This window comes from Pristiophorus japonicus, chromosome X (assembly GCF_044704955.1).
Source record: "Pristiophorus japonicus isolate sPriJap1 chromosome X, sPriJap1.hap1, whole genome shotgun sequence".
Lineage (NCBI taxonomy): Eukaryota > Metazoa > Chordata > Chondrichthyes > Pristiophoridae > Pristiophorus > Pristiophorus japonicus.
This window is the reverse complement of record NC_092010.1, coordinates 34,181,819-34,325,997: the sequence shown is the minus strand read 5'-3', so window position 1 is coordinate 34,325,997 and position 144,179 is coordinate 34,181,819. Positions and strand designations below refer to the sequence as shown.

Genomic DNA, 144,179 nt, shown 5'->3' with positions numbered 1-144,179 from the left:
TCCTCTTCTCGATTTCCCCCCGCCAGCCCTTTCCACAGGCTGTACATCCTGGACATGGCCAAGGGGGGCCATTAACCGGTCCAGGCAGCGGGCGGTCGAGGGGGTCGTTCAGCCCGTCTGCCTGCCTCTCTTCCGCAGTGACATTCGAGCCAGGGGTGACCCTGGAGATGGAGCACGTGGTGTCCACCGGTACGCTCGCGGCCTTCCGCGAGAGGTGGGCGCCGGAGGGACTGGAGTGCATCATCACCCCCGGCAACCAAATTTAAATTTGAACCATTATTGCAAATTAATTTGTTTAATTTTTCGGTTTTAGCGCCCCCTTAATAAGGGGGCTCTTGATTTATTGTTTCAACCAAAATAGTTGTACATCCTGGACAGGGGCTGGAGAGGAAGATGCAGTATTTGTCAGCTTGGCGTTATGGCCTGGCAATATGGAGGTGTTGAAATGTAATACAAAGTGGGGTTCTTGCTAGTTTTCCCCCTCCCACTTGCCAGGAAGTCGTAAGTCCTCAAACCAAACTTTTATCAGGAGCCGGTCTGATCTGAATGCGCATTGAGCTGGACATTTGAGCAGCAGTCCCAGAGGGAGTGATCGATCCCATCTTTAACTAACACGGCTCTAATGATGAATGCTTTAAGGACATGGGTTGATTTTGTTTGCACACTCGTCAGTTCCCCAATTCCGAGAAATTGACATGCTCTGTGGTTGTGTATCTTTGACCAGTTTGACATGATCTTAAATTTTGGAAATTGTCCAGGGAACAAATTCCACAAGTGTGTCTATTAATCTATTGTCTATTTAAGGAGATGAGAAATTTCTGAGGGTTGTAAATCTGTGGAATTCTCTGCCCCAGAGAGCTGTGGAGGCTGGGTCATTGAATATATTTAAGGCGGAGATGGACAGATTTTGAGCGATAAGGGAGTAAAGGGTTATGGGGGGGCGGGCAGGGAAGTGGAGCTGAGTCCATGATCAGATCAGTCATGATCTTATTGAGTTGCAGAGCAGGCTCGAGGGGCCAAATGGCCTCCTGCTCCTATTTCTTATGTAATTGTTTGGATACAGAATGACTTGCACTAGCTTTATATGCTTAATGTAATGTGATCTCTGTGGTCTTTGAGGAGGTTTGAGAATCTATGTAAGACACTTTTGCACTATATAATAGTGCAGCCAACTACAGGCATATGGGTCTCCTTCTGCCACTACACCCCATAGTGTGAACCAGTCCAGCGATCTAATCCCAACAGCATCATAAATCCACAACGGTGGTGTGAGGATAAGGGAGCTGCTTTTAGTAGTATATGTGTGGGGAGAGGGTCCTGCAGGTTGCTCCCTGTGAGTTTTACTATAAAAGAACCTAGCAGCTCCTTGGCCTGAGTGTCGAGCCAGGAGCGTGGCACATGGACGTCGGTTCTCTGGAAAAACCCAACTTGATGCCCGTGTCACATTTATAGCAAACGGCATGGCGGGTGCAGCCAGGGACTACAGCAGCTGGGACCGAGGTCCCACATATTTAACGCAGAACGTTGCTGGGAGTAAGAAAGATTTGGAGATGCTGTACGATGCCAACAGGTATGTCAGATTAGAGTTCATGGCACACGTGACGTGCCCACTTGTACTAAGCAAGTTGTTCCCAACATCTGCCCCACGTCTGTATTTCCCGGTGGTGCCCATGGAGGGAGAGGACAAAACAAATAATTTTCACGGTTGAATCTCTGGTCTATTCTGAGTTGGCAGATCTTGCCACGATGGTGGTAGTGGACCTCTGTCTCCTTAGGCTAGGGAAGGTTCCAGCTCTTAATGACTACCTAGTGACGTTTACTGGAAAGAGTATGTTGGGCTCAGCTATAATACCCTCCACCACTCAGTGGCATTCGTTGTCCAGCCTCACGTGTGAAGTTGGGTACAGGACTGGAGGTCAGCTTGTTCTAATGGAACTGTACTCCAGTAGCAGTTGGCACCTTCAGGAGCGCAGGTTGAAAGTAGATGTGGGAGAAAGAGTGGAACCTGAATCTTCCTTCCGGGCAAATGGTCAAGTTCCTCGCACTCCAAGCACAGCTGCCCACAGCACTAACCTCGGCCTTTTTGAATGTCCAAATTCTGTTGGCTGATTAGAGGTGATTGTGCAAATGTTCCAAACAACATTGAAATGTTCTGTGTCATTAAATATTTGTGTTCAGGATTGCATCAAAGCGCAGTCCTGGAACACTGGCTGGCTGGTGCAAGGCACGTCATTTCAGTTCAGTGTCTTGTCATCGACACCTGACACCAGCGGAAATATACCGACTAGATAAAACCTCCTGCATGTTGTGTTTTAGACTCTCTCAGCAACTGCATGTTTAAAACCTCTGCTGTGGCATGATGAGATGTCATAGAAACATAGAAAATAGGTGCAGGAGTAGGCCATTCAATAAGATCATGGCTGATCATTCACCTCAGTACCCCTTTCCTGCTTTCTCTCCGTATCCCTTGATCCCTTTAGCTGTCAGGGCCATATCTAACTCCCTCTTGAATATATCTAACGAACTGGCATCAGCAACTCTCTGCGGTAGAGAATTTCACGGGTTAACAACTTTCTGAGTGAAGAAGTTTCTCCTCCTCTCGGTCCGAAATGGCTTACCCCTTATCCTTTGACTGTGACCCCTGGTTCTGGACTTCCCCAACATCGGGAACATTCTTCCTGCATCTAACCTGTCCAGTCCGTCAGAATTTTATATGTTTCTATGAGATCCCCTCATTCTTCTAAACTCCAGTGAATACAGGCCCAGTCAATCCAGTCTCGCCTCATATGTCAGCTCCGCCATCCCAGGAATCAGTCTGGTGAACCTTCGCTGCACTCCCTCAATAGCAAGAACGTCCTTCCTCAGATTAGGAGACCAATATTCCAGGTGAGGCCTCACCAAGGCCCTGTATAACTGCAGTAAGACCTCCCTGCTCCGATACTCAAATCCCCTAGCTATCACCATTTTTGAAAAGGCTTCCGTTTGCTCAGCAATGTGGCTCTTTCTTTGTTGAGTTTTTTTGCTGGGCTAGGGCTTCTTTTGCACCCCTCCCCCCCCCCCCCCCCCCCAGCCCATGTCTCACCTGAGCAAAGCCCATTACTTCCATGTGGAAGCATTGAGAACCATAATGGATGGCAGTCGAGCACGGACCATTATTACAGGCTCCAGTAGAGGTCCCATTAAATGCACATTCTTTACTTAAATATAGAAAGTGAGATAGCCATGTGGTGAAGGGAGAAGGCACAGCATCTTTTCATCTGATTAATATATGCCAGATTGCCTGGAGTGCGGTGGGACAGGATACAAAGATGTCTATTCAGAGTCCTGTGTTCCCTCGGAAATATTTCAGAGCCTTTGATTACTATCATTAGCACTCAGATGATCTCGCAACCCCTCGCTCTACCCTGATGCCTGTGTGATCAAGCTCAAGAGGCTTTTCCTTGGGGCAGTGAGAGTAGGTCATGATGTGGTGCATGACTTTGCTGTGATCGCTTTGGGGGGGAGGGGGGTTGGAACGTGAAGATATGTTCAACCCAATGCCTCATCTCCACTTAACCATTTCTCTCAAATATTAGTTTTAACTTTTTAATCTGATGAGATCATTTAAATATCCTCCATTTGATTTTTGTTTTCATTTATTATTTTATTGAAAGGCAATTGGTCCCGTTCTCCCCCCCCCCAACCACCATTTCCTTTTCTGCCTGTCCTATCGCCCCCATTCATCAGCAGACAGGATAGCTGCTCCTAGCCGTCTGCCATTACTGCCTGTCCCTCTCTGGAAGCATCAGTCCTATGCTTGGGAGCTTGCTGTACACGAGTGAATCACTCTGTGGCTCATGTGCACCCATCTTGATGCATGCGGTTTTTTTAAACCCTGTAGTACTAGCTTCAGCTCTCTTTGAACCTACATTGAGACTACGGCACAGAAACAGGCCATTCGGCCCAACCAGTCCATGCCGGCGTTTATGCCCCACTCGAGCCTCCTCCCGTCTTTCCTCATCTAAATCTATCAGCGTAACCCTCTATTTCATTCTCTCTCATATGTTTATCTAGCCTTCCCTTAACTACATCTATACTATTCGCTTCAACCACTCCCTGTGGTAGTGTGTTCCACTCTCTGGGTAAAGACGTTTCTTCTGAATTCCATATTTGGATTACTTGATGTCTATAAGAACATAATAAATAGGAGCAGGAGTAGGCCATTTGGCCCCTCGAGCCTGCTCCGCCATTCAATAAGATCAAGGCTGATCTGATCTTGGCCTCAACTCCACTTCCCTGCCCACTCCCTTGTTCAAAAATCTGTCCATCTCCACCTTAAATATATTCAATGGCCCAGCCTCCACACTATCTTATATTAATGGCATCTAGTTTTGCTCTTCCCCACAAGTGGAAACACTCTGTATCCACTCTATCATTTTAAAGACCTCTATTGGATCGCCCCTCAGCCTTCTCTTTTCAAGAGAAAAGAGACCCAGCCTGCTCATCCTTTCTTAATGGGTATACCCTCGCATTTCTGGTATCATCCTTGTAAATCTTCTCTGCACCCTCTCCAGTGCCTTTATATCCTTTTTATAATATGGCAACCAGAACTGTACACAGTACTACAAGTGTGATCTAGCCAAGGTTCGATACAAGTTAAGCCTAACTTCTCTACATTTCAGTTCAATCCCTCTAGAAATAAATCCAAGTGCTTGGTTAACTTTATTATGGCCTTATTAATCTGCGTCACTACTTTTAGTGATTTATGTATTTGTACCCCGAGATTCCTTTGCTCTTCTGTCCCATTTAGAATCTTATTTTCCAAGTAATATGCGGCCTCCTTATTTTTCTTATATTTCTGGTTCCTAGTTTTGGACAGAGCTGTGCCCCTCTGAGCATCCTACCTATCCCAGGGCGGCTGGATGGCATGGCCTGTCTTTGTTTGAGCACTGTCCGTTGCTGTGCTGGATGACGGTGGATAGGCAATGGCAGACATTTAAAGATCACATGGATGAACTTCAACAATTATACATCCCTGTCTGGCGTAAAAATAAAACGAGGAAGGTGGCTCAACCGTGGCTAACAAGGGAAATTAGGGATAGTGTTAAATCAAACGAAGAGGCATATAAATTGGCCAGAAAAAGCAGCAAACCTGAGGACTGGGAGAAATTTAGAATTCAGTAGAGAAGGACAGAGGGTTCAATTAGGAGGGGGAAAATAGAGTGTGAGAGGAAGCTTGCTGGGAACATCATAACTGACTGCAAAAACTTCTATAGATATGTGAAGAGAAAAAGATTAGTGAAGACAAATGTAGGTCCCTTGCAGTCAGAATCAGGTGAATTTATAATGGCGAACAAAGAAATGGCAGACCAATTGAACAAATACTTTGGTTCTGTCTTCACTAAGGAAGATACAAATAACCTTCCGGAAATACAAGGGGGCCGAGGGTCTAGCGAGAAGGTGGAACTGAAGGATATCCTTATTAGTCAGGAAATTGTGTTAGGGAAATTGATGGGATTGGAGGCTGTTAAATCCCCAGGGCCTGATAGTCTGCATCCCAGAGTACATAAGGAAGTGGCCCTTGAAATAGGGGACGCATTGATGGTCATTTTCCGACAGTCTATTGACTCTGGATCAGTTCCTATGGACTGGAGGGTAGCTAATGTAACCCCACTTTTTTAAAAAAAGGAGGGAGAGAGAAAACGGAATTATAGACCGGTTAGCCTGACATCAGTCGTGGGGAAAATGTTGGAATCAATTATTAAAGACGTGCAGCGCATTTGGAAAGCAGTGACAGGATCGGTCCAAGTCAACATGGATTTATGAAAGGGAAATCATTCTTGACAAATCTAGAATTTTTTGAGGATGTAACTAGTAGAGTGGACAAGGGAGTACCAGTAGATGTGGTGTATTTAGACTTTCAAAAGGCTTTTGACAAGGTCCCACACAAGAGATTAGTGTGCAAAATTAAAGCACATGGTATTGGGGGTAATGTATTGATGTGGATAGAGAACTGGTTGGCAGACAGGAAGCAAAGAGTGGGAATAAACGGGTCCTTTTCAGAATGGCAGGCAGTGACTAGTGGGGTACCGCAAGATTCAGTGCTGGGACCCCAGCTATTTACAGTATACATTAATGATTTGGATGAAGGAATTGAATGTAATATCTCCAAGGTTGCAGATGACACTAAGCTGGCTGGCAGTGTGAGCTGTGAGGAGGATGCTAAGAGGCTGCAGGGTGACTTGGACAGGTTAGGTGAGTGGGCAAATGCATGGCAGATGCAGTATAATGTAGATAAATGTGAGGTTATCCACTTTGGTGGCAAAAACAGGAAGGCAGAATATTATCTGAATGGCGGCAGATTAGGAAAAGGGGAGGTGCAACGAGACCTTGGTGTCATGGTACATCAGTCATTGAAAGTTGGCATGCAGGTACAGCAGGCGGTGAAGAAAGCAAATGGCATGTTGGCCTTCATAGCAAGAGGATTTGAGTATAGGAGCAGGAAGGTCTTACTGCAGTTGTACAGGGCCTTGGTGAGGCCTCACCTTGAGTATTGTGTGCAGTTTTGGTCTCCTAATCTGAGGAAGGACATTCTTGCTATTGAGGGAGTGCAGCGAAGGTTCACCAGACTGATTCCCAGGATGGCAGGACTGACGTATGAAGAAAGACTGGATCGACTAAGCTTATATTCACTGGAATTTAGAAGAATGAGGGGATCGCATAGAAACATAAAATTCTGACGGGATTGGACAGATTAGATGTTCCCGATGTTGGGGAAGTCCAGATCCAGGGGTCACAGTCTAAGGATAAGGGGTAGGCCATTTAAGACTGAGATGAGAAACTTTTTCACTGAGTTGTGAACCTGTGGAATTCTCTACCACAGAAAGTTGTTGAGGCCAATTTGTTAGATATATTCAAAAGGGAGTTAGATGTGGCCCTTATGGCTAAAGGGATCAAGGTGTATGGAGAGAAAACAGGAATGGGGCACTGAAGTTGCATGATTAGCCATGATATTGATTGGTGGTGCAGGCTCAAATGGCCTACTCCTCCACCTATTTTCTATGTTTCTATGACCCAGCTCTGTACACCGTTCATTCGTGCTGTAAAAAATCCTTGTTCGGTGCAGGTGAGGCGATCAGAGATGTTCACTTAGCCCACTCGAAATCACTAAGTTGAAGGATCATTTTGTATTAAATGGGAAATGAGGAAGTGTATCCCAGTTTGTACTGCCGTTCCATGTGTGTAGGACCATAGTTGTCTGATTTTTGAATAGATTGTTGATCAGCTCTGAGTTGCTTTGTTCTGGTCAAGTACTATTTTATTCATGGATAATTCAAAGTGGAGATTGTGATCTGAAATCTACAAACATACCAGAAACCCGAAATACCGTTGATTTCGGGCACTACCTCAGTGCTCCTGGGTTAGGGAGAGTAGAATCAGATGGGATCTTGCTCCTCACCATTATCCAGTGCTGGAAGGACAGAAAGTGTGAATGTCACAGAGGACAAAGTTGGGCTTGGCTGATGATGTGCTCCACAGTTCAATAGCCTTCCAATGCTTGTTGCCTAGGTTCGCATGTGAAGAATGGCCACTTGGGCGAGGTAGTGGAGGATGCCTGGCGCCCGTGGAAATCTACCCCAGTAAGGAGACAACCCTTCGAGAGGAGAAGGAGGCAGAGAAAGATGTCCCCGCACAAGCATGATGCCTTATTGTCTAGCCCTGTGCCACCACAGAGAACCATTTTGCACCACAGTGAGGGAGGGGAAATTTAGGTTGCTGACTGTTGTTCCATTCATGTTCTGTCTTTCAGTAGTGTTCATTGTACAAGGAGCAGAATAAACAGAGCTCCTCTGAAATCTGCTTTCAAATGGCTGCATTGTGTAAATGTGGTGCATGATTCCAGTGTGCTGGGCTCATGATGTAATGGAACTTGCTGACCCAGTCGCCTTGGGGTCGAAATTCTTGCCCTCCATTCTACACACACTTTTGCCTTTTTGTTGCATAGTATACCCACTGTGTCTTGTGGAATCATAAGGAGTCTGGTGGAGGAGTAATTCTGAGAGGTTATTGGAGGTGGGTGGGGGGCGGGGGAGAGAAAGAGTTCACTGTTAATGAAATACTCAAACCAGTTGAGTTCAATCTGTAACCATTGTATCACCATATTTCCTTCATCTGCAGCCCTAAAGTTATAACCTAGCTGTATAATGTGGAACATTGGACCATACCTTCATTTGGCAAGAGGACAAAAGCACATTGGTGGCACCATTGCTGTGTCAGACTTCCTAACCTTTCCAAGTCAGGACCTGGATGTTGTTATCGCCCATTGGCAAAAGAAAAAAGGATGTGGAAATAGAGATGTTAATTGCTTTTTTTTTAAAGGGTTCTGATGGTGTAACTTCCATTTTGAAGATGGGCACTGACCCAGTGTCTGTAAATGGGAGATTCTGCATCCAGTGTGTTGGCTGTGGCTCAGTGGGAAGCACCCATGCATACTGAGTCAGAAGGTTGTGGGTTCAAGTCCTGCTCCAGGGACTTGAGCACAAAAATCTAGGTGACACTCCACTGAGGGAGCGCTGCACTGTTGGAGGTGCCGTCTTTTGGATGAGACATTAAATTGAGGCCCCATCTACCCTCGATCCCATGGCACTATTTCAAAGAAGCGTAAGAGAGTTCTCCCCAGTGTCCTCGCCAATATTTATACCGTGCACAAATTGGCTGCCGTGTTTCCTACATTACAACAGTGACTACACTTCAAAAAAAAAGTACTTCATTGGCTGTAAAATGCTTTGGGACGTCTGGTGGTCGTGAAAGGTCCTATAGAAATGCAAGACAATCCTTTTTTTTTTAGTAAAACAATATAGTGCCTTCAATCTATATCAGTAATTGGCTGTCTCCTAATATTGTACTGGGTTGCTTCTGGTGGCGCAGTGGGTAAATGCATTGCTGTGCAAACCAAGGCGGCCCCAGACACAATCCTTGGTCTGTGCTGACTGCACTGATCTCTGCCAGGGAAGCAGTGGGGGGCACTGCAGTAGCCTTGGTGTGTCCCTGGTCCTGTTGTAAAGTGTGCTTGCGCAGTGTGGACAGGATCAGGCTCCGCCTTGATTTGCACGCCCACCCCTTCCCACTTGCATGTTTAAATGGTTCGCCGCCACTCATTGCCTGGGCATGTGTATGAAGCATAGTAACTTGGATGGTGTACCAGAGAGTTGCCGGCCTTTGCAAGAGTCAGCAACTTCAGGACAGAGAGGGAGGAAGGAAGACGATTGGGATTGGGTAGGGGTGGACACTTGAGTTCCCATTTATCTGATGCTCTAGAGGTAAACGGGATACTTCCCTGTGAAAGTCCAGGGGAGCACCGTTGTAATGACTGTTGTGGTGAGACAATAAGCTGGTTTACTAAAACAATATTGACCATTCTGTTTGTGTCTTTTGTTGGTATCAGATCACAAGGAGAGCCTTATTCCCTGGAGACTCTGAGATTGACCAGCTTTTTCGCATATTCCGAACCCTCGGAACACCAGACGATGTGGTCTGGCCAGGAGTGACCTCCATGCCCGATTACAAACCCACGTTCCCACGATGGCTTCAGCAGGATCTTGGTAAAGTGGTTCCCCCTCTGGACGATGTTGGCAGGGACCTGTTGGGGGTGAGTGATGAGATACGAGTGTGAGCAGCCCGCCATGTAAAGATTTCGAATGGCTTTAGTAACCTACAGGGTGATCAGATGAGCCGTCTGTGGAACTCCATCCAGAAGCTCGGGAATGAGAGAAAATTGGGATGGGAATTTTAAAATGTCCGTCTATAGCTCTGCACTGGTTTGAAATGGAGAAGCCAATACAGTGGTAGTTATTTAACAGTCATAAGTGCACCGACATCTTTCACTCTTCTAACTTTAACTTTGAAACCAAAGCCACCTCGGAACCAATGCAAACGGAGCTTGGAGAAAATGTATGTTTTTTGTACTTATCATCATCTTCATCATAGGCAGTCCTTCGAAATCGAGGAAGACTTGCTTCCACTCTAAAAATGAGTCCTTTGGTGGCTGAACAGTTCAATACGAGAACCACAGTCCCTGTCACAGGTGGGACAGATAGTCGTTGAGGGAAGGGGTGGGTGGGACTGGTTTGCCGCACGCTCTTTCCGCTGCCTGCGCTTGTTTTCTGCATGCTCTCGGCGATGAGACTCGAGGTGCTCAGCGCCCTCCCGGATGCACTTCCTACACTTAGGGCGGTCTTTGGCCAGGGACTCCCAGGTGTCGGTGGGGATGTTGCACTTTATCAGGGAGGCTTTGAGGGTGTCCTTGAAACGTTTCCTCTGCCCACCACTGGCTCGCTTGTCGTGAAGGAGTTCCGAGAAGAGCGCTTGCTTTGGGAGTCTCGTGTCTGGCATGCAAACAATGTGTCCCTGCCCAGCTAAGCTGATCAAGTGTGGTCAGTGCTTCGATGCTGGGGATGTTTGCCTGGTCGAGGATGCAAACGTTGGTGCGTCTGCCCTCCCAGGGGATTTGCAGGATCTTGCGGAGACATTGTTGGTGGTATTTCTCCAACGACTTGAGGTGTCTACTGTACATGGTCCATGTCTCTGAGCCATACAAGAGGGCAGATATTACTACAGCCCTGTAGACCATGGGCTTGGTGGCAGATTTGAGGGCCGCCTTCCTCAGGCGGCCAAAGGCTGAACTGGCACACTGGAGGCGGTGTTGAATCTCATCGTCAATGTCTGCTCTTGTTGATAAGAGGCTCCCGAGGTATGGGAAATGGTCCACATTGTCCAGGGCCACGCCGTGGATTTTGATGACTGGGAGGGCAGTGCTGTACTTCTACCTACACAGCAGTGTACACAAATTATAAAAACCTGGAAATAATTTACATTTGGCTCTGGTACATGTATGGACTGGGGTGAGAAATTGTCTTAGAATCAAACTGGTCATCTCTATAAAGACTTGATACTCATTCTACTGATCAGTGCTTCACTTTTTTTTCTCTCTCCTTTGTCTTAATTTGTAGTACTGAACTTAAAAAAAAAACTGTGTTTTTGAAAGTTCTGACTGAATTTAAATGTAGGAGCTGTATGTTCCTGGAAACTGACCCATTTTGATTCCTCTTTCTTGCAGCAAATGCTTCAGTATGATCCAAGCAAGCGGATCTCAGCGAAGAGCGCCCTGTCCCACCCGTTCTTCCAAGATGTGACCACAACCATCCCTCACCTTCGAGCTTAACGTTCAGCCGATCGATCGCTGGTCGGGAAAGCCTAAAAATTCAGTTGCAGGGACCTGATGAGACAGTGTCTATTCATACTGTCTGCTCAATCTTATTCCCAGAAGTGCCAAAGATCCATGCGTTGGCCATTCACATCTCTAGAGCTTTTATTTAACAAGTTCCATATGATTTTTGTGAACATTGAGATTTAACTTTTTTTATTGAAGTATTTTTCACAGTCCTTGGATAAATAGATGATCTCCAGTTGGTCTTCCTCGTGAGACCATCCTGGTTGGGACTAATGCAATTGGAAAGCTTCCGATATAATAATATCAACCTATTGCAGTACAGAGAGCCACAATAATGGTGCAGTTGTGCTTTATTTTTCCATTCCTAAAGTAAGCTGTGATAATTGTGACCAACCAACCAGAACACTAAAAACCCTGATGAGATCCTTTCATCTAAAAGGAAGTTACCTTTCCATTATAGCAATGTCCTAATGGCTCAGAGATGCAAATCTCCATCTCTCAGCCATACAAACCAGGAAGGTCCTAGTTTGATTCTCGGTATCTACTGATTTCAGGTAGGGGTGCTACGATTGGCTGGGTTAGGGAGAGGAAAATAGACCATGGGTCCACTTTCTGGTTGCTACCTAGCGACCGTTGCTGGCAGTATGCATGTATGGAATATATGATAACATAGATGCGATACTTCCCACAGTTGGATGGTCGGCTAGCACTCATTGTCCAGCCAGGCATGTGAAGAATGGCCTTTTCGGCAAAGTAGCAGAAACCCCCCTCATTGAGCTCAAGTGAGAGTTGATGTTGGGATAGGAGGGTAGAAAATGTAAAAAGTAACAGGATGATAGCTCAGTGAATAAATTTAGTGCCCGTTGTGATGCTGGGTCACGAAGACTCTGGTGCGAAAATAGCTCATCTCAGCCAGGTTAGCAGTGAGGACACTAAATAATTGGCCAGAGTGACACTCGGCTAGGAAGGGAGAAAGGGAAATTAGCCCGGGTTCCTGTTCTTGGTCACTATCCAGTCATCTCTGCCAGAAAATGTGTCTTTTGTGGATGTGGGGTGAGCACAGGGTGAAGCGTGAGTCAGGAACGGAGAGGGGGTGGAAATTGGTCAAAAGAGGAAAAAAGATTACCGGAGAGTACATCCATAATATTGTAACCATATGATTCGACCAATTGGATGTTCACCTAGCAGGTTTATTTTGTTGTTGGAGCGGGTAGTTTCTTGTGGCTAGTTGGAAAGGTCACTTTAGATCAATATACAATAATTAAATCAGCCCAATAACCGAGCATTGAAGCGTTTTGTCTCTCCCTGCAGGAAACGTGACTGCTGTCATTCAGTCATGTACTAGATGCTGACTGTTGAGGGATAGACTGTGCTGTAGGTCCTGATGGTGAATCTGATCCATCTCTTTCCTGTTGGTCTGAGTCACAACTCCCATTGACACGGTGGCACAATTCCAAGGGCCAAACACGGGTCTAATATTCCTGAACAATACTGAAGGGGACAGGGGAAGCACAAGCTCTAAGCACTGCAAACAAGGGGGGTATTGATCAGCACGAAGAAGATGCACAAGCTAATGCTCAGAAACTAAAATTATATGAAACTTTTGGAGTGTCTGGACTTTAATTCAGGTTGCCTACAATTCCACAAAAGCTTAATTCGAACTGTTCAGGTTAGGATGAATGGGTACTGTCACTTCATGGAGACGTGCATTTTTGAATCATTTCTTTGATGTTTTAATCTGTTGTATGTCATTCTAAACTTGGTTCTATGAAGGGATATTTTACAGTATTTTGAGACTGGATGTGAATGTTATCGACACAAACTCATCCAAACCCTTATTGGAGTTTAACCAGCGCTCGTCCATGTGAATACTCTTACTCCAGGCCTATATTGTGGCCAATTTACTCCGCATTGGTAGAAGATTGAGTGTTTGAGAATGGTTGGCCTACAGTTGGTGGTTTGCACTGGGGACCAGCATCTCTCGCAACCCAAACATACCAAGCAATTATTTAAGAGTATTAAATAATCTTAATACTCCGCTGTGCTTTGATGATGGTGGTTTCCAATTAGCCCATGTATTGGATAATGTGGTCCTAATGGTCAACAAAACAAGACAATAGGGTTCTCCCCAAGCAAATCAACCCCAGTAGGTAATTGGGTAATCTGATGAAGAAACTGTGATGCCACTTGGTCTAAATCACCTGTGATATCTTCAAAATGGCAGAAATTCTGCTGAAATGATTATTCTCACAATGTCTGTCATTTGGGAAAATCTGGGATGCAGCAGCAACCGAAGTGCTGCTCATCCCAGACCTTCGTTTTTTTATTTCTGCCTGTAGACACCTGAGGAAAAACAGAATGAGATAATTGACCCAAATATGTGAAGTAGTTGAGACTCTCGGGGCCCCTTCAGTGACTCGGTGGGTCATGGTACTGCTTGGCGTGGAACTGAGCAACGCAGACGAGGAAAGTCCCTGGTCCGGTCCTTAGTCTGTACTGAGTTTGTACTGAGTTAGACGGTGGTGGTACTGCTGTTGGCCTTGGTGTCCCTGAGCTAGAAAAGGGGGGTGCTTCAGTGAATTTTCTCCTGTTCCATTGTAAAGTCTCCCCTGGCCATTCACTAGTGCCTTGGCCCAAGGCTCTAACCCACCCCACACAGTAGTAACTAAATCCATTTCAGACTGTGGGCTTGAGGTATTTTAAAAAGCAGAAAATTGATTAAAAAAAAACAATTGAAGGTAAATTTATATTTACAAACGCAAGTTCAGATGTAAATTGGATGGTTATTTCAATATTTCATGCTCATTAAAATTATGCCTATGAACAGTTACCTTTTAATTTAGGGGTGTTGCAAATTCTGGTTTCCTTGGTGACCTGTTTCTGTGCTTCTCCCCTTTGGGAGACTGGTTGTAATGGTGGCCCTGTCTGTCTAACTTTGCCAAAATAATGGGCTTAACATCGCTTTGACAATTGTCACCAAATTTTGAGTCTGGGGATGATTTCTATTTCGTCTTTTTTAACTGAGGAAGGTTCATGGGATTTGCATTTGTCCTGTTTTAACTTTATGTAGAAAATTAAAAATGTTTGTTAACTGAATTGTCTGTGTGCTGAACAACTCCCACTTTCCTGCACTATCTGATGAGAGGGGATCTCATAGAAACATATAAAATTCTGATGGGACTGGACAGGTTAGATGCAGGAAGAATGTTCCCGATGTTGGGGAAGTCCAGAACCAGGGGACATAGTCTTAGGATAAGGGGTAAGCCATTTAGGACTGAGATGAGGAGGAACTTCTTCACTCAGAGTTGTTAACCTGTGGAATTCCCGACCGCAGAGAGTTGTTGATGCCAGTTCATTGGATATATTCAAGAGGGAGTTAGATATGGCCCTTGCGGCTAAAGGGATCAAGGGGTATGGAGAGAAAGCAGGAACGGGGTACTGAAGGAATGATCAGCCATGATCTTATTGAATGTTGGTGCAGGCTCGAAGGGCTGGATGGCCTACTCCTGCTCCTATTTTCTATGTTTCTATCCCCACATCTCTTGATTCCCTTAATATCCAAAAATCTATCGATCTCTGTCTTGAATATACTCAAAGACTGAGCATCCACAGCCCTCTGTGGTAGAGAATTCCAAAGATTCACCACCCTCTGAGTGAAGAAGTTTCTCCTCATCTCAGTCCTAAATGGCCGACCCCTTATCCTGAGACTGTGACCCCTGGTTCTAGACTCCCCAGTCAGGGGGAAACATCCTCCCTGCATCTACCCTGTCAAGCTTGTAAGAATGTTGTATGTTTCAATGAGATCACCTCTCATTCTTCTAAACTCTTGAGAATATAGGCCTAGTCTACTAAATCTCTCATAGGACAATCCCCCCATCCCAGGAATCAATCTGGTGAACCTTCGTTGCACTCCCTCTATGGCAAGTATATCCTTCCTTAAGTAAGGAGACCAAAACTGTACACAATACTCCAGATGCGGTTCTATTGATGACACTGGGCAACCCAGTGTAACCCTTATGGATGTTAGAAAAAGGCAAGAAGTCAGGTTGAATGTTTCCACTTTTATTTCACTTTATTATATTTATTAAATAAAGTGCTTTTATTTCAGGCTGTAAGCCGTTTTCAATTTCTATTCTTAAACCTTTCAGTGTTGTGCAAAGAGCACACTTACTGTCAGTATCTGCTGTGACAGCCCCTACCAGCAAAAAGAAAAGACCCAAAATGGCTGATGCCGAGATCCGAACCCTGTACTTGTTGCATTTATTTTATGAGGCAACTGTGGTACCCAGCCCATGAGTCTTGCACTGTCATAAATGGAAGGAGGGAGGATTTGTGACTGGGATTGCAACCTCAAGATATTTATTGGTTCTGAATCGAAATAGACTGGCAAAACTGGGGGGAGGTTAGTTGCTTGAGTACTGGACTTGGGGTCAAAATCGTGACAGTGCATTCAACCTTTAAATCCTTCTGAGATGGATAAAATCAGTACAGAGCTTGGGCACACTCTGTAACCAACCGTTGACGCTCCCCATTGTTTGGAAATCTCAAATTATAGAATGATACAGTACAGAAGGAGGCCATTTGGCCCATTGTGCCTGTGCCGGATGGATCAGCACTCCAGCCCATCGACATTTACATCGAGTGCAGACTGACTTTAATGGGTTTATTATCTTTCTCAATATTGGTATATTATTTTGAATTCTGTTTATTAAACCAGCTTTTGTTTCACCCTGTGCACGAATAACACAGGAAGCATCTTCTTCATTCTTGCCACATATTGCAGGCTTCACAAAGCAGGGAATATTAACATTAAAACAGATCCTGAAGCCTCATCACCATGGGAACCATCAACCTTGGTGTTAATTGATTAAAGATAAAAGCCCTGAAATTCCATGTGGTGAAATATGCTGGATTTGCACCAATGAGTCAGGACTTGCACCCATCAATGCTGTGCAGAGCTGAATCTGTTCAAGATTTGTTGGGTTAGTCCATTTAAATGTCCATTGATGGTTCTCCTGTGCAAAATGGGAGTACTGTGCTTGGATGATTGGAAACCAGAGTGCATTCTTTGAAAAAGCCAATTTTGACTGAAGATTGCAACATCAAGCTGGGATAGCAACACATAAGTAGGAACATTGGTGGTTGGGTAGCTGCACTTACTAGATGGCGCTTGTGAATTTTGTCCCACTTTTCAAGAATGTCTTCCCCTGGAGGACCTGGCAGAGATGGCCGAAGAGGCACAAAAGAAGAGTGTACAATTTCAATGAGACTGACCTCCGAACCCTCCCCGAGATTCGGCAAAGGAGAGAGAGACGACTGGGTCTCCCATGAGAGGTAGCTGCAAAAAATGCCTTGTGCCATGTGGAGGGAGGTGACACTTGTACTGAGTACCAACTCTCTCACCCGCAGAACTGCAGAGCAGTACTGCAAAAAGTTCAATGACCTGATCAGGTTAGGTAAGGTAACACATCAGCCTTACTCCCTTTTCTTTCTTGAACACCAGCATAATCTTAACCCTAAAAGTTAACTGCTGTACAACTAACCCTTCACAATGCACTCTGATAAAGGGGATGCTAACTTGGGAAATTACAGTATATGTCACCATCTCCCCAAACAGTAATTACTTTCCTCTGCTTTAACAGGTTAATGCTGCTAGATCTCCTGCATCAGTTGACCGAATCCACTTAGTAGACAGCTGCCAAGTGCGAGTCTTCACCTCATTAACGCAATCTTGTTGCAGGAGACATTTGCACACAATGGCGATGAGAAGCAGGCCAACATTATGGAGCTCGCTCCCTACGAGAAGCAGGCCAGGGAGGTGCTTTGCTCTGGCTGTAGGAGATGGCAAAGCTGGGGCCAAAGCGCTGGCACCAGTTTAATGGAGTGCACGTATGCACATTCACCGCAGCACCTCTGTGAAGCAGCATACTGCCACAATCTTCCACCTCTTCTCTTGTCTCCTTAATCCCGGTGCAATTACGTTCACTCATTCTTAGCTTGTACCCTGCTTCCCTGCAGATCCAACACCGCAAAGGGGAGGGGTTTTGTTCGGTAGCTGATGAAGAAGGTGATGATAAAGAGCAGGAGAAAAAAGAAAGATTTGTATTTATATAACGCCTTTCACAACCACCAGGCATCTCAAAGCGCTTTACAGCCAATGAAATACTTTTTGGAGTCTAGTCACTGTTGTAATGCAGGAAACATGGCAGCCAATTTGTGCACAGCAAGCTCCCACAAATAGCAATGGGATAATGACCAGATCATCTGTTTTAGTGTTGTTGATTGAGGGTAAATATTGGTCAAAGATACCAGGGAGAACTCCCCTGCTCTTCTTCAAAACAGCCATGAGATCTTTTACGCCCACCTGAGAGAGCAGACGGGGCCTCGGTTTAACGCCTTATCCAAAAGACGGCACCTCTGATAGTGCAGCACTCCCTCAGCAATGGTGGGGGGGGGGGGGGTGGAGTAAGGGTCATTCTGGATTAATTAAGATAGGCCAAATGGCTTTCTTCACTGGTCACTATCTTGTGATCGACCTGATGTGCACATAGCATTTTCTGCAGCTCTGGTGAGTAAACTGGAGTCTTGCACTATCATTTCTGGCCCCTTGATGGCGTCAGTCCACTACTTATAGTCACTTCCAAGCTCATTCTGTGTTTTATAAAGACACGGCAGTGAAAAGTGTTTGTGAGGTTTGTACAACTATGAAAATTCATCATCATCATAGGCAGTCCCTCGAACTGAGGATGACTTGCTTCCACGTCAAAAAGTTCACATGTGTTTCAATGATGGACCTAAAATTCCAGGTCCAAACTACATCCTGAAGGGTGGAAGATGCCTGTGTGTGGATTTTTTTTAACATGTGATGACCGTTGCACACCAGCCACCACACGGGCTTGACAGAGCTAGGTCTTGGTCCAGTGGCAAGAATTAACCAAGACGACTGGAGACCAGCTCTGCTGTATGGACCTAGTGCGCACACATATCACAGTGTGGGCTGGCCTGTGCTGCCTCTGGGCCCTCGCCTCTTCTGGGCCCTGATCACATCGCTCTACAAATTAGCCAATTACTGGGGAGCTTTTTTCGAAGGCTCAGCTTCGAGATAACCAGTACCAGGTTGCAGCAGAAATTGAATCTGAATGCTGCCATCAGGGACCTTTTGCCTTTGATCAGATGCTATAGGTTCTACAGCGTATGGTTTTGTAAAGTATTATTCACTGATTTATATTAATTTTTTATCAAAACTATGATAAAAAGAACATTTTTTTTGACAATGAGCATGTCTTTACGTCACCCATTAAATGACTACAATCTCACCTATGTACAAACAACAATTTACATTTCTAAACTGCATTTTAAAGAAAGACTTGCATTTATATAGCGCCTTTCATGACCTCAGGACGTCCCAAAGCACTTTACAGCCAAATAAGTACTTTTGGAGTGTAGTCACTGTTGTAATGTAGGAAACGTGCCAGACAATTTGTGCACAGCAAGCTCCCACAAACAGCAATGAAATAAAGGACCAGAAATTGTTTTTAGTGATGTTGCTTGAGGGCTAAATGTTGCCCAGGACACTGGGGAGAACTCCCCTGCATTTCTTCAAATAGTGCCGTGGGATCATTTATGTCCATCTGAGAGAGCAGACGGGGCCTCGGTTTAACGTCTCATCCGAAAGACGGCGCCTCTGACAGTACATGGCTGACACTTGAACATAGAAAAACATCCTGAGGCGATTCACGGACGTGTATAGTGAGACAAACATTTACACCAAGGCAACACGGGCGATATTAGGTGAAATAAAAAAAATTAAAATATAATTGCGTCTCTGCATTAGCTGTGAAGGGTTGTTTAACTATACGCATCGAATAAATAATACTTTGCAGAAATCTCTGAATGCGCAATTGGAAAATGCAACCCCAGTGGAGTATTGAGACAGACAGACCACAGAGCTTCCCTCATCAATCCCCAGTTTGTGTTCAGTTAATTGATCCAAAGTTATAGTTCTCGGTGTCAGTCGTGGCTCAGTGGGTAGTGCTCTTGTTTGTCTGATGTTTGAAGGTCATGGGTTCAAGTCCCACTCCAGAGTCTTGAGCACAAATTCTGGACCAATACCCCGAGTCCATCTGATTGGCTCGGTGAGTAGCGCTCTTGCCTCTGAATCAGGACATTGTATCTTCAAGTTCCACCGGCTGGAGTGGCGGCTGTCCTGCAGGAGCCGCTGCTCGGGAATCCGTACCTCCACGACCGAGGTTTTAGGTGGAGGTCAGACGAGAGGGCTGTGGCTGGTGAGGTGACCAGGGTCAGGGACCTGCTCGATGGCGGAGGAGCGCACTGGATGGCGCCAGACACGCTGGCGCGCCGCCTAAATTTGGCCGATGTCCGCCGCGCGGCCGATGCCATCGAGTCGCTAAAAACAGCTCTGGGCCCTGACTCCGTTAGGTGCATCGAGGAGGCTCAGGCACGTGGGGAGATCCCGTCCGAACTGACCCCCGTCCGGACGGAATTCCTCATCGGCGCCAAACCCCGGAACCTCCCTCGGGAGCCGGCGCCTCACAACTTGAGCCGCCTCGGGGAAATCCCCTCCGTGCCTTTCAGTTCTGCGCGGAGGGGTTTCCTGTATGGGCTGCTCCTGCACAATCTCAACTTTACCATCCTCGTCTGCCGTCTGGACACGCCATGGCGTACCATCTTGCCGTCCGGAGGAGGCGGGGGTCCCCGATGGAGGGCACTCTACGCGGGAGTCCTCCCACTATTTATCGGGGACTTGGCCTGGAGGGTGGTGCATGGAGCAGTCCCGTGCAACATATTTTTAAGCCGGTTCACGGGCTCCCAGGCCGCCTGCAATTTCTGCGGTCTGGAAGAGTCCGCGTTCCACGTTTTTATCGAATGTACAAGGTTGCAGCCCCTGTTCCAATATTTAAAGGGGCTGCTCCTGAAACTCTGGTTGCACTTCAGTCCCACACTCCTGATCTTTGGGCACCCTGTGGTAGGTCTGAGGGCCTCCTCGTAGGACTGCTCCTGGGTGCCATCAGCCGGTCCCGGGAGCGGGCGGTCGAGGGGGTCGTTCAGCCTGACTGCCTGCCTCTCTTCCGTGCCTACATCCGGGCCAGGGTGTCCTTAGAGATGGTGCTCGCGGCCTTCTGCGAGAGGTGGGCGCCGGAGGGACTGGAGTGCATCATCACCCCCGGCAACCAAATTTTAATTTGATTTTATGTTTTAAAGTTTAATTTGTTTTAATTGCCGGTGTTTTTAGTGTCCCCCTCCCCTTTTATAGGGGGCACTTGGAAAAAAAAAATGATTTTAGTGCCCAAAAAAAACCACAAAAAAACCCACAAAAAAAGGGCCTTGAAAATGTTTGCTGTGTCCCCCAGATCGGGGGGCACGATTTAATGTTTAGTTTCCTCCCAAAAGAGTTGTATCTTCAAGTCACACTTCAGAGGCTTTCAGCACATAATCTGTGTTGACACTTCAGCGCAGTACCAAGGGAGTGCTGTTACATTTCCTACATTACAACAGTGACTGCACTTCATTGGCTGTAAAGTGCTTTGAGACATCGTGAGGTCCTTTTAATGTAAGTTCTTCCTTATGCACTTCAGTCCCACACTCCTGATCTTTGGGCACCCTGTGCGGAGGGGAGCGGGTAGGAATTTAAGGAGCTAGGAGCTAAATTAAAAAGTAGGACCTCAAAAGTAGTAATCTCGGGATTGCTACCAGTGCCACGTGATAGTCAGAGTAGGAATCGCAGGATAGCGCAGATGAATACGTGGCTTGAGCAGTGGTGCAACAGGGAGGGATTCAAATTCCTGGGGCATTGGAACCGGTTCTGGGGGAGGTGGGACCAGTACAAACCGGACGGTCTGCACCTGGGCAGGACCGGAACCAATGTCCTAGGGGGAGTGTTTGCTAGTGCTGTTGGGGAGGATTTAAACTGATATGGCAGGGGGATGGGAACCAATGCAGGGAGACAGAGGGAAACAAAAAGGAGGCAAAAGCAAAAGACAGAAAGGAGATGAGGAAAAGTGAAGGGCAGAGAAACCCAAGGCAAAGAACAAAAAGGGCCACTGTACAGCAAAATTCTAAAAGGACAAAGGGTGTTAAAAGAACAAGCCTGAAGGCTTTGTGTCTTAATGCAAGGAGTATCCGCAATAAAGTGGATGAATTAACTGTGCAAATAGATGTTAACAAATATGATGTGATTGGGATTACGGAGACGTGGCTCCAGGATGATCAGGGCTGGGAACTCAACATCCAGGGGTATTCAACATTCAGGAAAGATAGAATAAAAGGAAAAGGAGGTGGGGTAGCATTGCTGGTTAAGGAGCAAATTAAGGCAATAGTTCGGAAGAACATTAGCTTCGATGATGTGGAATCTATATGGGTAGAGCTGCAGAATACCAAAGGACAAAAAACGTTAGTGGGAGTTGTGTACAGACCTCCAAACAGTAGTAGTGATGTTGGGGAGGGCATCAAACATGAAATTAGGGGTGCGTGCAATAAAGGTGCAGCAGTTATAATGGGTGACTTTAATATGCACATAGATTGGGTTAACCAAACTGGAAGCAATACGGTAGAGGAGGATTTCCTGGAGTGCATAAGGGATGGTTTTTTAGACCAATATGTCGAGGAACCAACTAGGGGGGAGGCCATCTTAGACTGGGTGTTGTGTAATGAGAGAGGGTTAATTAGCAATCTCGTTGTGCGAGGCCCCTTGGGGAAGAGTGACCATAATATGGTGGAATTCTGCATTGGGATGGAGAATGAAACAGTTAATTCAGAGACCATGGTCCAGAACTTAAAGAAGGGTAACTTTGAAGGTATGAGGCGTGAATTGGCTAGGATTGGCGAATGATACTGAAGCGGTTGACTGTGGATGGGCAATGGCAGACATTTAGAGACCGCATGGATGAACTACAACAATTGTACATTCCTGTCTGTCGTAAAAATAAAAAAGGGAAGGTGGCTCAACCGTGGCTATCAAGGGAAATCAGGGATAGCATTAAAGCCAAGGAAGTGGCATACAAATTGGCCAGAAATAGCAGCGAACTCGGGGACTGGGAGAAATTTAGAACTCAGCAGAGGAGGACAAAGGGTTTGATTAGGGCAGGGAAAATGGAGTACGAGAAGAAGCTTGCAGGGAACATTAAGACGGATTGCAAAAGTTTCTATAGATATGTAAAGAGAAAAAGGTTAGTAAAGACAAACGTAGGTCCCCTGCAGTCAGAATCAGGGGAAGTCATAACGGGGAACAAAGAAATGGCGGACCAATTGAACAAGTACTTTGGTTCGGTATTCACTGAGGAGGACACAAACAACCTTCCGGACATAAAAGGGGTCGGAGGGTCTAGTAAGGAGGAGGAACTGAGGGAAATCCTTATTAGTCGGGAAATTGTGTTGGGGAAATTGATGGGATTGAAGGCCGATAAATCCCCAGGGCCTGATGGACTACATCCCAGAGTACTTAAGGAGGTGGCCTTGGAAATAGTGGATGCATTGACAGTCATTTTCCAACATTCCATTGACTCTGGATCAGTTCCTATGGAGTGGAGGGTAGCCAATGTAACCCCACTTTTTAAAAAAGGAGGGAGAGAGAAAACAGGGAATTACAGACCGGTCAGCCTGACATCGGTAGTGGGTAAAATGATGGAATCAATTATTAAGGATGTCATAGCAGTGCATTTGGAAAGAGGTGACATGATAGGTCCAAGTCAGCATGGATTTGTGAAAGGGAAATCATGCTTGACAAATCTTCTGGAATTTTTTGAGGATGTTTCCAGTAGAGTGGACAAGGGAGAACCAGTTGATGTGGTATATTTGGACTTTCAGAAGGCTTTCGACAAGGTCCCACACAAGAGATTAATGTGCAAAGTTAAAGCACATGGGATTGGGGGTAGTGTGCTGACATGGATTGAGAACTGGTTGTCAGACAGGAAGCAAAGAGTAGGAGTAAATGGAGACTTTTCAGAATGGCAGGCAGTGACTAGTGGGGTACCGCAAGGTTCTGTGCTGGGGCCCCAGCTGTTTACACTGTACATTAATGATTTAGACGAGGGGATTAAATGTAGTATCTCCATATTTGCGGATGACACTAAGTTGGGTGGCAGTGTGAGCTGCAAGGAGGATTCTATGAGGCTGCAGAGCGACTTGGATAGGTTAGGTGAGTGGGCAAATGCATGGCAGATGAAGTATAATGTGGATAAATGTGAGGTTATCCACTTTGGTGGTAAAAACAGAGAGACAGACTATTATCTGAATGGTGACAGATTAGGAAAAGGGGAGGTGCAAAGAGACCTGGGTGTCATGGTACATCAGTCACTGAAGGTTGGCATGCAGGTACAGCAGGCGGTTAAGAAAGCAAATGGCATGTTGGCCTTCATAGCGAGGGGATTTGAGTACAAGGGCAGGGAGGTGTTGCTACAATTGTACAGGGCCTTGGTGAGGCCCCACCTGGAGTATTGTGTACAGTTTTGGTCTCCTAACCTGAGGAAGGACATTCTTGCTATTGAGGGAGTGCAGCGAAGGTTCACCAGACTGATTCCCGGGATGGCGGGACTGACCTATCAAGAAAGACTGGATCAACTGGGCTTGTATTCACTGGAGTTCAGAAGAATGAGAGGGGACCTCATAGAAACGTTTAAAATTCTGACGGGGTTGGACAGGTTAGATGCAGGAAGAATGTTCCCAATGTTGGGGAAGTCCAGAACCAGGGGACACAGTCTAAGGATAAGGGGGAAGCCATTTAGGACCGAGATGAGGAGGAATTTCTTCACCCAGAGAGTGGTGAACCTGTGGAATTCTCTACCACAGAAAGTTGTTGAGGCCAATTCACTAAATATATTCAAAAAGGAGTTAGATGAAGTCCTTACTACTAGGGGAATCAAGGGGTATGGTGAGAAAGCAGGAATGGGGTACTGAAGTTGCATGTTCAGCCATGAACTCATTGAATGGCGGTGCAGGCTAGAAGGGCCGAATGGCCTACTCCTGCACCTATTTTCTATGTTTCTATGTCTATGGTTGGTGTGGAAATAAAAATATCACCCAGGTGCAGTAGGGGGTGCTCTTCCGAGATTGGGAATAAAGGATGTTGATGAGCAGTGTAGAGGGAGCTTTGCTCTGATTCTAACCCATGATGTACCTGACCCGGGAGTGTTGGATATTGATACTGAATACCTAAAATGACAAAGTATTTCAATCCCTAGCACTTCTTGTCTTAACTAGCATGAAAGAAATCACTAAAATATTTTAAAAATGTAGAATTAACTGGAGCTCAACAGCCAACCCTACTGAGATCAGAACATTTCATTTCTTTTATTAGTATCACAAGTTGAGTTTTTAAACAGTCCCTGATAAGGACACAAAACGTACCAAGCCCAAAGCACTTGGATGGGAATCATTTCTCAACCCAGTGGTGGGTCCAGGCTTATGAGATAAAAAGCATACTAGACAGTCAATGCCATTACCATCGCCGAATCCCCCACCATCAACATCCTGACGAGAAACAAAACTGAACCAGCCACATAAATACTGTGGCAACAAGAGCAGGTCAGAGGCTGGGTATTCTGCGGCAAGTGTCTCACCTCCTGACTTCCCAAAGCCTTTCCACCATCTACAAGACACAAGTCAGGAGTGTGATGGAATACTCTCCACTTGCCTGGATGAGTGCAGCTCCAACAACACTCAAGAAGCTCGACACCATCCAGGACAAAGCAGCCCGATTAATTGGCACCCCATCCACCACCTTCAACATTCACTCCCTCCACCACCAGCACACCGTGGCTGCAGTGTGTACCATCTACAAGATGCACTGCAGCAACTCGCCAAGGCTTCTTCGGCAGCACCTCCCAAATCTGCGACCTCTACCACCTAGAAGGACAAGGGCAGCAGGCGCATGGGAACACCACCATCTCTACGTTCCTCTCCAAGTCACACACCATCCTGACTTGGAAATATATCGCCGTTCCTTCATCGTCGCTGGGTCAAAATCTTAGAACTCTCTCCCTAACAGCACTGTGGGAGCACCTTCACCACACAACCCAGACTGAATTAATTATCTTTCATCAAAGATTGAGTATCCTTCGACACGTAATGCAGTACAAGTGAGGAAGATTAGAGTTTATTAAAGTTAACGTCCAAGAAGGCGGCTTACCACCACCTTCTCCAGGGCAACTAGGGATGGGCAATAAATGGTGGCCTTGCCAGGGATGCCCACATCCCATGTATGAAAAAAAAATACTGGACGTTAACTTTAATAAACTCTAATCTTCCTCACTTGTACTGCATTACATGTCGAAGGATAGTCAATCTTTGATGAAAGATAATGAATTCAGTCTGGGTTGTAAATGCACTGGACAAAGAGTCGTTGAACATGGTGAAAGATGGATCTGCGGAATTTCTTCAGGAAGGAAGTGTACAAGTTCCTGACTCATCCATCATCATAGGCAGTCCCTCGAAATCGAGGAAGACTTGCTTCCACTCTAAAAGTGAGTTCTCAGGTGACTGAACAGTCCAATATGGGAATTACAGTCTCTGTCACAGGTGGGACAGACAGTGGTTGAAGGAAAGGGTGGGTGGGGAGTCTAGTTTGCCGCACGCTCCTTCCGCTGCCTGCACTTGTTTTCTGCATGCTCTCGGCAACGAGACTCGAGGAGCTCAGCGCCCTCCCGGATGCTCTTTCTCCACTTAGAGCGGTCTTTGTCCAGGGACTCCCAGGTGTTGGTGGCAATGTTGCATTTTATCAAGGAGGCTTTAAGAGTGTCCTTGAAACGTTTCCTCTGCCCACCTGGGGCTCACTTGCTGTGTAGGAGTTCTGAGTAGAGCGCTTGCTTGTGTCAGATATGCGAACAATGTGGCCCGCCCAACGGAGCTGGTCGAGTGTGGTCAGTGCTTCGATGCTGGGGATGTTGGCCTGATCGAGGACACTAACGTTGGTGCGTCTGTCCTCCCAGGAGATTTGCAGGATCTTGCGGAGACATCGTTGGTGGTATTTCTCCAGCGACTTGAGGTGTCTACTGTATATGGTCCATGTCTCTGAGCCATACAGGAGGGCGAGTATCACTACAGCCCTGTAGACCATAAGCTTGGTGCCAGATTTGGGGGCCTGATCTTCGCACACTCTCTTCCTCAGGCGGCCGAAGGCTGCGCTGGCGCACTGAAGGCGGTGTTGAACCTCATTGTCGATGTCTGCCTTTGCTCTGGTTTCTGACTATGGCGAGTGGAAACACAATTGGCAGAAGGTTCAGGATGGAGCCAGAATAGCCAATCGGAAACAGAGGACAAGGAAATAAATTTCAGGTTGGATTAACTAAATGGCCTTTTCTTGCTCTTAATTTTAGGACCGAAATACAATCATTATATTACGACAGTAGGAACAGTCATTTGAAAGCACACATTTCCTACCTCCATGTAACTCTGACCCTTTTAAAATCAGCTTGCTGGGGTTTCTATAGGGGCCTATTCAAAAATAACGCAGGCCCCATATTTCGACTTGTGGCTATAAACTAAAGGGCACAATTCTAAAGGGGGTGCATGAACAGAGAGACCTGGGGGTATGTGTGCACAAATCATTGAAGTTGGCAGGGCAGGTTGAGAAAGCAGTTAAAATGGCTTACAGGATCCTGGGCTTCATGAATAGAGGCACAGAGTACAAAAGTGTGGAAATTATGATGAACCTGTATAAAACACTGGTTCGGCCTCAACTCGAGTATTGTGTCCAATTCTGGGCACTGCACTTTAGGAAGGATGTGAAGACCTGAGAGAGAGTGCAGAAAAGGTTTACCAGAATGGTTCCAGGGATGAGGGACTTCAGTTACGTGGACAGACTTTAGAAGCTGGGATTGTTCTCCTTGGAGCAGAGAAGGTTGAAAGGAGATTTGTTTGAGGTATTCAAAATTATGAAGAGTCTGGACAGAGTAGATTGAGAGAAAGTGTTCCCATTGGCAAAAGGGTCGAGAACCAGAGGACACAGATTTAAGGTAATTGGCAGAAGAACCAAAGGCAACATAAGAAAAAACTTTTTATGCAGCGAGTGGTTAGAATCTAGAATGCACGGCCTGAGAGGGTGGTGGAGGCAGATTCAATCGTGGCTTTCAAAAGGGGGTTGGATAAGTACCTGAAGGAAAAAAAATTGCAGGGCTACGTGGGAAAGGGTGGGTGGAGTGGGACTGGCTGAGATGCTCTTGCAGAGAGCCGGCACGGGCTCGACGGGCTTAATGGCCTCCTTCTGTGCTGTAACCACTCTGATTCTATTTTATAAAGGCATTTTTACCATTTGTGTGGCAAGCTGCTATCCCTGAATATTCAGATCCACTGTTTTTCCCCCTTTTTGCCACTCCTACTCTCTGATACATGCTGGGGTACAGTTCCATGGTAGCCAACAGTCCTTTAATACCTCTCTGACTCTTGTGGCAGTGACTGTTAACAGGCAATTCAACTGTGGGGGCATCATAAATCCTGTCCTCACGCAACACCCATACGCATTCTGAGATTTGTTTTACTGGGGATAAAAGTCTTCTAAAACATTAAAAACTATTGATTCCACATCATGAGACACTAAAAAAATACATTTTATTTAAAAATCTAGATTATCTGCCTCTTAGAAATTTATCTGCAGCTCACAAAAAAGATGGATTGTCTGATTCAAAAGTGGTAACACAGGGAAAGCAGTTGGAGTCACAGAGCTTCAGCCAGAATGGGCATTTCTGTTAGTAATTACCTGGTTAGCCTAAACCTCTTGAATCTTACAATTATACAGCACAGAAGGAGACCATTCAGCCCACCATGTCTGTGCTGCTTCTTTGAAAGAGCGATCCAATTAGTCCCTAATAGTGTTACATATTGTTCATCAGATAAGGCCAAATTAATTTACTCGGTACTCTAAAGTACAATAGATACCACATGAAGACATGTTTCTTCTGGTTGCAAATACTGTGGGGAAGATTTTCCACTTTTAATGTTTGGTGCATTAAACTGTCAAGGCGCAATGCATAGAGGAAAATTGGATGGGGAGGATTAGCCTTGTCTCAGTTGTAGCACTTTCCCCCACTCCAGAGACATCAGCGCAGTACTGAGGGCAGTAGACACCTCAAATCGCTGGAGAAATGCCACCAGCGATGTCTCTGCAAGATCCTGCAAATCCCCTGGGAGGACAGACGCACCAACATTAGGGTCCTCGACCAGGCCAACATCCCCAGCATTGAAGCATTGACCACACTCGACCAGCTCCGTTGGGCGGGCCGCATTGTTCGCATGTCTGACACAAGACTCCCAAAGCAAGCGCTCTACTCGGAACTCCTACATGGCAAGCAAGCCCCAGGTGGGCAGAGGAAACGTTTCAAGGACACCCTCAAGGTCTCCTTGATAAAGTGCGGCATCCCCACCGACACCTGGGAATCCCTGGCCAATGACCGCTCTTAGTGGAGGAAGAGCATTCGGAAGGGCGCTGAGCACCTCGAGTCTCGTCGCCGAGAGCATGCAGAAAACAAGCGCAGACAGCGGAAGGAGCGTGCGTCAAACCAGACACCCCACCCACCCTTTCTTTCAATGACTGTCTGTCCCACCTGTGAGAGAGACTGTAATTCCCGTATTGGACTGTTCAGTCACCTGAGAACTCATTTTTGGAGTGGAAGCAAGTCTTCCTCGATTTCAAGCGACTGGCTATGATGATGACTGAGGGAGTGCAACACGGTTGGAGGTGCTGTCTTTTGGATGAGCTGTTAAATTTAGCCCCCATCAACCCTCATGTAAAAGATCCCATGGTACTATTTGAAGAGCAGGGAATTCTCCTCATGTCATCTGCAACATTCCTTCCTTAACGAACATCACTAAAACAGATTATCTGGTCCATTTATCTCAGTTTGTGGGACATACTGTGTGCAAATTGCCTCCTGCGTTTCCCTACATTACAACATTGACAACCATTCAAAAATGCTTCATTGGCTGTTGAGCAATTTAGGTTATCCGGAGGCTGTGAAAGACACTATATAAAGTTCTTTCTTTCTGATGCGTGTGTGGCTAATGCCCGTGGAACTGTCCCCCAAGGGAGTTTTTTTTTTATAAATTCGTAGCCAATCGTTCCAATTCTTTGTCAAATCACAAACGCCAGAGGTCACCTTGCACATGCCAAGGATCACTCTGCGCCAATGCTCTTAGCCAAAAGGCCTAGAGCCACTGCACCGTTCCTGGAAGTACTGCAATACCAGGTTCGTGCCATGGAGGTGGATGGGTCAAGCCACCCCACACACCTCCGTGGAGGTGGATGGGTCAAGCCACCCCACCCACCAAGGGAGTTGGGAACTTAATCCACAAAACAAATGTAATTTATTACTGGGAAATTTAGCTCTTCTGTCTTGCCTACACAACAACAGTGACTACACTTCAAAGTGATTAAGTGTATGGGAACTGTTTTGGGGCTTCCTGAGAGAATACTATATACATTATTTTCATATATTAATTGCACCATACAAAAATGTAATACCGATATTTTGGAATTGTAGAAGTTAACTGTCCGACCTCAATGTTTCTGTCTCTCACCTGCTGTCAAAAGGAAGGAAGGAGCCTCCCTAACAACCAACCTCACTATCGGAAGTCCCGCCTTCGCAGCCTGGCCCCCTTCTGATTGATTCACTAATCAGGTCAAGCCTTCCCTCAACGCGTTCTGCCAGCGGTCGGTGTGCCTGTCAATCACGCTCCCTTCCCGTCTCTATTGGCTGTCGGAACAGCCGCGCCCGCCTTATCCCTTCCGAATTGGTGAATACAACTGTCAATCACGAATGGCGGTTTTTTATAGGGCCACGGGACTGTCAATCAGCTCAAGCAAACGCCTGTGGTCCAGGTTTGGCCGAGTCTCAGTTCTTGCGACACAATTACAGAAAATCTGCGAAGTTGAAGGCGTCGTTGAGGTAAAAAAAATGTTTTAAACTGCTCTTTAGTCATAAATATTTTCGAACGACTCATTCCCGTTCGAATGCAGACTTGGATTTGCCCGAATTTCCCGAGGTGGACGGCTTGTTTCCCAGAAAATGTGTTGTGCTGGTTGTGGGTGTGGAGATTGGGCGGGCAGAATCAAGATTACATTATTTGACTTTATTTTTCCCCTCCGAAGACTAGGAGGGGAAAAGATCCTTTGAAGACGTGGGGTTGACATTGTGCCAGTATGTGGGGTTATTCAGCGGGGTTGGGTTGAAGTTATTTTGGAGCGAAGCCTGACTTCGGGCCTTGTGTTGGGATAAAAATGAGTTACTCTGGACATTAACTGTGACATTGGTCGTTCACGCCAAAAGACCAGAACATCAACCCCGTGCAGTTATAATGTGCAGTACAACATCCATTATTTTCTCTGGGACAAAGCCTTGGGCGTGATCTCCTTTTTAATTGCACAGCCCATGAATCACTCTAATCCTGATGACCCAAGAAAATGTAAAATTTGTCCTTGGGTTTGTATTTGCATGTTGCATTTGTCTTAATTTTAACTTTGCGCTGCAAAAGTATTGTATGTAGGACCAAACTCTAGGGATTCTTTTTATCTGCCAATTTCTATTATCCAGAGGTGGGGTAAAGGGAAACCAGATTCTTATTTCCCCAATAATATAGTGGATATTAGCACTGCCACTGTAACTAGCCTACACCCTCATAATTTGACTATCTGGTTTATTAATCAAATCCCATAAAAGATATGCATGTTGGTTGTTACTTGTCAAAGAAAAGTACAGATTGCTCCAGTTAATGTGAAATTGTTTTTGCTGGGAGGAAAATCAAGAATTCAATAGCTTTTGAATTAAGCCATTTTAATACAGCACTGGAGGAGTGGGTCTCTGCATGTTGTTAAATTAATGTGTGGACAATGCTAGTACACTGTTTTACTTTCAAATCATTGGTCTTTCAGTGCAAGATTCCCCTTTTAACTGACTTGCAGTCTTGATTTTTGGATGTACTTTGGTGTGATTAGTAAAGTGCCCTTTTGCTCACAGTTTGCCCCTTGACCAACACCACTAAAATGGATCATCTGGTCATTTTTATATCGGTGGTGGAACCATGCTGTGTGCCTATTGGCTGTTGTATTTCCTATAATTCCAATAGTGACTACATTTTTGAAAGTGCTTTGGGATTTTCTGAAGTCATAAGGTGCTCTGTAGCACTTTTAATTGAACCTGAGGCTGCTAAGCCTATAACAGTTGTATTAAAATGGGAAAGCATCAGTTTGAGATTTGTGTTGTACTATTGGATGTTGATTTTTGGTATGGGAGAAATTACTTTCACATCAAGTGACAAGGGGTGACTTTCCTGGGAAATTATGCAAGCTTGTCCAGAACCACTCCTGGGTAGCGCACGTGCAGAGCTCTGGCATGAACAAATTGACGTCCTTCCTCTCTGCTGACTCCCACAATCGCTGGCCTGATCCTGATTTTTAAAAAAAATGATTTCCCCCCCCCCCCCCCGATCTCTCTGCTGCACTCCCAGCCCCAAGCCAGCCAGCCCCAATATCCCCTTGCTCAGTACCTGTACCATCCAATTTAATGTGACCACACCTGGTCTGGAAAAATTCCCTTATCCAGAACAGGCCAGGTCCTGAGGGTTCTGGATAAGGGAGGTTCAACCTGTACTGCCACTTTCTACAATGTTGTAGATATTGTGTCTAGTAGGTTACTGGTCCCTCCAACTTGTTTGTATTTGGGGATCCCTAGAGCTTGGAAGGCAGTACAGTCCTGAGATCTGAAATTTAAGATTTCACATGAAGGGCTATTGGTTTGAACTCTGCATTTAGGGTTTAATGTAAACCCTGGGAATGGTTAAGTTTTCTGGAGGGAGGGGGGGTGGGAATGGGTACTTGCTAGAGCAGTACTGAGTAGGATGTCCCAGGGTTTGATGTTGAGACTGCAAGTTTCTAACTTGGAAAAATGACCTAGATTCAAAAGCTCAATGCAAAGTTGTCCAATTTGCAGCTAATATCAAGCTATGAGGGGCAGACAGTAGATTTGCAGGATGAAACTGATTACAGAATGGGTGGATAGAATTTGTAGGCTGGCATTTATTGCAGACTAATACAAAGTACTGCACTTAGAAGGAAAAAGAAGCAACACACTGCTGTGAATGGTGACTTGCTGTCCATGTTCAACTACATGGGCAAGCTAGAAGTCTTATTTCAGTCAGACCATGTGTATTCTCATTCTGGTTGAGACATTGAAGTGCTGGAGATAGTGTGGCTGATCTGTCATCTTGCAAGTCTGAATTCTGAGGAAAGACCAGGAAAATTAGGCTTTTTAGCTCTGACAGGTGTCTTGGAGATGTCTAAAATGGCATGGAAAAGGTAAATCTAGAAAACACTGGTTCAAAATGCCTAAAATACATATTTAGGACCTAGTATTTAAAAAGTTCTTCATCCAGGTCAATATGTGGAATTAATTCCTGTATAGATTAGTGGAGGTTAAAAACCCTGGAATTCTTTCAGAGCTAACTGGGGAGGGGCATTTCAGGATCTTTGGATGAATGATAATTGGCTGAATGGCCATCCTTCTGCGACTATTGTGACTGGGTATAGCTCACCAATCAGCTGAGATTGTTGTATGTATGCTATTTGCTTGTGTTGCAGTTGTACCTGTGGTTAATGTGCATTTTTGACCCTAGTGAGACTCTTTACTGGGGTGAGATTTCTCACTGCTAACACTGGGCCCCCCTAGGTCAAGTATAGCACAGGTGTTAGTCAAAGCCTGTTCCTCAGATGCTTATTGATCCTAGCCATGGAGCAATTTCTGAACCATTTCCCCACTCTTTGTCTGTCGGTAAAATTACTAACATTGAATTATGGGCAATATTGTGCTGGAGACTTGTACACTGGGAATTGGGATGAAACTGGCTAAACTACTATGTTGCATGAGAAACTAGTAGCCAGCAGAGAACTGGATTTGAACCCAAAGAGATGAAGATGGGAGTTTTGCTTAAGAATTTGTTCCAAGATTTAACATGATTTAGTCTACCGTGGCCATTCCTAGATCAAATTAAAGCTCCTACTTTGTCCCAATTTCAGAAGTGTTCTCGACTACAAGTGGCCTGCCTGCCTGCAGTCCCTAAACTCTAGCAATCTAGTCCTTAAGAGCCCAGGAAATTCAATCTATTTGTGATTTTATAAAAAAAAATATTTGGCAGTTTATCCTGTCTAAACTTTGTAGGCCTTGAGATTTGGATAAGGTGTCTTTTTAAAAAAAAAAATAGATAAATCCCAAATCAGAATATCAAGATCTATTGTCTCAGCAGCTTTTGCAATATATATGACTTTAAACTTTCAATCTGGTCACTGGGGCTCCATGGTACACATGTACAGACCATGAAAAGGACACCTGTGCCTTACTGCACCAGCTTGATGCTCTTTCCATTTTGCACACCAGCCATCCTATGGCTTCGGCTTGCCAATTACTGGCAAATTAGCAGTAGTCTGTGTATTGTGCTCATAACCCACTGGGAACTGGATTGAGACTAAACCTGCCTGGCTTCTTTCCTTCCATCATTTGTAGGCTAGATTCAAGGTCAGTATCGAACTTAGTGCTGGGTGAATATTTGCTTGGCAAAAGGATTTAAATAAAATTCTTACTCACTTCTGGAATGTAGATATCTGAAAGTTGGTGTTTGACCCTGCTGTAGACTACATTTGTGTTCTGGTCCCTTGATCTTCAGTGTTTATGCACCAATATAGAGAAGCTTCTTGTATTATCTAACAATGTCTGAACTGTAATTCTCACAATGGGATACTTTCACTACAGTGAATTTGAATTCTTGATCCTAAATCTCCAAAGCAATGCTTTAATATATCAACTGTTAAGTGATGACCTAAGGGCTGAGTAAATTGTTGATGGACATCCTGCAGTCTACAAACTGTGGTCAATAAAGTACAGAGACTAAAGTGCTGAAACTAGTGGATTGAAAAGATCTGGAATCTTGCTCTAATAGTCACGTGATTCACGAGAGGTACTGCGAATTTTGCAAATTGAAAGTAAAATTGAGAGTCTCTTGCACGGGCTTGTTGTTTGAGTTGTCAGTGTTGTCTACTATCTGAGCCTTGATTTTGTTCTGCAGTTTTGTAATGTAGAATCCAAGCCAGCTGTTCATCATTTTTGTCAGTTGTATAGGAGTTGAGGGTGGTCATATCCTGTAATAGAAATGCCTATTTATAAAGGTGAGATTACCTTTTTGTAAATAGCATGTGACAAAGTTTGCATGACTTGTGGTGCTGGAGCAGGGTTGCAGCAGCATTAATTGGTGTGATGGCTGGGAGGGGCTGTTGGTTAATGCATGACTCCAAGTATGTTGCAGCACAGGCTTGTGAACTGAGATTAATTTCAGATTAACCTTGTTTACTAGATTGCTGCACTGAAAATGCTAAATTATATAGAATCAAGTAGAACAGCACACTAGAAATGTGTAATTGCAAGCTTTCTGGAAAACAATCAAAATAGATGAGCTGGCATGATTTCACCTGAGTAGACTGAGGTGACAATTTGTATTGCTAACTACATTAAAAATATTTTCATGTTTATAGGTTTGTTACTGACCTGCAAATAACCATCAATATAGTTATGTCTTGTTTAGCTTGTGCTGCATTTGAGATTGTGGCCACTGTTGGTAAATGTCTGAGCAGCTATCTGACTGACTAAATGTGAATTTAAAAAGTGTCTGCTTACTCACCAGATAATCATTCAATCCCTTTTTGTTTTTTTCCAAAGCTACTATTCCCCCTAATTGGCAAGTACCACAAGTCACCAAATTGCTCTTAATAAGCTTGGTACCTTCAGTCCACAAGGTATGCACTTGGGAGAGAATCTCAAATTAACCTGTTGGTTTGAATTGCCTGCATATATATATATATATATTCTTGGACCTAAAAACATGCAATTTATTGCTGCATCATATAACAACTAGGTAGAATAGTTCCTGCAAAGAAATTGAGATGCATCATGGGACTCGTCACTTTCTTTCTGTTGCTGAGGAGCTACAGTGCTGAGTTTAGTAATAAACCAGGTGGCGTTTACTTTGAGGATGGGGAAGGACCAGGAAATTAACATGTTATGCAATTAAATGTTGTGACCTTTTTTTTGAAGGTGTTGTGCTTGCATTTGAGACTGACTGCTGCTACAGTCTTACAGGTTTGCATCAGTCAGCCTGGGAACATGGCTTATGATGCCTGATTGGGAGATAGGTTATTGAGACTCAGCATGATGGGGGTGCCTATATTTTCCACCAATGGGGCATGGAATTTTACCTATTCAGTAAGCTTGCTGTTACAGCAATGGGATCTCCTTTTTTGTGTTCAGGCTGTTGGTAGGATCATGGTAAACTACATGTCCCAGGCTAGACAGAGACTTGCACTTGTATCGTGCCTGTCACAACTGTGGGCTGTCCCAAAGTACTAACTCCATCTGAGATGTGTCTTGCACCTGGTATATTTGGCACTAAATCTCATTGTTTATGAATGAGCCAATCTGAGATGCAATTCATTTAGCAATATGGTAACCAAGTTCACAGTAGCAATATCTCAATGTTTTGACCAAAATCAGCTAGAAATTCCCTCTTTACCCACCTCTGACCAAGGTTTTGCTCATCCCCTCCTAAAATCTGTCTTGCTGTCCCTTTTTTAAATTTTGGGTCTGGTTACATGTGTGAAGCATCTTGGGATGTTTTTCATCGAGGTGTGGCCAATTACCCACTTAATTATATCGATAAGATAATGAATGAGTTGCTCTTCTATAATTAATTCCTTTTTGTAATTATAGAACAATAAGGCACCAAGTACATGATTAGCATTTGGTGTGACATAAGTGTTTCATTTGGCTGAGTTGCTTCAGTAGTAACAAATTGTGTGTTTGTGTGTAACTCAAATTTCTTTTTTTTTTTCTGCAGGTTGGATGGTTCCAAAGAGATCTTGGTTCCACAGTGGAAGTTGTGCCTATCCTCTGGAATTGGTGGGATAACTTGTTTCTGTGAGTAGGATCCTGTTTTACTGTGGAGGCCATGGCCAGCAGAGGAGCATCCAGACCAAATGGTCAGTCACAAGCCAGCAAAATCTGCCAGTTCAAACTTGTGTTACTAGGAGAGTCAGCTGTGGGCAAGTCCAGTCTAGTGCTACGTTTTGTTAAAGGACAATTCCATGAATACCAGGAAAGCACAATTGGTGGTAAGTCTCAAATGTACCTGTGGATGATTATGATGGAGGGGCAGCATGTAGATAAGGACCCTCTGCCTGAGCCTTTTGGGCACAGCTGTTCAGCCCCAGCTACCTTTTATTTTTGGACATAGTGGCTGTCTGCTTCTGCCTACCTGCCCTGCTTGCTTTCTCACCACACACACACACATGTAATGTGAACCTGTGATCTGTCTGTCTGTTCCCCCCCACATCCCTCTTCAAAAGCTTTCTCCCAGTGACTAGTGCTAAACTACTCTTTGAACATGAATTCTCTATGTACTTACATTTGTTATAACTGCTTTTGAAAATTAAAAACTTCTCCCTTAACCATTAGAGGCTTGGTTTTTTAACTTTTTTTTAATTTACTGGGTGTAAATACAATTCCCAGCACTCAATGCTATGAAAAATAAACTGATGGGTGAAACTAAATCAAGTTAGTTGGCAGCTGTGGGGGGCAGGAGGTTGCAAAGGTAGTAAGGGATATTAGCTGGTGTCTGTTTGTTTTAATTTTAAACGGTTGCTGTTTTAACATGTCTGCTTAGCTGTGCTCATCGATAACCTTGTGGTGAATGTTCATCCAAGTGAGTTGTTTCCTGTTGTAATTGTCTCCTGTCAAAAAAGCCGATAACATTTATTGTAATTTCAGTTCTGTTATTGGCTTTTAACATGCTAATATAATGTAGCTTCTGTTAATTGTTTTAGGGTTTCCTGTCATTCTGACATTGAGCTTTTGAATACTGTGTAAGGCCTGAATTTAAAGAAAGGTAGTCATTCATGGGATGTAGGTGTTGCTGGCAAGACCAATATTGCCCGGAATGGCTTGCTAGTTTTTTTTTTTTGAGGGCTGTTAGTCAACTACAATGTGGGTCTGGAGTCACATAGGCCAGACCAGATAAGGATGAAGATTTCCTTCCCTAAAGGACATTAGGAAACCAGGTGGGGTTAAATGACCTGGTAGTTTCATAGTTGTCATGGCTGATGCTAGCTTTTTAAAATTCTGTTAATATATCTGGAATTTTAATTTCCTCAGCTGCCATAATGGGATTTTAACTCATCACTGGATCATTAGTCCAGTAACAGTCCCCTGTAAATGTCGAGCGATCTTGTCTTTGTCTTTACCCGTGGACAGCTTTCATGCAAAAAAGAAAATCATTTACAATGCTGATGAATCCATTAGATAAACAGCTTGCTTTTGGGTAGCTCCTAAACTCACCTACTCTAGCTATTCTGGTTGCCAAGCTCTCCAGTGCAATCACTCAGTTCATTGATTTTAGTAATTGCATTCAAAGTTCTACAAAGCCTGTGACCAAATATTATAACCCGAGTTGGCAGATTGCAGAAAACACTTGCTCCAACAACAGCACCAAAAGTAAATCAAAGGATGGGTGATGGATATTTGGGACTTGATGCAGAGAATGTTTGTGATTTGGAGGGTGGAGATCAAGATTCCAGCCTGATGTGCTTGTTTGAGTCCCCTACCATTTATCTGGACTGTGTGCATCTCTTGCAGCTACAGCACACTTTTTTTTTAAATGGAAGGGTGAGTTTTGTAGCCCTATTAATGTATTGTAGAACTGCAATGTTCACCATTTAAGCCTTTTCCAAAGATTGACCTTTTTTTAGCAAGTTGGCCTCCAAGCAAAAATCTTGACATTGAATTTTTTTTTTAACAGCTGCATTTCTCACACAATCTGTCTGCTTGGATGACACAACAGTAAAGTTTGAGATCTGGGACACAGCTGGACAAGAGCGGTATCACAGTCTCGCTCCCATGTACTACAGGGGTGCTCAGGCTGCCATTGTTGTGTATGACATCACCAATCAGGTTAGATCTGTGGCTTTATTAGGTGTTGCTGTGCCCCTGCCATTCTAATGTATTTTCTACACTAGTTTTTTTTTTAAAAAAGTGTATCTTGTTTTTTTCAGCCGTAAAGTTGAAATGTTCAAAGGGGTAGGAAATTAGGAATACATCCAATCTAACTAATTTCCCACTCTGGAAATCACCTAATTTTCTTGATCGTGTACCTATCACTTTTATAGTACACATCAATGGGGTTGAATCTGTAGGGAAACATGGAAGATTTCCATTCAGGCCAGTGAAGTCCTTCTAGCATTAACAAGTGACAGTTTTTAAATTGAGGGTATACAGTAGTATAATGTGGGTGCCCACCAAATTCTAATGCTTTCTCCTGAAATGTGTATTGGCTAAAACTTGCATATTTACAAGTAGAATGCACAGAAGCAGCTCATTGCTGAAAGCTACTGAATCTGCCCATGAGGTTAAAATACCCTCTATTATATTTTAAAGTGTTAATTGCATAGTTTGTGACTAGATTCTTGGGGCCCAAGTTTGCCCAGGAGTTGCTCCTATTTTTTTTTTGAGTATCTTAAAAATCCCAATTCTATCCATTTAATTTGCTCCATTCGAAGTGAGTTAGGTTTTTTCGTTTTTAAAAAGGGGGTGTTACCAGCCACTTGTCTGTTTTGGCCATTTAAGCAAGTTCAGACAGCTAAAAGTTACTCCAAACTAACTTAGGCCAGCATATGTGGCCAGAGAAACCTTGTGGTGAGCTAAGAAATCAATGCGGGGGTGGGGGGGCATGCCGGGTTCTTGACCAATTTATTTTGGCCTCCGATGCACCTCCCCTGGTCGTTGGGTGGGTAGGCCTGCGGCTGGAGGCCACAGCTGGTGTCTGCTATCGAAGGGTGGGGGAGGGCATGTCCGATTGTGGGGAGTTGGCTGATTACAGGTAAGGTGGCCATACAAAGCCCCACACCAGTCTCTGCCGTACTCCACTCCTGCACCATGGTTGTTGCTGGCATCATAATTCATTTACACCCGCTAATACAAGACCACGAATCTGAACATGACTCTGCCTGGGGTCCTTAACTACCCTACCTACTGCTGCATGTGCACTCACTCAAAACTACATTTATAAAAAAAAAACAAACTCGTTGCCTTCTCCGCATCTAGCCAACTGGGCCTAATAATAGTTACAATCAGACTAAATCCGCCCCAACTTGCATTTCTTCATTTGCACCCACACTTTCTTTGCTCAGGCTCAGTTATCCACCGCTTAAGTGACGAACAAGACATTTGAAAAATGGGTGGATTACATAAACTCCTGCCATTTACCTCATCCTCTTTAACCATCGGAAGACTGGACCTTATGGGCATGCCTTTCCTGTCTGGATTTTTTTTTTCAGAAGACACCATTATTGAGTCTATAAACACTTCCACTTAAATGCCTGTGGCTGGATAAGGCAGCGTACTGCCGATGAGGGAGCACAATTGGCCAGGGTTAGGGACGGTGTGCTTCGGGCCCCTCCCACACAGCCTGCAGAGATTATGGGGTCAAGGAGCTACTGCACATGCGTGCACACTCTAGTGTGCATGTGCAGAGGTCCTGGCACTGTTCAGCGCTGAGACTTGGCTTCCCCCCCTACTGGATGTGGTGCGCTATGCCAAGGCCAAAGCTGTCCTGAGGAGCAGAGAGAATTCCTCTAAGTTTTTAGGTGTGGTTTTTCTTCAAAGTCAGCATACCTCCATCTAAGCAGGGGGGCAAACTTGGGCCCTTAATCTATCACATGCCTTAAACATTGTACATAAAATAAATGACCAATCCAGAGTTCAGATCACCAGCTACAACGAAAGCACCAATTAATTGCAGTTCTCTTAATATTTATATTAAAGAAGGGGTGGGTGGGGAAGAAGTACTATAGCCTAGATTTTTCTTAAAAGGAAGTGTTTTTACATTTGTTTGTGATGTTAGAACTGATTTGGCTTTGTGTAGACTGGCCTTTGACTAGCAATGCTTTATATATAAACTTTGGACCCCTGATGTGCCCATATCCTGTAAATGTTTAATGCTGATGTTTAAGATCTGATATCTAGTATACACCAAGAATTTAAAGCCTTGTTTGAACAATAGTCACACTTGATGGATTATACACAAAATAACATGACCATGAAGGCAATAAGCTTCTCGATTTGGGGGCTGGGGAGGGAACTGGCAAAAGTGCTTGACTTGTAGTGAATGTGTTCCCACCCCAATGGCAGTGAGGATGCTTTTATCCTTGGTCATACTTCACGCTTCTGGTATTGCCCATGCAAGCCTGTTGTATTTGTGGAGCATTACTATCATGGGCATATTTCTTTGGCTCAAACCACAGGTAGGTGGGTAGAACTAGAAATTAGCTGACTTTGCAACTGGGTTTTGGCAATATTTCACCATATTTGGCAGAACCGGTCAGCAGGAACTTCGGATGTTTTTACAGCGCTGCTTTCCATGTACTGCTGGGGAGAGGAGCGCTGCTATGAAAGACCTGAGATAGTATTTTTGCCTGAAATTTGGTGCGCTCTGCACTGTATTCTACGCCTAGACTACCAACAGAAAAACCTGTGTTGCAGCCCTGCCAGCAGTGGTAAGTGTGAAGACCTGCAAAAAAGGTAAGTAAGGGCTTTGATGATTTTTTCCAATTTTTTTTTTTGTGGTCCCTCTTGCAGTGCTATTGGCCTTGGACTAAAGTTACCAAAGTTTGCGCCGCGAATCCTTGTGCAATGCCGATTTTCACCTCTGCGCAAATTAAATGCTGAATATCCTACTAACTGTAGCAAAGCAAACAGCAATTTTGGCGCAAAGAAATACCATTTTCACAAACGAAACTAATTTCTAGCCCTAAGTCTATCCATGAAGTTCCTGAACCAGTTGCAAGGAAGCTTGCAGAAGGAACCTGATGATTCTTTGCCTATCTTTTTGGTACCTCCTATTATACAGGTGAACTTTGGAATTCTGGGAGGGGGGGTGGAAGGGGAAGGAAGAACCTGTTTTTAAAATTTGAATCCAATACTGAAGTTGCTGTTGTTTTCAGGAGACGTTTGCCAGAGCAAAGACATGGGTGAAAGAGTTGCAGCGACAAGCAAGTCCCAATATAGTTATAGCGCTGTCGGGAAATAAAGCAGATCTGGCTAATAAAAGGATGGTGGAATATGAGGTATGTTTCCTTGTTGGCTGGGGGGGGTGGTGGTGGGGAGGGGGAGAGCATGTGTTGGGACATAGGCACTTGTAAGTGGCTGGCTTTTTGGCTTAAATATAGAGTAGCCAAATATGTGCTGCTGTAATTGACTTAAATGCACAGCAGTGGAATTGAACACTGATTCATTTCTATGACCAGTGATGACTCCTGGATTTATGCTATGGAAGTCTCTGGCTGAGTTGCAACTTTTTTTGGCCAGTTTCTAGTAAATATGAATCAGTAGCTTACCTGTCCTGTCAAGACTGTATTCTGGTGGGAAAGATATGTAGAAGAGATGTATCTTTCTAATTATTCTGTTCTTTAGACCAACTAAAAAAACATGCACTTGTGTAAATAGAGCCTTTTGGTCTCTGCTGCAAAACAGTGCTGAATGTAATGGATTGAGCACTGATTTTAATACCTGAACTTCACAATGATTGTTGCCAGAATGGTATTGTGAAATTACACATGCACTATGTAGGCTCATCTGATTCAGCTTCCAAAATCTTACACTTGCCACCATCTTTCCCTTTTCAACAGGAAGCACAAGCCTATGCAGATGACAACAGTTTGTTGTTCATGGAGACATCAGCAAAAACAGCAATGAATGTTAATGACCTATTTTTGGCAATAGGTAAGATATGGTAGACTGCCAATTTCAGTGACTGGAGCTGATTGAATTAAAGTTTTAAAAACTGTTCCTACATTAGTAGAAAAAATGACCAATTGAGCTTTACCAATCCTTGGGTCTGTGTACTCAAGTTAAGCCATTTTGTAGGGATAATTCTGTCTTCTTTCTCTTGGATGCATTGGTAATGGGATATCTTCCCAAATATTTGAAATTGCTGAGAATAGATACATAAGTGAGGGAGCCAAACTTCATAATTTAATGGATTTTAAAAGTATAAAAGAGGAAATAACTTTGCTTTTAATAGCAGAGTTGAATTTCTCTGGATATGCACTTGGGTAAACTACATTTTGTATACTTAAGGTGGGAACCTGAAATGCCTTCAACCAACATCGTTATGTGTTGCATTTAGTCACTGTCCAAACAGTGCCTGTCCTTCTGATACATCACCCTCCCCATATACCAAACTGACATACTATGCCAGTTTTAATATTTGGGGTCACCATTAATACAGATGAAAGCCCAATTAAAAATGGGTAACTTGGGCATCCAAGGCTGTAATGCAAAGCACTGAGCAAATGATGGAAAGGAACATAGCCTAGTTGAAGATTCCTGAATACCATATCCTGCCTTAAAGTTCTATGGAATGAGTCACATTGCTGGTTTTAGTCAATGGTCCTGTAGCTTGGCACAGTTGGTAGCATTCTATCTCCTGAGTCCAAGTGGTGGCTTCATGTGCCATTCAGGACCTGCATACATAATCTAGGCTGATGCTGCAATGCAGTACTAGACTGCTGCATTGGTGGTGCTCTCTTCAAATGAGAACATGAACAGAGGCCCCATCTAAGTGGACGTAAAAGATCCCATGGCACTATTCAAGAACTGGGTGTTTTGGTGTTCTGATCAACATTTGACCAATGCTACCAAAAATGCATTAACTGTCAGTCATCTCATTTGCTGTTTGTGGTACCTTGTGCGCAAATTAGCTGCTGCATTTGACTCTCTGCAAATCACTTTTGCAACCAATTAATTTTGTAGTGCAACGTCCTGAGAATGTGATGAGGCGCTATGTAAATGCAAGCTCTTAAAAAATTGGGTTCTTTTACCCCCTCGAGTTGCAGGCTCCTTGGGCAGCACTGGAAGCTCTTTTTTTAATTTCTTTAAACTACTGTTTTTTTTCTAAATATACCCTACTTCTACACTTTTTTTTTTCTTCGTTGTCTTTAAATCTCAATGCTTCTGGAGGTGGGAATCGCATTGCGCAAATCTGACTTCAAATGTTGTCTTGGCAGCTCAATCAAGGTTCAGGAATTCTAAGATTGACTGGGGTTTAGTATGGCATTTGCTATTTGTCTCGACAACAACTGCATGGCAGCCTAGAGAAAGGGATGCTGCCAAAAGGAATGCTTGACATCTTTTGGGTTTAGGACTGGTTTTACAATCAAACCACTAGTTCAGAGCCTCAACTTCCTGTAAGTTGTTCACACTCCTTTTGCACTAGCTTGTATAGTTGAGTGGGAATTAGACCAAATTGGTCACAATGTCCTTAAGTAGATTTAGTTAAGCTGTTAGAACATTCTCCAATTCCAATCAATCTTTCACATGCACACACCAAATATTTTGCATATCTTTATGTAAAAAAAAAAAGCGCACTACATATTGCACCTTGTTTGCAAGTGGTTCCCAAATGATCAAACTGCTCATCAAAGTCTGATAAACCTCCTGTCACTTGGGGAGCACCATTACTCGTATCTTTATCTTCCAGCCAAGAAGCTGCCAAAGAGTGAACTTCAGAATGCCAGTGGAACAGCAGGGCGCAGCAGAGGCGTGGATCTCCATGAACCATCTCAGCAGAACAAGAGCCAGTGTTGTAGCAACTGAGCGACTGGTGAAGGGAGCTTGCTCCAAGTTGACAACTGCACATTGGATAACCAGTTGAAATTAAATCTGCATCCATGCCTTTGCAATGCTTCAGTAAAGTACCTGCAGAATGGATGTGGGACTTAACTTACACCAGTCTTTACTTTGTACTATAGATGCAAATATCAACCTAATTTTTTGTTTGGTTTCCTCTTTTTTTTTTAAATGTTCTTGCTATGTGGATGCACTTGTCTGTCTCCTAGAATGCTGGTTCTTCAAAAACTTTTTAAAACAAAAACACTTGTAGATTATTTTATTGAGAGCAAACTCTAAATTAAATTCCAACAGTAACTTTGTTCACATTCAGCACAAGTATAAGCTGCAGTATCCCCCTATTTTTCAATGTCTGGCCTGTATTTTGAAACTGTACACAATATAAAAGTATCAGTGTTTGCATAGTTTAACCTTGGCAGGCAAATCTTTGCAGTTTGGTAATTAAGAATTGGCCCCTTTTAGGATGGAAAGTACTGATCGAAGATCCTGTAGTAAACAGTGGCATGGTTATCCTAGAAAGCAATTTGGCTGCTACAGTTTATATTAAATAAAAACATAACTACTCTGTACTATTTGGCTACTAATTCTTGTAGTAGGAGCCAGAGTACTCCAGTTGTATGTTTGAATGAAGTTTTGAACAGTGGATGGTCTGTTTTTAAAATCTGTGCTGTAGTTGGCATTATTTTTTTTAAAAAGGTTTGGGAAACAACTATTGGGCTCAGTCAGCTTGGTGCTTTATAAGTGTTTTGTAGTTCTGTTCTTTTTTTTTTTCTCTCTGCAGTGCTCACTTGGGAGCTTAAGTTGTAGGAGGCATATGCAGGCTTGCAAAAATTAATATAAGGGTAATGGTGCACTATATAGCTAAATGCACAGGAGAAATTCCAGCTTAAAATGGTGTGAATGCAGTTTCAAAATATAATGGTGGTGGCTGCACATGTGTTTCTCTTTCTGGGTGTATCCCAAGAGTTGAGTGCAGTAAATAGGCCAGCTTTGAATTTTTGTACATGGAGATGAGGTGGGGGAGGATTAATGAACAAGCTTTATAATGACTAACCACTACATGGCCTGAATCATTCAACCCACTACCCACTTGCTCTAAGTTGGTTGAGATTCCTGCATTGGGGCTGGATACACATGACTGAACTGACATCTAGAGTACTCCACTTGATCCCTTTGTGCAGGCTGGCTTCCATATTGCAGTGCCTGTTGAACAGCATCAACTATGTTGGATGCATGCTAGTCTTTGTCCACCTTCATTTGGAAAGGGGAAATCACATTTCCTAATGGACTTTTAAAGCTGCATTTCATTAAATATTTTGGTAGCTTTTACTGTTGTGTTCTAACTTTGTTAAAACTGACATGGCAGTGATCCAGTGAAAGGGGTAAACTGCTTTGTGTAGCTTTATCATTCATTCCTATGCTGGATTCTGAGTTTCCACTGCAAAGTGGTATGACTAAGCACTGCTGAACTAAAGGTTGATTCTGCCTGTGCAGTAGAATACTGCAGCTAAGTGTTTCATTCTGTCTGGTAAAACTTTTTTGAAGTTTTTCCCTCTTGCTATGATATTTAAGTACAGCACTTGCAGGAGTTGATGGATCCCAAATGTAACTTTTTTTTTCTCCTCCTCGCCCACACCCCTCTAATTGCAGCTTGGATAATTTCTTCCTCTTTTCCCACTCTTTCCTCTTTCCCACTCCCTTAATTGCAGCTTTGTGAGCTTGTACTCATGTAACCTGTACTGCTTTTAGACTTTTTTTTTAGATAGAGGAATGGTGTAATTTGGCTTGCACAAGAACATTTCACCCCACCACCCCTTGGAATGAATTAGTAGATACAATGTAGTACTTAAATAAATTCCTGAATCTGGATTACCTTGTAGAAGGTTCTCTTGCAGGTGACTGTGTACTCTGTATTAATCCATATTTGGCATTCTGGGGTCAGTCTTTCTATGGAATGGGCTGAAAGCCAGCCAGTTCCCTTTATTTAAAAAATAAATCACTATGTAAACTTGTTTGAATCCAGTGTTCAGTCCTCTGGAAAACTTTTTTAAATATAATTTTGGGTTCCTAAAACTTTGAAGTTGTCTAGCAAAAAGATTTGGGCAGTTTATTGGCAGTTAGCACACCCCTCCATCTGCAGTGTAGGTAGAGATTGGGCCATCACAAAGTACTTTGCTGCCAGCATTTCAGATACTTTTAAATGTCCTGAAGAATCTTGCGATTGGGTGGTTTCTTTGACAATTAGAAGTAAAATGCATTTTAAATTTGAGCCTTTAAATTGTCAGTGTTTGGAGCATATAATAAATGGTTAGGCCTTGCATAGGAATTATTTAACCTTTTCTGATGCACTTTACTAGTTGGTTCCCATAACTTTTTTTGCTTTGCATTTTCATCTAGTCTGGTGCCTCATTCTGTGTGTGTATATATGTATAAATTGTGCACTGAACATTCTCAAATCTATGACCTTTTCTGTAATACTGAATTGGGGGTCTTCACTTGGCAGTTTGACTCTTTGGTGTAGATATGAGACTTTTAAAGTTCACTGTTATTGAATCTTCAAATTTGTGTGGGTTATTGTAAAGTTGCTCCTTGAGAAGCTTGTCTGGTAGCTTGGTTCTTAATTTACAATCTAAACACACCTACTTGTCAATTATAGCACATTGCAAGGTACGGTTCCAGTTCCTCATGGTATCTGAGTTGGGGCAAGCCATGTGACTCTCATTCCTTGGGAGATGCATTTCATGTGTGTCAGTGTGCCCCAAGAGTGGTGGTCTGCTCACTATCTCATAGATTAGATTTGGATGGCACAAATGCACATGATCTGTTAACGGGTGGTAATATTTGGATACTGTCTTCAAGTGGCAGTGAATGGGACTCAATTGTGGACACCTTCAGATTTTCTTAATATCATTCTCTCTGCAGGATCTTAAGGTTGAATTTCAGTGCCAAGAAGTGACTTGTCAATAAATGCAACAATCCCTTCTAAAATTCACTTGTATTTTTTGTAATTAAACCAGGCTTTATTAAAAAGCTTATGTTACAACTAAATCATGGTAATGGAATTAATTCTGATTTACAGATGTAACTGTCGCTATTAAACAGATGGCCTTTCTTGTACTATGGATTAATTGTTCTATGGACTTGAATGGTAATTTTGCTGAGTTAAGGGGGTACTCTGCCATTGAAACATGTTCAAGGCAACCTGGATTTATGCATTAAACTTCATGAGGCTTTCACTTTTGTACATTACCCATTGTGTTTTTCTTTAAAATATAATTAAAACTATTGCCTAGAAATTAGTGGTGTCTGGAGTGGCTATCATCCATGCATATGATCTCAACATACTTTTGACACCCAAATGGGAATGTTTTTGCCTTAAGAACATTAACAAAATGCAAAACAATAGAACTGCTAATCGGTTAGTCATTATTCAGGTTAGCAGCTAAATCTCCTATACTTACTCCCCAGGCAACCTATTTGCCTCCCAATTTTGCCACTGGCTAGCAAACTTCTGTGTATGGAACCATTTTTTTGGTGTAAGGTTAGGGAAGCTTTGTTCTACTTGTGCATTAAATAATAAAGCTCCTGGAAAAAGCAGGGACTGCTTTTACTAATTAAACACAATTTTAACATTAATAAAACAAATGCTGGAAATCTCCAAGTCAGGCAGTATCTGGAGACACATTTACCGTTTTGGGTCTGTGACCCTTTGTTGGAATGTGATATTGAAACGCTAACTGTTTCTCTCCACAGATGCTACCTGACCTGAGATTTCCAGCATCTGCAATATTTGGCTTGTTATATTTTTAACATTGCCTTCACTATTGTCTCCATTCTTTGCTGTTCTGTCTTAAACTCTGAATTTTACTGTTTCCTCCTCAAAAATGTTTTTACCTATTTATCAAAGCCCATGCACTCATACATGTACTTTTTAGCAGAATTTTGAAGTGAAACTTTGCAATCTGTGATACGTTGCTTAATCCAACTAAAACTGCTCGTCCTGAGTATTTTCCCCAGTTCATGTTCCTGCCCTGATTCATAGGCAGCAGCTTGATTGGTGTACTCCAGCTCTCCTGTCAAAAGCATCACATCATAAATGAGCTTAATTAAAATGCATGTACTCCAGTTCTCCATCAAAATGCATAATGTGATCAGTGTTGCAGCTGTGACCCTAGGTTTGGTATTATAGCTGCTGGTTCACATGTGCATTTCCAGCATTTCTTTTTTGCTTTTCAGTTGCAGATTTTGAACTTTCATTTTACATCCTCTGGATCTCCCAAAGCACTTGCGGTAATTAGTTGGCTGAAGTGCAGTCAGTGCTTATGCAGGCAAATGCGGCAGCTAATTTGCACAGAACAAGGCGTCAAACAGCAAATGAGATCAATGACTGACTTGAGGGAGGAATGTTGGCCTGGGCACTGGGAAAGTTCAAAGATGGTACCTCCATACATATTCACTCTTCTCCAACTCGAATGCAAGTTAAATATGTACCCCAAGGTTTGTTGTATCCAGATTGTTTTTTCCTGACTTTGCTTTGGTTTTTTCCCTCCTTCCTCCTTCCTCCTCCCCTTCCCTTGTGAAGGCAGTGACTTCTTGGTGTGTAGTTCTACTTGCATTGGGTGGTTGCCCTGCTAGTCATACTTGAGCTTTCATTCCTTTTCATCTCCCTAAATGTAAGGGTTTGAAAGGGCAATTATAGCACTATCCTACCAAAATTCAGTGATCTTTTGGACTTGTGCCTCAATTACTCACTGTTTCAATCTGTTGAGCCAGCTGTATTTTCATTGCAACCGTCATCGAGAGCCAGATGGCTTCTGCTTTGTAATGTACATACCACTGAATTTTTTTCTCAAAAAAAAAAATCTCCATGCCTTACAGATACTGCAGTACTTAATAAGAATTGGTTCTGTTGCAATCATCTGACTACAACCACAGCTCATTCCTGCCTCTCCCTTTGATACTGCTGCTCATTTCTATCCCTGAACATTTCTCCCCTGCAGTCATCCTCTGGTGCTGTTGGGTACTGGTAGACATCACTTCAAATGGTTCTGCTTCCCCATGCCCACCTTTTTCCACCTCCCACACTCACCTAGTGTACCCCAACCATATTCTTGATTCCTGCCTGTGCAATGGCAACATTAGTTGGACACATAGGGTCAGTTTTCATGTGTTTGCTGATGAAATTGTGGCTCAACCTTGCTTTCACCTCCACTGCCCCCATAGAGGTCTTCATCTCCAACTACCTATCTGAAATCATGACCTGGATCAGTCAAAACTTCCTCCCAGTTTATACACTCAAACAATTCTGTTCAGCAGTCAGAAACTACTATGAATGTTCATTTCTGACTTAGCCTAGAGGTGTGGGACATTAAGTCTGAGCTCAGTTGCTCTCGCTCTCGTACATACGCATCCCACCTTATGGTTCTCTAACCTCTTCACACTTCTATGATTCTACCACTGAAGTAAGGGAACTGGGAGCCACCAAATAGATGTCTGTCTCCTGGAATTCAACTTAAGCAAGTGCCAATATAAAAGAGCTACTTTGAGCTATGATGGCTGTCATAATCCACCAGCCCGCTCATGTCTTCAACTGTGTACATATTCACTTTCCAGCAGGAGTTCTGAGGTATGCTGACTTGGTGGGGAGAGGCACCAAGTAGAGCCTTGGGGTGTTCTTGCAGGGAGCTACCCAGGCAGCTTTTGTTTGCTTTTTGCAGTTAGCATCAGTCACTGAAGTCATTATCCTGTCCTTTTGGCTGGTTTGGGAGCAGAGAGGTTGTTGGAACTATCCTCCTGCAAGTGGAGAAAATTGCCAAGAAAAAAATGGGAGGAGGGCGAAGTGCTAGTCAATCACTGATGAATCCTCTGAATTTGCATTTAATAGGTGGCTTGGTGAAGGCTATGCCTATATAAATAAATCTGCATTTGTTATGACTAGAATGGAGAAACTATGAATCATAAACTCCTCAAACCATGTCACTTTCTCTATGGGAAATGTGCATTGTTAAGGTTACCTGGTTGTTGTATTTGACAAATTTATTAAGGCCGTTTCATTTTGATTCTCACTGTTGCAGAAAACTAGAGGATGTTGACAATAGGTGACCTCCAGTGGTATCATCGGGTAAGTACAATCGAGTGAGCAGGCAACGACGACACGATCCAACACTGGTATGCCAGTGCCACCTGAGGAAAAAAATGTTTGAAGGCCAGGCCCTCAAAACTGCCACCAAGCTCATGGTCTACAGGGCCGTAGTAATACCTGCCCTCCTGTATGGCTCACAGACATGGACCATGTACAGTAGACACCTCAAGTTGCTGGAGAAATACCACCAATGATGTCTTCACAAGATCCTACAAATCCCCTGGGAGGACAGACGCACCAACATTAGCGTCCTCATTCAGGCCAACATCCCCAGCATTGAAGCACTGACCACACTCGATCAGCTCCGCTGGGCAGGCCACATTGTCCGTATGCCAGACACGAGACTCCCAAAGCAAGTGCTCTACTCTGAACTCCTTCACGGCAAATGAGCCAAAGGTGGGCAGAGGAAATGTTTCAAGGACAGCCTCAAAGCCTCCCTGATAAAATGCAACATCCCCACTGACACCTGGGAGTCCCCAGCCCAACACCACCCTAAGTGGAGGGAGTGCATGCGAGAGGGCGCTGAGCACCTCGAGTCTCAACCCCGAGAGCATGCAGAAATCAAGCGCAGACAGCGGAAAGAGTGTGCGGCAAACCAGTCCAATCCACCCCTTCCCACAATGACTGTCTGTCCCACCTGTGACAGAGACTGTGGTTCTCGTATTGGACTGTTCAGCCACCAAAGAACTCACTTCAGGAGTGGAAGCAAGTCTTCCTCGATTCCGAGGTACTGCCGATGATGATGACAATCGAGTATGGCACATTAGATGAGTGGAGTGTGAATGATAATGCATCACTTGATTACCTGTCAGATATACAGTAGACTCTAGTATCTGGCTTTGAGGTACATCACTTTATTGTGCAGAAATAAAATTCACTAAAGTCTAGTCCAGATTAGCTATGATCTTATTAAATGGTAGAGCAGGCTCGAAGGGCTAAATGGCCTGCTCCTGCTCCTATTTCTTCTGTTCTAAAGGGTGGGTCCTTGGATCTCTGGAGAAGATAGGATTGGACTTAAAACACGAGTTCGGCCCCAGCTGCAGTATTGTGTCCAATTCTGGGCACCACACCTTAGGAAGGACATGAAGGCTTTGAAGAGGGTACAGAAGAGTACTCAAATTATACCAGGGATTACAGTTATGTGGATAGACTGGAGAAGCTGAGGTTCTCCTTGGAGCAGTGAAGGCCAAGAGGAGATTTGATAGGGGTGTTTAAACCCATGAAGGGTTTAGATAGAGTAAATAAAGAGAAACTGTTTCCAATGGCTGAAGGGTCGATAATGAGGGCACAGATTTAAGGCGGTTGGCAAAAGAACCAGAGGCGACATGAGGAAAAGCTTTTTTATACAACAAGCGGTTAGGATTTGGAATGCACTGCCTGATCGGTTGGTGGATACAGATTCAGTAGTAGCCTTCAAAAGGGGATTGGATAAATACTTGAAGGAGAAAAAACTTGCAGGGAAAGAGTGGGACTAACGGGATTGCTCTTCGAAAGAACCGGCGCAGACTCGATGGGCCGAATGGCCTTCTGTGCTGTACTATTCTATGATTCAGCTCAGACTTTATTGTTTTTCTTCCTCCTTCTCTCCCATAGTCCATTATGAAATACTGCCTTCAAAGAGGAGAAAAAGATTCTTTTCCTCTAGTTTTTGTTTATAGACTCTGATCTTGCTTAGTTTTCCTGCTGCTTTAAAAACTTTGCTGTTCTAAATGTTACTGTTATGTCCATAGACACAACACTAACATGTACAGCCATTAGAATCTTGTTTATCTCTTTGGGGCCACAGACATTACCATCCCATTAAATAAACAATCACGTAACATTAACACTTGAGAGTTTGGAAATGAGTGAGGGGAAAAATGGATGGCATCATTGGAGGCTGCCCTTGTATGCTCAATAACAGCCAGCTAGAGTGGTGCTGTCTGAGGTAGGTTACCTGCCTACCATCTTAGCCAGAGAACAGTACAAGATGCAGGTGATCAAGAGGATAAAACACTCATTTAAAAAAAATGCTAGTAATCTTGTATTACAATAATTATAATATGCTATCAGTTTGTCAAATCATATACAACAGAAAAAGCTGGAAATGCACAGCAGGTTTCGTCAGTATCTGAAAAAAGAAAAGATTAACGTTTTGGATGTAGACTCTGTGTCCATTTCTCTTTGACTCCCTACCAACTAAAAATACATTGGAAAAATGGGGAAGCATTTTAAAACTAGGAAGACTGACCGAAATGCAGCGGCGCAATCCTATCCACCTGCTCTGACATTGCTTGCCAGGTAATATGCGGTAGAGCGGTGCTATATGCTGGCTATCAGTGACCAGTGTCAGCCATGGTTCAGTGGGTAGCTCGGAGTCAGAAGGTTGTGGGTTCAAGTCCCACTCCAAAATCTAGGCTGACAGTGCAGTGCTGAGGGAGTGCTGCACTGTCGGAGGTGCCGTCTTTCGGATGAGAGGTTAAACCGAGGCCCCGTCTGCACTCTCAAGTCGACGTAAAAGATCCCATGGCACTATTTCGAAGAAGAGCAGGGGCGTTATCCCCGGTGTCCTGGCCAATATTTATCCCTCAATCAACATAACAAAATACATTATCTGGTCATTATCACGTTGCTGTTTGTGGGAGCTTGCTGTGCGCAAATTGGTTGCTGCGTTTCCTCCATTACAAGAGACTACACTCCAAAAGTACTTCATTGGCTGCAAAGTGCTTTGAGGTGTCCGGTGGTCGTGAAAGGCGCTATATAAATCCAAGTCTTTCTATCACATCTGCTGAAACTGATCCAGAGACAACACCGATGTCAGTGGATCTGGCTTTGCTGAGGTGGTACTCCATTGCTTATTTTTGAATCTTTCAAAGCTTATAATTGTGCTGTTAGACTGGAAATTTGCAAATCTCACTATTATTTAAGAAGGGTGGGAGAGAGAAACCAGGTAATTACAGACCTGTCTATTTAACGTCAGCTGTGGGGAAGCTACGAGAATCTGGCATTAGGGACAGAGGAATTGAGCACATGAACAAGTATGAATTGATCGGACAGCCAGCATAGCTTTAAGAGCAAGTCATTTCTGATTAAACTACTTTAATTTTTTGAGGTGGTCACTCATAAGGTCAGCAGGGGAGTGTTTTTGAATGTTATCTATGAGGACTTCCAGAAAGCATTCGATAAGGTACCGCACAAGACATTATTGGCAAAAATGAGAGCGCACACAATAGGAGGTAGCCCTTTTGACTTGGGTTGGAATTAGTTGGGAGGTAGGAGACAGAGAGTGGGGATTAAGGATAGTTACTCTGATTGGCAGGAAGTGACAAGTGGTGTTTGCCAGAAAACTGTTTTGGGGCCTCAACTTTTCACCATATTTTTTAATGAAGGATGAAGGAAAACAGAGCTGTATATCCAAGTTTGCAGATGGCACTAAATTAGGAGCGACAGTAAGTATTGCAGATGGGAGCAGGACATTGGAAAGAGATGTAGACAGATTAAGTGAGTGGGCAAAACTTTGACAAATGGAGTTCAATGGGTAAGTGTAAGGTCCCACTTTGGTCCCAAGAAAGATAAATTGGAGTATTTTTGAAATGGTGAGAAACTAGGAACTGTAGAGGAGCAAAGAGATTGGGGAGTCCAAATACAGAAATCACTAAAAGCTCGGGGATGGGTACACAAAGTAATCAAAGAAGCTTATGGAATGTTGGCCTTTGTCTCCTGGGGGCTGGAATACAATGGGGAGGAAGTTATGTTTCAGGTGTGTAGAGCCTTGGTCAAACCCCATCTGGAGCACTGCGTTCAGTTCTGGGCATCGCACCTCAAGAAGGATATACTGCACAAACTTGGCTTGCATTCCCTTGAGTACAGAAGATTGAGAGGTGATCTGATCGAGGTGTTTAAAATGTTAAAAGGATTCAATAGGTTGGATACAGAGAAACTTTTCTCTGGTGAGGGATTCAAGAATGAGGGAAGATAATCTTAAAATTAGAGCTCGGCCATTTAGGAGGGAAATCGAGAAGCACTTTCTTACACAAAGGGCTGTGGAAATCTGGAATCCCTCCTCCTCCCCCCCCCCCCCCCTGCTTTGGTTGCTACGGGTCAATTGGAGCTTTTAAAGCTAAGATATAGATTTTTTTAGGTAAGGGTATCGGGGGATGTGGAGCTAAAGTGGGTAAATGGAGTTGAGTTGCAGATAATCCATGATCGAATTGAATCAGGGCTTGAGGGACTGAATGGCCTACTCCTGTTCCTATTTTTTTTATTTCAAAATATACTTTATTCATATAAAAATTTGCACAATACATTGGAAGGCATTTGGATACGGTCAGCAATTCCATACAATACATTTGGATGTTAACGGCAGTTCCGTTCAATAGATTTGCTTGCTTTACATTTCGAGGTACATTTCAGTACAATCCAGGATACATTGTAATACAGTCATCATATTGCTTTACTAGTGGCACTATACGGTACACGGAATGGGTGAGGGTACAGTTACATTTCTTTGCAACCTATTCCTGTTCCTATGTTCCTAATTTAATTACAACTTGTTTTTTGACAACTGCATGCTCTCAGAAGGGATGCTAATTTATGTTGAAAGAAACAATTGAATCTGAATGCAAAAGCAAAATAGTGCAGATGCTGGAATCTGAAATGAGGGGTCACCGATCTCCCCAGCTGCTGCCTGACCTGCTGAGATTTCCAGCATTATCTGTTTTTATCATTTAATCTTAATGCTTGTTGATGTTACCTTTAATTATTCAAATTATTTCTCAAGATCTCTGTCGGACTGCATGCCGCCATACTCGGAATAGGCCTGTAAAGACTCGCATGTTGATTTTGTTGGCGAAAGCTGTGAAACGTGGTCTGCTTTGTTTCGGGGGAGGAGGAATTTGTGGCTTTGCAATCAGCTTTGCATCCCTCCCCATTAAAATTTCGAGGCAATCGATTATCTGCTCTGGACAGCTGTTTATTTTGAATGGAAGACTTTAAAAAACAAAAGTGCTTGCGCAATGGGGACTGGCTGACACCCCCCCCACTGTGACTCAGCAGAGCCCGGCGCTAGGACCCAAAGGCCTCCCGAGCGGCAGGCGGGACTGCAACAATCCAGAAATACTTTGAGCAGGGCAAGCGGCGGAGCGGAGCCTTTTAAAGACAAATATTCTTGTTGCTCAAACAGACTTGATCGGTCGGCGGGACACTGGGAAGAATGAAGCAGCAGACCCGGTTAGGAGTCTGGGCCAAGTAAGGCTCGCTGAAGCGGGCGGGCGGTTTGGCTTGGCCGGGTGGGTAGAAAGTTTGTCCAGAAGTTCTGAGGTCTCGAGAAACTTTTTTTTTGTCCAAGTTATTTCCGAAAGCAACAAGAGGGTTCGTTCAAAGGCGGAGGGATGGCGACCTCGGCCAATTCCCGGAGAAGGATCCTCTCCAGAGAAATATCCGAGGATGAAAACATGATGATGGTGATTAAAGAGGTAAGAGACGCAGTTTGTTTCTTAAATAGTCTGTGATTTAAAATAGTTATACAAGGCGTTAGCTTTTTTATATCCAGGTTTAAGTTTAAAAAAAAATCAAATCAAATATGGGTTCGTCCATTATTCTAATGAATCCCTCAATTAGATCATGCTGGAATCAAACGATACTATGTGAGATCACCCCAGGCTAGTCACAAAATGGGAAACAGGTTTTGTGACTTGAGAATTATTCTATGTTGCATAGCACAAGTATGGACCAGGCCCCTGGATATAGAGGTAGAAATGATTTCATAGACGTGATGTCAAAATAGGATTCTAGGGTCTGAAACTGCTTCCTTACTAGTTTGTTTAGCCACACCTAAAGGTGTCTCTTCTTCCCCCAAACCTCTGTGTTAGACTCCACTTCCATACAATTATGCCTGCACTCCTTTAATCATATCTGTCTTACATTCATCCTTATCTTGGTTTGACATTTTCTTTTTTAATTCCTGTCGAGTGACAGCCGTGGCTCAGTCCAGAGACTTGAGCACAAAAACCTAGGCTGACACTCCAGTGCAGTGCTGAGGGAGTGCCGCACTGTCTTTCGGATGAGACGTTAAACCGAGTCTGCTCTCTCAGGTGGACGTAAAAGGTCCCATAGCACTGATTCGAAGACGAGCAGGGGAGTTCTCCCCGGTGTCCTGGCCAATATTTATCCCTCAACCAATATCACTAAAACAGATTATATGCTCATTATCACATTGCTGTTTGTGGGAGCTTGCTGCGTGCAAATTAGCTGCCGCGTTTCCCACAGTGACTGCACTCCAAAAGTACTTCTTTGGTTGTAAAATGCTTTGGGATGTCTGGTGGTTGTGAAAAGTACTATAGAAATGCAAGTTTTTTCCTGAAGGTACTAACTCCTGCTGGCAGGGCTGTGTGTAGACAGTTTCCCTTTCTAAGGGTATTACAGCAGCCTGCATACCCAGTGTCCGTACATGTGTACTTCCAGCAGGGGCTGGTTGGCAATTGGGGGCCAGAGCCAGGCTACCTTGATTTACCCCTCCCAGGCCTAGAGGCATAGAAGCCAATTGTAACTTCCTTATCAATGTCCTGGCTAAAATCATCAAACTGAATACAGAGCTGGGGCATGATATTTCATGGTTCCACCGCCTCAGGATCCATTGAGCCATACAAGTTTACAGCACAAGGAGACCATTCGGCCCATTGTCTCTGTGTCAGCTCTTTCCTAGAGCAATCCCAAACTAATCTCGCTGCACTGCTGCCTCACCGTTGCCCTGTGTCTTCCTCTGCTTCAAATATTTATCCAATGTTCTGTTAAAAGATGCAACTGTCTCTGCCTCACCCATGGGGTAAAGCATTCCATTTTCCAACAACCCACTGTGTTAAGACATTTTTCCGAGCCCCTCTCCTCCCTTACCTCTGTGGCAAATTTACATTGATGACCCCTGACACCTGACTCTACAACCGGAGGAAAGAACCTTCCCTCCTTCAACATATCAAAACTCTCCCATCATTTTCAAAACCTCTGTTCAATCTCTTGGCCCTCTCTGCTCCAGTGAAAGTAGAATATTGAATTATACAGCCAAATGTCAGAGGAAGTCCTGATCAAACTATACACTGCTCTGGTCAGACCATTCCTTGAGTATTGTGTTCAGGGAACAAGGAAGACAATGTTGATTTTTTTATTGTCAAGAGTCTGGATTATGAGGAAAGGCTGGAGAGACTCAAAACTGATTTTATAGTCAGATAAAGGGACACGGGGCCTAACTATATTTAAAAGGTTAACTTTAATAATTTAACCAATTAGAGATCTTTAAAATTATGAAAGGTTTTGATAGAGTAGACGCAGCGAGAGTGTTATCACTTGTGGGGAAGAGTATAATTAGAGGCTATCAATATAAGACAGTCACCAAGAAATCCAATAGGGAATTCAGAAGAAACTTCTTTACCCAGAGAGTGGTGAGAATGTGGAACTTGTTACCACAGGGAGTGGTTGAGGTGAATAGTATCGATGCAATTAAGGGGAGGCTGGACAAGCAAATGAGGGAGGAGGGAATAGAGGGTTATGCTGACAGATGAGGAAAGATGGGAGGCGGCTCGAGTGGAGCATAAATGTCGGCATGGACTGGTTGGGATGAATGGCCTATTTCTGTGCTGTATATCCGATGTAAATTTAGGACTGATATCTAGAAGTTCCTCTTCGCACAACACAGCGGTCAAGACATGGAATGGCCTCCCCTCAATTAATAATCAAATGCAGTAACCACAAAAGGCAGCACTTTACCTGACTTAAATGGCTGGCCTCGCTCCCCTTTTTGGAGGCAAAAACCCTGGAATCGTATATAAACAATTGGTTGCTGCAGTGGGGGACTGTGTGGTCTTTCCGGATGGATGAACTAACCTGGGCTGAATTGGCCTTCCCGGTTACTGGATTCCCTGCAGTTGCCCAAGGGTTAAGTGTTTGACTTTTCATTGTTTTTTTAAAAATTCACCTTTGTTCACTTGTTCACCTAAAACTGTTAATCTTTAAGCCAAGTGCACACTGACTTCCACTTGCTGGAATCAATTCCCATGGTCATCCATAATCCGAGCCACTCCGTAAAGTTTATTCACTACCTCATTACCACAATACACTGTGTATACTGTACCATGTACACTGAAAGCGATGAGGACAGGTAAAGTGCTGCCTTTTGTGATTACTGCATTTGATTATTAATTGAGGAGAGGCCATTCCATGTCTTGACCGCTGTGTGTGTGCGAAGAGGAACTTCTAGATATCAGTCCTAAATTTACATTGGATATACAGCACAGAAACAGGCCATTCATCCCAACCAGTCCATGCTGACATTTATGCTCCACTCGAGCCGCCTCCCGTCTTTCCTCATTGTAGCCAAAGAACAATTATAAGGGGGAAAGAATTGAACTTGGGTCATGAACTTTAGATAGGAATAAAATCCAGACCTGGTATCGATGAGAAGTTAGCCAGTGGGGTAGGGACGAGCTGATGAGAAACTACTCAAGGTTGGTGTTCAGAGAGATTTGGATGTCCTCGTATAGGAAACGCCGTGAGTTAGCATGCAGGTACAATAAGGGGGCTGGAGTATAAGAGTAAGGAAGTCTTGCTACAATTATACAGGGCCTTAGCGAGACTACACGTGGAGTACTGTGCACAGTTTTGGGTCTCTTTATCTAAGGAAGGATATACTTGCCTTAGAGGTAGTGTAATGAAGGTTCACTAGATTGATTCTTGGGATGAGGGTTGTCCTATGAGAGTAGATTGGGCCTATACTCTCTGGAGTTTTGGAGACGGAGAGGTGGTCTCAATGGAACGTACAAGATTCTGAGGGGAATTGACAGGGTAGATGCTCAGAGGTTGTTTCCCCTGGCTGGAGCGTTGAGAACTCTGGGGCATAGTCTCAGGATAAGGGGTCAGCCATTTAGGACTGAGATGAGGAGGAGTGTCGTCACGCAAAGGGTTGTGAATCTTAGGAATTCTCTACCCCAGAGAGCTATGGATGCTGAATTATTGAGTATATTCAAGGCTGAGATAGATAGATTTTTGGACCCTGGGGGAATCAAGGAATATGGAGATCAGGTGGGAAAGTGGACGTGAGGTCGAAGATCGGCTATGATCTCATTGAATGGCAGAGCAGGCTCGAGGGGCCGTGTGACCTACTCCTGCTCGATTTCTTGTGTAACAGGCTGCAGAGGCCCAGATATATTGGGAAAGCAGAGAAATAAATCAGGAAGGCTTACTCACCGAAATGTAAACACAGATGTTGCTTGGAGCTGCTTTATTTCCTTCACTTTACAGGGCTGGAAGGTAACTCCTTCAGATTACTTGAATGTTCCAGCTCTGCTATACCTCAGCTGGCAGCACTTGATGCTGAAACTGTCTGCGTATCCCCAGGGCTGTCATCCATCACATTGATGCGTCACATGATTCTGTTTCCCCCCCCCCAGTCCCCTATAAAGTGAGAAACGTGGTAAGGGTTTGTATTGTTTACATGGGAAGAGGGAATTCAGATGAAAGATGGATTTAATTGTTTTTAATTAAATGTCGCTCAAAGGCAGTGGCACCACCATGGAACCATGGAGCTTATAGTACTTAATGCCGTGGTAAAATCACTCCATATTTTACTCCATTTAATAGCAGTGCACATGATTCCCAAGCTAACTTCAAGGGGAGGTGGGAACCCAATTATGGCCCTAGCATCCTTTTTTTTTTTTTGTTGCATTTTTTCCGCCCACAATAGCTTTGACCCCAATCTTGCCTTCTCAGAGGTGCCAGAACATTGGTGCTGTGCACGCATTTCATTCATTTTATTTCATAAATTGCAATTCTCTAGCACAGCGGAGTTTTTTTTTCCTCAGCAGCCCCAATACCATTCTTACACAATTGATTATTTTAGTCCTGCAACTGGGGAGTTTCTTTTGAAAGTTGAGCCTCCTAGAAAATGGAAGAAGTTGGTAAGCAATCAGTGGGATTTGGTCTTCCCAGATATGATCACTGAATATGTGCGTATCAGGGCAAGCACTTGCGTGTGCGCACTGCAGATCAACAGCCTTCAAATTTGGAGCGATCACTTGGTAGTTATTAGACAATTAAGTTATCTGCAGAATCTGAGTCACTCGCCTTGACCCAGCAATCTCGAAACAAGCAAACAAACAGCAGTGATATAAGGCAGAGGAATTTGAAGACTAAGCTAAGGATTTTCAAGTCAATATGCTGGAGAATTGATTCCATTGGTGGTTAGTGAGGACAAGGATGAAAGGGTATGTGACCCTGACTTTAAAAAAAAAAGAGCAACAGTTAATGATTCTCTACTGCTGAAGGCTGTCTAAATGCTATGGTGCTGAGTATTTACAACATACACTGATAAGAACCTCTGCCAGTGGCTCTCTTCCACACCTCTTGGGTGACCAATGTGCATTCCTTGTGTTTAGTCTGCATTTGGTGTCAACCCTAGACGGTGCAAGTGAGATCATAGCCTTGTACTGTTGGTAATTACATGCCCTACCCCTTTTATTGCATAAACAAACCCAAAAGGCTGGAAACTTAGCAAGTCAATCAGCATCTGTGGAGAGAACGGACGGGTGACGTTCCGGATTCTTGCCCTGCTTCAGAACTGAAAAATATGAGATGAACAAGCATGTTGATAGGATCAGAAGAAGGGAAGGAAAAAACAGAAGTCGTTTCAGTGGAAGGATTGCTGAATGTTGTAACAGATCATTGCTTCAGTGTGCTGGAGTGTCAAGGTGCAGCATTTCTAGATAGCATTCTTCACTAACACAAGCTTATTGCATTCCTGGGCAGTGAAAATACCACAAACACACCTGCAGTACAACAACTGGTCTGTATCTTTTGGGGAGGGGGAGCCCTGATGTCTGTCAGCTTTCAGTGGTGCGCTGTTTCTGTAGGTGTGCTGGCACCAGTGTATTCTGCTGGCTGTTGAGTCGGCAAGCTACAACGTGCTCACGGTTAAGAGACTGGCTGTGTTGTGTGATCATTTTATTAGTTTTCATAGTTTGGTGAATTTTCTGGAAACATTCTGGAAAGAATGTAGCTATTTTTCCACAGAGGGGTTCCCACTTATTGAGGGCATCATAAAATTGAAATTCCGATTACAGTTTGTCCTTCTCTCCAAGAAAACGTCCTGATTATTCAGTGTAACTGAAGGGTGTCTCAGTTTTCTTCACACTAAAATGCAGGAAAATAAAGTGAAAGGCGAGGGAAGGAATCTACGTGAGGAGAATGGTTTTTGGACTCTCGGGGAATCGAGGGATATGGGGATCGGGCGGGAAAGTGAAGTTGAGGTCGAAGATCAGCCATGATCTTATTTGTAGTGTCCTGAGATGCTCCAGCAATGACTCCACGAGGCAGTGTGTTGTACTTGAACTGTATTGACCTTAGTCCTTTATTGATAACTCCAGAGTGAGGATCACACCTGGTGGCCTGCCTTTTATACTAGGCCAGGCACACCTGTACAGGTAACCTACAAGTCTCCCACTGCTGTGCCCTCTGGTGGCACACCTTGTGATAGTACCAACAGTAGCCATGTAGGATACACGACACTGAATGGAGCAGGCTCGAGGGGCTACATGGCCTTCTCCTGCTAATTCTTATGTTTATAAAAGCAAAGTACTGAAGATGTTGGAATCTGGAATAAAAACAGAAAATGCTGGAAATCTCAGCAGGTCAGACAGCATCTGTGGAGAGGAAGTGGAGTGAACGTTTTGGGTCGATGATCCTTCGTCAGAACTGGCCTTGCACCGGAAAGAGCCAAGAGAGCTCTGAGATGCTATGTGACCACCATTTAGGGCACCAGTGCTTCTGAATAATGGGGCAATGCATAAATGCACTGTGTTGTGGAATTGAGCCAAACCATCAGGAAGGATCCCTTTTTTTGCTCCTTGCTCTGCTGAGTTAGGTAGGTAAGCTAAGCTAGAACAGCAGTGTGGTCTGGTCACTACAAATGCTGGAAGTGAAGTAAATTCAGCCAGGGTTCCTTCCCTTCAGTAACTGCTTTTGGAATGTGTTTGCGTGTTGATGTTGAGTGAAGACAGGATTGGGCTTGACTGTGATGCCCCTCAGAGTTAAATAGTGCCCGTTGACACACAGTCTGGGCTCAAACATGAAGAATAGGATCTTGGGTGAGATACCAGAGGACTGCTGAGATATACGGAACCGTATCTGGCAGAAGTCAGCACTTTATGGAGAGAATTGAAAGAGAAAAAGGAAGCAGCAGAACTAGCTATCCCGATACCGATTCAACAGTAGCCTTCAAAAGGGAATTGAACAAATACTCGAAGGAGAGAAAATAGCAGGGATGTGGGGAAAGAGCGGGACTGACTGGATTGCTCTTCGAACGAGTCGGCGCAGACTCGATGGGCCGAATGGCCTCCTTCTTCTGTGCTGTACTATTCCACGATTCTATTCTATGAAACAATTTGCCCAGGCAGAGTTTGGTCAAACCAGGACACTATGTGAATGATCCTACCCGTGAAACTCCGCAACGTGACTACACCTTGAAATCCTAATCCCTGTTTAATCTCCACCCCCATCTTCAAATGATCCAGTTCGGCAGGTTTTAGAGTCAGCCAGACAGTTTGTCATCCCTGTCCTAACCGATATGAGCCGGGATACAGTAATGCAAAAATTATTATCTCATCTCTTAATGCGTCACCAACTGGGAGTTGCACTGTCATCTTGGAGCTCTGAGCTGAGCTGTGGCTGAGGTTGGGACTTGGAACTGATTAACATTCCTCTGTTCTTAGCCGGTATGACCAAGTCTGGATTCTTTAATCTCCTTCACTTTTTAATAATCAAATGGTGTATTTGATACAGGACCAGATTGGTTTAATTTGGGGGGAGAGAGATCTCGAACTAGGGCGTAGTTTCAGAATAAAGGGTTGCCCATTTAAAACTGATGAGGAGGAATTTCTTCTCCAGAGGGTTGTAAATCTGTGGAATTCTCTGCCTCAGAGAGCTGTGGAGGCTGGGTCATTGAATATATTTAAGGCGGGGATAGACAGTTTCTTAAGCAATAAGGGAATAAAAGGTTATGGGGAGGGGCAGGGAAGTGGAGCTGAGACCATGATCAGATCAGCCATGATCTTATTGAATGGCGGAGCAGCGTCGAGGGGCTAAATGGCCTTCTGTTCCTAATTCTTCTGTTCTTAAGCAGCAAAACTAGCTGTCCCGATACAGGTTTGTTTTTGTCTGATTTAAGCATCTGTGAAATGCGATATAAATGCAAGTTGTTGTTCTCTTGTGATAACTTGTATATTTGTGACATGCAAAGTGTTCATATCTCCATTGAGTTCCTGTAAATCGAGTCCTGGACAATATTTATTCCTCAATCAACATAACATCAGAATACATAATCTGGTCATAATCACATTGCTGTTTGTGGGAGCTTGCTGTGTGCAAATTAGCTGCCACGTTGCCCACATTCCAACAGTGACTACACTTCAAAAGTGGCTGTAAAGCGCTTTCTTTGAGACATCCGATGGTCATGAAAGGCACTATATAAATGTAACGTCTCATCCGAAAGACGGCACCTCCAACAGTGCAGCACTCCCTCAGCACTGCACTGCACTGGAATGTCAGCCTAGATTTTTGTGCTCAAGTCTCTGGAGCGGGACTTGAACCCTCAATCTTCTGACTCAGAGGTGAGCGTGCTGAGGAGTGGAGAGAGATGGAATTACCAATACAGCATCAAGAACTGGTTCATTAAATTAACAAGACACTTGAACTTGAACTTAAGTCAGAAGCCATTCTTACAAAGGGTAATTTAACCTATTATGAACATCTTCATTATGCTTGTTATAGTGTATAAGAGCATAAGTATATAAGAAATAGGAGTAGGCCATTTGGTCCCTGGAGCCTGCTCCGCCATTCAATATCAAGGCTGATCTGATCTTGGCCTCAACTCCACTTCCCTGTCCGCTCCCCATAACACTTGACTCCCTTTATCGTTCAAAAATCTGTCTATCTCTACCTTTTAAATATATTCAATGACCCAGCCTCAATAGCTCTTGGGTAGAGAATTCCACAGATTTACAACCCTCTGAGGGAAGAAATTCCTCCTCATCTCCGTTTTAAATGGGCAACCCCTTATTCTGAAACTATGTCCCCTAGTTCTAGATTCCCCCACAAGGGGAAACATCCTCTCTGCATCTACCCTGTCAAGCCCCCTCAGAATCTTGTATGTTTCAATAAGATCACCTCTCCGTCTTCTAAATTCCAATGAATATAGGCCCAACCTGCTCAACCTTTCTTCATGAGTCAACAAGTACTTTTAGTATCTGTCATTTCTTATGCATGTTGCTATTTGTTTATAAAATAAAGTGAATAGTGGATTTAATCTGAAATTTGTTACTTTGAAGGTGCAATTTTACATGGAGTGCAGGAAGAGAGAGATCTGGGAATATATGTATTGGTATAGTATTCGGCAGTCCCTCGTGTCGAGGATGACCTACTTCCACATCCCCTAAAAAGGATGAGTTCATAGGTTCAATTAGGGGCCTGACATGTTGAAGGGTGGAAGATGCCTGTGTGTGGATTCTTTTAACGTGGAGTGGCCGTTGCACACCAGCCACCACACGGGTTTGACAGAGCTAAGCCTTGGTCCAGTGGCAAGGGTTAACCAGGACGACTGGAGACCTGCTCTGGTGCATGGACTTGGAGCGCACGCGCGCACACACACACACACACACCTACTGTCCTTGGAATTCATAGGTCGCAGTGTGGGCTGGCTCATGTATGTACACACGTGGTGGCAGAACAAGTTGAAAAGGCTGTTTTTTTTAAAAAAAGCATTCAGGATCCTTGGATTTATTTCTAGGCATAGAGTACAAAAGCAAGGAAGTTATGCTAAACCTTTCTAAATCACTGGTTAGGCCTCAGCTGGAGTATTGTCCAATTCTGGGCACCTCACTTTAGGAAGGATGTCAAGGCCTTGAAGAGGGTCCAGAGGAGATTAACTCGAATGATACCAGGGATGAGGGACTTCAGTTTCATGGCGAAACTGGGGTTCTTTAGAGCAGAGAAGGTTAAGGGGGAAATTTAATAGAAGTGTTCAATCTCATGAAGGGTTTTGATAGAATAGATAGGGAGAAACGGTTTCCACTGGCAGGTGGGGCGCGAATCAGAGGACACAGATTTAAGGTGATTGGCAAAAGATGCGAATTAAGATTTTTTTAAATAAATGTACGCAGCGAGTTGTTGTGATCTGGAATGCACTGCCTCAAAGGGCGGTGGAAGCAGATTCAATAATAACTTCTAAAAGGGAATTGGGATAAATACTTGAAAGGGAAAAATTAGCAGGGCTATGGGGAAAGGGCAGGGGAGTGAGACTAATTGGATAGCTCTTTGAAAGAACTGGCACAGGCCGATGGGCTGAATGGCGGCCTCCTGTGCTGTATCATTCTATTCTTCGAAAAAGAGACTGTTTGATCCAGAAGAAACTGTGAAATTTTGTAGCCAAGTTATTGCGTGGAGTAATTAGAGTTGGAAAAATACCGCTCCCTTACCACCTCCTCTCCGAAAGGCAGTGACTGCTTCACCAGCACCAATCTCTCGCTAATATCTTGCCCAATTAGCCATTCTTTATGCCACTTGACAACCTAAAAAGTGACTGTTGGCATGCTAGTCAACTGCAGGGGGGCCTGATTCAGCCAGCTTCAATCCTATGCCCATGTGCTGCCCACACGTGCACTACTTCCAGAAGGGATCACTAGATAGCAATCGGAACCAGGAGCCCTGGTCTATTTTTGCCTCCCTCACTGCCACCCTGGCTGAGGACTGTTAACTCAGTGGTGACTAAGGGGGTACATTTCCACAGGGACTATCCCGCTCGTTTGCTTTAACCTAGAGCCACAGAAACCATAGGAAAGCGGTGTGACGGTTGTTTCTGTGGCTTGACCCCTCTTTTTCCCCCCCCCCCCCCCCCCCCAAAGTTACAGCGAATGAGTGCCAAAACCTCTGCAGAAATGTATCTCCCAGCAAGCAAACGGGAACCTCCCTGGTCTCTCTGGCTGGATACTCAATGTCTCAGCCAGCTGAACCAATGGAGCACTGGAAAACATTCATACAGCAAGAATTATAATAGTCACCACAAATTAATGTTGCATTGTGCCTGCCAATATTTGACTTTTTTGTGAGGTTTTTCAAGAAGATAATGCAACTCATTAAAATGAGTTCTTCTTGAAGGAGGATTTTTTTTTTTTTTCAAATGATAAATTGGATCGCTGTTTAAGGAGCGGGGTGGGAATGACCTAATCTTCATTGTCCAAGTGGTATTACTGGATGCCCGAGATAGTATTGTTCTCTGGAGTTATTGGCAGTGTTCACCAACTGTGTTTTGGTGTTTACTCTGAGCTGAAGGAAACAGCGGCTCCTTTGAGATAACGTAAGTGCTCGAAGAAGAAAAAATGTTCACTCTTGTCTAATTTCATCTGTGCAGTGAATAGAACTCTGCCAAACGTTTCCAGATCATTGCTCCAGAACTCAATTAAATTTCTTAGATTTTCAGTGTTCGTCAAGCCTCATTTATTCTCTTGCTGCTGTGAAAGACACCGAAGTGAGGATCAGACTGCTCCGACTGACCGGTTCACCACTTCTTGCTCACTAGCAGTTGGGGAGCGCAGGAATTTATTTTCCTTGCTTCCGTCCTTCCTCTCCTGAAGGCAATAACTCTTGATGGGGTACAGTTCCAAAGATACCAGCAGCCCCTCCAGTACCTCGTCCATTCTTCACACAAGCCTCGACCGTGAATGTCTGTCGGTTATTCAGTCAACGGCCACGTTCAGTCCTTTTCTCGTCCAACATCCCCTCGCTTCCCACCGGGGGGTCACTGCATAGCACTCGAAGTTTTTGCTTCCTCCTTCCCTCCAAACCCCCCACGCCCCCAGTCTGGGTGCCTTGAGGCCAGTTGTAGCAGTCTTGGTGTTGCCCTATCAGCTTTCTCGGCACAAGCCGGTGATTGAAGCCGCGACATTCCTCTGTGTAGCTCAGTATTATTGGCGAGATCTGTACAGGTTGTAATGTTAATGCTTGTCGACAGGCTCACACACCTACCCATTTTATAGTGTATTATCAACTCTGTGAAGTTTGACTAAAAAGAATGTAGGATTATAAACCTGCTATGTGCACTATGAAATGTAAAATTACCATCCTTTTTTTAAAATAAAATACAAATTCTAACAATTTCCGAGAAGCTTGGGGCTTTTATGATATGGGGCAAAGAACATATGAAGGACAGAAAAAGACCAGCTGGTCCATTTGAGGCTGACCCTGTCTGCCATCAAACCCAACCCCCACCCCCCTCCTCACGCCCTCCCCCCAACTCCTGAGAGAGGCAAAACACCAGAGAGCAAAACCTCTGGGGAAATTCCTCTCCGAACCCTGCAAAGTTTTGAGGTCCTGGTGAAGAAGGAATTGAGCGTTGGATAATATGATTGAAGTATTGATTTCCACACAGTGTGGATGCAGGGAGATGGAAGAGAGTTTTAGGATGGCAAAGTTCTGAGGAACTGAAAGGCCGGGAAGGGACAAGTGAAGTTAAGATAGAGTTGAAGAGAGTGATTGATTATAAGAACGAGACTGAGATTGGGGAGAAAATTAAAGGTCTGGCAGCCACCCCAGCCACTGGAACATCCTTTTGGGACTTAACCATGTCTGAGAGGAAGTGGTGAGAAGACCATACTGCTCCCATTCACGAAGATCCACCATCTATTTGTATGGAGCATTCTTCCCAGGAGAGGAAGAAGGATAGACCAATGCTCAGTGTGGCCAGATGAGGGCCTCCCAATGTAAGTCAGAAAGAATTTATGATGTGTTGTCACTGTTAAGTGGGCAAACACAGCAGCCAATTTATGAACAGCAATGCGATAAATGTACACTTAATCTTTTTGGTGTCATTGGTTGAGGGATGAATGTTGGCCAGGACATTTGGAGAACTCCCTGCTTTCTCCTTGTGGAATAGTGCCATGCAATTTTTTTTACATCCACCTGGAACAGGTAAGTGTGGCATTGGTTTAATGTCTCACTTGAAGGGTGGCACCACCAATAGTGTAGCACTCCCTCAGCACTATCTCTGGAATGGGGCTTGAACCCACGACCTTCTGACTCCGGGGCAAGAGTGAGCCAAATTTGCACTGAATGCTTGTCATAAAGGAGGAACTGTAATCGACGCCCTGATAGCACACAACATCGTTGTAACATGAGCAACATCAAGGGAGTTAGGGCTCATTGTGACTGATGATCCCTGCTCAAAGTAAGTCACAGTTGCTTCTGCTGAGATCACTTCGAGGATGCAGTTTCTGGCCCAATTGGCTTTCCCAGAGAGCCAGTTCGAGACCACATGTCTGTTGAGAACAAATCATTTAGGATTGAGGCACAGCGTGTTAAAACAGCCCCTTGCTAGGTCTGTATTAGCATAGACGCTATTAGTCCGACACGATACTGACACTGGGTTCAAAAAGTGGAAACGCAACCCAGGACTAACTTCTCTCCACTAAATAGTTAACTGAAGCATGCAGTGAGTTAATAATGCTTTAACGTTCATCTATTGCAAGATAAATTTCATGCTGCACTTTAGTTTGTTTTGTGAAGACAGATTTTAAATAATAAGGCAATGGATAAATGAACTGAGCCACTTCAAAGGAAGCCTTAAAACGAGGAAGTTTTGCAAAAGCAAAAATGGTTTCAAGGACTTTGTCCCTGACCCTTCTGTTTAAAAACATCAATAATGTTGGGAGAGAGGCTTGGCAGCACCACAAAAATGTGACAAATGAAAAGATTATGTGACTGCATTAAACAATCTGCATGTTCTGTGGCGCAAATAAAGGTTAGCAACCTCAAAAAATTAGCAAAATTGTGTGCGTGGGTTATACAAGCAGGAGAAGTGAGTTTGTCTAATAAAATGTAGAGAAGTGTATCAAGAACTGAAGGTTATGGTGGGGGGAATAGTGGGGATATAGATGCCATGGGCTGCCCACAGCCGATTCAGGGTTTCAATCTTTTTAAGGAAAAAATACTTCCTGGGCTAAGTGCCATTTTCCCATTGCACAACCAGTGTTTCCAATAGGCACTTTGTGTACAGGAATTGCAGCACGGATACGGGCCGTTCAGCCCAACCAGATTTCAACAACAATGTGTATTTTAAGAAAAATGTTCCAGGATTCCTTTTTTTTTGTAGGATATTTTACACAAATCTGTTTTTGTTTATTTTCACCACCAGAAAGGAGAGAAAGTGTTTGGATCATTCCACACTTAAAAAGCCACCTTGTTGGCCAGTTCTCGTGCAGCATAATGTTAACTGTAAAGTCATGGCATGCAACAGTTCGGCTAAACATAAGAACGTACAAATTAGGGGCAGGAGTAGGCCCCTCGAGCCTGCTCCGCCATTCAATAAGATCATGGCTGATCTTCGACCTCAACTCCACTTTCCCGCCCGATCCCCATATCCCTTAGTGACCAAAAATCTATCGATCTCCGCCTTGAATATACTCAATGATTCAGCATCCACAGCCCTCTGGGGTAGAGAATTCCAGAGATTCACCACCCTCTGAGTGAAGAAATGCCTCCTCCTCTCAGTCTTAAATGGCCAACTCCTTATCCTGAGACTGTGCTCCCTAGTTCCAGACTTTCCAGCCCGGGGGAAATAACCTCTCAGCATCTACCCTGTCAATCCCCTTCAGAATCTTAAATGTTTCAATGAGATCATCTCTCATTCTTCTAAACTCCAGAGAGTATAGGCTCAATCTCTCCTCATAGGACAACCCGCTCACACTAGTGATCAATTTAATGAACCTTCGTTGCACCCCCTCTAAGGCAAGTATATCCTTCCTTAAATAAGGAGACCAAAACTGTGCACAGTGCTCCAGGTATGGTCTCACCAAAGCCCTGTACAATTGTAGTAAGACTTCCTTACTCTGATACTCCAACCCCCTTGCAATAAAGGATGAAGTATGCTGTTAAGGGACCTGTAAAGTGAGAGAGGATGAGTTTCTTCTGTTCAGTAGCACTGCTAACTCCCCTCATAGAGGTGAATATGAAACACTCTGCATCACCCAGCAGCAAGCCCACCTGATCCAACTAAACATTGACCTGTGCTGACAAAGGAGAATGCAGCCTGCTGACCCTCATAATCACTAAGTTGAAGGAAGATGTATATAAAATAAATAGCGTTGATTTTGGTCGAATTTTTATTTTCGCCCAAACGTTCTTGTTGGTAAGCCGGTGGAATTGTGGCTGTCAGTGCTGATGCCAGGATTGATCAACCTCTTCAATCGGGTGCAGTAGTATAGTGGTTATGTTACTGGACTAGTAATCCAGAAGCCTGGACTAATGATCCTGAGTTCAAATCCCACCCCGGCAGCTGGGGAATTTAAATTCAGTTAATTAAATAAATCTGGAATAAAAAGCTAGTCTCAGTAATGGTGATCATGAAACTACCGGATTGTTGTAAAATCCCATCTGGTTCACTAATGTCCTTTTAGGGAAGGAAATTTGCTGTCCTTGCCCGGTCTGGCCGATATGACTCCAGACCCACAGCAATGTAGTTGACTCTTAACTGTCCTCCTCAAATGGCCTAGCAAGCCGCTCCGTTGTATTCAAGTAACTTTTCTTTATTCGTTCATGGGATGTGGGCGTCGCTTGCAAAGCCAGCATTTATTGCCCATCCCTAATTGCCCTCGAGAAGGTGGTGGTGAGCCGCCATGAACTGGTGCAGGTGCTCCCACAGTGCTGTTAGGGAGAGAGTTCCAGGATTGTGACCCAGCGACGATGAAGAAATGGCCAATTTATATTTCCAAGTCAGGATGATGTGTGACTTGGAGGGGAACGTGGAGGTGGTGGTGTTCCCGTGCATCTGCTGCCCTTGTCCTTCCAGGTGGTAGAGGTCATGGGTTTGGGAGTTGCTGCCGAAGAAGCCTTGGCGAGTTGCTGCAGTGCATCTTGTAGATGGTACACACTGCAGCCACAGTGTGCCGGTGATGGAGAGAGTGAATGTTGAAGGTGGTGGATGGGATGTCAATCAAGCGGGATGCTTTGTCCTGGATAGTGTCGAGCTTCTTGAGCATTGTTGGAGTTGCACTCATCCAGGCAAGTGGATTCACGAGGGCAATTGGGGATGGGCAATAAATCCTTGCTGGCGACGTCCACATCCCGTGAATGAATTTAAAAAAAAAAATGTTTAAAATCTTTCTCTTGATTTTGTTGACTGATACCTGTGATGTGGCTCACTCCCCTTCTGTTTCTCTTCTAGGCAGATGCAAAGTTCAACGCCAGGAAAGCTTCATTTGCTGAGGCCAAAGAGGTCTGTGCAAAGAAACTTCTGCGACAGCAGCAAGAGGTAAAGCATAGTATCCAGATACACACTTAATCCTTTGTCCTCACCAGCACAAGCTGTATCTGTAGAGATAAATGGCTGGTGTGACAAAAGCAGATTCCTGTTCAGAACAAATGACATGGATGATGATATAAAACCACCAAATTAAAAAGAAATCTTTGTATTGAGGCACAGTGTGTTGAAACGGTCCCTTGCTGGGCCTTCCTATATTAGCATAGACGCTGTTACAGTCAGACATGATACTGACACTGGGTACAAAAAGTGGAAAAGTATCCCACTGCCCAGCACTAACTCTTCTCAACTAAATCGGCACACTAGTTCATGAAAGTATGCAATAAGTTAATAATGATTTGACAGTCTATTCCAAGATAAATTCCATGCAGTGTAATTTGCTGTGTTACGAAGACAGATTGATTTTCGAAAATCAGATTGAGGAGGGATATAACCCCAGATTTTAACTAAGGAATTGGATAAAGTGGAATTAAGTAGATTTGTTTAACTGAATTCCGGGAATGTCGGACAAGCGGGCACAACCTCAAAATTCTGGAAACACGAATGAAAAGATAATGAAACTGCTTCTTTGGTTCGGGCTAATCCTTTCTTGAATAAATTATCACCCAGTGAACTGGTGCAGTTAACACAAAGTTTGCAATTTTTTAATCGCACTTTGCATCTGTCCCTGTGTATTTAGCAGCGCAGTTTCAATATTCAAAATTAGATGGATTTTGGGTGTGCTTAATTGCCAACACCCTTGCGTTTTAAAAAAACACTTGCATTTATATAGCGTCTTTCACAAGCTCAAGCGTGCCCCAAAGCCCTTTACAGTCAATGAAGTACTTTTTGAAGTAGTGACTGTTGTAGGAATCGCGGTAGCCAATTTGCACACAGCAAGATAATCTAGTGACGTTGGTTGAGGGATAATATTGGCCAGGGGACCTGAGAGGACAAACGGGGCTTCGGTTTAACGTCCCATCCGAAAGACGGCACCTTCGACAGTGCGGTGCTCCCTCAGCACTGCACTGGGAGTGTCAGCCTGGATTATGTGCTCAAGTCCCTGGAGTGGGATTTGAACCCACAACCTTCTGATTTCAGGCGAGAGTGTGACCCACTGAGACACGGCTCATGAATAACCGGGAAGGATGGCCAGCCATATGACCATCCCCTCCCTTGTCGCCTATCAGAACTTGATTTAAGATTCAACTGAAAGAGCAGGGATGACAAACCTTGTTCCCTCTGCTGAGAGATTGGGTGAATTGTTTGATTACAGGCTATCCATTCATCACTTCTAATTGCCCTCTTTCTGTGCTGAATTCGATCACTGAATTTCCTGAATTAATTTGCTCTGACAGTGGACATTTATACAGCCCTCAATAACGATCTATGTGCTCCATTTATATTAAAAGACAGAAATACAAGTGGTTTAATACCGTGATCTAATTTTTATAAGTGGTGCTGACTGCAAACTTTTGTTAAAGCACGAAGCAAGCATTCCAAAAAAGAAATTGGGTTTGGAATAAAAAGGAAAATTCCAGGTATCAAATAATTTAAGCCTGATTTCTAATGTGCAGGGTTATGGGGGGAAAAGCTGGAGTGGGATTAATTGGACAACTCTTTCAAAGAGTTGGCACAGGCACGGCAGGCTGAATGGCCCCATCTTCAGTGCTGTAGGATTCTATGATATCATAGTTTTTGTGATGATGCAAATTTGTGTTCGTCAGGGGCTGGACAGAAACCTAGCTGTAAATTGAAGCAGCCAGTTCCCATTAGATATGAGAGACCTTCCTTCCTCTCTTTGAGCTCGATTCAAACTCACAACCCACAGATGAACAGACATTGTTCTAATATCTCCCCAAGTCCCCATCAATAAGAAGGGATGTTCATTTACCTTTTGTTCTGAGCTGAATTGTAATCCAGACTTGGGTTGACATCCAGCCCAAAGGGAAGGTGCACGTTGATTAATAGGAGTTACTGAGGAAAGCAGGAACTGAATGTGTAATCTGCAGAGATGCCTCCCGATCTTTCGGTGAATTGTCATTCCAATTGAGTGTTAAATCTGCTCCCTCGCCCAGTGAGGCTTCGTAGCCTCTCAAAGCCAGACAAACCTGGAGTAAAACGAGCATGTTGAAGTCAGTCATATGGAATCATAGAATGGTACAGCACACAATCGGGCCTGTGACTGCTCTTTGAAAGAGCAATCCAATTAATCCTGCTCCCTGGCTCTTTCCCCATAGCCCTATAAATGTTTCCCTTCAAGTATTTAACATCTGGTATATTTATCACACTAATGTAAATGTTGCTTGGGACAGGTGCCTGCGAACCAAATACTTTAAAGAAGCGGAACTGCCTTACTTTTCAAATAAATTTATACCCTTTAGTATTTCCTCGTCTCTTTCTGCCATTAAAATCTTCCCAGGTGTAATGTATGCATCTGTGAGTATGCTCACAGGTTCTTGTTGTACATAAGAACATAAGAAATAGGAGCAGGAATAGGCCTCCTGGCCCCTCGAGCCTGCTCTGCCATTCAATAAGATCATGGCTGATCTGATCATGGACTCCGCTCCACTTCCCTGCCCGCTCCCCATAACCCTTTACTCCCTTATCGCTCAACAATCTGTCTATCTCCGCCTTAAATATATTCAATGACCCCGCCTCCACAGCTCTCTGGGGCAGAGAATTCCACAGATTTACAACCCTCAGAAGAAATTCTTCCTCATCTCAGTTTTAAATGGGCAGCCCCTTATTCTGAGATTATGCCCCCTAGTTTTAGTTTCCCTTATGAGTGGAAATATCCTCTCTGCATCAACTTTGTCGAGCTCCCTCATTATCTTACATGTTTTGATAAGATCACCTCTCATTCTTCTGAACTCCAATGAGTATAGGCCCAACCTATCTTCATAAGTTAACCCCCTCATCTCCGGAATCAACCTAGTGCGTCTTCTCTGAACAGCCTCCAATGCCAGTTTATCCTTCCTTAAATACTGAGACCAAAACTGTACGCAGTACTCTAGGTGTGGCCTCACCAATACCCTGTACAGTTGTCGTAGGACTTCTCTGCTTTTATACTCTATCCCCCTTGCAACGAAGGCCAACATTCCATTTGCCTTCCTGATTACTTGCTGTACCTGCATACTAACTTTTTGTGTTTCATGCACAAGGACCCCCAGGTCCCTCTGTACTGCAGCACTTTGCAATTTTTCTCCATTTAAATTATAATTTTCTTTTCTATTATTTCTGCCAAAGTGCATAACCTCACATTTTCCCACATTATACTCCATCTGCCAAATTTTTGCCCACTCAGTTGTGCTCTACTTGCATTTGCCTTCTAATAAAAAGGAAATTTCACCAAAAATTTCTTCCATGAAAAAACTCCCATCTTCGTCGCCATTTTGCAATGTATTTGCTTCTTGGGTTCTTTGCTTAAGAATTCATAGCAACACGTTGCTATTAAGAACTAGTTGATTTATTAACAAAAGGTTTAACAATCGCACTACACATTAAGAACATAAGAAATAGGAACAGGAGTAGGCTATACGGCACATGAGCCTGCTCCGCCATTCAGTAAGATCATGGCTGATCTGATCATGGACTCAGGTCCACTTCCCCGCCCGCTCCCTATAACCCCTTATTCCCTTATCGATTAAGAAACTGTCTATTTCTGTCTTAAATTTATTCAATGTCCTAGCATCCACAGCTCTCGATGAGGCAGCGAATTCCACAGATTTACAACCCTCAGAGAAGAAATTTCTCCTCATCTCAGTTTTAAATGGGCGGCCCCTTATTCTAAGATCATTCCCTCTAGTTCTAGTCTCCCCCACCAGTGGAAACATCCTCTCTGCATCCACCTTGTCAAACCCCCTCATAATCATATATATTTCAATAAGATCACTTCTCATTCTTCTGAACGCCAATGAGTAGAGGCCCAACCTACTCCTCCTTTCCTCATAAGTCAACCCCCTCATCCCCGGAATCATCCTAGTGAACCTTCTCTGAACTACCTCCAAAGCAAGTCTATCTTTTCGGAAATATGGAAACCAAAACTGCATGCAGTATTCCAGGTGTGGCCTCACCAATACCTTATATAGCTGTAGCAAGACTTCCCTGTTTTTATACTCCATCCCCTTTGCAATAAAGGCCAAGATACCATTGGCCTTCCTGATCACTTGCTGTACCTGCATACTATCCTTTTGTATTTCATGCACAAGTACCCCCAGGTCCTGCTATACTGCATCACTTTGCAATCTTTCTCCATTTAAAAAAAATAACTTGATCTTTGATTTTTTTTCTGCCAAAGTCTGACCTCACACTTTCCAACATTATCTGCCAAATTTTTGCCCACTCACTTAGCCTAACTCTGTCCTTTTGCAGATTTTTTTATGTCCTCCTCACACCTTGCTTTTCCTCCCATCTTTGTATCATCAGCAAACGTTACACTCGGTCCCTTCATCCAAGTCGTTAATATAGATTGTCAATAGTTGGGGTCCCAGCACTGATCCCTGCGGCACCCCACTAGTTACTTGTTGCCAATCGGAGAATGAACCATTTATCCCAACTCTCTGTTCTGTTAGTTAGCCAATCCTCTATCCATGCTAATATATTACCCCCAACCCTGTGAACTTTTATCTTGTGCAGTAACTTTTTATGTGGCACCTTGTCAAATGCCTTCTGGAAGTCCAAATACACCACATCCACTGGTTCCCTTTATCCACCCTGTTTGTTACATCCTCAAAGAACTCCAGCAAATTTGTCAAACATGACTTTCCCCTTCATAAATCCATGCTGACTCTGCCTGACCGAATTTTGCTTTTCCAAATATCCTGCTACTGCTTCTTTAATGATGGACTCCAACATTTTCCTTGCCACAGACCAGTTCATCCACCAGGCTCACAACTACCTGCCGCATTGTGGATCCCCTGAACCCAACTGGCCGGGGTTTTATTGAGTCTTGTGAACATCACGTGACTGGCTAAGCCACTCGCAACTCAACAGCTCTACAACTCTTTTTGGGGAGTACAAATAAACATTAGATCGAGTGCCCCCCGATCTGGGGGACACTCCAGACACTTATAACAGCCCTTTTTTGTAGGTTTATTTTTTAGGGCATTAAAATTCCATATTTTACAAGTGCCCCCTATAAAAGGGGAGGGGGACACTTAAAAACCCCAGCAATTAAAACAAATTAAACTTTAAAACATAAAATCAAATTAAAATTTGGCTGCTGGGGGTGATGATGCACTCCAGTCCCTCCGGCGCCCACCTCTCGCGGAAGGCCGCGAGCGTACCGGTGGACACCGCGTGCTCCATCTCCAGGGACACCCTGGCCCGGATGTAGGCGTGGAAGAGAGGCAGGCAGTCAGGCTGAACGATCCCCTCGACCGCCCGCTGCCTGGACCGGCTGATGGCACCCTTGGCCGTGCCCAGGAGCAGTCCTACGAGGAGGCCCTCGGACCTACCCGCTCCCCTCCGCACAGGGTGCCCAAAGATCAGGAGTGTGGGACTGAAGTGCAACCAGAAATTGAGGAGCAGACCCTTTAAATAATGGAACAGGGGCTGCAACCTCGCACATTCAATAAAAACGTGGAACGCGGACTCTTCCAGACCGCAGAAATTGCAGGCGGCCTGGGAGCCCGTGAACCGACTTAAAAATTTATTGCACGGGACTGCTCCGTGCACCACCCTCCAGGCCAAGTCCCCGATAAATAGTGGGAGGACTCCCGCGTAGAGTGCACTCCATCGGGGACCCCCGCCTCCTCCAGACGGCAAGATGGTACGCCATGGCGTGTCCGGACGGCAGACGAGGATGGCAAGGTTGAGAGTGTGCAGGAGCAGCTCGTACAGGAAACCCCTCCGTGCAGAACTGAAAGGCATGGAGGGGATTTCCCCGAGGAGGCTCCAGTTGTGAGGCGCCGGCTCCCGAGGGAGGTTCCGGGGTTTGGCGCCGATGAGGAATTCCGTCCGGACGGGGGTCAGTTCGGACGGGATCTCCCCACGTGCCTGAGCCAACAACTCTACAAACCTGTGAGCATACTCACAGCTGTATACATTACACCAGGAACCTGTGCAATGCCAGAGGCTCCGGGAAAGAAGCCCAGCTGGATGCACCTATTCCAGCAGAGATTCCTCCGAGATGGCCCAACAAAGATTGCAAACATGCTGTTTGTGGAATTGCAGAAGCAGTTCTGCATTCAGTGTCATTAGGCTGCTGTGGCACAGTAACTTTGCAAAAGGAACAGCACAACCTGTAGGGTCATGAGACATAACGGGATGGGGTTCTCCCGATCTAACGATGTAACTTCGGTGGAAGCCCCGGGAAAAACGGCGGAAGGTTGAGAGACACATCTTATTTGGATGTCGTGTCCTTCTTGCCATCATCATCATCTGTGGATTGGAACAAAATAAAAACTTGGGGGAGGAGTCGTTCAGGCAATTGAAGTGAATGGCAAGGGGGAAGCCTGTATAAGAATGAGTAGACTTTCTTTGAAATAGGCATTGGCCACATGATTTGCTCTCGAAGCAACCTACAGTTATGTGTTTCTTTGCTCTGTTTTTATTTCACAGATAGAGGAGTTATTGGAAAAACAAGCTGCTGACCAGGTAGGAGTCTTGGGATTCGTTGACAGAGTGACTAACTGATTAATTCCAGTTACTGCCATTCAGGAAAAACTCAATTTAAAAAAACTTGGGTGGTAGTTGTGTTTGGGCTTGTATGTATAAACTATCTCTTATTATTTAAGTCACTAGAGTCCTTGAGCAACACATGGGAATAGTAATGCGAGCATTTAATTACAAATTGACTTGGCTGCCTGCCATATGCCCTGTTATACAAGTCCATTTTAATGTCCCCATGTCCGTTCTGTAAGAAAACGTGAGCACTGTTTGTTCCTTGTATTGCTCTAATGCATGGCTTAACTGATAAAACATGAAGAAAATATGAGACTTGAAAAGGCCATTAAGCTCATTCCTCCCACAGGGTATTTACGGTACATAAGGACATAAGAAATATGGGGCCCGAAATTGGTGAAGTATCACCACCGCCTGTTTCTCAGCGGTATTCCGGCAATACAAGGTTTTTTACCGCCCACATACCGCTCTGATCGAGGACCGCTAATTTGGTGACTTTTTTTCGAGTCGTAGCGGGAGTAGTATGTAGTGGGCGCTGGCGGGCATTGTAGTCGATCGAGCTTGACTTTTTTCTTTTCTCGAATGCGAAAAGAACAAACTTCTGCGCATGCGCGATTTTGTTTTTTTCTGAGGTCATTTTTCCTGCGTTTTTTAAAATAAATATAGCTAACAGTCTCTATTCTTAGGACTTCCAACTATTGGATTCAGCCCACTTGTTCATGCCAGTTTTCCATGTTCAACATTAGGGTGAAGAACAAGAGCCCAACAGTCAGCAAAATGACTGCAGTAACAGAGTAAAAATAACTTGAAGGGAAAATGATCAGTGTGGAATTATTTTGTAAATTCAACATACTGATGGGGGAGTGTGGAGGGAGTTGTTTAATCATCGATTTGAGTGAAAGGGCCTTGAATGATAAACTTTAAACTGGATAAAGAAAACAAAACAGAAAAAGAAATTCCAGTTTCTGAGGACGCTAGATACTAATTTTAAGCAGCCTTTCATCAATGCTCCCGTTTCCAAAATGGCGTCCATACCGTTCACTTAAGATCGGGTAAGACCTGCTTTTTCAGGGCAGTATTTAGGTCCGGCGGTAAATGGATCTTGATGATGAAATGATCATTTTGGGCGGTATTTGGGCCTTAAACGATGGACAGCAGTACCGAATACCGCCGGCGGTAAATGACTGATTTTTCCGCCTGCAGTATTGTGGGCGGTATCTGGGTGATAAATGATTTTTTTTTTTATGAAGTTCGAGTTTCTGGGCGGTAATATGATGAATATCGAGCCCATGATCAGGAGTGTGTCCTATTATGACTCTACCCTGCTCATTTAATTAAGAGGGTGACTAACCATGGATAATTTCCAGGAAGATTAGATTCTCAACAATTTCACCTTGGCCCCGAAAGATACCTTTGTGAAAACTCCAGGTTGCCATTTCTGTATTTGCAACCTCCAGTCTTTAACTCTGACCAGTGGTACTCTACACAGAACATGTCCAGTACCCTCCAGCAGCACAGAAATCATGACATACTGTGGAGTATTTGGTCGCTTATCCTTATAATTTTCAATTCTATTCTTGAGTCACCTGCCCTAATTTCTCCTTATGCGACTCCATGTCAATTTTTTTTAATTCAAAACCCTCCTGTGAAGCGCCTTGGGAAGTTTCACTACGTTAAAGGAGCTATATAAATACAAGTTGTTATCCAGATATTGCTCCAGCGTGTCTTTTTTTTTAAAAAGAGGAGTTAACTGACACCATTCATTTTGTTGGGCGTCTGTTGCAGATATCTCTTACTCTTTGGGAGGAAGACAGAATCAAAATCCACTTGAGACTTTTTAACTTTCACAATATAAGTGGTGCCTATTTTTACATGTTAACCTTCACAAGTTGTGTGCACGCACCTACAGTTACACCCAGTATGTTGTACATGTGAACAGATGGTCATTAAAATTGTGTTTTCTGTGTATACAAACCCCACACAGGAGTACAATTGTTTTGTATTGGTCTTTGTTTAGGACACCCAAGAAGACCTTGAAGAGAAGTACTTCGACGCAGTTCAGTCGATCGGTCATTTGGAAACTGAGAAGACTTTACTTGTGTATGAGGTGGAGCGACTGAGGGATATTCTGGAGGGCACAGAGGAAGAGCTGGCAGAGCTCCACAGAAAACACCGAGAAATAAGCAGGGTATGATCAAGTGTGTCCCTGACTTTCATGTTGACTTGCAATTTAAAGGAGCTCGATCGTGTCAAGTTGTCTTCAAGACAATGACCATCATTAGAAGGTACAGGTTGGACCTCTCTGGTCCGGCACCTTTGGGATCTCACCGGTGCCGGACCAGAGAATTTTCCGAACCACAGGAGGTCAACTGGTGACGATGCTGCTGACAATGACACGCAAGTGTTCTGCGCATGCGCTGCACAGAAGCCTACTGCGCAGCATTTAGTCAGCCAAAATCTCACCGGTTTAAAAAAATCCTCGGGGCTCAGCTTCGGCGCCTCAGTCAGCCGCCTTTCCTTCCCTTGCCCGGCTCGCTTACCTCAATCAACACCAACACCTCAAAAAAACCACATACATACACACACAAAAAACTAGAGATCAGAGATAAAGTCAAGGAGACACGCCAACCCTTACCTACGATCCTACATCTGGTGCCAGTCCATGTGTAAGCCGCGAGCAGAGCCTGACTGGTGGAAAACAGCAGCCTCCTCACACCGAGACACACACAACAACCGCGCCCCCCTCCCAGACTGGTGGCAGGGGGAGGAGGAGAGAGATGTCGGCTCAGCCCGGCACTGCAGCCTTCAGAGCATGCGCGCCCGCCGCCAATCAGGCAAGGAAAGGCGGTCTCGGCAGCGAGGAGCGCGTGGCAAACCACAGCACCAGCCAGTGTGTAAAACCTCTAGCTGGCCAGGGCAAGGCTGTCGAGATTTGTCATCCAAAATGCATCACACATATGTTTAACAAGCGGAGCCACCATTTTTTTTTTTTTCAATGGACGCCACCCACGCTGGGACTGATGCCAGACCAGGGATGTTTCCGGAAGAAAGAGTCCCGGACTGGAGAGGTACAACCTGTACCAATAAAGCCAGGTATTGTGTTAAGCTTGTGGGTTCAAGTCCCGCTCCAGAGACTTGAGCACGTAAATCTAAGCTGACACTCCAGTGCAGTGCTGAGGGAGTGCTGCACTGTCGGCGGTGCCATCTTTCGGCTGAGACTTTAAACTGTCTGCTCTCTCTCAGGCGGACGTGAAAGATCCCATGGCACTATTTTGAAGAAGAGCAGGGGAGTTCTCCCCAGTGTCCTGGCCAATATTTATCCCTCGCCCAACATGACACAAAAACAGATTATCTGGTCATTATTACATTGCTGTTTGTGGGACTTGCTGTGCGCAAATTGGCTGCCGCATTTCCCGCATTACAACAGTGACTTCACTCTCAAAGTACCTCATCGGCTGTAAAGTGCTTTGAGACGTCCGGTGGTCGTGAAGGCACTATATATATATATATGCAAGTCTGTCTGTCTTTCTCCTGTCTATAGAGCTCCATCAATCTCCCCCAACTCCAACCGAGAGTCTCTAATATGAAACTGCTCTCACCCATACTACTCCATATTCTGACACATTCATGTTCTCCATGGATTCTGAAGACATATTTAGTCCTACTTTATTAGCATACTAATATTTGCATACTCATAGTATTAAGTGTTTTATGCCATTATTTACATAAGAACATAAGTAATAGGAGCAGGAGTAGGCCATATGGCCCCTTGAGCCTGCTCCGCCATTTAATGCGATCATGGACTCGGGTCCACTTCCCTGCCCGCTCCCCATAACCCCTTATTGTTTAAGAAACTGTCTCTTTCTGTCTTAAATTTATTCAATGTCCTAGCATCCACAGCTCTCGATGAGGCAGCGAATTCCACAGATTTACAACCCTCAGAGAAGAAATTCCTCCTCATCTCAGTTTTAAATGGGCGGCCCCTTATTCTAAGATTGTGCCCTCTAGTTCTAGTCTTCCCCATCAGTGGAAACATCCCCTCTGCATCCACCTTGTCAAGCTCCCTCATAATCTTATACATTTTGAAAAGATCACCCCTCATTCTTCTGAATTCCAATGAGTAGAGGCCCAACCTCCTCAACCTTTCCTCATAAGTCAACCCCCTCATCTCCGGAATCAACCTAGTGAACCTTCTCTGAACTGCCTCCAAAGCAAGTATATCCTTTCGTAAATATGGAAACCAAAACTGCACGCAGTACTCTAGATGTGGCCTCACCAATTCCCTGTACAACTGTAGCAAAACTTCCCTGCTTTTATACTCCATCCCCTTTGCAATAAAGGCCAAGATTCCATTGGCCTTCCTGATCACTTGCTGTATCTGCATTCTATCCTTTTGTGTTTCATGCACCAGGACCCCCAGGCCCCACTGTACTGCAGCACTTTGCAATCTTTCTCCATTTAAATAATAACTTGCTCTTTGATTTTTTTTTCTGCCAGTGCATGACCTCACACTTTCCAACATTATACTCTATCTACCAAATTCTTGCCCACTCACTTAGCCTGTCTCTGTCCTTTTGCAGATTTTGTGTGTCCTCCTCACACATTGCTTTTCCTCCCATCTTTGTATCGTCAGCAAACTCCTCATAAAACTGCCTACAATCCAGCGCCAAGATGGGGTACAAAATGATCTGGTATCGGAGATGTCACTGGAAGAGCAAGGGTGCTTTCCTTTCTTTTTCCTTTCCTTTCCTTTCTTTCCTTTCCAAGCAATGACATCCCTCGACTTAATAAATACAAAAAAACAGTAAATTTAAAATTAAATAAAAATGCAATCTATTTAACGTGAAAGCTGTTGAGTGATTGCTGTTTTCTCAATTCCATTAACAGGAACTGGAGACAGAGAAAGTTGCCAAGCATGTCTTGCAGCAGAAGATTAATTGCCTGGAGGAGCAGCTGGAGGAGAGAAAGAAAAGCAAGGTAAGAGGTATTAAAGCAAAGTCTGCCTTGCAGTACATTTCACCCCTGCCCCCCAACCCCCCAAGGCCTTGGGGAAATTACATTTGATCAGTGGAAAAAATTCTCTTGGAAATTTTGGGTGCCAAGCCCATCTGCCTAATCTTTTCCATTCCCCCTACCACTCACCCTGTTCCTCCTCAGGCCCCCACAGATGTTTACCAGTTCCAACAGTGGACAGTCAAGGGGCTATGTGGGGGGGTGGGGGTAACACAATCACAATCACTAAGGAGATGGTACTCCGTAAGATAATGGGACTAAAGGCAGATAAATCCCCTGGACCTGATGGCTTGCATCCTCGGGTCTTAAGAGACGTAACGGCAGGGATAGTGGATGCATTGGTTGTAATTTACCAAAATTCCCTGGATTCTGGAGAGGTCCCAGCAGATTGGAAAACTGCAAATGTAACACCCCTATTTTTTTTAAAAAGAGGTAGACAAAAAGCAGGAAACTATAGACCAGTTAGCCTAACATCTGTGGTTGGGAAAATGTTGTTAAAAAAGCAGTAGCAGGACATTTGGAATAGCAAAATTCGGTCAGGCAGAGTCAGCATGGATTTATGAAGGGGAAGTCATGTTTGACAAATTTGCTGGAATTCTTTGAGGATGTAACGAACAGGGTGGATAAAGGGGAACCAGTGGATGTGGTGTATTTGGACTTCCAGAAGGCATTTGATAAGGTGCCACATAAAAGGTTACTGCACAAGATAAAAGTTCACGGGATTGGGAGTAATATATTAGCATGGATAGAGGATTGGCTAACTAATAGAAAACAGTGAGTAGGGATAAATGGTTAATTCTTGGGTTGGCAATCACTAACTAGTGGGGTGCCGCAGGGATCAGTGCTGGGACCCCAACTATTTACAATCTATATTAATGACTTGGAAGAAGGGACTGAGTGTAACGTAGCCAAGTTTGCCAACAATACAAAGATGGGAGGAAAAGCAATGTGCGAGGAGGACACACAAAATCTGCAAAAGGACATAGACAGGCTAAGTGAGTGGGCAAAAATTTGGCAGATGGAGTATAATGTTGGAAAATGTGAGGTCATGCACTTTGGCAGAAAAAAATTCAAAGAGCAAGTTATTATTTAAATGGAGAAAGATTGCAAAGTGCTGCAGTTCAGCAGGACCTGGGTGTACTTGTGCATGAAACCCAAAAGGATAGTATGCAGGTACAGCAAGTGATCAGGAAGGCCAATGGTATCTTGGCCTTTATTGCAAAGGGGATGGAGTATAAAAGCAGGGAAGTTTTGCTACAGTTGTACAGGGTATTGGTGAGGCCACACCTGGAAGACTGCGTGCAGTTTTGGTTTCCATATTTACGAAAGGATATACTTGCTTTGGAGGCAGTTCAGAGAAGGTTCACTCGGTTGATTCCGGGGATGAGGGGGTTGACTTATGAGGAAAGGTTGAGTAGGTTGGGCCTCTATTCATTGGAATTCAGAAGAATGAGAGGTGATCTTATCGAAACGTGTAAGATTATGAGGGGGCTTGACAAGGTGGATGCAGAGAGGATGTTTCCACTGATGGGAGAGACTAGAACTGGAGGGCATAATCTTAGAATAAGGGGCCGCCCATTTAAAGGAGAGATGATGAGAAATTTCTTCTGAGGGTGTGGATCTGTGGAATTCGCTGCCTCCGAGAGCTGTAGAAGCTGGGACATTGAATAAATTTAAGACAGAAAAAGACAGTTTCTTAAACAATAAGGGATTATGGAGAGTGGGCAGGGAAGTGGACCTGAGTCCATGATCGGATCAGCCATGATCGTATTAAATGGCGGAGAGGCTCAAGGGGCCGTATGGCCTTCTCCTGTTCCTATTTCTTATGTTCCTCACCACCCTCCTGAATGCTCTGACCATGAATCACCCAAGCCTAAAGCCCAATATGCTTTTTAAAAAAAAAAAATCATTCATGGCGTCACTGGCAAGGCCAGCATTTATTGCCCATTCCTATTTGCTCTCAAAGATGGTGGTGAGCCGCAGTCTTGAACTGCTGCAGTCTGTGCTTATTGTCTTTCCTACCAGGAAAGAGTCAACCACATTGCTATGGGTTTGGAGTCACGTATCAGCCTGACCGGGTAAGTACATGAGTGACCCAGATGGGTGTTTACAACAACCCGGTAGTTTCATGGTCACCATTACTGATGCTAGCTTTTTATTCCAGATTTATTTAATTAACTGAATTTAAATTCCCCAACTGCCGGGGTGGGATTTGAACTCCGGATCATTAGTCCAGGCCTCTGGATTACTGGTCCAGTAACATAACCACTATGCCAACGTACCCGATAATCCCCCACCCCACTGGACCCAAGGAGTCAGGAGCTGCTGACTAGTAATACGGAATATGTTGAACTGTCAGACCTTCAGTGAATCATTTTATGTCCCCCTCGTGTGTCCCAACCTGAGACAGGATGTAAATATTGCATAGTGTATTTTTTCAAAGTTCCATTTCCTAATTATAATGCCCCGAGTTTATTTTTATTTTGAGTTATATTTAATTTCCCTCATCTAGAATCACCACACAGCAAGGAGGCCTGTGGCAGCTCTTTGAAAGAGCTATCCAATTAGATCCTGATCGTTCCCCACAGCCCTGCAAATTTTCTGCTTCCACCACCCTTTCAGGCAGTGCATTTGAGATCATCGAAACTCACTGCCTAAAAAAAGTTCTTCCCCCCCCCCCCCCCCCTGCCCCCTTAGTCCTTTTACCATAAATCTGTGTCCTCTGTTTATCGACCCTCCTGCCAGTGGAAACAGTTTCTCCCTATCTATACCCAAACCCTTCCTCATTTTAAACACCTCTATTAAATCTCCCCGTAACCACCTCTGCTCGAAGGAGAATGCAAGCTTCTCTATTCTCTCTATAACTGAAGTCTCTCAGCCCTGGTACCATTCTAATAAATCCCCTATGCACCCTCGTTAAGACCTTGACATCCTTCCATAGGATCAGGAGGAGGCCATTCAGCAGCTCGAGCCGGTTCCGTCATTCAATGAGATCATGGCTGATCTGCAACCTAACTCCAGAATCCCGCCTTTGCCCCATATCCCTTAATACCTTTGGTTAACAAAAGATCTGTCAATCTCCGATTTAAAATTAACAATTGATCTAGCATCAATTGCCATTTGCGGAAGAGCCGTCGAAACTTCTACTACCCTTTGCGTGGTGCCCGGAATTGGCCACAATAGTCGAGCTGTGGTCTAACCAGTGATTTATAAAGATTTAGCATAACTTCCCCACACCTAATTCCTCAGTGTTGGCTGTCTGGGAACACTGGTTCTGATGTTGGTAGGAATAAGAGAAACAACTGAGTGCGACATTCAATTTGACCTGCATAATAAAGGCTCATTCCTTAACATAATATTCTTCTTTGTGAGAATATTGCCCTGAGGGAAGGTACAGCCTGTGGGACTACTGGCCAGTAAAGAAAGACTTGCATTTCTATAGCGCCTTTCACGACCACCGGACATCCCAAGGCGCTTTAACAGCCAATGAAATGCTTTTTGAAATGTAGTCAACATGGCAGCCAATTTTCACATAGCAAGCTCCCACAAACAGCAATGTGATAATGATCAAATAATCTGTTTTTGTTATGTTGAGGGATAACTCCCCTGCTCTTCTTCGAAATAGTGCATTTTCGATCTTTTACGTTCGCCTGAGAGAGCAGAAGGGGCCTCAGTTTAATGTCTCATCTGAAAGACAGCACCTCCGACAGTGCGGCACTCCCTCAGCACTGCACTGGAGTGTCTGCCTGGATTTTTGTGCTCTAGTCCCTGACTCAGAGGCGAGGGTGTTGCCCACTGAGCCACGGCTGACACTAATTAGGCTTGCCTCTTCTCATCATCATCCTTCTAACTACCAAATGAGGGCAAGCAACTGCGCTGGCCTATAGGTGTCACATATGTGCAATAGGCCATCCCTGCTACACCTGTAGTTTCCATTACAAGTTCACTAATGTTGTTTTTCCACAGGGCACTGAAATAGCTACCAGAGAGAATATGGATAAAGATATTCAGCGCAACCTCGAACAACAGGGTTCCTCGGCTGCGAAGAAAATGGAGTTTAAATCCGACAATGGGGGGAAACACACCGTGCAGAAACTTCAGGGCTCAGCAGCAAACCTTGCCGATGTAGAGCAGCAGCACTCGGCCAGCCGCAACATTGAAACCGAATCTAACAGGCAGCATAAAACAGCTGACGATATCTCCACTGGAAAGCATCAAGAGGGAAGAGTGAACGTGTTCACGCAACAGAGTGCCGATGATGCATGTGTGGAAGAAGCTACTGGTCTGATTAAGGATAGTGAGAATGTAACAGTTAGAGAAAAAGTGAGCGGTGCTCATCGTTCTGAGACTGAGAGAGACCATACGGAAGACAGTGGAAGTGAAGTTTTAGAACCGTTGGAATTGAGGAGTGAAGAAAAGGACACAGAGTATCAGGAAACGGAAGGCCATGAGGAAAAAGAACAGAAAGAGCTAATATTGGAGGTAAGTAAAGTTGCTTCTGAGGACACTGTGCACAAAAGGGAAATGAATGGGGGAGATGTGGCTGGAACAAGAGAGGAAGTATCCAGTGATGAGTCTTTGAATAACACAGTGGAAGGGGGAGTAAGAAAGCAAGCTGAAGGAGAGAACAAAATAATGATGGAAGTGAGTGGTGGTAAAAACTTGGAGATGGTAAAAGAAAAAACAGTGGAAGTTTGTGGCAGCATGACTGAGGTTCTTCAACAAGTGAGTTTGAAGCAAGACGACAAAATGACCCCTGGAGAGTCCAGATGGGAGGGAACGAAAGAGAAGATGAGGGAAACGGTAGCTTTAGAACTTAGTTACCAAAAAATGGATAATGAGGCTGAAGAAATGGAAAGTGGTGGAGAGGATTTGGTTGGTGGACGAGCTCAGGATAAATGGCCAGAGAGTGGCAGAAAGGGAGGAGAGGTCATCACACTGTTTCAGTTCATGAAGGAAACTGCTTCAAACCTTGTGAAAGATTCTGTGAAGCTGAAACGGGATGTGTGGCTGGACAAGGATGAGCAGCAGGAAGGAATGCATGGAAAGGAAGTAATTGGGGATGAGGCTCAGAGTCAAAGAGATGAGGAACAACTAGAGAATGAAAATCCTGTCAAGAATCCAGAAATGGATAGACAGCTACAAGGGTCTGTAGATAAAGTGAACGAAGGAGAGGATAGCAGTACGAGAGAGCAAGGCGAACTGAGAGAGGGAGAGAATGCCAAAGAAAAGGTAAAGGCAAGAGAAGGTCTATCACAAGGGGACAATCGAGAACAAGAGAGGAATGAAAGCAATGTAGATTTAGACACGAGGGAGCAGAAAACTGTAATGGATGGACAAGCACAGGTTGAAGGAAAAGAAACACCGAATGAAAGTGGCACTGAACAAAATGTTGGGAAGGAGAAGCGGACATTTGAAATGTTCGAGCAACTGATTAAAAAACTAGTGAGGCAGAAGAGTTTCACAGAAAGTGAGGGGAACGTGAACAGGAGGGACCATGTCGATGGCTACAGGGGTGAGACAGATGGACAGAATGAGGAATATGTACGTGATGGGATTGAGGGGAAAAAGAATGATTTAAGTAGGAAGGGACTAGTGGAAGGTGTACGAGAGCAGACAGCCCCTGAGGGGGACAAAGCAGCACCAGAACTCCTTGGTGAAGCTGAAGTTGTGGACGATCTCTCCGACGAGGAGATGCATGATGCAGCAGAAAGCATAGCGCCTGAACCAACAATGGACACACCTACGCCAGAAAGGAAACCAAACACTGAAGAAGATCCTGAGGGCACAATAACTGATGACGACGTGGAGTTGAGGGAAGATGTCCGTACAAGCGAGAGCACCAAGCGACACCTTAAACACAGAGACACGTGCCGGGTTTCATAGGACTCTTGTCGGGTCTTTCAACTCCGGAGCATTGAAGCCCAACATAGGAAAAAGGCTTCTTCAAAGTTACATGAACTTTGCGCAAATTTAAATAGGATCAATGAATCATCTTCATGCCAATTCTTTCTTTTGTAATCTACACTTTTTATTTGAAAAGTAAATCACACATCAAACAATGTAAATAAGTGGAAACATAGTTTTATTTTTGTTTCCCTTGATACTGTGTCTTGGACTTTTAATTGACAAAGGAATAAATAAGTGCATCCCATCTTCATTATAAAGCTTTATATTAAAGGCCCTATCTGTTATAAGGCTACTTTACCTTGTGTTATGGGATGTTCAATGTAGTGCACACTATTTTATAATGTGCAAAATACTTGGTTAGAAACCAGCGTTGAATCGATTTCTCCCCCCTCCCCAACACCCTTGTTGACCAGAATTGACACTGGCTCAGTAATTATTTAAGTCTTCAGTCTGTCACTGTGTCCTTCACTCTGACATTTAGCACTATATACTCCCAAATCAAAGCTCATAATTCCGGCGATACATGGCAATTCTGCTGAAGGTTACACACCTGACGAGCCATAAGCTGTCTTTTTTTTTCCTTCGCAGACGCTGACTGACTTGCTCCATATTTCCACCCTTTTCTGTTTTTAAATTTCCGCTTTCCATCATCTAGTTTTTCCAGGAAGGTCCCAGAATCAATCTGGTCGGAGTATGCGGAGTCACCTTGGTGTCCCTGGATTAGGGAGTGTAGTGTTCCTCCTTTCGATTGCTATCGTTCCCCTCGCCCCTCGGTCTTATTGGAAAATGCTGGTGTATGGGCATCTAGTGAGGATGGGATTGGGTTTTTCTGTAACTCCTCTCCAAGAGAATAGTCTGCTGACCGTCACTGTCTCGGGTTGCAAACAACGAATTAGCATGAATTACTGGAGAGCTGCTCGTGTGGCAAGAAATCTGTGCAAGCTTGGACAAACCTCCCAGGGGCTGAGGAAATTAGCAGTAAATCTGTACGGACTTGTGTGAATGTCGTGGCAATTCCATACGAGCTTCTGCAAATTTACTGCCAGTACCGGTTTCCTGTCACGTTGGCGGAACTGTATCCCAGCCTAAGTTGGTGCTTTTAGGGAAGCGAGGGAGAGAATTTAGGAATGTGTTTGAAAGGATGGCATCACAGAAGCCCAGGCTATTGATGTGGCATCAATCTATATTGGAGGTTAGCATTTAGTATTTCCACAGCATTTCAAGCTTAGTGTCACTATTTTCAGATGCGACGTTAAACCGAGTGCCCCCTCAGGTGGATGTGAAAGATCCCAGGGCACTATTTCAAAGAAGAGCAGGGGGTTCTCCCTGGTGTCCTGGCCAATATTTATCCCTCAATCAACATCACTAAAACAGATAATCTGTTTTATTCTCATTGCTGTTTGTGGGAGCTTGCTGTGCGCAAATTGGCTGCCGTGTTTCCTACATTACAACAGTGACTGCACTCCAAAAAGTACTTCATTGGCTGTCACCGATTGCTTCTTTTGGCCTCCATTCCTCAACCAGGAGGGCAGGTAGGTAAGGGAGAGGTAAAAGGCATCCATCTAAATATCTTTTGTAACGTCAACAAAAATTACTTAATTTAACTGTTAAATGTAATGGTGGGGGGGGGGGGGGGATTTTCAACTTGGGCCCAAAGTGGGCATGAAGTCACTCGTTGTCAGGAGGCCTGAGCTTTTGCACTGATGTAGGGGGTGGGCGGGGCGGGGGCGGAGAGCTGGATCCTGAATGCTCCTCCTGGCCCCTCCATAATCAAGTAAACAAAAAAAACTCCCCTTTTTCCTGAGCAGCTTGCAGCAGTCCCTTTAAGGACCGCTAGCAAGCCTGGTCAACACCCAAGTACACCAAGTATGATTAAGAAGTTTGCAGATGATACTAAAATCGGTTGTGCGGTTGATGATAAAGAAAGCTGTAGACTGCAGGAAGACATCAATCAACTGGTCAGGTGGGCAGAATAGTGGCAAATGGAATTCAATCCGGAAAGTGTGAGGTAATGCATTTGGGGAGGGCTAACAATGCAAGGGAATACACATTAAATGGTAGGATACTGAGAAGTGTAGAGGAACAAAGGGACCTTGGAGTGCAGGTCCACAGATCCCTGAAGGGAGCAAGCCAGGTGGATAAGGTGGTTAAGAAGGCATACGGAATGCTTGTCTTTATTAGCCGAGGCATCGAATGCAAGAGCAGGGAGGTTATGCTTGAACTGTATAAAACACTAGTTAGGCCACAGCTGGAGTACTGCGTGCAGTTCTGGTCACCACATTACAGGAAAGATGTGATTGCACTGGAGATGGTACAGAGGAGATTTACGAGGATGTTGCCAGGACTGGAGAATTTTAGCTATGAGGAAAGATTGGATAGGCTGGGGTTGTTTTCTTTGGAACAGGAGATTGAGGTGTATGCAATTATGAGGGGCCTGGATAGAGTGGATAGGAAGGACCCATTTCCCCGAGCAGAGAGGTCAACAACCAGGGGGCATAGATTTAAAGTAATTGGTCGAAGGTTTAGAGGGGATTTGAGAGGAAATTTCTTCACTCAGAGTGGTGAGGGTCTGGAACTCACTGCCTGAAAGGGTGGTAAAGGCAGGAACCCTCACCACATTTAAAAAAAAGTACTTGGATGTGCACTTGGAAGTGTTGTAACCTGCAGGGCTACCTACGGACCAAGAGCTGGAAAGTGGGATTAGACTGGATAGCTCTTTGTCGGCCTCCTAACGTGCTGTAAATTTCTGATTCTGCAACTGGGACGAGTTTGCACAGTGCCCTTGAATGTTACAATTGCAATTGGGGTCGTACAATTGGTGTAGGACTCCAATTTGCATATTCAAGCCTAGTCTCTCTGCCTGTTTTGGGCAGGAGTGCTGAGCACCTTCGGCCTGTCTTAAAAATGGAATTCGACAAATTAGTGTCCAAGTTGCTCACCAAATCTTCCTTTGCTGGTCGCCCATTTGTCAGGCAAGTAACTGAGCTTCGGCAATTGAAAAGCCCCCTCCCCCACCCCCCGTGTTCTAAAATAGAATTTAGAGACCTAATTCTCACATCTCGGAATGATATGACACCGAAGGAGGCCATTCGGCCCATCGTGTCTGAGCATCTAAGTTTTGCACCTTGTTTTTTGCTTCTCCTGCAGAAAGTTCCCTGTGTCACCCACCACACCTCTGCCACAAATGGATGGGTGACACACTCCCTCTCCGCTGTTGATGGCACCACTGAGCTGGTTAAGGGATGTTTAAGAGTGCAGCTGGACCTGCCTCTGATGTTTCCTCTCCAGATGGGGCCAGCTGAGGCTGGAATGTCACTGTGAGGGTCGATACCTCTGCAGTACTGCTTTGCTGTGGCACAATCCGTGAGAGCCCTAATGTCGCTGGTTTTCTCAAATCATGGTATTTAAATTAGGAGGCTTTTGTATTTTCAGGATGTCCAATGTGCTGTAGCCCTGAAATTCACAGCTTACTGTAATGCATGCTTTCTTTCACTAGAGGGTGTGATCGATGTACTGGATGTTGAGCCAGTTATAACAGTGATCAGTAAGCAGTTCTTAATCTTGTACTTTTGAGCTGGGACAATAAAATTTAAATAAACAAGATGTATTAGTTTGATGTTGCCCATCCCTGTTTCAGGGACACACTGTCTTAAGTTGTTCCCACTGCTGCAGCTATACAAAATGCTTCATTGAAACACATGTATTCAAAATAATATTTGCATGCATTTTGCATTGAGGTCAGATTGATTCAGGGATGTGTTTTTGCACCTGGTGTAGTTATGAAAACAACATCTGTCTCACCTTATGTTCAGGCTCCAACCTCTGCTTCTGGGTTACACAGTAATTTACGTGTTTTTAACCCTCCAATCGAGTTCACCATATTTGCTGCTCACCGTGCAATCCCTTTATATCGGGGTGACCAAATGCGGATTGGGTAATTGCTTTGCTGACATATCTGTTTCTGCAAGTGTGACCTTGACCTCCCCTGTGGCTCCTTACTCTTAATTTCTCCTCTCATTCCCACTCTGACCAAGCTCAGTGCAAACTTCAGAACATTATTTCATCTTTCCCTGGGCGTTCTGCAGCCCTCGGCTCCGATCATTGACGAACAACTTGAGACCTTGGCTATAGCCTTCATTCTTCCACCTGGTTTTTTTCCATCCATTTTCCACTTCTACCCCATTCCATTTTAGAACTGTTTTCACTTCCACTTTTTGTCTTTCTAATGCCTTCACTGCCTGAGGGATCTTTTGTATCATCCACACTTCTCTTTCCACTTTTTAAGCAACATGTTCACAGGCTATTACACCTCTTAACTGTTTTCCCCGACATTGGCATAGACAGCTCTTAATGTCGCCCCTCTTCACTTTGTTCAGTCCAATAAAAGCACTCTGTTTTTCCCGGTTTCTGATGAAGGTTTTCCAGTTTTTATTTGGTTTCCCAGCATTCTGGGGGGTTTTTTTCCCCCTTTTTTTTTTTTATTCCCGTTGCTTTAATTTCTACTGAACGTGCTTAGTTCCAAGAACTGCGGAAGTGCACCACCAGAATAGTTCCAACAGCAACTTACATTTCATCACAGGCAGTCCCTCGGAATCGAGGCAGACTTGCTTCCACTCTTAGAATGAGTCCTTAGGTGGCTGAACAGTCCAGTAGGAGAGCCACAGCCACAGTCCCTGTCACAGGTGGGACAGACAGTCATTGAGGGAAAGGGTGGGTGGGTGGGACTGGTTTGCTGCACGTTCTTTCTGCTGCCTGTGCTTGGTTTCTGCATGCACTCGACAATGAGACTCAATGAGACATTTACATAGAGCGCCGTTAACATAATTAAATGTCCCAAGGTGCTTCGGCAGAGCATTATCAAACAAAATTTGACACCGAGCCGCTTGAGTCGATATTAGGACAGAGTTAGGTTTTAATGGGTGTCTTAAAGGAGGAAAGAAGTTTAGGGCAGGAATTAGAGCTTAGGGCCTAGGCACCTGAAGGCACGGCTACTGATGGTTGAACGATTATAATCAGGGATGCCCGAGGCCCAAATTAGTGGATTGTGGAGGGTTATAGAGCTGGAGGAGATTACAGAGATAGGGAGGGGCGAGGCCATGGAGAGCTTTGAAAACAAGGATGAGAATTTTGAAGTTGAGGCGTCGTTTAACCAGGAGCCAATGTAGGTCAGCGAGCACAGGGGTGATGGGTGAGTGGGACTTGGTGCGAGTTAGGACACGGGGCAGCCGAGTTTTGGATCACCTCTAGTTTACGTAGTGTAGAACGTGGGAGGCTAGCCAGGAGTGAGTTGGAATAGTCAAGTCTAGAGGTGGTAAAGGCACGGAGGGTTTCAGCAGCAAATGAGCTGAGGCAAGGGTGGAAACGGGCAATGTTCCAGAGGTGGAAAATAGATGGGTTTAGTGATGGCCCCTGAACAGTGGAGTTGGGGCTAGGACAATTGGAGTAATTTTATTAGTTGACATTGTCAGCTGGGGGCGTGGATGCCGATTTCACTCTTGCAATGGGAAAAGCCCACGCAGGAATTTAAAAGACAGGTCATTCGGTGGAAATCTTTGTTGTTCCTGTCCTCCCTGATGCAGTCTGACTTATAACATAAGAACATAAGAAATAGGAGCAGGAGTAGGCCATATGGCCCCGCAAGCCTGCTCTGCCATTCAATAAGATCATGGCTGATCTGATCATGGACTCAGGTCCACTTTCCCTTATCCCCTTATCGTTTAAGAAACTGTATTTCTGTCTTAAATTTATTCAATGTCCCAGCTTCCACAGCTCTCTGAGGCAGTGAATTACACAGATTTACAACCCTCTGTGAGAAGAAATTTCTCCTCATCTCTGTTTTAAATTGTCGGCCCCTTATTCTAAGATTATGCCCCCTAGTTCTAGTCTCCCCCATCAGTGGAAACATTCTCTCTGCATCCACCTTCCCCCTCAATAATCTTATATATTTCAATAAGATCACTTCTCATTCTTCTGAATTCCAATGAGTAGAGGCCCAACCTACTCAACCTTTCCTCATAAGTCAACCCCCTCATCCCCGGAATCAACCGAGTGAACCTTCTCTGAACTGCCTCCAAAGCAAGTATATCCTTTCGTAAATATGGAAACCAAAACTGCACGCAGTATTCCAGGTGGCCTCACCAATACTTTATATACTTGTAACAAACTTGAGTCTGCTACAGCACAGAAGCTTTCCCCCCCCCCCCCCCCCCCCCCCCAGTTTTACATGATGAATGTGCACATTCCCCTCTCCTGGACTTATTTTCCTTGTCGAGTGGGATTGGCAGGCAAGAGTGGAGGCGAGAGCCTATGTGTCAAGTTATTGCTGAAGCAGGGTCAGTTACGACAGATAGGCACTCGAGTATATCCTACTAGCGAGAGGGAAGATCCAGGCAGCCCTGTTGAATTCCTGGCAGAAGGCCACAGAAAATAAACTAAAGCAACACACTGGCTCTAGAGAGCAGAGGCCTGAACAAAAGGATTACCCTCGCCTGAAGCTATGCTAGATTCAACAGGGTTTCCAATAAGGCAGGTTATGGAGAAGCTGCCTACACTGTGCTGGTTTGTAAATAAACTCCTTTCTCTCTCAGTCGGCGTCCAGTTGTCTGTTTCTCTCATTTCAACGTAGGATTGTTTGCATGAAACTGGCCCGAGTTCCCGAGAACGCGATCCCCCTTCCGGATTAGTCCAGGAGTCTACCGGAATGCAAGGTTGATTTCCCGAGCACTGCTGCCAGATACCCAGGAGAAAAATACTCTGCATTCGCAAAACCCTCCCTCTCCCACCCTCAAGCTTGTCTCCCTAGTGTTCGAGGCTATGCAGATCCAGCTGTCTACTGTCCACTCCCTGGCCCCCCATTTCAAGAAACAGCAACATTGTTGATGTAGATGGGTAATTTGCTGATAGATTTTGTCCAATTCTGGCACACATGACATAGGTCTACATAATGTGATTGCAAAACATTCCTGTCCAACTTATGCATCTAGATGTGTTTTTTTTTTAATTGTGCATTACGAGTTATCTTGCATTATCTTAGGAATGTTAGGGTACTGAGACACTGAACTAAAGTAAATGCAATAACATTTACAAATAGCAGGCAAATGTGATCAAATGTCATGTGATGAAACCTCCAGACATACATTCAAGCAGAGTTGGCAAACTGTACTTCCAGTACATGCAGTATAGTGTGACAGCAGTACTCTGGGCTAAGTATGCCTTGCATGAACATACTTGATGCATTTAATTCCCCTTGCAGTTAACACTATGGTCAGTAAACGAGGGAGCAAACCAGGATTCGGGACAATTTGTGGAGACAAATTCCAAGACCTTCCATTCATTTCGGGGATGGGCGGAAGCTGCCTTAAAATATTTCCCACACACAAATATTCTACCCTTATTTACAAACCTGTTTGGGTGAAGTATAAAAGCAGGGAAGTCTTGCTACAGCTATACAAGGTATTGGTGAGGCCACATCTGGAATACTGTGTGCAGTTTTGGTTTCCATATTTACGAAAGTATATACTTGCTTTGGAGGCAGTTCAGAGAAGGTTCACTAGGTTGATTCCGGAGATGAGGGGGTTGACTTATGAGGAAAGGTTGAGTAGGTTGGGCCTCTACTCATTGAAATTCAGAAGAATGAGAGGTGATCTTATCGAAACGTATAAGATTATGAGGGGGCTTGACAAGGTGGATGCAGAGAGGATGTTTCCACTGATGGGGGAGACTAGAACTAGGGGGCATGGTCTTAGAATAAGGGGTTGGATTCAATATTGGCCTTCAAAAGGAAATTGGATAAATACTTGAAAGAGAAAAAATAGCAGGGATATGGGGAAAGAGTGGGGGAGTGGGACTAACTGGATTGCTCTTCGAAAGAGCCGGCGCAGACTCGATGGGCCGAATGGCCTCCTTCTATGCTGCACTATTCCATGATTCTATGTCAGCTGAAACTGAAGACTCAGCACAGCGAATGATTCAAAGCTGCAACAGTGCGCCAGCTAGTGTAATTCTCTCTAAAAAAATTGATACGTTCCTGGAATGTCAATTTTTTTATTCTAATTATAAAAATTACAAATAAGCAGGGTCACTGATTTGCAGTGGGGATCAAATTTTAATTTGACTACACGAGGATTGTTGTGGTAGCAAATTCTGTCCATTTTCCACAAAAACTAAATCTGGGGCCTTGCAGATGAAGAATCAGGTAATGTACTTTTATTTTGTCTCATCAGTAAAAACGAGCGAGTTCTTTCAGGGCTGCATTCTGATTCTTTCAACCAGCCAGCAATTAGCTGCTTGGAGAAGTCTCTCTGGTAAACTCATCTCGCACATACTTATTATATGCCAGTAGCTGAGAATTGTCATGGATAAAAGCCACTGACTCACATAATCTCTCGCCTCCAATCATTTCTCATGCCACTGATTCAAAGAAAGACTTGCACTTATATAGCGCCTTTCACCGGACGTCCCAAAGCGCTCTACAGCCAATGAAGTACTTTTTGAAGCGGAGTCACTGTTGTAATGTAGGAAATGCGGCAGCCAATTTGTGCACAGCAAGCTTCCACAAACAGCAGTGTGATAATGACCAGATCATCTGTTTTAGTGATGTTGGTTGAGGGATAAATATTGGCCAGGAAATTGGGGAGAATTCCCCTGCTCTTCTTCGAAATTGTGCCGTGGGATCTTTTGCATCCACCTGAGAGAGGAGATGGGGCCTCGGTTTAATGTCTCATCCGAAAGACGGCACCTCCGACAGTGCAGCGCTCCTTCAGTGCTGCACTGGTGTGTCAGCCTAGATTTATGTGCTCAAGTCTCTGGAGTGGGCCACAACTTACCACATTTTATTTCAGTTTTATTAATTCGTTAATTAAAAAAGGACTGCTCTGTTACTTGGAGAACAGTGTGATTAACAGCTCGGCTGTGTAATTCATGCATCCTAGTTGCGGGTTTATATCTCCACTCCTCTCCTGAAGGTGCTGTACACTTCCATGGGTATCAGCAGCCCTCCAGCACCCCACCCAATCTTGGCATGGCATCGGAGCTGAGCCCAAACCACACCTGATGTCCACACATGCAATTTGTAGGATTCTGGATAGTGATGAGGAGCAGGAATCCGGCTAATTCTCCACCCCACTTCCTCACCCCAGCTTTATTGCTAATCATTTGGGCTGTGTGTGCAGTTCCGTTCCAATTTAACCGGGCACGGTTCACCAGAATAAAGAAACTTCTTGAACCTGACCAGAAGAGTTTGTCTGTGTGCTTTCTGTGGTGGAATCAACCGTTTCTATAAAGAACATGCTTACAAACACAGGAAATCTCCTGCCCCCTCTCCCCAAGGGCCGGGAAGCCAAGTGGTGTCTCATGATTCACCAGTCCTCAACTATTGTCTCCAGTTGATGGTTTTATTGTCGGGTGTGTTAGGCAGGCCTCCTGTTGGATACGCTGGTGTATTCAGGCTCAAATCAAAAATGATCCTGAACTATGATTCTATGAAACATATGAGCAGATAAATGATCTCATTTGGGTCTGCGACTGCTTTGTTTAGCTGCCCTCCCCACATACACAGAGGGATCGTGAACTCCAAGTTCACCTTTACTAAAATAAAACAAGCCCATTTAAAATTGAGATGAGGAGGAATTTTTTCTCTCAGAGAATTGTAAATCTGTGGGATTCGCTGCCTCAGAGAGCTGTGGAAGCTGGGACATTGAATAAATTTAAGACAGAAATAGACAGTTTCTTAACCAATAAGGGAATAAAGGGTTATGGGGAGCGGGCAGAGAAGTGGAGCTGAGTCCATGATCGGCTCAGCTATGATCGGATTAAATGGCGGAGCAGTCTCGAGGGGCCGTATGGCCTACTCCTGCTCCTATTTCTTATGTTCTTATTCTACACTCCATAAACTTGACGTCATCCAAAGCCCGTGTCCTAACTCGCACCAAGTCCCGCTCACCCATCACCCCTGTGCTCGATGACCTACATTGGCTCCTGGTTAAGCAACGCCTCAATTTCAAAATTCTCATCCTTGTTTACAAATCCCTCCATGGCCTCGCTCCCTCTTTATCGCTATAATCTCCTCCAGCCCCTACAACCCCCCGAGATGTCTGCACTCCTCAAATTCTACCCTCTTGAGCATCCCTGATTATAATCGCTCCACCATCGGTGGCCGTGCCTTCTGTTGCATGGGCCCCAAGCTCTGGAACTCCCTCCCTAAACCTCTCCGCCTCTCAAACTCTCTTTCGTCCTTTAAGACGTTCCTTAAAACCTATCTCTTTGACCAAGCTTTTGGTCACCTGCGCTAATTTCTCCTTATGTGGCTCGGTGTCACATTTATCTGTTTTGTCTTAATACTCCTGTGAAGCGCCTTGGGACGTTTTACTACATTAAAGGCGCTATATAAATACAAGTTGTTGTTGTTTAATGGTGACGATATTTCTTCGAGGAAATAGACTGTATGCAATTCTTCAAAACAGAAAATGCTGGAAAGGCTCAGGCAGCTTCTGTGGAAAGAACAGGAGAGTTGACATTTTGGGTGTGGAGACGTTATCACAAGCTGTTTTGACTAAGGCTCCACGCCCAAAATGTCAACTCCCCTGTACAGACGTTGCCTAACCTGCTGAGCGTTTCCAGTATTTACTGTTTTTTTTGTTTCAAGTTTCTTTGCAGATATTTTTGTTTCCCTTTTTGTTTACGCAGCTCTTCCCATGCCATGTTAAATGGAAGATTTGTCTTAATTGCAATATTTTTTCCCTAATCTTCCTGGCTTCAACAATGGCCCATGAACTACTTGTAATTTGGAGCAAGATAAATGGGTCTTTTAATTTGATTCTGTTCTTGGGAGCGGAGTTATTTTTTACACTGTCTAGTCGACAGTTATAAACTTTAATGTTCGGTAATGAGGTTGGTGTTATGTTCTGTTTTCTAGGTTATGATCTCAAACATCCAAGGATTTCCAATCTGCTGTTAGACATTGCCTTGCTTTAGTCTTCTCTTTTTCTCTGTCTCCCGCTTTGTCATTTACACACATGTCCTGAAGGTGTAATGCTGTCGGTGACAAACCAGATGCCCTAAACCAGAATGGCTCTGGAAAATGCTGTAAAATTCTCATCCTTGTTTTCAAATCCCTCTATGACCTCGCCCCTCCCTATCTGTAATCTTCTCCAGCCCCACAACCCCCCGAGATGTCTGCGCTCCTCCACTTCTGGCCTCGTGAAAATCCCCGATTTTAATTGCTCCACCATTGGTGGCCGTGCCTTCAGCTGCCTAGGCCTCAAGCTCTGGAATTCCCTCCCATACCTCTCCTTTTAAGACTCTTAAAAAGCAGCCCTTTGACCTGGCATTTGATCACGTGCCCTCATATCTCCTTATGTGGCTCGGTGTCAAATTTTGTTTGATAACGCTCCTGTGAGACGCCTTGGGACATTTTACTACATTAAAGGCGCCGTATAAATGCAAGTTGTCTTTCTTGTTGTACGTTGAGCTCTCTTGTGATGGGTCTAGTCCAGTCTTCAGGTTGAGAAGAGAAGGATCAAGAACGAGGGAAAGAATTGGGGAGGAGACTGTAAGAGAAGAACGATGTGACATTGATAGAATGAGAGAATGCAATCAGATTTCAAGTAAATAATTGGAAACAAAGGATGTCACAAAATATTTTTGTGTGATATTACTGTAGTTAGAGCGGGAATATCAGTGGATTATAATTACAACTTGTGGCTCTTGGATGGTACACAATTTCATTTTCCAGTTCAGACATTGAAAGTTTTCCCCCCACCCTGCGCCAACCATGCTCAAACTCTAGCAGATTAAATGAAACAATGTCTGCTTGCTGCTGCAAATTGTCTGAGAGAGGCAAGAAAGGCAATTTTTTTTAAAGCACGGACCAGCTTTAAACTGTATGGCCACTTCGTTTTTATTCTCCTTCCTTCAGGTGCTGATTCATACTGGAGTCTATCTCCATGGTTACCAGTAGCCCTCTGGCACCTCACGTAGTCCTCATCGAAACACCTGTGAACTCATCCCTTTTTAGTGTGGAAGCAAGTCATCCTCGATACGAGGGACCGCCTAAGAAGAAGAAGGCACCTCACGTAGGCAGCCATTCTTTATGTGTGAGCTCTGACACTAAGCGCTGGCAGGCTGCCGAACTGTGGGAACGTCCGACACCAAAGCCCAAATCTGTCCTCGCGAAGCATCCACATACACACTTTCTCAGGCGCAGCAGTCATAACTGATTTTCCCCCCAACACTTCGTTGCAAATGCTACATGGTGACAGAATTGGAGGCAACTCACTCTGAATCTGCCAGACTGTTTTAACAGGAGATACTGTTAAATAAATAAGTAAAAAATACTGTAGAATTTTAGATAGGAGAGATTGGATAGGCTGGGGCTGTTTCCTTTGGAACAGAGGAGGCTGAGGGAAAATTTAATTGAGGTGTATAAAATTATGAGGGGCCTAGATTGAGTGGATAGGAAGGACCTATTTCCCTTTAGCAGAGAGTTCAATAACCAGGGGGCATAGATTTAAAGTAATTGGTCGAAGGATTAGAGGGGGGTTGAGGAGAAATGTCTTCACCCAAAGGGTGGTGGGGGTCTGGAACCCACTGCCTGAAAGGGTGGTAGAGGCAGAAGCCCTCACATTTAAAAAGTACTTGGATGTGCATTTGAAGTGCCGTAACCTGCAGGGTTACGGACCAAGAGCTGGAAAGTAGGATTAGGCTGGATAGCTCTTTGTCGGTCGGCGCGGACACGATGGGCCAAATAGCCTCCTTCCGTGCTGAAAATTTCTATGATTCTATACAGCAGAAACAAGCGTTTGATGTCAGGAAAGTCAGCTTCTTAATGCTTTGCAGCTAAATACTCTAAACGTGCTCAGATGCTGTATTTGCTTTACTGTATCTTGCCGTATAAAAATGGCCCCCAAAATGTTAGTATGTTTTGAATCACCACTTGAACGAGAAAAAACAAATGTGATGTTTACATTTTTGAGGTAAGCTTATATTACTTGTTGTCTCTGTTACACTTTGGGCTTTTCCCCCTAATACTTTCTCTTGTGTCCGTGGTTAGAAGGTAGTTTCCATAAGCAGACCGTGTCCCCCATGAACGGAAACATCTATCCTCGTCACTGCCATGTCCAGAACAATTAATCTGTAATTGCAGTAACTCGACTTATTGGGGATACCCATCATGTTCTCCTGTCACTTCTGAAGGCAGAAATAAGCTATCATGAGACCAGTGCGTTTAGGCTAAAGCTACTTGATCAAATGGGTGGGAGGAGGTTCGTGTGGAGCAGAAACACTGGCAGGGACCTGTTGGGACACTGTTTCTGCACTGTGAATACTTTGTAAATGTAAGTACAGTTAAAATAATATACAAAAGCAAAAGGATACAGCCCAATATTGAAACAGCACAAACTTCACACTTGGACAATATGTGAACTGTTTATTAAAAAAAAGGACACTGTGCAAAATCCTTGTTCTTTTCAGTAGTGTCAAAGTAACAGTCTGATAATATGAAGGATGAGACGTCACACAGCCACCAATAGTCCCCTCTTAGTCCTGGCACGGTGAAGCAAGGAAATGCAGATCCCCAAAATGTCGGTGGATTTTCAAAACATATTTGCCTTTGATGAAAAAGCAGTGCCTTTTGAAGAGTGTCCGTAGAAAATACACATCATAGCAAACCACACATAATGATCCCAAAAATGAGTCTCATGTCTGGGATCCTGATACTTTCCCTGTATAATGGTTTGCAACACCCAATAAAAGCAAAGATTACATTTGAGGAAAGAGGAATTCACAAAGAATAGAAAATAAACCTTGCATTGATATAGCGCCTTTTACGACCTCAGGACGTCCCAAAGCACTTTACAGCCAATGAAGTACTTTTGAAGTGTAGTGGGAAACGCTTATCGATTCCACCTTAAATACCTCCCACGGTCTCATCTTGTGCACCTGTGGCAGCCACAGTACTACAGGAACGATTTGCCCACTGTCATAATCCCCATTTCTTCTCACCAAATATACTAATCCTTGCTTCCTTGCCTCTTTTACATTATAGTCGCTCTCCAGCACGCGCTGCATCTTGGCCCCGACCTGCTGATGCTGATGGTCCTTACAGGTCGGGGCTGCCGGGTCGGGCCGCTACGCTGCTCCTTCGAAGGCCCCGACCTGCTGACGTCTGTGAAGAGGGCGACTGGATTGGACGTCACCAAGGTATAGCGGAAGCGGCGAGGTTGGGGCGAAGGAGCGACGAATGATTGTAGAGGGACGTGATCGGGGCCCAGGAGAGGCATGAGTTCGGGGCCCAGAAGAGACGAGGGCCCAAGGGCAGCATGGGCCAGCCCACACTGCGATATGTGTGCACACTAGGTCCGTGCAGGAGAGCTGGTCTCCAGTTGTCTTGGTTAACCCTTGCCACTGGACCAAGACCTAGCTCTGTCAAGCCCGTGTGGTGGCTGGTGTGCAATGGTCACCCCACGTTAAAAAAAATCCACGCACAGTTATCTTCCACCCTTCAACATGTAGTTCAGGATCTGGAATATTCATTGAAACACCTCATCCCTTTTTGGCGTGGAAGCAAGTCATCCTCATTTCGAGGGACTGCCGATGATGATGATGTAGGAAACGCGGCAGCCAATTTGAGCACAGCCAGCTCCCACAACCAGCAATGTGGTAAATCCAATCATCTGTTGGTTAAGGGATAAATATTGGTCAGGACACCTCCCCCATTGTTTCTTTTCAAGAAGTGCCATTGAATCTTTTATGGCCACCTGAGAGATCAGACGTTGGTTTAACGTCTCATCTGATCGACAGCACCTCCGACAGTGCAGAACTCCCTCAGCACTGCACTGGAGTGTTGGCCTCGAATTTTGTGCTTCAGTTTCTGGAACGGGAATTGAACCCACAACCGTCTGTCTCAGAGGTGAGAGTGCTACCCACTGAGACACATAGAATAGTGATGCTGAGGAACCCCATGAACACAAACTATTTTGCGTTTTGAAACAACAAAGGAAACTCATTAGAATATTTCCCATGGACATAGCACCTGCAATTCCGCATTTTGATAGAGGAGATTTTTCATTTTAACACAAAAACATATAAATTAAAGACAAACTTGCTAATTTGTCACAATATCACTATTTGGCAGTTATGAAGATAGCCTCACATGCGTGATCAACAAGTCACTCCCAGTCCCGTCCAGTATCTCTGTTGCCACATTGCAGTTGTGGGTGAAGATAACATGTATTTAGGTGAGGAACTCTATCGTAAACATGATTCCTTACTTTTTTGTCTATTAACATTTTCAAGATGTCCTTTTTTGTTATTGCTCCTCAAGTATATTGCCATCTTTTTCTCGAGTCCTCTTCTTCAACGCTGTATCCAAAGTACCTCCTCTCTGTGACCAAGGTTTCTCAAGGCCACGAGTGGATAATATTTCTTCCTTTTGGATCTACTGTAGAATTAGACAATGTGCATTCTGTTAACCGTGCCCTCTGTGACTGTGCAGTGGGTGTACTTAATCATCCCACACCATGAATGATTGCAGAGGACAACATTATGCATTAGTCCTGGTGGCTGTGTGATCTTGTGCCAGTGCACCCCAATAAGATGCCACTTCCACTGTCTATGTGCCCTCTGGCAGATTGGCCGATGCACAATGCAGTGCTGCTGTGGCGTGTTAGGTATCATCATCATCATAGGCAGTCTCTCGAAATCGAGGAAGACTTGCTTTCACTTCTGAAGTGAGTTCTTTGGTGGCTGAACAGTCCAATACGAGAGCCACAGACTCTGTCACAGGTGTGACAGCTAGTTGTTGAGGGAAGGGGTGAGTTGGACTGGTTTGCCGCACGCTCTTTCCGCTGCCTGCGCTTGATTTCTGCACGCTCTCGGCGTTGAGACTCGAGGTGCTCAGCGCCCTCCCGGATGCACTTTCTCCACTTAGGGCGGTCTTTGGCCAGAGACTCCCAGGTGTCAGTGGGGATGTCGCACTTTATCAGGGAGGCTTTGAGGGTGTCCTTGTAATGTTTCCTCTGCCCACTTTTGGATTGTTTGCCGTGAAGGAGCTCCACGTAGAGCACTTGCTTTGGGGGTCTCGTGTCTGGCATGCGAACTATGTGGCCTGCCCAGTGAAGCTGATCGAGTGTGGTCAGTGCTTCAATGCTGGGGATGTTAGCCTGGACGAGGACGCTGATGTTGGTGCGCCTGTCCTCCCAGGGGATTTGTAGGCTCTTGCGGAGACATCATTGGTGATATTTCTCCAGCGACTTGAGGTGTCTACTGTACATGGTCCATGTCTCTGAGCCACACAGGAGGGCGGGTATTACCTACAGCCCCGTAGACCATGAGCTTGGTGGCAGTTTTGAGGGCCTGGTCTTCAAACACTTTTCCTCAGGCGGCCAAAGGCTGCATTGGCGCACTGGAGGCGGTGTTGGATCTCGTCATCGATGTCTGCTCTTGTTGATAGGAGGCTCCCGAGATATGGGAAGTGGTCCACTGTGTCCAGGGCCACGCCGTGGATCTTGATGACTGGGGGGCAGTGCTGTGCGGCGAGGACAGGCTGGTGGAGGACCTTTGTCTTACGGATGTTTAGCATAAGGCCCATGCTTCATATGCCTCAGTAAATATGTCGACTATGTCCTGGAGTTCAGCCTCTGTATGTGCGCAGACGCAGGCGTCGTCCGCGTACTGTAGCTCGACGACAGAGGTTGGGGTGGTCTTGGACCTGGCCTGGAGACGGCGCAAGTTGAATAGGTTCCCACTGGTTCTGTAGTTTAGTTCCACTCCAGCAGGGAGCTTGTTGACTGCGAGGTGGAGCATGGCGGCAAGAAAGATTGAGAAGAGGGTTAGGGCGATGACGCAGCCCTGTTTGACCCGGGTCTGGACGTGGATTGGGTCTGTGATGGATCCGTTGGTAAGGATCACGGTGTTGGGTATAACAGGTTGCAAAACAGAGCCAAACTTTTTTTCTCTAAGTGCTCTTGTGTTATCTGCCCTCTGCAAAGACTAAACAGATCAGGAATACAATAGAAGTTATGCTGCAGCTGTACAAAGTCCTTGGTAGACCACAGAACTGTGAGCAGTTCTGGGCACCACACCTTAGGGAGGATATATTGGCCTTGGAGGGAGTGCAGTGTAGATTTACCAGAATGATACCCGGACTTCAAAGGTTAAATTACAAGACGGGATTAAACAAATTAGGGTTGTATCCTTGGAGTTTAGAAGGTTAAGGGGTGATCTGATCACAGTTTTCAAGATATTAATCAAGGGATTAGGACGCGAAAGTGGAGTTGAGGTCGAAGATCAGCCATGATCGTATTAAATGGCGGAGCAGGCTCGAGGGGCCGTATGGCCTACTCCTGCTCCTATTTCTTATGTTCTTATATTAAGGGGAACAGATAGGGCAGAAAGAGAGAGAAACTATTTTTGCTGGTTGGGTGTCTAGGACTAGGGGATGTAGCCTAAAAATTAGAGCCAGTCCTTTCAGGGGTGAAATTAGGAAACACTTCTACACACAAAGGGGGTTTGAAGATTGGAACTCTCTTCCACAAACGGCAATTGATGCTGGATCAATTGTTAATTTTAAATCGGCGATTGATAGATTTCTGTAAACCAAAGGTATTAAGGGACATGGACCAAAGGCGGGTATATGGAGTTAGATCGCAGATCAGCCATGATCTCATTGAATGGGGGAACAGGCTCGAGGGGCTTATGTTCCTCGGAAGATCCCGGGTTTGATTCCCCAGCCTGTGAACCCCTGGAACCAGGGTTTCCACTCCTGATTGCTATTCAGTGACCTTTGCCAGAAAATGCAGATGTGCGGATGTCAGGCGAGCAAAGGATTTGGCTGGGCAGTAATGCCCCCACATGCGTGGACAAACTGCACCCTGTCACCAGCGCTGCCCCACGACAGCAGATGGAAGCTTCGCGATGACTCTGCAGCCTGCTGCTTCGATTTGTGCGACCATTGTGTTAACTAAGGCAACTCCCCATCGAGCAACTTCTCTGCTCTCAGTCACCATACTGATTACATGAACCCCTGTGTGCTCCCCATGAGCAGGCAGGAGACATTGGGCTACCTCATCGCAGATTCCTGGGATGAAGGGATTGTCTTATGAGGAAAGGTTGAGCAGGTTGGGCCTATACTCACTGGAGTTTGGAAGAATGAGGGTTGATCTTATTGAAACATACAAGATTCTGAAGGGGCTTGACAGTGTAGATGTTGAGAGGATGTTTCCCCTCGTGTGGGAATCTAGAACCAAGGGGCATAGTTTCAGAAGAAGGGGTTGCCCATTTAAGATGGAGATGAGGAATTTCTTCTCTCAGAGGGTCGTGAATCTTTGGAATTCTCTACCCCAGAGAGCTGTGGAGGTTGAGTCATTGAATATATTCAAGGCTGAGATAGACAGATTCTTGAACTATAGGGGAGTCGAGGGTTATGGGGAACAGGCAGTGAAGTGGAGTTGAGGCCAAGACCAAATCAGCCCTGATATTGAATGGCGGAGCAGGCTCGAGGGGCCGAATGACCTATTCCAGTTTCTATTTCTTATGTTTTTAGATGAGGCAGAGTTTTGGCACATTATGTTGTTGCATTAAGTGCCCTATGTGAATCGATAATGCAACCTTGGTTTAAAATAACCCTGTGAGCATGGACGTGTTAATCGTTCAGCTGCTGATATCAGCAACAGTCATTTCTCAGCTATTTGTTTTAAAGGCACAATGTTAAAAACGATAATGGGATTCCTTCTCACAGTGAGTTACTGATCTCAGCCTTGCTGTTGTGGGTAGATGGTGTTTGGAATCCAAGTCCTTCAAATTTAATGAGGAGGCAGCCAGGACCATCCTTACACACACGCTTGGTGGCCAGTCACAGAGTAGCACAGGTGGGAGGTATGCAAGCAGGTTGCCTCCGTGTCCTCCATTGTTAGCATGCGACTTTGGGAAATGAGAGTGCAGGAAAGGACAGAAATGGCAAAATACTTTTTTTTTTTGACGTCGTCATAACTGTTTCCATGCAGTGTGACAACAAATCTACCTCACCGGAGAGTAAACTGGCTGGGGTAGATCTTGACTTTGTGCAATAGTGTGAAACGGGTGAGGGTGAGTCTGGGAGAGAGGTAAAATGGGTGGCTAACCAGTGTTCTTGTTAAGCCATGCAGTGGTCCCACGTAGGCCGCTCACTGGCTCTACTATGGTAATAACCGCGCATGCACGAAAAATTGAACGGGCCTGCAGCCATAAGGGCACGCACATCAAAAAAAAATTACAGGGAATATTGCTGCTGACTCGCTATCACCCGGCAAGATTAACCCCCGCTGCCTTTATCTACATCTAATCTATTTTATCAAGCTAATCTATCTACTCTAGCAAGCAATTGTTGATAAAGACAGGATTACAACCCTCACAGACCATCTAACTTGCACAGGGACAGGAACTGAAGAAAACTTATGAATATTCATTTGTAAATTTGAACAAATTAAAGTTTTTTTTTTGCAAATCGGGTTGCTTCTTAATGTTTTGGTCCTTGCGCCTGAAAATGAAGCTGCAGGGCTTGGGCCTGTAGCACTGGCCTGGTACCCATTTTGCCCAGCTATATTTGCTCTACATTCCCACGTGGACCATTTCCCATACCTCAAGAGCCTCTTGTCAACAAAAAGCAGACATTGATGCGGAGATTCAACATCGCCTCCAGTGCAGTCTTCGGCCGCCTGAGGAAAAGAGTGTTCGAAGACCAGGCCCTCAAATCTACCACCAAGCTCATGGTCTACAGGACTGTAATAATACCCGCCCTCCTGTATGGATCAGAGGCATGGACCATGTACAGAAGATACATCAAGTCGCTGGAGATATATCACCAACGATGTCTCCGCAAGATCCTGCAAATCCCCTGGGAGGACAGATGCACCAACATCAGTGTCCCCGCCCAGGCTAACATCCCTAGCATTGAAGCACTAACCACACTCGATCAGCTTTTCTGGGCAGGCCACTTAGTTTGCATGCCAGACACGAGACTCCCTAAGCAATTGCTCTACGCGGGGCTCCTTCATGGCAAATGAGCCAAAGATGGGCAGCGGAAACGCGACATCACCACTGACACCTGGGAGACCCTGGCCGAAGACCACCCTAGGTGGAGAAAGTGCATCCGGGAGGGCGTTGAGCTCTTCGAATCTCAACGCTGCGAGCGTGAAGAGATCGGGCGCAGGCAGCAGAAGGAGCGTGCGACAAACCAGCCCCACCGATCCCTTCCCTCGACGAATATCTGTCCCACCTGTGACAGGGTCTGTGGCTCTCATGTTGGACTGTTCAGCCACCAAAGAACTCACTTTGGGAGTGGAAGCAAGTCTTCCTCGATTCCGAAGGGCTGTCTATGATGAGGTTCCCACCTCCTGCACCAGTGCATGTGAGGTAGGGTAGGGGGTGGCAAATATAACTAGGGCACAATACCACTTTGTACTTGCCCAGGGTAAGCAGCATTTAGATTTAAGTGCTCAAGTAAAAATCTGTCCCTTTTTTTCCCCATCATAACGGGTGTCGGGGTAGATGCTGGGAGGATGTTTCCCCTGGCTGGGGAGTCTAGAACTAGGGGGTCACAGTCTCAGAATAAGAGGCTGGCCTTTTAGGCCGATAGCTATTTGTCCATAGAGCGCCTCCACCTCAGCACTCAAAATAGTTGTAGTTTTGGAAAATATCTTGGTTAGTGGGACTCCCCTTATTCATGTTAGCCCAGTGTATCCAGGATGGTTGGAATTAAGGTTTACAGGAGAGCCTTATAAACAAAGGCTCTCCCCAAAATGCAGCCTAATTCCCTTTCCGTAGGGAGATGCGCTTTAGCAAGGTAACTGACTGCTGCCTGGTTGTTTTCCCTCTCACCTCAGACTACATACTCCCAGGTGACCTGACCAAATCATTACCCTTGTGGCTGCTAAGTGCAGATGTCCATTAAACCAGGATGTAAAAATGCAACGTTGCTGGGGTTATAGCTGCTCTTGTTGACCCAAAACATTTACTTTCTTTCTAGATACAAAAAAAGAAAGGGTGCCATATCACATCCTCAGGATGTTCCAGGGTGCTTTACAACCAATGGATTACTTTGAAGTGCAACAGCCAATTTGCGCAACAAACGGTAACTGAATGAATAGCCAGGCTGTCTGTTTTTGATGGTGTTGGTTGAGGGGGAATGCTGGGCAGCAGACCCTGTCCTTCTTCAAATGATACTACGGGATCGTTTACATCCAGCTGAACAGGTAGATGAAACCTCGGTTTAAAGTGTCATCGAAAGATGACACCTTTGACAGTGCAGCACTCCCCTCAGTAATGAGGGAAGTGTCAGCCTAGGTTATGTGCTGAAGTCCTGCACAACCTTCTGACTCAGCCAAGAGGAGCTGGGAAAAAAATTCACTACTTCTCAATCTCTTAGCCCAATGTGGAGCACAAGAGGAGTGCATATTTTTTTGTGATATGCAGCACCCAAATTTACTGTATTGTTAATGTGAGAAATTAACTGTTTTTGCTGCCAGGAAATGGCAGAAGAATGAAAGAAAACAGTGAACACAAGCTATTTTTTAGTTCAGAAATAAACTGACAAGGATTTAACTCTGAAACCACCACAGGAGCAGGAGTAGGCCATTCAGCCCCTTCGAGCCTGTTCCACCTGCCTTGACTCTATATCCTTTTATACTCTTGCAAAAATCTAGCGATCTCAGATTTAAAACTATTATGGGGAAAAAAGTCTTGAAAGTCTAGTGGAGATATCATGGATCATTCAGTAACAGCACAAAGCAGTGTTCCCATCAGGAACATGGGGTGCTGCACGTAATGTGAAGTATTTGCAAGATATGCATGAGAGCATTTAAAAGCTTCTCATAGAGAGCCAGCATTCATAGTTTTCATTGCTAGAGCCTTATCAATAAATTAATGTCAACACATTATTTTTTTGTTGGAACATATTGATGCAATTGGATAAGTCATATTGGAGTTGATGAAGTTTTGAATAGCTGTCCTGATGGCCTTCTCCTTTTTAGGCAGTCCCTCGGAGTCAAGGATGACTTTCTTCCACACTAATGAGTTCTCAGGTGACTGATGAGTCCAATGCAGGACCTACAGTCTCTGTCACAGGTGGGGCAGACGGTGGTTGGAGGGACGGGTGGGTGGGGTGCTTGGGTTGCCGTGCGCTCCTTCCGCTGTTTGCGCTTGGCTTCCGCGTGCTCCCGGCGAAGAGACTCGAGGTGTTTGGCGCCATCCTGGATGCTTCTCCTCCACTTTGGGCGGTCTTGGGCCAAAGATTCCCAGGTGTCGGTGGGGATGTTGCACTTTTTCAAGGAGGTTTTGAGGGTGTCATGGATAAATCAAGAGGCTATAGGGAGGGAGGAACTTAAAACAATCACTATCACTAAAGAAGTAGTACTCGGTAAAATAATGGGACTAAAGGTGGACAAGTCCCCTGGACCTGATGGCTTGCATCCTAAGGTCTTAAAAGAAGTGGCTGCAGAGATAGTGGATGCATTGATTGTAATCTACCAAAATTCTCTGGATTTTGGGGAGGTCCCAGCGGATTGGAAAACCGCAAATATAACGTCCCTATTTAAAAAAGGAGGCAGACAGAAAGCAGGAAACTATAGACCAGTTAGCCTAACATCTGTCGTTGGGAAAATGTTGGAGTCCATTACTGTATTAAGGAAGCAGTAGCAGGACAATTGGAAAAGCATAATACAGTCAAACAGAGTCAGCATGGTTTTATGAAAGGGAAATCATGTTTGACAAATTTGCGAGAGTTCTTTGAGGATGTAACGAGCAGGGTGGATAAGGGGGAACCAGTGGATGTGGTGTATTTGGATTTCCAGAAGGCATTCGATAAGGTGCCACATAAAAGGTTATTGCACAAGATATACAAGCTCACGGGGTTGGGGGTAATCTATTAGTATGGATAGAGGATTGGCTAACTAACAGAAAACAGAGAGTCGGGATAAATGGGTCATTTTCCGGTTGGCAAACGGTAACTAGTGGGGTGCCACAGGGATTGATGCTGAGGCCTCAACTATTTACAATTTATATTAATGACTTGGATGAAGGGACCGTGTAATGTAGCCAAGTTTGCTGATGATATAAAGATGGGTGGGAAAGCAAGCTGTGAGGAGATCACAAAAAATCTTCAAAGGGATATAGACAGGCTAAGTGAGTGGGCAAACATTTGGCAGATGGAGTATAATGTGGGAAAATGTGATGTTATCCACTTTGGCAGGAAAAATAAAAAAGCGAATTATTATTTAAATGGAGATAAATTACAAAATGCTGCAGTACAGCGGGACCTGGGGGTCCTTGTGCATGAAACACAAAAAAGTTAGTATGCAGGTGCAGCAAGTAATCAGGAAGGCAAATGGAATGTTGGCCTTTATTGCAAGGGGGATAGAGTATAAAAGCAGAGAAGTCCTGCTACAACTGTACAGGGTATTGGTGAGGCCACACCTGGAGTACTGCGTACAGTTTTGGTCGCCTTATTTAAAGAAGGATATACTTGATTTGGAGGCAGTTCAGAGAAGACTCACTAGGTTGATTCCTGAGATGAAGGGGTTGACTTATGAGAAAAGGTTGAGTAGGTTGGGCCTATACTCATTGGAATTTAGAAGAATGAGAGGTGATCTTATTGAAACATATACAATACTGAGGGGGCTTGACAAGGTAGATGCAGAGAGGATGTTTCCCCTCGTGGGGGAATCTAGAACTAGGGGCATAGTTTCAGAATAAGGGGTCGCCCATTTAAAACTGAGATGAGGAGGAATTTCTTCTCTGAGGGTTGTAAATCTGTGGAATTCTTTGCCCCAGAGAGCTGTGGAGGTTGGGTCATTGAACATATTTAAGGTGGAGAAAGATTTTTGAACAATAAGGGAATGAATGGTTATGGGGAGTGGGCAGGGAAGTGGAGCTGAGCCCAAGACCAGATCAGCCATGATCTTATTGAATGGCGGGGCAGGCTCGAGGGGCCAAATGGCCTACTCCTGCTCCTATTTCTTATGTTATGTCCTTGACGCGTTTCCTCTGCCATCCTGGGGCTCGCTTATCGTGTCGGTGCTCTGAGTAGAACGCTTGTTTTGGGAGTCTCATATCGGGCATGCAGACGATGTGGCCTGTCCATCGGAGCTGATTGAGCGTGATCAGTGCTTCGATGCTGGGGATGTTGGCCTGAGTGAGAACACTGATGTTGGTGCGCCTAGCCTGCCAATGGATTTGCAGGATCTTGCAGATGGCTGTGTTGGTGCTACTTCTCCAGTGCTTTGAGGTGCCTGCTGAACATAATCCATGTATCTGAAGCATATGGGAGGGTGGATATCACTACTGCTCTGTAGACCATGAGCTTGGTGCCGGGTTTGAGGTCCTGTTCTTCAAACACCCTCTTCCTCAGGCGACCGAAGGCTGCACTGGTGCACTGAAGACGGTGTTGGACTTCGTCATTGACGTCTGCCCTTGTTGACAGTAGGCTCCCGAGGTATGGAAAATGGTCCACGTCGTGGATCTTGATAATTGGGGGCAGTTCTGTGTTGTGGGGGCAGGTTGGTAGAGAACCTTTGTCTTACGGGTGTTTAGTGTAAGACCCATACTCTCATACGCTTCGGTGAAGGTGTTGACGATGGTTTGGAGTTCGACCTCCGAGTGTGCGCAAATGCAAGCGTCGTCTGCATACTGTAATTCAATGACCGAGGATGGGACGACCTTGGATCTGGACTGGAGGCGACGGAGGTTGAACAGTTTCCCGTTTGTTCTGTAGATTAGCTCCACTCCAGCGGGGGGCTTATTGAGGGCGAGATGGAGCATTGCAGCAAGGAAGATCAAGAAGAGCGTTGGTGCGATGACACAGCCCTGCGTGACCCCGGTCTGCACGTGAATTGGGTCGGTGGTGAATCCGTTGGTCAGGATCACGGCTTGCATGTCATCGTGAAGCAAGCGGAGGATCATGACGAACTTTTGAGGGCAGCCGAGTTTGAGGAGTACACTCCATAACCCCTCCTGGTTGACATTGTCGAAGGCCTTTGTCAGGTCAAAGAAGGCCATGTACAGAGGCTGGTGCTGTTCCCTGCATTTCTCTTGAATTTGTCGCACGGTGAAGATCATGTCCATTGTGCCCCTTAGTGGGCGGAATCCACATTGTGACTCTGGGAGGAGCTCTTCAGCCTCAGCTCTTCAGATTGAGGAGGATTCTTGTGATGACTTTCCCTGTGGCAGGCAACAGGGAAACTCCTCTGTAATTACTGCAATCGGACTTGTCACCTTTCTTGAAGATGGTCACGATTACAGCGTCTCTGAGGTCCCGTGGCATGCTCTCTTCCTTCCAAATAAGAGAAATGAGTTCATGGATTCACGCCAATGGTGCTTCTCCGCCATGCTTTAGTGCTTCGGCGGGGATTGCATCTGCTCCTGAGGCCTTGTTGTTCTTCAGTTGTCGGATGGCCTTTTCAACCTCATGCCGGGCTGGAGTTGTGCTGAGGTGGTGGTGGGTAGAATGCTGCGGGATGGAGTCGAGGACACTCGCATCGAAGATAGAGTCTTGGTTAAGGAGATCTTCAAAAGTGCTCCTTCCAGCGGGCCCTAACTGCCTCTCTGTCCTTGATGAGCACCTCTCCGTTCTTGGCCCTCAGTGGGGTAGGACCTTGGGTGCCGTAGGTGGTCTTGACTGTGCTAAAGAATCCACGCATGTCATGGTTGCCAGTTAGTTGCTGGATCTCCCGAGTGTAATGGGATTTGATGGTCCCAGGTTCAATTCTGTTTATGGTTAGTCAACTGAACTCAGCTTGAGTAGTATTTGGACTTCTACAATTAGCCTCAGTGCTCCTGAGCTAGGGTGGGAAAAAAAATCGGCTGGCAATCTTTGCGGGAAAGTGTGTACTTTGCTTGAGGACAGGATTGGGCTCCAGCGTGATGCCCTCACAGTTGAATTACCTGCTGAACCTAACTGGCTTCCATAGAGGAATGGGCAGGTGAGGTATTGGAAGTGACCAATATCCCCACAAGAATCGAAGACTTCAGGTGGAGATGGAGAAAATTGACAGAAAATTCTGGGTTTTGCTCATAAGTGAGACTTAAAACCTAAACGGTAATCTCTGGCATTTGCCAGTTGTGGTAGAGTGATGAAATAGTGGAAAGTTAATGATTGCCTTTATTAATTAGCAGCTATACTTTCTAACACTGTTGTTGCTAGTTTATCAGGGAGGAGATATTTTAACATGATCACATTATAATGGGCTGGGGCGGCTGGTGAGGTAGAAAAATTAGGCTGAATGACTTGTAGAAGATGAAGTTACATGCAAGCGAGACGGTTTCACTGAACATTTCCATTTCCCCTGCAGTTTAGGTCATTGTTTAAGTTCAAGTCCCACTCCAGACACTTGAGCACAAGAATCTAGGCTGACACTTTTAGTGCAGTGCTGAGGGAGTGCCGCACTTGTCAGAGTTGCTGTCTTTCGGATGAGAGGTTAAACCGAAGCCCCTCTGCTCTCTCGGGTGGATGTAAAAGATCCCAGGGCACTATTTGGAAGAAGAACAGGAGAGTTCTCCCCGGTACCCTGGACAATATTTATCCCTCAATCAATAAAACAGATTATCTGGTCGTGATCACATTGCTGTTTGTGGGAGCTTGCTGTGCGCAGATTGATTTCCTGCATCACAACAGTTGCGACTTGAAAAGGAAGGACTGCCTTGGCTGTGAAGCGTTTTGGGGACGTCCTGAGGTGGTGAAAGGCGCTGTAGAAAGTGCAAGTCTTTCTATTGTGGCTGCCTGCTTGCAACAACGCCTGCGGCTCATCGTGTTCCACAATTCCGCCTGGGAAAAGTGAATTCCAAGCACGTCAGTGCAGAGTCCTCCCAGCTGGCCGTGAGCCGGTGCCAAGTCAGGCTTCAATCTGAAGTGAAATTCGGCCCCGTGTCGCACTGATAGCGGCAGCAAAGATGCTGTTCGCCTTTAAAGCCCGGTCACGGGAAAGGCCCCCTGCTACGCATGCGCAAGGCGCTCTGAAAATTCGAGTGACACGTCGGGTGAAACCCGTGAGGTAAAATGTACAGATTTTTTGCGGGGGAGAAACGGGTGCTTTAAAGAAAATAATGCCGTGTTAAAATGCCTCTTGTCGTCGGCTGATGCCGGGTCGCTTTTGATGGGCACACGGTCCACTTTTCGCGGCGCGGCCTCGAAGACAGCGACGGTTTATTCGGGACGAACGCAGACTGCAGTTTGAAACATCCGAGTGAATTGAATGTCAACTTTTAAAATCAAATGTGTCACGTTTGGGCGCTCTGCTCCTGTTCCCGCACGGAAGCCTGATGGCTGGGCTACAAACCTGGTATTAACCTCAAAATGTTATTTCCTCTAAAAATATTATTTCCCCCTCTTTTTAAAAAAAAAGCCGATCGCCGTGTCTATCCGGTCGGAATGTATTAACCATTTAAACAGATTTGAAATGTCAGGTTGACAGAACCCGCTTTAAGAATTCTTGGGGCTCCTCGGCACCGAAAACCTCTGCAAATTGTCCCAGGGGTCTGAGGCAATCTTAACCAGTGCTTGTCAAACTTCTTTGCTTGAAGAATGGATTAATAATCACAGACCCTCCCATCTAAATTATAATACTCCAGACTGTAAAAGTGCTGCATGTAACGAGTGCTTTAATAATGCTTTGAAGAAAACAGGTTATTTACTTGCAGATATCAAAAAGAAAGACTTGCATTTCTATAGCGCCTTTCATGACACCAGACGTCCCAAGGCGCTTTACAGCCAATGAAGCACTTTTGAAGTGTAGTCACTGTTGTAATGTAACAAACGTGGCAGCCGATTAACGCACAAGCAAGCTTTTATAAATAGCAATGTGATAATGACCAGATAATCTGTTTATGTTGATTGAGGGATAAATATTGGCCAGGATACAGGGAAGAACTCTCCTGCCCTTCTTAAAAATAGTGCCATGGGATCTTTTACAGATGGGGCCTCAGTTTAACGTCTCAACAGAAAGATGGCACCTCAAACAGTGCAGCACTCCCTCAGCACTGCACTGGAGTGTCAGCCTAGATTTATGTGCTCAAGTCCCAGGAGTTGAACCCACAACTTTCTGACTCCGAGGCAAGTGTGCTACCCACTGAGCCATGGCTGACACAGTGTGGCACACCCATCTCCATCATCGATCAACTTTTTTGGCACCAGCCATCAGCCTTGGTAACTGCGGGTCGACCTGGCGATCTCCGTGTCACTCTCAGCGTTCCTCCATGTGTGCTCCCTCCGAGGTGAGTCAGCCAGCCCACTCTGCACTGCACACGTGGCGGCCACATTCTGCTCCCGGCTCGCACCAAGCCCGCTTCTGGCCATTGCTCATTCGCTTACTCTTGACCACGGCGCTCCCTCGTAGGCCCACCACGCTCGGTACTCGCATGATTTTGCGGATCCCAGTTTGTGAACCACTGTTCTAAGCAATCACAAACTGAAATATTCCAGCTGTATAGTCAGTCATGCCATCAGATGTTTTTGCTCTTGATATTATTTGATGGTTTAAGGAAAGGAATACAGATTATTTCTGAAAAATACATTATTTTCTTTTGATTGGAACAGCTGGGGACAACGAGTACCAATAGTGGTTTGATCTCTCTACTCCTCTCCTCTCCTCTTTCTATCTCTTCTCTCACCCCCACAAAAGCAAGCACAGGCTGTTTACTTGAGGACAAGGGTTAAAAAAAAGAATGACTTGTATTTATATAGCACCTTTCATGACCTTGGAATGTACCAAAGTGCTTTACAGCCAATGAAGTACTTTTGAAGTGTAGTCACTGTTGTAATGTAGGAAACATGGCAGCCGATTTTGCACACAGCAAGCTTCTAAAAACAGCAATGTGACGATGACCAAATAAACAGTTTTAGTGATGTTGGTTGAGGGATAAATATTGGCCTGGACTCCCCTGCTCTTTGAAATAGTGCCATGTGTACTCAAAGGAGGCAATGCCACGCTATCTGACTGGAAGCTGTATTTCAAAAATTGTTTCATTCAAAGAAAAATGTTTCTGTCGTTTGATAAAAATGCAAAGTTTAATCCAACTGTACTCCCATAAAACACTGAGACATTTCAATGTGCAGGGCGCTATGTAACTACAAGTATGTTGCCTTCTCTGGCGAATGTTTTTGTTCAATTGTTAAAACATGATATTTGTGTATATTGTGTTAAAATAAAATGTTGCTCTTTAAAATTATTTTTAAACAGCAGAGGACATCGTGTCTTTGAGCGAGGGACGGAGGGCAATTGGAGGAAAGGGTCACTCACTCACTCCTGGCAGCACGAGAGGAGTCCGTGCACCTGCTGTCTTGGATCCTAACATTGGGCTAAATGAACAAAGATTTTAAAAAGATGTGGCCAAATTCAATCATACAAATAAACAAATTTTCTCTCTCTCTCTCCATCTTTAGGATTCCATGCATTGCTTGCTTAAGGTGCTGAGCAGCTGACTGAGTCTTCTGCTACTGCTACTGCGAGTCAACAACAGCTAACCACTTTCTCTTTCCTCTCTCACTGTGGGGAAATGTGTAGCTAATGCTGAGGTCTTCTCTGACACTCTTGCTGAAATCATTAACCTGCTGAGTCAGGAGTACAATCCAGTTGCTCACATGTTAGGTAAATGCTGACACAGACTGGCCAGAATGGCCTTTTTCCATGTTGTAACTTCTACGTATATCTCTTTTTTTTTAACCACTCCATAGTTCTGCTGTTGATTTTTAAGTAGTGAAACCTGCGTCCTGGGGGAGGGGCGGAACCACCATCACAGTGAGGGCCCTGGTGCCTCAGTGAGTAAATGCACTATCCAGTGTATACTGAGTATTACTGAATAGAAGGGTTCTAAGTTCAATCCTTGCTCTTGCAAAGTTCACAATTAATCTCACCCACCCTCATTCCATCTCTGGGGGACTATCAACCAGGGCTCCTGCTCCTAACCCGATCTTGTGACCTATGCTGGAGAGCACGTGTGTGTGTGTGTGTGTGTGTATAGATGTTGGGTGAGAACAAGTCTGGGCTTGGGGGCGATGCCCTTTCTCTTCCCCCTCTCCTCCCTGCTCGCCCCAAAATATCGTATATCGCTTGGAAATGAGAAGGATTGTTTGTTTGAGAAATGCAAGTGCTCCACTGCAGCGGAGTGAGAATGGGTTTAAAGTACACTATTTGAGTCTGTGTAGACTGTTCTTGAAACTGCTCTTGCATGTAAAAACAACTATTTTATCCATGACCACACATTGCCATTCTTTGCCCTTTTCAAGGAGGTCCTGCTGAGGGCTTATCAGGAGCTTGGAGTTAAATTAAAAGCAGGATGTCGAGGGTAATAATTATTACCTGAGCCACGTGCGAACTGGCATAGGGCTAAACAGATGTCTGCACTAAAGACTAGTGGGCAGGTACAAAAAAAAACAATTAAAAAGGGCTAATGGAATGCTGACCTTTATCTAAAGAGGGCTGGAATACGAAGCGGTGCAAGTTATGTTACAGTTATATAAAACTCTGGTTAGATCCCATTTAGAGAATTGCGTTCAGTTCTTGACACTGTACCTTAGGAAGGATATATTGGCCTTGGAGGGGGTGTAGCGTAGATTCACCAGAATGATAACTTTGCTAAAAGGGTTAAATTATGTGGACAGATTGTGCAGACTAATTTTGCATTACTTTTGAATATAGGGAGGACTCCTGCGTAGAGAGTACTCCATTGGCGAACCCCGCCTCCTCCGAACGGCAAGATGGTGCGCCATGGCATGTCTGGACGGCAGACGAGGATGGCAAAGTGGAGAGTGTGCAAGAGCAGCTTGCAACAGCTCGACAACTATTTTTAAGTTGCACCTGTAAATCAAATGCACCCTGATTAAAGGGGGGCACTAAAACTGACACATTGAACAAATTAAACTTTTGACAGTAAATCAAATTACAATTTGGTTGCCGAGGGTGATGATGCACTCCAGTCCCTCCGGTGCCCACCTCTCGCGGAAGGCCGCGAGCATACTGGTGAACACTGCGTGCTCCATCTCCAGGGACCCCCTGGCTCGGATGTAACCGCGGAAGAGAGGCAGGCAGTCGGGCTGAACGACCGCCTGCTGCCTGGACCGGCTGATGGCCACCTTGGCCATGCCCAGGAGCAGTCCTACGAAGAGGCCTTCCGACCTGCCCGCTCCCCTCCGCACAGGGTGCCCAAAGATCAGGCGCGTGGGACCGAAGTGCAACCAGGACGTGACGCACAGCCCCTTCAAATAATGGAAGAGGGGCTGCAACCTCACACACTCCACATAAACGTGGAACACGGACTCCTAGATCGCAGAAATCGCGAACCGACTTAAAAACTTATTGCACAGGACTGCCCCATGCAACACCCTCCAGGCCAAGTCCCCAATAAATAGAGGGAGGACTCCTGCGTTGGGAGCACTCCATTGGGGACCCCCGCCTCCTCCGGATGGCAAGATGGTGCACCATAGCATGTCCAGGTGGCAAACGAGGATGGCAAAGTGGAGAGTGTGCAAGAGCAGCCTGCAACAGCTCTACAACTCTTTGTAGAAAACAATTAAATCAAGTGCCCCCTGATTAAAGGGGGATGGGGGGGGGCACACCAATCGCTTTAAAACAAGTGCCCCCTTGTTTATTTTTTGCGGGCACTAAAAACACATTATACAAGTGCCCCCTGGCTAAAAGTGGCGGGGGGTGGGCACTAAACCCGACCCAATAAACAAATTAAACTTTTAGACAAAAAACATCAAATTAAAATTTGGTTGCCGGGGGTGATGATGCACTCCAGTCCCTCCGGCGCCCACCTCTCGCAGAAGGCCGCGAGTGTACCGGTGGACACCGCGTGCTCCATCTCCAAGGACACCCTGGCCCGGATGTAGGCGTGGAAGAGAGGCAGGCAGTAGGGCTGAACGACCCCCTCGACCGCCCGCTGCCTGGACCGGCTGATGGCCCCCTTGGCCATGCCCAGGAGCAGTCCTACCAGGAGGCCCTCGGACCTACCCGCTCCCCTCCGCACAGGGTGCCCAATGATCAGGAGTGTGGGACTGAAGTGCAACCAGAAATTGAGGAGCAGCCCCTTTAAATATTGGAACAGGGGCTGCAACCTCATACATTCCATAAAAACATGGAACACGGACTCTTCCAGACCGCAGAAATTGCAGGCGGCCTGGGAGTCCGTGAACCGGCTTTAAAAAGTTGTTGCACGAGACTGCTCCGTGCACCACCCTCCAGGCCAAGTCCCCGATAAATAGTGGGAGGACTCCCGTGTAGAGTGCACTCCATCGGGGACCCCCGCCTCTTCCGGACGGCAAGATGGTACGCCATGGCGTGTCCGGACGGCAGACGAGGATGGCAAGGTTGAGAGTGTGCAGGAGCAGCCTGCAACAGCTCTACAAACATGTGAGTATCCTCACAGGTGCATACGTTGCACCTGTACAGAGCACACTACGCACCTTGCTTGTTCTGTGCTTTTACTGTGCTCTTTTCAATGGTTGAAACTCTGCTCAAAAATAAGCTTTGTTGTATTGAAAATAGCAGGAATGCACATGTCGACATGGCCCTGCGCGGGATGTAACGGTATTTTTTTGCTAACTGACTCGTGTCTGAGTTGATGTGACCAAATCGCATGTCATTTTCTTTTCTTTATAGCCTGGCGTAAAACTGTTCTGAGTACGAGTTCTGCTTTGCAAGGCTACTGCTGAAAAAAGAGCAGAAATGAATTTGCTGTCCCCATCAATCACACCGTGCCCGGCGTGCTCTCCCATGTATTCATGATTCTCCATTTTATTATGACTGTGCCACAATTGATGCAGTTTGAATGCAGCAAATTCTGGCTTCCAGTCTGAAATTCCTCCCTCGCATTGCGGTGTATCGTTACCACAGAGACCGATTGAAAGGTGAGGAAAATACAGAATAATTAAAACTTGACCTGAAACTGACACTTTTTTTTTCTATCCAGGTACTGTGATGTCATTCCTTCGGTGTATACGGGCTGCTCTGGGCATCTGGCAGATACAAAGCAGGTATTGGTTGTAGCATCTTTTAATCTCTGAGTAGAGCAACTCGAATTCATTTGGTGGCTCTAAAAATGATTCCTGTTAATAAGGCCCTTTTTGAAGGCACACGACTGAGAAAGGGCATAGTGTAGGCAAAAAAGCAAAACCTTTGAATGTGACTGTCAGCCATTGTCTAAAAGTATCCCTTCAGCTTGAGGCTGTGGCCTTCAGGTTAATCATGTATTGGATGCATCTCCACGACTTCTGACTGTAAATTGAAATGAGTTATTTTAGCCCTGCTTTATTAACCAATACAGCCATCTTTGGAATATTATGTGTTCCAGGTCTCTCTTAAAATGCAGCAAAGAATGAATAATGCAGCTGGAGAAGTCTATTTAACAGTAACAGTAATTGTGAGGCCACAAGTACAAAATATTAAAAGCTTTGAGTGAGACATGAAATTAGGCGAAAGGTTGTCAGATAATCAGATTGTTGTATTTGTTGAATTACCGGCATGTTATTTCTGGGGTGTGTGTAGAGATAGTAATTTGTTTAAATATAATGATGACATTGTCTTCCTTTGGATGATTGATACCATTTTTAGGACTGCTTTTATTTGCTATGTACATAAATGATCTGGACTTGGGAGTTGAAGGAACCATATTGAAGTTTTCTTATGACAACCAGATTAGGGTTGGGCATGGAAAATTGTAACGGGTTGTAAAAAGATTGCAGGTAGGTAGCATTTACAGGAAAATTACAAATAATATATTTGGAAGGAAGACGAAGAAAAGGAAATACACCTTAAATTACATTTTTAAATGGAGTAGACGAGCAGAGGGACTTTAGTGTTCAGCGGAAGGAGTGTGCGGCAAACCAGACTCCCCACCCACCCTTGGTTCTGAGCTGTAACATTCTATGACTGGGAGTTCCCAGCACAGAATCTTTTGCACTGATATGGAGCTCAAATGCATAGCTCAAAATTTGCAAGGCCAAACCCGACAACCCAATTGTACTGTCGAGTGCATGCTTTGCAGTTCGGCTGAACAGGGCACAAAAACGTTCACTTGTTCATTACGGCCCAAGTGAGCATGGCTGCGGTATTCGTGTGGATCATCAACGCGCACGCCAGTGCCTGATACCTGTAGGGGGGGTGGGGGGGGAGGGAGCGAGGGGGGGGGGAAGGGAGCGAGGGGAGGTGGGGGGGGGGGGGGAAAGGGAGCGAGGGGAGGTGGGGGGGGGGAAAGGGAGCGAGGGGAGGTGGGGGGGGGGGGAAGGGAGCGGGGTGGGGGGGGAGGTGGGAAGGGAGGGAGCGGGGGGGGGGGGAAAGGGAGCGGGGGAGGTGGGAAGGGAGGGAGCGGGGGGGGGGGAAAGGGAGCGGGGGGGGGGAAAGGGAGCGGGGGGGGGGGGTAGGGAGCGGGGGGGGGGGGGAAAGGGAGCGGGGGGGGGAAAGGGAGCGGGGGGGGGGGAAAGGGAGCGGGGGGGGGAAGGGAGCGAGGGGAGGTGGGGGGGGGGGGGAAAGGGAGCGAGGGGAGGTGGGGAGGTGGGGGGGGGGAAAGGGAGCGAGGGGAGGTGGGGGGGGGGGGAAAGGGAGCGAGGGGAGGTGGGGGGGGGGGGAAGGAAGGGAGCGGGGGGGGGGGGGAAGGAAGGGAGCGGGGGGGGGGGAAGGAAGGGAGCGGGGGGGGGAAGGGAGCGAGGGGGGGGGGGGGGAAGGGAGCGAGGGGGGGGGGGAAGGGAGCGAGGGGAGGTGGGGGGGGAGGGAGCGAGGGGAGGTGGGGGGGGGGAGAGGGAGCGAGGGGAGGTGGGGGGGGGAAGGGAGCGAGGGGAGGTGGGGGGGGGCGGGTGGGGGGGGGGGCGGAAGCGAGGGAAGGTGAGAGGGGAGGTGGGGCGGGGGGGGGGAGGGCGAGAGGGGAGGTGGGGCGGGGGGGGAGGGAGAGAGAGAGGGGAGGTGGGGGGGAGGGGAAGGAGGGAGAGAGGGGAGGTGTGGGGGGGGAGGGGAAGGAGGGAGAGAGGGGAGGTGTGGGGGGGAGGGGAAGGAGGGAGAGAGAGAGAGAGAGAGAGACTACATCTATTGATGAAGAAATAAAAGGCCAGAATTGAAGCTGTTTTGCAAATTCCAGCACCTCATTTTCAATGTGCATCCAATCGCACAGTGATGCACGTTGCTTAAATCCCCATTGGTGGGTGAAAATTTTCAATGAAATTGCTTATAAAGATACCTTGCAGCTGGTGGATGTCACTCTGCAGATAATTGACTGGCCAGAGACAGGATTCACAGAACTTTTTGCAGCATTTGACAGTATGTATTCTCAAGGGATCAGGGTTTCAGAGCAATGGCAATATAATAACAGCAGGGAGTCGGTTAACTAACCTATATATATCAGATACAAGTAATAAATTACTTCAGGATAGTCTAGTTGACGGTGAGCTGTCATTTTGAGTAGCTGTTCTAATGTTATAAACGGCACGTGACGATTTAGTGACCTGTAAGTGTTGACTGCACTCTAAATTAAATGTTATCTAATCTTGAACATCATTGTTATCTTTTGCTGTTCTGCTGGGACTCACTGTACATGGCTCCACGTTCACGTAAGATGTGATGTGGATGAAAGAACGATAAAGCTGATCGCATAAAAGCAGATTTTGCAGCAATAAATGACATGGTTGTACATCTTGATTCGCCTCTGTTAAAGGGAGAACTATTTGGAAAGAGGTGACATGATGGGTCCAAGTCAGCATGGATTTGTGAAAGGAAAATCATGCTTCTGGAATTTTTTGGAGGATGTTTCCAGTCGAGTGGACAAGGGAGAACCAGTTGATGTGGTGTATTTGGACTTTCAGAAGGCTTTCGACAAAATCCCACACAAGAGATTAATGTGCAAAGTTAAAGCACGTGGGATTGGGGTTAGTGTGCTGACGTTAATTGAGAACTGGTTGGCAGACAGGAAGCAAAGAGTAGGACTAAATGGATACTTTTCAGAATGGCAGGCAGTGACTAGTGGGGTACCGCAAGGTTCTGTGCTAGGGCCCCAGCTGTTTACATTGTACATTAATGATTTAGACGAGGGGATTAAATGTAGTATCTCCAAATTTGCGGATGACACTAAGTTGGGTGGCAGTGTGAGCTGCGAGGAGGATGCTATGAGGCTGCAGAGTGACTTGGATAGGGTAGGTGAGTGGGCAAATGCATGGCAGATGAAGTATAATGTGGATAAATGTGAGGTTATCCACTTTGGTGGTAAAAACAGAGACAGACTATTATCTGAATGGTGACAGATTAGGAAAAGGGGAGGTGCAACGAGACCTGGGAGTCATGGTACATCAGTCATTGAAGGTTGGCATGCAGGTACAGCAGGCGGTTAAGAAAGCAAATGGCATGTTGGCCTTCATAGCGAGGGGATTTGAGTACAGGGGCAGGGAGGTGTTGCTACAGTTGTACAGGGCCTTGGTGAGGCCACACCTGGAGTATTGTGTACAGTTTTGGTCTCCTAACTTGAGGAAGGACATTCTTGCTATTGAGGGAGTGTAGCGAAGGTTCACCAGACTGATTCCCGGGATGGTGAGACTGACATATCAAGAAAGACTGGATCAACTGGGCTTGTATTCACTGCAGTTCAGAAGAATGAGAGGGGATCTCATAGAAACGTTTAAAATCCTGACGTGTTTAGACAGGTTAGATGCAGGAAGAATGTTCCCAATGTTGGGGAAGTCCAGAACCAGGGGTCACAGTCTAAAGATAAGGGGTAAGCCATTTAGGACCGAGATGAGGAGAAACTTCTTCATCCAGAGAGTGGTGAAACTGTGGAATTCGCTACCACAGAAAGTTGTTGAGGCCAATTCACTAAATATATTCAAAAAAGAGTTAGATGTAGTCCTTACTACTAGGGGGATCAAGGGGTATGGCGAGAAAGCAGGAATGGGGTACTGAAGTTGCATGTTCAGCCATGAACTCATTCAATGGCGGTGCAGGCTCGAAGGACCGAATGGCCTACTCCTGCACCTATTTTCTATGTTTCTATAAAACGGGGGAGTGGCGTTCACTGGATTTTTGTTTCTTTTCTGGGAATGGTTTTGCCAGTTAAATACATTATTTGGTGTGTTCGTAGCAAAGGTATTGTGTGGGTGCACTGTGTGTCTTGACATCGATGTGTATAAGGGCTGGCTTAGAGCTCAGCTCAGATTACAAATGCCTTGCAACTTGGCGCTCAACTTATCCATTATTCTGCACGGTGGTGAATAGTATGAATGAAGATTCATTGGAGTTGCTGAATGAAGATTCATTGGAGTTGCTCAATGAATCGTCTGACTTAACAGATGCACAAATAACATTTTGGATGATCTGCATAATCTTCATATAACCATCTTCCTGATTCACATTGCATGTCTTTAATCAGGATTCAGGGACATGTGCATCTTTATACAAATAAAACCCCTCTTAAGTGTCAATCTGTATTCTGAATTCCTGAGACTGCCTGCAGGTAGCTCAACTTGAACTCCTGATCCATTTGATAGTTGTGTGGTGCTTGCTTGAAGTTGCACAGAAGATTACTTTCTGTAAATCATTTTTTTGTGAATGATGTGGCTCAGTGGTGTCGTGCAGGAAGATTCCTCGTTCAATCTTGGGTCTCTGCTGATTATCTGACCTTTGGTTCTATTGCCTCCGGGGCAGAGAGGAAAGACAGTTGGAAAATGTATGTGTGGACACTGAGGGCAGGATTGCTCTCGGCACAGACTGGAGATCAAAGTTGGTGTCTTCCTGGCCTGCATGGCTGAGTACTACGCCATGCATTTGCTCATCCAAGTGTATGAGAGCTTTTGGCTGTTTTGCACAGCTCCCGAGGTCCGTAACTGTTTCTGTTCTTGACGTGCTGTGACTTGAAATGGCTGTCCGCCCTGTGTGTACAGAACGTGCCTTTCCCTTTTTCTGTGTCGCTTTGGTTTCATTTTTTTTTCCTACATTACAACAGTTCATTGTACTTTATTGGAAGTAAATCGCTTTGGAAGCTTTGAGGTTGTGAAATGCGCTATATAAATGCAAGTTCCTTGAGACACAATCTCTTGTGGTCGAATGTTGTTGTCTTGTCAACCGTTGTGAACTGTGCTGTGAAAACAGAATGACACAATCCTGCCAGTTTTAGTTTCTCGTTCCAGTTAATTTGGTCAACGTTTAGGGCAAACGGGATTGGCCCTGCATGAAGAGTCACTTTTTTTTTAATGGTTTTTATTGCGTTCTACTTGGAAACATTCTTTTCTCACTAGTGTGTGTCGTGGTTTTTCATTTAAAGACCGTTACACGAAGTGTTGAGAACAAAAAGTCCGTTCAGCACATCAAAGCTAGTTCCTCTAGTATCTTGGCCTTGTCATTGCTGAGTTCCAGTGATTTTAGTGGCAGGAAACCATTCTGTTTGGTTGACTGGTTAATCTATGTTGGGTGTATTGTGTTCCTAACACAGATGAGGCTGCAAAAAGGGAGGTTAAAGTAACAGTGACCTCCGTCTTTAATAAGACACTCCAGAGTGAGGAACAGGCCTTAGGGGGCCGGCTTATATACAGTGCTCCCAAGGGATGCTGGGATCCCTTGGGACTTCAGGGGATGAGCTCCCTGGTGGCGGAACATGGGAGTGCATGCTTTACAGATACACAACATCACTCCCCACCCCCGCCTCCCTGCCCGCCCCAAAGTCAAAGTGAAAACTATTTACAAGGTGAGGCGGTCGGGAGCCTTTCTTTCCCTGGTGGACCGCCTCGGTACAAATGTCTGTTCTGGTGTGTTGGCTGTGCCCTCGCTGGGCTGGAGTGTTGTTGGCCCTGCAGGGCTGCTAGGTGAGCCTGGTCTTGCTGGGTTGTTGGGCACGATGGGTTCGATTTGCTGGTCCGGCGTGGTGTCGTTGATCCTTTGGGTGTGTGTTGTGGGCTCGAAAAAGGTGGTGTCTGCTGTGGGTTGTTCAGGGCAGTCTGTGAACCGCAGCCTCATTTGGTCCAGGTGCTTTCTGCAAATTTGTCCTTTGTCGAGTTTGACTACAAACACCCTATTCCCTTCTTTAGCTATCAGCGTGCCCGCGATCCACTTGGGACCATGTTCATAGTTTAGCACATACACAGGGTCATTCAGATCAATTTCACGTGACACAGTGGCGCGACCGTCGTTTACATTTTGTTGCTTCCGCCTGCTCTCTACCTGATCATGCAGGTTGGGATGAACCAGCGAGAGTCTGGTTTTAAGTGTCCTTTTCATGAGTAGCTCAGCCGGGGGCACCCCTGTGAGCGAGTGGGGTCTCGTGCGGTAGCTGAGCAGTACTCGGGACAGGGGGGTTTGGAGTGAGCCTTCTGTGACTCGTTTAAGGCTCTGTTTGATGGTTCGTACTGCCCGCTCTGCCTGCCCATTGGAGGGTGGTTTAAACAGGGCCGAGGTGACATGTTTGATCCCATTGCAGGTCATGAATTCGGCACTGGTGAAACATGGCCCGTTGTCACAGACCAGTATGCCAGGCAGGCCGTGCTTGGCAAACATGGCCCTCAGACTTTCAATGGTGGCGGTGGCGGTGCTTCCCGACATTATTTCACATTCAGTCCATTTTGAAAAAGCATCCACCACCACCAAGAACATTTTACCAAGAAACGGGCCCGCATAGTCGACATGGATCCTCGACCATGGTCTGGAGGGCCAGGACCACAAACTTAGTGGTGCCTCTCTGGGTGCGTTGCTCAACTGAGCACATATGCTGCATTGCCGCACACAGGATTTTAAGTCAGAGTCGATACCGGGCCACCACACGTGGGATCTGGCTATCTCTTTCATCATTACTATACCCGGGTGTGTGCTGTGGAGATCCGAGATGAACGTCTCCCTGCCCTTTTTTGGTAGCGCTACGCGGTTACCCCACAACAGGCAGTCTGCCTGAATGGACAGCTCGTCCTTTCGCTGCTGGAACGGCTTGATTGGCCCTTGCATTTCAACGGGGATGCTGGCCCAGCTCCCATGCAATACACAGTTTTTTTTACTCGGGACAGCAGAGGATCTTGGCTGGTCCAAGTCCTAATCTGGCGGGCCGTGACAGGTGATTTATAATTTTCAAACGCTTCCATGACCATCAAGTCTGCAGGCTGCGCCACCATCAACAAGTTTGCACCATTTCCACACCCGTGGTGGGCAATGGTAGCCGACTGAGAGCATCTGCACAGTTCTCGGTGCCTGGCCTGTGGCGGATGATATAGTTATACGCTGATAGTGCGAGTGCCCACCTTTGTATGCGGGCTGAGGCATTAGTATTTATCCCCTTGTTTTCAGCGAACAGGGATGTGAGGGGCTTGTGATTGGTTTCCAGCTCAAATTTGAGGCCAAACAGGTACTGATGCATTTTCTTTACCCCGAACACACACGCTAATGCCTCTTTCTCAATCATGCTGTAGGCCTCTCGGCCTTAGACAAGCTCCTGGAAGCATAGGCGACAGATTGCAACTTCCCCACAACGTTGGCTTGTTGTAATACACACCCGACTCTGTATGACGACGCGTCACATGCTAGCACAAGTCTTTTACACGTGTTGTACAATACAAGTAGCTTGTTGGAGCATAAAATGTTTCTGGCTTTCTCAAAAGCAATTACTGTTTTTTTTTCCCCATACCCAGTTCTCACCTTTGCGCAATAACACATGGAGGGGCTCTAAAAGGGTGCTTAACTACGGTAGGAAGTTACCAAAATAGTTGAGTCCCAGGAACGACCGCAGTTCCGTGACTTTCTGTGGCCTGGGCGTGTTCCTGATAGCCTCTGTCTTGGCGTCTGTGGGCCGAATGCCGTCCGTCGTGATCTTTCTCCCCAAAAACTCCACTTCTGTTGCCATGAAGATGCATTTCGACCTCTTCAGCTGCAGCCCGACGTGATCCAGTCGCTGGTGGACCTCCTCCAGGTTTTGTAGGTGCTCGGTGGTGTCCCAACCCGTGACCAATATGTCGTCCTGAAAGACCACCGTGTGTGGTACCGACTTGAGTAGGCTCTCCATGTCTCTCTGGAAGATCGCTGCAGCCGACCGAATTCCAAACGGGCACCTGTTGTAGATGAACAGTCCCTTGTGCGTGTTGATGCAGGTGAGGCCCTTCGAAGACTCCTCCAGCTCCTGCGTCATGTAGGCCGAAGTCAGGTCGAGCTTGGTGAACGTCTTGCCTCCTGCCAGCGACGCAAATAGGTCGTCTGCCTTAGGTAGCGGGTATTGGTCCTGTAGCGAGAAACGATTAATAGTTACTTTATAATCGCCGCAAATCCTGACCGTGCCATCACTTTTGAGTACTGGAACAATCGGGCTGGCCCACTCGCTGAAGTCCACTGGGGAGATGATGCCCTCGCGTTGCAGCCTGTCCAGCTCGATTTCCACTCTCTCCCTCATCATGTGAGGTACCGCTCGCGCCTTGTGGTGAATGGGTCGTGCCTCTGGGATCAAGTGGATCCACACCTTCGCCTCGGAAAAGTTGCTAATGTCTGGCTCAAAAAGGGAAGGAAATTTGTTAAGAACCTGAGTACGTGAGGGCCTCATCGACATGTGATAGCGCTCGGATGTCATCCCAGTTCCAGCAGATTTTGCCCAGCCAGCTCCTTTCAAGCAGTGTGGGGCCATGGCTGGGACAATCCAGAGTGGGAGTTCGTGCACCGTGCCCTCGTAGGTGACCTTGACCATGGCGCTGCCCAGGACAGTGATAAGATCTTTGGTGTACGTTCTCAGTTTCGTGTGGATGGGGCTCAGGGCTGGTCTGAATGCCTTGTTGCACCACAGTCTCTCAAACATCTTTTTACTCATGATGGATTGGCTAGCGCCAGTGTCCAGTTCCATGGCTATGGGTAAGCCATTCAATTTTACGTTTAGCATTATAGGTGGACATTTCGTCGAAAATGTATGCACCTCATGTACTTCAGCATCTGCCTCCTCTCTCTGAGGCTCGAAATTGCTTTGATCCACCATGGACCAATCTTCCTCTGTCACGTGGTGGATAGCAGGTTTTGCAGAGCTTGCAGCTCGTTTGCAAGCTCGTTGGAGGTGCCCCATTGTTCCACAGCTCTTGCAAACATACCCTTTGAAGCAGCATGAATAGGCTGAATGGAAGCTTCCACAACGCCAACAAGGTGTGAATTGCCTTGCATTCATCCTTTGTTGCGGACTCTGAGTCATCTGGGTCACCTGAGGCCTGCTGGCAGTTGCAGACTCGTGTGTTCTGCCCTGTACATTTCTGCTCGCAAACACAGTTCCAATTAATTTGTGAACATTGCTAGCACTTGTGTGCTGAGAGATTTGTTTGGTGTTATCACTGGTGGACATAAACGCCTGTGCTATCGCAATGACCTTACTGAGGGTCGGTGTCTCTACAGTCAAAAGTTTTCGTAGGATGGTCTCGTGGCCAATGTCCAGTACAAAAAAGTCTCTGAGCATTTGCTCCAGGTAGCCATCAAACTCACATTGTCCTGCAAGTCACCTTAGCTTGGCGACATAGCTCGCCACTTCCTGACCTTCAGATCGCTGGCACGTGTAGAACTGATACCTCGCCATCAGCACTCTCTCCCTCGGGTTAAGATGCTCCCGAACCGGTGTACATAGCTCCTCATACGACTTTTCTGTGGGTTTCACCGGAGCCAGAAGATTCTTCATGAGGTTGTAGGTCGGTGCCCCGCAGACCGTGAGGAGGACCGCTCTCCTTTTTGCAGCGCTTCCTTCTCCGTCCAGCTCGTTGGCTACAAAGTACTGGTCTAGCCGTTCGACATAGGCTTCCCAGTCCTCACCCTCCGAGAACTTCTCCAGGATGCCCACAGTTTGCTGCATCTTTGCGTTGGATTCGTATTCTCATCGCCAGTTATTGTGTTCCTCACACAGATGAGACTGCACGCAGGGAGGTTAAAGTAACAGTGACCTCAGTCTTTAATAAGATACTCCAGAGTGAGGAACAGGCCTTGGGGACCGGCTTATATACAGCGCTCCCAAGGGATGCTGGAATCCCTTGGGACTTCAGGGGATGAGCTCCCTGGTGGCGGAACATGAGAGTGCATGCTTTACAGATGCACAACAGGGTGTTTGGTGCTGGATAATCCTTTTACCCTTCAGTGAGTTCAGTTGACCCTTGTAGATGTACAGATGATCACCAGGTTCTTCATTGATGGTGATGGATGAAGCTGTAGTAGCTCACAGGAGCTGTTTGATATAATATGTTCTTTCACTTTGACATTATGTTTCAGCTGTGGGTGGAATAAAAAAATCGCTGTTCATTTGTGTGCATATAATGGAGATAATTAATTTAAAGTTTGCCTTCCACTCATTTCCATTGCATTCCTGTTCATTTTAATCCACATCTCTCGCATTCTGGATGTGTATAAATAGATAATGAATATGCTGCCTATGTACAGTGAAACACAAGAATCTGGTTAGGAAATTAAGGATAGTGTGAAAGCCAAGGAAGAGGTATATAAATTGGCTAAAAAAAAAAGCAACAAACCTGAGGACTGGGAGAAATTTAGAATTCAACAGAGGAGGACTAAGGGTTTAATTAAGAGGGGGAAAATAGAGTACGAGAGGAAGCTTGCAGGGAACATAAAAACTGACTGCAAAAGCTTCTATAAATATGTGAAGAGAAAAAGATTAGTGAAGACAAATGTAGGTCCCTTGCTGTCTGATTCAGGTGAATTTATAATGGGGAACAAAGAAATGGCAGACCAATTGAACCAATACTTCGGTTCTGTCTTCACGAAGGAAGACACAAATAACCTTCCGAATGTACTAGGGGACAGTGGTTCTAATGAGAATGAGGAACTGAAAGATATCCTTTATTAGGCGGGAAATTGTGTTTGGGAAGTTGATGGGATTGAAGGCCGATAAATCCCCGGGGCCTGATAGTCTGCATCCCAGAGTACTTAAGGAAGTAGCCCTAGAAATAGTGGATGCATTGGTGATCATTTTCCAACAGTCTATCGACTCTGCATTAGTTCCAATGGACTGGAGGGTAGCTAATGTAACACCACTTTTTTAAAAAAGAGGGAGAGAGAAAACGGGTAATTATAGACCGGTTAGCCTGGTGGGGAAAATGTTGGAATGAATCATTAAGGATGAAATAGCAGCGCATTTGGAAGGCAGTGACCGGATCGGACCAAGTCAGCATGGATTTATGAAAGGGAAATCATGCTTGACGAATCTTCTGGAATATTTTGAGGATGTAACTAGCAGAGTGGACAAGGGAGAACCAGTGGATGTGGTGTATTTGGACTTTCAAAAGGCTTTTGACAAGGTCCCGCACAAGAGATTGGCATGCAAAATCAAAGCACATGGTATTGTGGGTAATGTACTGACGTGGATAGAGAACTGGTTGGCGGTCGGGATAAATGGGTCCTTTTCAGAATGGCAGGCAGTGACGAATGGAGTGCCACAGGGTTCAGTGCTGGGACCCCAGCTCTTTACAATATACATTAATGATTTAGATGAAGGAATTGAGTGTCATATCTCCAAGTTTGGGTGGCGGTGTGAGCTGTGAGGAGGACACACTAAGAGGCTGCAGGGTGACTTGGACAGGTTAGGTGAGTGGGCAAATGCATGGCAGATGCAGTATAATGTGGATAAATGTGAGGTTATCCATTTTGGGGGTAAAAAACACGAAGACAGAATATTATCTGAATGGCGGCAGATTAGGAAAAGGGGAGGTGCAACGAGACCTGGGTGTCATGGTTCATCAGTCACTGAAAGTGGGCATGCAGGTACAGCAGGTGGTAAAGAAGGCAAATTGTGTGTTGGCCTTCATAGCTCGGGGATTTGAGTATAGGAGCAGGGAGGTCTTACTGCAGTTGTACAGGGCCTTAGTGAGGCCTCACCTGGAATATTGTGTTCAGTTTTGGTCTCCTATTCTGAGGAAGGACGTTCTTGCTATTGAGGGAGTGCAGTGAAGGTTCACCAGACTGATTCCAGGGATGGCTAGACTGTCATATGAGGAGAAACTGGATCAACTGGGCCTTTATTCACTGGAGTTTAGAAGGATGAGAGGGGATTTCATAGAAACGTATAAGATTCTGACGGGACTGGACAGGTTAGATGCGGGAAGAATGTTCCCGATGTTGGGGAAATCCAGAACCAGGGGACATAGCCTTAGGATAAGGGGTAGGCCATTTAGGACTGAGATGAGGAGAAACTTCTTCACTCAGAGAGTTGTTAACCTGTGGAGTTCCCTACCACAGAGAGTTGTTGATGCCAGTTCATTGGATATATTCAAGAGGGAGTTAGATATGGCCCTTCCGGCTAAGGGGATCAAGGGGTATGGAGAAAAAGCAGGAAAGGGGTACTGAGGGAATGATCAGCCATGATCTTGCTGAATGGCGGTGCAGGCTTGAAGGGCCGAATGGCCTACTCCTGCACCTATTTTCTATGTTTCCTTAAGTACTCTGGGATGCAGACTGTCAGGCCTTTATCGGGGATTTATCGGCCTTCAATCCCATCAATTTCCCTAACACAATTTCCTGCTTTATAAGGATATCCTTCAGTTCCTCATCCTCACTAGACCCACTGTCCCCTAGTACATTCGGAAGGTTATTTGTCTCTTTCTTCGTGAAGACAGAACCGAAGTATTTGTTCATTGGTCTGCCATTTCTTTGTTCCCCATTATAAATTTACCTGAATCCGACTGCAAGGGACCTACGTTTGTCTTCACTAATCTTTTTCTCTTCACATATTTATAGATGTTTTTGCAGTCAGTTTTAATGTTCCCTGCAAGCTTCCTCTTGTACTCTATTTTCCCCCTCTTAATTAAACCCTTAGTCCTCCTCTGTTGAGTTCTAAATTTCTCGCAGTCCTCAGGTTTGTTGCGTTTTCTAGCCATGTATGAAAACCACTGATCTCCAGTGACCCTTTCTGTATGGTGGACCCCCTGCAACTATTGTCTCCTGTCCTAACTTCTCAAATATAAGTGTCAGCTGCCGAAAGCAATTGGTGTCCAGCCACAACAGCAAAAATCCATGCTTGTAAGTCAACCAATATAGAATTCAGAATTCTGAATTGTTGAGACAATATGCTCACGGTATGCAATATACACACACCTGGAGTACGGTAGTGTAGCGGTAATCTTACTTGGACTAGTGATCCAGACGCCTGGACCAATACATCCAGAGCATGTAAATTCAAATCCCACAATAGCAGCTGAGAACTTGAATTCAGTTGGACATTAAAAATGGTGTCAGTAAAGGTGATCTTGAAGCTATCAGATTGTCATTAAAAATCCAATGTTCATTAATGTCCTTTAGGAAAGGAAACCTGCCGTCCTTATCTGGCCTATATGTGACACCAGTCCCACAACAGCGTAGTTAACTCTGATGTGGCTGCGTATGCCACTCAGTTGCATCAAACATGCAGTGGTTTAAGAAGGAGGCTCACCAGCCCGTTCTCAGGGTGGCTAGGCATAATCAATAAATGCCGCCCACATCCTGAGAAGAAAAATAATACACAGCCCCAGATGGACAGTATCTGAATCTGCGACCCCCCCCCCCAGTCAATGTACTTGAGCTAATGCAAGGAAAGTGTTATATATGAATAAAGAGTCTGACTGGATACTGTAAGCTCAAAGTAAAGTGTGACCTTAGTCTTTTATTGCAGGTCGCCAGAGTGCCTCTCCAGCCTGTGAGGCCTCCTTAAGTACCTGTGCTCCCAAGGGATTGTGGGATCCCTTGGGATTCCAGTGGATGAGCCCTCTGGTGGCTGTATAAGGTATATACAAATTTACATACATAACAGAAAGTAAGTGCCGTTTAACAATATATGTCGAGTTTTGCTTAGTAGAAGCTACACGTTTGGGGAGGGGTGGGTTATAAAGACGGTATGCTATAATCCTCCCAGACACTTGCATTTATATTGTGGGTCTGCCCAAGACTGGATGTCAGACAAGTAGTTTGACAGCTGATAGACAGTGGAAAGATCGAGAGAGATGATCGAAAGGTAGAGCTTGGTGTCATCAGTGTACATGTGGAAGCTGATTCTACGTCTGTGTATTGTATCACCAAAGGGAAGAATGGAGATGAGGAACATAAGAAATAGGAGCAGGAGCAGGCCATTTAGCCCCTCGAGCCTGCTCCGCCATTTAATAAGATCACGGCTGATCTGATCATGGACTCAGCTCCCCTTCCCTGCCCGCTCCCCATAACCCTTTATTCCTTTATCACTCAAAAATCTGTCTATCTCCGCCTTAAATATATTCAAAGACCCAGCCTCTTCAGCTCTCTGGGGCAGAGAATTTCACAGATTTACAACCCTCAGAGAAGAAATTTCTCCTCATCTCAGTTTTAAATGGGTGGCTCCTAGTTCTAGTTTCCCCTATGAGTGGAAACATCCTCTCTGCATCCACCTTGTCGATCCCCCTCATAATCTTATATGTTTCGATAAGATCACCTCTCATTCTTCTGAACTCCAATGAGTACAGGCCCAACCAACTCAACCTTTCCTCATAAGTCAACCCCCCTCATCTCCGGAATCAACCTAGTGAACCTTCTCTGAACTGCCTCCAATGCAAGTATATCCTTCCTTAAATACGGAGACCAAAACAGTACGCAGTACTCCAGGGTGGCCTCACCAATACCCTGTACAGTTGTAGCAGGACTTCTCTGCTTTTATACTCTATCCCCCTTGCAATAAAGGCCAACATTCCATTTGCCTTCCTGATTACTTGCTGTACCTGCACAATAACTTTTTGTGGGAAGAGAAGCCATTGTTTGAGATGCTCTGGCTGTGCTCAGATAGCTAGAAGTGAAACTGAGAGAGAGCAGTTCCAATGTCCAAGAGCAATTTTAAAAGTTCATTCAAGTATCTTTCCTTTGACACACCATTTCTATAAGCAAACCAAGTCTCCGATGAGCTGAAATTAGCATATGATAGAACAAATGATTACACTTTTACCATTGCATTATGCACTAGGACGATACAGGCTGCCCACAGATTTCTCCTGTCTGCTCCAAAAGGCAATGACTATCACACTGTTGAACTATATTCAGGCTAAAACAAATTGACCAATTTGTTTGTAGGAAAGATAATTAGAGCAGCAAAGTAATCAGCAATACAGAACTTGACTTGCTCACCACTTAAAATGTTGTAAAGTGTATAGAGAGTTCACAATCTTTGCCCTTTTCAATAACTGCCAACTGGAGCTCCGACCAAATGTTTAGTGGAGGATTACTCTATGGAGCACCTCGTGGGGAAAGAAAGAAAGACTTGCATTTATAAAGCGCCTTTCATGACCACTGGATGTCTCAAAGTGCTTTACAGCCAATGACGTACTTTTGGAGTGTAGTCACTATTTTAATAGGCCATGTGTTTAAGGGAACTGAAGATCTCAGGGCTGCTGCCAGGTAATATTTTTCAGATTTTGTCAATGTCCAAGCAGATGCATTTGAAGATCAAATGTAAATCTCACGGGTGGGGTCTCTGAGGAACCAGCAGTGAGTGGGGAAAATTGGTGTTGCCATTTTCGGAGTGGCATACATTGATCCCCTTAAGGACCGCTGGTTTGACCATTCTACGTCCACTACCGCTGGGCAGAACGCGCGCGCAAACACACATTCCACTCATTGGTACTTGAAAATTGTGTTGGGATCCTACAGCCGGCGTAGGACCTCCGATGAATTACTTAAATTGGGCTGTTTCAGGTGGGAGCACTGGCCAATTTGAGGGCTGCTCGGAGTTGGGTGAGCTACGGATAACCAGTGAGCGGTGGTTCTTTTTCAAATACATATTCTATATATCTGCTTACCTCCTTATTTTCAGCGTGAATGGGGTGGTAAGCAAATAACAATCGCCCTCATTGTTTGAAGGAGTTGCGATCAACTTTTAAAAAAAAAAAAAAAAAAAATTTCACTCTATATTGATCAAGGAATTGTTGAACTTGACCGTTTGTATGACTGAGCCAACGTAACATTGTCATTACACATATTAACAGATGCTTCAGTGATCTGGATAGTCTATAGCTTCCTCACTCTGTGTAATGCTTACCATTCAACATGAGGAATGGTGTGGAGGCAGGAGCCTGCAGTTCGGTTAAACAGGTTCGAAAGACTGGATCCAGCAGAGGGTGGGAGGAATTTATTGTGATGAACATTTCACTTCATCAGGATGTGTGCCTTTTTTTTATGCTTCTTTTCTAAAGAGTGCGGATCGAGACCTCTGTAGTGCTCCCACAAGTCTGCTCAGCATGCGGCTTCGTACGATGGAAGAATACAGCTGCTAACTGTACCAGAGGTGTGGACTACCAGTCCCCTAACACACGATCGAGGCACATGACCGTGGGGGTTCTGGCGGGTACAGGCGCTGTCCTAGCTTACGGCTTATACAGACAGCAGGTATGAGGAAATTGCTATCGCTTCCTTACTAACGTTTTTATAACTGTTGTGTTTCATTAGCCTACACTTAGCAATTTTCTTTTTAAATGATGTATGGTATTCCCTGCACTTCACAGGAGTATTATGAGATTAAAACAATTTGACACCGAGCCGCATAAGTAGACATTAGCGCAGGTGACCAAAAGCTTGGTCAAAGAGGTAGGTTTTAAAGAGCGTCTTGAAGGAGGAGAGCGAGGCGGAGAGGTTTAAGCGAGTTCCAGAGCTTGGGGCCCAGGCAGCTGAAGGCACGGCCACCAATGGTGGAGCGATTATAATCAGGGATGCTCAAGAGGGCAGAATTAGAGGAGCGCAGATATCTGGCGGGGCGGTGGCAGTTGTGAGGCTGGAGGAGATTACAGAGATAGGGAGGGGCGAGGCCATGGACCATCTTGTCACAGGTCTCTGCTGCTGCCAATTCCTGGCTCCTGCCCAAGTGGCCATTATTCATGTATGGGTCTTGAAGATGAGTGCCAGTGGGGGTGGTGATCATGGCTGTGGATGATTCTGCACTTCCCCGTCATCCGCAAACATGCACGTCATCAGTTGGTCCTTGGACAGCAGTCAGGAATGGGAACTTGCTTCCCACCCAAACCCATATACAGAAATCAATTGCAGTGCCTCTGTTGTCAAACTGATCAACCAGGAGGCTGAGTTACAGTATTTTATTTGTCCATGAAAGATAAATGATTTCTGGTCTTTTATTTTGTCGTCTAGGTGCAGCAAGCCGAGCCTGAAGGTAACGCCGAATCTGCCAGACTTACTCCGTCAGCGCTTGGCAATGAGGTTCAGACATCTTATCCAATTTACACCAGGCAGGATGTGACCAAGCATAAAACTATGGCAGATGGAATATGGGTCACCTACAAATCTGGTGTGTATGACATTACGAACTTTGTGGATCTGCATCCTGGGGGGAAAAAGATCATGCTTGCTGCTGGGGGTGCCGTTGAACCGTTTTGGGCAATGTATGCCATCCATAATGAGGAACATGTTTACCAGTTGCTGGAAGAGTATAAAATTGGAGAACTGAACCCAGAAGACCAGAAGCAGGCGATCTTGGATGTGACCGATCCTTATGGGAATGATCCACTGAGGCACCCCGTTCTGAAAGTGAATAGTTTCAAGCCATTTAACGCAGAACCGCCATTAGAAATCCTGTCTGAAAATTACCTTACGCCAAATGAAATCTTCTTCAAACGAAACCACCTGCCCGTCCCAGAAGTTGATCCCAGAAAGTTTAGTTTGGAGATTGTGGGAGAAGGGATGAAGTCCATCCAACTAACCCTCCAAGACATCAAGACCAAGTTCCCAAAGCATACAGTAACTGCCACATTGCAGTGTGCAGGGAATCGACGCTCTGAAATGAATGCTGTGCGTCAGGTGAAGGGACTGAATTGGGGGATGGCAGCAATTGGTAATGCTACATGGAGCGGGGTTAAACTTTCCGACGTCCTTAAGTATGCGGGGCTCCCAGAGGACACGGATGTAAAGCATGTCCAGTTTGAGGGACTTGATAAGGATCTGTCCGGGTCGCACTATGGGGCCTCGATTTCTATTCGCAAGGCGTTGGCCAAAGATGGTGATGTGCTTCTTGCCTATGAAATGAATGGTGAAGATCTATCCAGGGATCATGGCTTTCCACTACGTGTCATTGTGCCAGGCGTGGTCGGAGCACGCAATGTGAAGTGGTTGAGCAAGATCATTATAAGTAAAGAGGAAAGCAAGAGCCATTGGCAGGTGAATGACTATAAAGGGTTTTCTCCCTCTGTAGACTGGGACACTGTTGATTTCAGCACTGCTCCAGCAATCCAAGAACTGCCCATCCAATCTGCCATCACAACACCTTGCAATGGCGACTCTCTCTCCTCCGACGATGACGAGGTTACGGTGAAAGGCTATGCCTGGAGCGGAGGTGGCCGAGAAGTGATCCGAGTGGACGTCTCGCTGGATGGTGGGGAGACGTGGCAGGTGGCTAAGCTAACTGGGGAGAAGCAGGATGAGGGTCGGGCGTGGGCATGGAAACTGTGGGAGCTCACTGTTCCTCTGCCAAAGGGCCAGAAGAACCTGGAGATAATCTGCAAGGCTGTGGATAACAACTACAATGTGCAGCCAGATACCGTCGCGCCCATCTGGAATTTACGAGGGGTCCTCAATAATTCTTGGAGTCGGGTGAAAGTTACAATCAAATCTCCTAACCGTGATTAGAAACTGCGTCCAAATCCCTCGGATTGCAAGAGAACTTCTAGCTATGCACAGTTGTGAGCATTGCAGCAGACTGGGATTTGATCTCTGCCTCCTTTTGAGGCATGGCTACTGCCATATGACCTAGCTCTCGTCATCGTAGCATTAACTACATGTATGATCTGCTCCTCTTAATTCAAAGCCACTCAATTTGAGTTATCTGTTTCAATTTTCAAAATGGCACCTGTGCTCTGCTTAATTTGTATTCCTGAATGATTCAAACTTTTTCAAAAACACAAAATCTCTGAATTAACAGTAGAGTGTAGAGCAATTAATACTCGGGTGAATCTAGATATTTATAGATTTGGTTTGCAGAGCAATGCAAATGCAGTGGCCCCTGTTCTGTGTTTGTATTGACTCTTTCTCATTTATGTCTTGTATGTGGAGAAGACTTCCATGAAGCGACCATGACAATAACACACTGGTCACTTGATGCCTCAAATACAAATTTCAGAATTTTGGTCTACAAAATGTTCAGACATGTAGAGAGATAAAGCACATATATATAACAACAGTGACGACACTTAAAAAGTACTTCATTGGCTGTAAAGCATTTTGGGACGTCTTGAGGTTGTGAAGGGTGCTATATAAATGCAACTCTTGAAAGATCTTTTTTTCTCTTATTTTCCTCTTCGACTGCAAGTTTTGGACTACCTATGACGAGAGCCATTTGTGATCCTTATTCCTACAGTGTCCATTCTAATTGGGTTCTTTGAAATCCCTGATTCTAAGCAGCTCATTGAGACTAAACTCAATCATTCTTTTCAGCCTTCTTTCGAACGAGACACTAAACCGCAGCCCCGCCTGCCCCCTCAAGTGGACGTAAAAGATCCCGTGGCACTATCAAAGAAGAACAGGGGTGTCCTGGCCAATATTTATCTCTCAACCAAAATCACTAAAACAGTTTATCTGGTCATTATCACATTGCTGTTTGTGGGATCTCGCTGTGTGCAAATTGGCTGCCGCATTTCCCACATTACAAGAGTGACTACACTCCAAAAGTACTTTGTTGGTTGTAAAGCACTTTGGGACGTCCTGAGGTCATGAAAGGCGCTATATAAATGCAAGTTTGTTCTTCTTTTCTTGAAATTTTTCCGATAAGCAAATGTGGTACGCTCATCAAGAGTGAGGCTGGAAGGCGGTATTCATTCTCCTCAGACTGATCGTTCATAGAATCTTACAGCACAGAAGGAGGCTATTCAGTCCATTGGGTCTGTGTTGGCTTCTTGAAAGAGCTACACTTTTGGTCCCGCTCTTTCCCCATAGCCCTGCAAATTTTTCCTTTGGGGAATTTATCCAATTCCCTTTTGAAAGTTACTATTGAATCACCTTCCACCGCCCTTTCAGGCAGCGTATTCCAGATCATAACAACTCGCTGCGTAAATAAAAATAACATCTCCTCATCTCTCCTCTGGTTCTTTTGCCAATTAGCTTAAATCTGTGTCCTCTGGTTACTGACGGACCGTTCAGTTGCACTACAGACAAGATGGAGGTTCTGTTTGCAGTCACCGGGATTGTTCGGTGTTATATGGCATGTATAGATCAGTGGTTCTCGGGCTTTTTTGGTTGAAGGACCTCTTTTCAATTGGACTGCTAATCTCGGACCCCTATCTAAATGATAATACTAGACACGCCTTGAACATTTCTTGAATGTAAAGTTCATCAGTGTCCTGTTAAAGGAACTTGCATGACATTTTGCCAGGGCTGTCCGATTATAGTGAACATTGGTGCGAAATCCCTTCAGCTGAAAGGTAACCCTACAGGTTTAGCAACATGCTCGTTGAATGCTTCACCGCCCTACACCTCCCTGCTCTTCCTGGAGTGGGATTAGGCTCAGTAGCTCCTGTTGGGGATACTGGCACCGTTTCAGGTGAAACCCTGCACGACATGCCGAATCACTGCACAGCTGCTGAGTGTTTCAGGGCTTTGCGCCCCCCTCCCCCCACCTCTGCTGCCAGCCTATTGCTGTTGTTGGAATGTGTTGGAATATTGCTGACACGCTTCCTGGTGTGTGTGTCATTTCTGCCATCAGGACACCGCCAGTAGCTGGGACTACAGCTTTAGTCCGCCTCCAGTCACAGGCCCAGCTGCTGTGCTCAGTCAACGAAGCTCGGCTTCGTTGTCATTCCAGGCTCTTGGACGAGGCTGACATAGCGGCTCCTTCCTACCCTCCCCCAGCCCTGCAAATCCATTCCGGGCGTCTCTGGGGCCTCTCGTCTCCTCTCTCGGTTGACAAATGTGCAATAAAAATCTAGCTCCATTCAAGAGTTGCAGCAAATAAAATGAAGGATGTTTGCAGCACGCGAACTTTGAAACACCCTGTAACGACTCTTAACGACACAAGATTCCACTGGGTACAGGGCCGAGCTTGAGGCCTGAACCAATTTGATGCCTGTTGTTTTTGTTTTGAGTAAGACTCCAGCAAGGATTTCCTCTTCCCCCTTCGTTTTTTTTTCCCCTCCTTCTTCCCGCATCTTCCACTCGGCAATTTCCCCATGGCGGTGTGACTGAGATTAGCAATCGGGGTTTGGAGTATGTGGGCACATGTCTGCATCCCATCGCTCTGTGACACCCAGCACGTTTTCCCTACTCTGTGGTTCTCTGGAATGCTTTGTGATGTAGGGGAAGGATGGAAAAACTCAAAAATAATTCTTGTTTAAATTTTATTTGGAGAGGGGAAGCTGGTGAAGTGCAAAAGAGAATGCTTCATAGCTGGAATACGAATAAAGCTGGCACAAAACTCCCCTCAGCAGAAATTGTTCCAGTGACTGGAACGTTAGAATTTCAGTGTTGACCAATCTATCATTTCACCTGTTTTTGTTTGTATAACATGTGGGCCATTTCCATGGTAAAGAGCTCAGTCCAACTTTCTCGTCTCTTGCTGTAGACATGACCCTGTTTGTGTGTTTGCTTAGCTTGTATGAAAATAATGTTGGAAAAGCTACATTGTACAGAAGGATTAAACAAGTCTGCGATATCTCTAAAAGTGGAGATAGCTACAGATCAATAAATTCCATCAATGTGGGAATAGAACTTTTGATCTAAGAAGAGAAGCCAAGGTTACTAAAACATTGAGAGTGTTTTGAGTGCTGTCTGAACACTTTGGTGTGATTCTGAAATCACTGCTGAAGGATGTAAAGTGACTTTATTCCCTCCCTCTTTGCCTGTGGGTTTTTCGATTTTGAAATCTTGCACTAAATGTGCTGATACTTAAAATTCCAATGGATCAAACTGCTTCCTAAGCACTTCTGCTGTACAAATTAGGAGTTTGACATGCAACATTTGCAATTTATACCTCTGTGCCGAGAGGAAAATATTCCCGAGTTAGTCACATTGTTCATCGCTCCATGTGTTGAATAAGGGACTTATCTGGGATTTGTTCATTACCTCTGACACAGTGATTGTCTTGTAAAAGATCTTGCCTCTTTGGTTCTGTTTCATTAAAGTATTAATTTAGACTTTGGAATCTGAGTGCTTTAATGGGTTTGAGGTATCAATACTACTACAAGCTGGTCATCTGTCCCAAGAGTTGTGCTTCCAAGAAAGACATTTCTGGTTTGGTGGGGGAAGGGGAAAGATTTGCCTGAAGGCTTTATGGGTAAATGCAACATTGTGGATTTGACCAGTGCAGATTTTTGACGTATTCTTGCTCGTTGAAGGGAGTTTAAGTAGATGATCT

General features: G+C 45.2%; 4 protein-coding genes across 16 annotated transcripts in view; all 4 read left to right on the top strand.

Moving 5' to 3' along the window:
- The window catches only part of cdk2 (cyclin dependent kinase 2), a 93,354-nt gene extending 79,049 nt beyond the window's left edge, over positions 1-14,305 (top strand). For all 5 annotated transcript variants that reach the window (XM_070869570.1, XM_070869571.1, XM_070869572.1 and 2 more), the window contains 2 exons: positions 9,425-9,628; positions 11,096-14,305. In XM_070869570.1, the coding sequence (XP_070725671.1) occupies positions 9,425-9,628; positions 11,096-11,200 (309 nt within the window). In that variant the 3' untranslated portion in view covers positions 11,201-14,305. The remainder of the gene's footprint in view (positions 1-9,424; positions 9,629-11,095) is intronic.
- A 15,709-nt stretch (positions 14,306-30,014) lies between these two features.
- Positions 30,015-47,225, top strand: LOC139240965 (ras-related protein Rab-5B). Its single transcript, XM_070869567.1, has 6 exons — positions 30,015-30,102; positions 36,089-36,362; positions 38,045-38,196; positions 41,244-41,366; positions 41,928-42,021; positions 43,781-47,225. Exons 2-6 carry the CDS (start codon positions 36,200-36,202, stop codon positions 43,894-43,896), a joined length of 648 nt encoding a protein of 215 aa, XP_070725668.1. The 5' UTR covers positions 30,015-30,102; positions 36,089-36,199; the 3' UTR covers positions 43,897-47,225.
- A 7,671-nt stretch (positions 47,226-54,896) lies between these two features.
- On the top strand, positions 54,897-90,537 carry LOC139240963 (leucine-rich repeat flightless-interacting protein 1-like). Its single transcript, XM_070869556.1, has 6 exons — positions 54,897-55,524; positions 71,301-71,387; positions 77,940-77,975; positions 80,020-80,190; positions 82,890-82,979; positions 86,982-90,537. The coding sequence occupies exons 1-6, from the start codon at positions 55,441-55,443 to the stop codon at positions 88,899-88,901; spliced, it is 2,388 nt and encodes a 795-aa protein (XP_070725657.1). The 5' UTR covers positions 54,897-55,440; the 3' UTR covers positions 88,902-90,537.
- Positions 87,474-143,958, top strand: suox (sulfite oxidase). Of its 9 annotated transcripts, none has more exons than XM_070869557.1 (5): positions 103,006-103,121; positions 109,924-110,028; positions 121,854-121,917; positions 138,028-138,220; positions 138,974-143,958. In XM_070869557.1, exons 2-5 carry the CDS (start codon positions 109,962-109,964, stop codon positions 140,462-140,464), a joined length of 1,815 nt encoding a protein of 604 aa, XP_070725658.1. In that variant the 5' UTR covers positions 103,006-103,121; positions 109,924-109,961; the 3' UTR covers positions 140,465-143,958. The 9 variants fall into 9 exon arrangements, with proteins under 9 accessions (XP_070725666.1, XP_070725658.1, XP_070725664.1 ...); XM_070869558.1 differs by lacking the exon at positions 103,006-103,121 and adding an exon at positions 104,718-104,733; XM_070869565.1 differs by lacking the exons at positions 103,006-103,121; positions 109,924-110,028 and adding an exon at positions 87,474-87,497.
- Positions 143,959-144,179: the final 221 nt, after the last annotated feature.

Coding starts and splice junctions, on each gene's coding strand:
- LOC139240965 (XM_070869567.1), top strand. CDS start 36,200: ATGGCCAGCAGAGGAGCATCCAGACCAAATGGTCAGTCACAAGCCAGC. Junction 36,363..38,044: donor CCAGGAAAGCACAATTGGTG/GTAAGTCTCAAA, acceptor TTTTTTTAACAG/CTGCATTTCTCACACAATCT. Junction 41,367..41,927: donor AAAGGATGGTGGAATATGAG/GTATGTTTCCTT, acceptor CCTTTTCAACAG/GAAGCACAAGCCTATGCAGA.
- LOC139240963 (XM_070869556.1), top strand. CDS start 55,441: ATGGCGACCTCGGCCAATTCCCGGAGAAGGATCCTCTCCAGAGAAATA. Junction 55,525..71,300: donor TGATGATGGTGATTAAAGAG/GTAAGAGACGCA, acceptor TTTCTCTTCTAG/GCAGATGCAAAGTTCAACGC. Junction 82,980..86,981: donor AGGAGAGAAAGAAAAGCAAG/GTAAGAGGTATT, acceptor GTTTTTCCACAG/GGCACTGAAATAGCTACCAG.
- suox (XM_070869557.1), top strand. CDS start 109,962: ATGTTCCAGGGTGCTTTACAACCAATGGATTACTTTGAAGTGCAACAG. Junction 110,029..121,853: donor GCCAATTTGCGCAACAAACG/GTAACTGAATGA, acceptor TTTTCTATCCAG/GTACTGTGATGTCATTCCTT. Junction 138,221..138,973: donor ACGGCTTATACAGACAGCAG/GTATGAGGAAAT, acceptor TTTGTCGTCTAG/GTGCAGCAAGCCGAGCCTGA.